Source organism: Nyctereutes procyonoides, unplaced genomic scaffold (assembly GCF_905146905.1).
Source record: "Nyctereutes procyonoides isolate TBG_1078 unplaced genomic scaffold, NYPRO_anot_genome, whole genome shotgun sequence".
Lineage (NCBI taxonomy): Eukaryota > Metazoa > Chordata > Mammalia > Carnivora > Canidae > Nyctereutes > Nyctereutes procyonoides.
This window is the reverse complement of record NW_026575126.1, coordinates 51,835,350-51,978,962: the sequence shown is the minus strand read 5'-3', so window position 1 is coordinate 51,978,962 and position 143,613 is coordinate 51,835,350. Positions and strand designations below refer to the sequence as shown.

The 143,613-nt window shown below is 44.7% G+C and overlaps 3 protein-coding genes across 9 annotated transcripts; all 3 read left to right on the top strand.

Moving 5' to 3' along the window:
* Positions 1–38,300: 38,300 nt before the first annotated feature.
* On the top strand, positions 38,301–92,870 carry TMC7 (transmembrane channel like 7). 4 transcript variants are annotated; one of them, XM_055341076.1, is made up of 16 exons: positions 38,301–38,406; positions 55,196–55,439; positions 56,296–56,444; positions 59,364–59,531; positions 61,307–61,389; positions 65,814–65,959; positions 69,582–69,729; positions 70,756–70,929; positions 73,005–73,162; positions 76,748–76,865; positions 77,167–77,264; positions 79,054–79,240; positions 82,655–82,785; positions 85,645–85,800; positions 89,624–89,702; positions 90,756–92,870. In XM_055341076.1, exons 1-16 carry the CDS (start codon positions 38,340–38,342, stop codon positions 90,834–90,836), a joined length of 2,187 nt encoding a protein of 728 aa, XP_055197051.1. In that variant the 5' UTR covers positions 38,301–38,339; the 3' UTR covers positions 90,837–92,870. The 4 variants fall into 4 exon arrangements, with proteins under 4 accessions (XP_055197051.1, XP_055197050.1, XP_055197054.1 ...); XM_055341075.1 differs by having other exon boundaries at positions 69,582–69,754; positions 70,760–70,929; XM_055341079.1 differs by lacking the exon at positions 85,645–85,800.
* A 3,451-nt stretch (positions 92,871–96,321) lies between these two features.
* On the top strand, positions 96,322–105,544 carry COQ7 (coenzyme Q7, hydroxylase). 4 transcript variants are annotated; one of them, XM_055339246.1, is made up of 6 exons: positions 96,322–96,454; positions 100,564–100,742; positions 103,014–103,128; positions 104,063–104,202; positions 104,857–104,925; positions 105,342–105,544. In XM_055339246.1, exons 1-6 carry the CDS (start codon positions 96,382–96,384, stop codon positions 105,417–105,419), a joined length of 654 nt encoding a protein of 217 aa, XP_055195221.1. In that variant the 5' UTR covers positions 96,322–96,381; the 3' UTR covers positions 105,420–105,544. The 4 variants fall into 4 exon arrangements, with proteins under 4 accessions (XP_055195221.1, XP_055195224.1, XP_055195223.1 ...); XM_055339248.1 differs by lacking the exon at positions 96,322–96,454 and adding an exon at positions 96,652–96,790; XM_055339247.1 differs by lacking the exon at positions 96,322–96,454 and adding an exon at positions 97,748–98,003.
* Positions 105,545–133,055: 27,511 nt separating this feature from the next.
* ITPRIPL2 (ITPRIP like 2) lies at positions 133,056–139,306 on the top strand. Its single transcript, XM_055341166.1, has one exon. It carries the CDS (start codon positions 133,136–133,138, stop codon positions 134,738–134,740), a length of 1,605 nt encoding a protein of 534 aa, XP_055197141.1. The 5' UTR covers positions 133,056–133,135; the 3' UTR covers positions 134,741–139,306.
* The last annotated feature ends 4,307 nt before the right edge of the window (positions 139,307–143,613 follow it).

Here is a 143,613-nt window from a genome sequence, read left to right as displayed (position 1 = left end):
TCTCAAAAAATATATGCATACACCCATTTTCATAGAAGCATTTTCACAAAAGTGAAAAGGTAGAGGCAACCTGTGCCCATCAATGGATGAAGGGATAAGCAAAATTTGATATATCCATGCATTGAAATATTATTCAGCCTTAAAAAGCAAGGAAATTCTCACACCTGCTACAACATGGGTAGATCTTGAGAACATTATGCTAAGTACAACAAGCCAGTCACAAAAAAATACAAAAAAAAAAAAAAGACAAATACATTATGACTCCAGTTGTATGAGTTATCTAAAGTAGTCAAGTTCACAGAAATAGAAATAGGCAGCAGAACAGTGGTTACTAGGGCTGGGAGGAGAAGGAAATGGGGAATTGTTTTTGGTGTTTGATGGGTATACAGTTTCAGTGTTGCAAGATGAGAAAGTTCTGGAGATGGGTTGCACAACAATGAATGTATGTAACACTACTGAATTGTATACTTAAAAATGGTTAACATGATAAATTATTATATGTATTTTATCAAAATTTAAGAAAAAGAATAGTAAAGACAAAAAAAAAAAAGGAAGCAGGAACTTTTCCAAATCATAGTCATTTCAAAGTGAAAACCCATTTTCTAAAAAAAGTTAAACACTAAAGCAGTGTCTAGGGGAAAACGAGAGAGAAAATGCTGGAATAAGCTGAATGTATGAAGGCTTTCCCCTCCCCCACCCCGTTCCCAAATAAGCTGCAGAAGCTTTAAAATAAATCAAAATTATCTATAATCAAAGCATATTGAGTTTTTGAACTGTGTCATTTACTTAAAGCCTCAAAATAAGCACAATAAAATCATCACTGAAATGTTGAGCATAGAAAAGAAGAAAAAAAAAAAAAGAAATGTTGAGCATAACATTCATCCCAGCAATAAAAGGAAATTGAAAAACCAACAGCCCTGAACACATTTTCAGTTCCATCATGGCAAAGACATTTGACAAATGGGACAACTTTCAGCCCACCTCCTCTACCAGAGTGGCAAGCAACAAAAGAGAAGCAAAATCTAGGGGTACAGATAAGAGTGAAGAGGATTCTCTTGCTTATCCAGAGGAAATCACTTCCCGAGGGCTCCAGAAAAACCAGAGTTAAAAAGCACAGAGAGAGAGAGACTCCATAACCACCCCCCCACCTCCACCCCAACCCTGCTTGATGGTTTTCCACTGAAACTAGAATAACATTTCAACTTTTTACCATGGGAATGCCTGGCTGGCTCAGTTGGAAGAACATGTGACTCCTGATCATGGGATCATGAGTTCAAGCCCCAAACTGGGGTTAGAGATTACTGAAATAAGTAAAACTTTAACAAAAAAAGTAATAATAATAATAAAGGGCACCTGGGTGGCTCAGTAGGTTGAGTGTCCAACTGTTGGTTTCAGCTCAGGTCATGATCTCTGCGTCAGCCCTCAAGTGAACTTTGCACTGGGTGTGGAACCTGCTTGAGATTCTCTCCTTTTCCCTCTCCCTCTACCTTCCCACTACTTACACTCTCTTTCTCTCTCTCTCAAATAAATATTTGTTAATGTTTAATAAATAAAAATAAATTAAAAATAAACTCCTTACTATGATGTGAAAAGTATACATGAGCTGACCCCTGTTTACTTCTGCCCTTGTTCTTCGTCCTCAAAATCAAGAGTCAACACACTTTACTGGTAAAGAACCAAATAGTAGGGTACCTGGGTGGGTCAGTGGTTGAGCATCTGCCTTTGGCTCAGGTCATGATCCTGGGTCCTGGAATCGAGTCCTACATTAGGCTCCCCAAAGGGAGCCTGCTTCTCCTTCTGCCTACATCTCTGCCTCTCTCTCTCCGTGTCTGTCATGAATAAATAAAACTTAAAAATAATTAAAAATAAAAAAATAAGTGCTGCTTTGACAGAAAGGTCTCCTTTATTCCTCCACGTGCAAATAGTTCCCCCTGAGCCTCTATCATAGCATCCCATCCTTTTGCCCATAGGACTTAATAGTTTGTAATTATATATTACTTCACATGCTTATATTGTTCAATATTTGTCCTCCACTAGACTGAATGTTCTGTGATGGCAGGAATTATACTATTTTGCTCACTCTATCCCCAGCAAGCCTAGCATGTAAGAGCACTCAATATTTGTTGAATGAATGACTGAATGTTGTCCCACAAAGTTCTCATTCATGTCATCCATCACCTAGAGTCCATCATGGTGATGACACCCTCAACCAGTGGGAGGCAAAAACAAACCTACACTGGATTAGATGGATTACTCTGGGGAAGATGGGGGGAGGACCCATATTTCTCATGCCTGCATCCATTTTTGGCACAAACATATCCCATTTATAAATTGAGAGTTTTGGATCAGTTCAGGGATTCTTGAAAGGATCGTTTCCCTTGTGGAAAATAGTAAGGAATCTCCTGGCAATCAGTCCTTCCCTCTTAATTCCCATTCAGTATTTCTAACTAACAGCTAGGTAAAGTCTCCATTGGTGCCAATTAGTCTTTAACACCTGTCCGAATTTGTCACTGTCTCTTTTTCTTTTTTAAGATTTTACTTATTTATTCATGAGAGACACACAGAGAGAGAGCCAGACACAGTCAGAGGGAAAAGCAGGCTCCATGCAGGGAGCCCGATGTGGAACTCGATCCTGGGATTCCAGGATCACTCCCTGAGCTGAAGGCAGGCACTAAACCACTGAGCCTGCCCAGGGGTCCCATCACTGTCTCTTTTTCAACAAAGATAGAACAAAGCTCCAAGCTTAGGACCCTCATGAGGCCACAATTTATCACTAGGATTTATTTTATTTTTGAAATTAGCATACAATATAATATCTTTGGTATCTATTTAGTTCTACAAGTTTGAACACATGCATAAGCACCACCACTACCAGGACACAGACCAGCTTCATCACCCAAAAATGCCCTCATGCCACCACTTCTGTGATCAACCCCTCCTACCACCCTCTGCCCACCACTGATCTATTCTCTGTCCTTCTAGCTTCACATTTTTCAAAATGTATAAATGGAATCACACAGAATGTAGCCCTTTGAGACTAACTGCTTTCATTCAGCATAATCTAGCTAGGATTTAATAACATGGTTTGGTTTTCCCTGTATGTATGTACATATATAGTCACCTATATTTATAAGCAAGTGATACAAGTTTTCCATTTACAAAAATGACATAAGTTTCCTTTTAAAATGAATCGGTTAGGTAAAAATAATAGATAAATATTAGTATGTATGGTAAGAAAAGGGGCAAAATCATGAAGGTGGAACACAAATGACTAAATTCTGGATTACAATAGACATTATACAATAATATAACTGCATCGCACCCCCTCACCCCAACACACGAACACAAAATACCAGTCTGTAATTCTAAGAACTCCAGAAAGGGAAGAAAAAAAGAATTTTACAAGAAGAATCAGTCCATTCCTAGGCATCTCATTTCAAGAAAGCTTTCATAATCGCAGTTCTGGAAGCTTCGATTCCACTTGATCTTGGAAAAACAATTCCAACACAAAGAGGGAAGGCCACCACCCATCTCTGAGCAGTTACCAGAGCAGGAAGCCATCCTACACTTGAACACACCCACATTCAGCAGAGACATAGATTTTATTTGCCATGCTCTTTGTTGCCATGTTATCTTAATAATTACTATGGCTGTCATCATCCACACCACTACAAATATATGCTTTAGGATCTTTTATCTGCAGTGCATAATGTTTAGAACGAGAAAATAAAGGCAATTTAAATAGTATCTAATAAGCATGTGAGGGCAAAACCTTCAATCACCCATTTAACAAAACCCTCCGGTTACTAAGCATTAATTTCCATGGGACATTTCAGAGACCATTTCCACCTTTGACCCAGGTGTAGTCATAGCCATACATTTGGATCCTGCAGAAAACAAGGTCTGTGTTTGCAAAAGATCAATATCAAAACTCTGAATAGGAGGGGAAAATACAAATAGAACTAAGTCAGTATATCTTCCTGTCCTTTATGTTTGCCCTTCATAAAAGAATTTAAATTTTAAGACATTTACTTGATTCCCAAAGAATGGTAATTATATTTTATGATGCAAAAAGAGGGGCACCTAGGTGGCTCAGTCTGTTAAGCATCAGAATCTTGGTTTCAGCTCAAGTCATGATCTCAGAATCATGGGATTGGCCCCCCGTGTAGGGCTCTGCAGTGGGCATGTAGTCTACTTGAGATTCTCGCTCTCCCTCTCCCTCTTCCTCTGCTCCTTCCCCCACTCTCTCGCTCTCTCTAAAATAAATATATATATATATGTTTTTATAGATTTTATTTTATTTATTCATGAGAGACACACACACACAGAGAGAGAGAGAGAGAGAGAGAGAGAGAGAGGCAGAGGCACAGGCAGAGAGAGAAGCAGGCTCCATGCAGGAAGCCCGATGTAGGACTCAATCCTGGGACTCCAGGACCACGCCCTGGGCCGAAGGCAGGCACTAAACCGCTGAGCCATCCAAGGATCCCCAAATATTTTTTAAAACAAAGAATTTAAGATTTTTAGCTTGCTTAACATGTGAGAAAGAGTCAGAGGCTGCCAAATGAAAGGGAACTTTAATCTCATGAAGATATCACCTAGACATGGCAAAAATCCACCCAGAGAATGGTCTAATGTGCTACATTTACTGTGGAGGTTGCAAATGCTTTTTATAACACCAAATTAAGATGATTCTAACACATATTTACAATAATTTGGGAAACTTGGATGATAGAGCTGACAAATGTCACCAATTAATCTTCAGAGGAAGGGTCCCTGGGTGGCTCACTGGTTGAGTTTCTGGCTTTGGCCCAGGTCATGATCCTAGGGTCCTGGCATCAAGTCTCACATCAGGCTCCCCATAGGGAGCTGCTTATGCTTCTCCCTCTGCCTATGTCTCTGCCTCTGTTTCTCTTACAAAGAAATAAAATCTTTAACAAAATCTTTAGAGGAAAATTCAAGAAAAAGCTAAGATAGGATCATTCTTTTAATTACATGGATGTTTTGAAGGCCCCCAAATTTCGTTACACTGGCTAAGACACCTCCTCATTTTATTTTTTTCAAACTACAATCCATTCTTGATGAAAAGTCTCTGGACTCCCTCAGAACTCCCCAAATTCTTTCCAGGAGTCTCACTCATTTTATAACCAGAACTCAATCCCTCTCCATGCAAATGACATTTTTTAAAAATATATTTATTTATTTAAATAATCTCTACACCCAATGTGGGGCTCAAACATCAACCCCAAGATCAAGAGTCACATTCTTTTCCAACGGAGCCAGCCAGGGGCTCCACAAATGACATTTTGTAACAAGACCATCTTGTATATAAGACCATCCTCAAAGTAGGTGAGGCCCACAGGCCTTAGATATAAAGCAGACTGATGCAAGGGAATTGCAAGATGGCATTTGCATTCAGGTGCCCATGCTCTGTTTGAAGCACAGGGTGTGTGGTTGGTTTTTCTTCTCTTAGATTATTGGTAGAAGTCATGTATCTAGGACATTGATTCTCAATCAGTACAGTTTTGCCTCCAGATAGCACATTTCACAACATCTGGAAGCTTTTCTTGTTCTCACAACTTGGGATGAGGTATATGATATTGGCAGTAGGTGGAGGCCAGGGATACTGTTAAATATCCTGTGATATACAGAATAGTCCCCCCAAAAAGAGAATTATCTGACCCAAAATGTTAATAGTGGTGAGGTTGAGAAAGCCCCTTATAGAGGAGATCATCTAGGGCAATACTGTCTAATAGAACATTCTATGATGATGAAATCATTCTGTACCATGCATCCAATACAGCAGTCCCTTAGCCACACGTCTATACTGAGTACTTTAAACGTGGCTAGTACAAGTAAGGAATGGAATTCTTAATTTTGTTTAATTAATTTTTTTTTATAGCACAATTTTTTTTAATTTTTATTTATTTATGATAGAGAGAGAGAGAGAGAGAGAGGCAGAGGGAGAAGCAGGCTCCATGCACCGGGAGCCCGACATGGGATTCGATCCTGGGTCTCCAGGATCGCGCCCTGGGCCAAAGGCAGGCGCCAAACCGCTGCGCCACCCAGGGATCCCTGTTTAATTAATTTTAATGTAAATAGCTGTAAGTGGCCATGGGGCTGTCATATTTGCAGTTCAAGTCTAGGGAAGAATAAAGCTTAAAGGAACTCCAATATATTTTTTTAAGATTTTATTTATTTGAGTACAGAGCAAGAGAGAGAACACAGTGGGTGATGGGGAGGGACAGAGGGAAAGGGAGAAGCAGACTCCCCACTGAGCTGGGATCCTGATGCAGGGCTCAATCCCAGGACCCTGAGATCATGACCTGAACCAAAGGCAAATGCTTAGCTGACTGAGCCACCCAGGTGCCCTAGGAACTCCAATATTTAAAGCTTCACTAATCAGGGGTGCCTGGGTGGCTCAGTCAATTAAGCATCAGACTCTTGATTTCAGCTCAGGTTATGATCTCTGGATGGTGAGATCAAGCCCAGCATTGGGAGATTTTCTCCCCCTCTCCCTCTCTCAAATAAATAAATCTTTAAAAATAAATAAATAAATAAATAATAAATAAATAAATAAATAAATAAATAAATAAATCAATCTTCACTGATCAGTGTACATCAAGCTGGGGAACCCAGGAGACTCACTTGGGAGCTTGCTGGAGATAGGGGCTATGGATTGTCAATGACCTACTAGTCTCAGTTTACCCAAAACTTTCTTGGTTTTAGCACTGGAAGTTCCATGTCCTAGGAACCTGTCAGTCTCAGGAAAACAACTTTAGCTCACGTCCCATTCCCACAAGTTTCCATTCACTGGGTGTGCAATGGGACCTGATAGTTTGCCTTTTTATCAGGTTTCCCAGGAAATTCTTCTGTATGCCAAGGTTTGAGAATCACTGCAGAGCAGCCAGTTAATGGAAGATGCAAGGAGCAGGTGCACAGAGGTGGGAAGGAGAAAGTAGTGAGTTGCTGACACCCAGGCAGCTTAGTGCCTTCTTGCATGGCTGCACTGCTCCAACCTGCCCCAGAAGAACAAGGACCTCTCTGGGAGAGCCAGAGACAACACAAGATTCATATAATGGCTCTTGAACCCATTGAGACCTGCTAGGAGTGGCCTTCTCTGCAACTCAAGAAAGGATCTCACTTTCTGGAAACCTAAAGGCTGTGGGAACCCCTCCTCATCCCCTTTGCCACCATCCATGTGCTCAGAATCCTGCCAGGAGCAGGGAAAATGATAAAACTTAAGGTCCCCTGTGGCTCTACTGCTTTCTCTACCACTGGGTTTCAGAAAGGCAAGAGAGGACAGTAAAGCTAGGGTGAGTTCTATCCATACCCTGTGATTTGGGGTCTGGGGCAAGCCTCTCTGAGAGGAAAAAGAACTCCCTTCTAGATCCACCTCTGGAACTAGAAGCTTAGTTCTTAATCAGACTAATTCAGATCCTCATACTAATCCATATAATGCCTATTTAAACAACCAGTATATTTTACAACCCCAGTATTGTGGTTCTAAATCTGGAGAAAGAAAAACAGAAGCAGAAACCAATGATAACAGGGCACCTGGGTGGCTCAGTGGTTGAGCATCTGCCTTTGACTCAGGTGGTGATCCTGGGGTCCTTGGGATCAAGTCCCCGCCCACCCCCACCCCACCTCCCCGGAATTGGGCTCTCTGCAGGGGGCCTGCTTCTCCCTCTGCCTCTCTCTGTGTGTCTCTCATGAATAAATAAAATCTTAATAAATAAATAAAAACCAATGATAACAAAACAACCAATATGTGTGTGCGAGGCATTGTTATAAAAACCTGATGGGTATTAACTCATTAAATCCTTACCACACACAGCCTTAGCAAATGCTGTTATTATTATTTCACTTATACTTATTTTACTGAGGCACAGAGAGGTTCAGTAACATCCGACCAGAGAACACAGCCAGCAAAGAGTGGAATACAGTATTGTAAATGCCCCTTTCTCTCAAGGAAGCAAATTTTCTTTTTCAATTCATTTGTTCAACATCCACATCTTGTACTTAAACATCTTGTTGCTCATGCTGGGTAAGCATGAGGTTAAGCTTGGGAAGTTTCTAAATTCAGTATTATTTGCAGCATGGCCAGGAGCAGAGTGAAGAAGTAAGGAGTTTGTCTGGGACACAAATTTAAGGGGGAGTATCAAAAATCCCCATAACCTAGATAAATACTATCTTATGTAATATATTTAAAAACTGGAAATAATGCAAAAAACACAGTGACTAGAATATCAACATTTTCAATAAAGAACACACTTTAAAGAACATGAAAGAACATGCTTTCATTGTAAGAACATTTCAATAAAGAACCAGGATTTTTTTTTAAGATTTCTCTTATTTGAGAATGAGAGCAAGAAAGCATGAGCAAGGGGAGGGAAAGAGAGAGAGAGAAGCCAACTCCCCATGGAGCAGGGAGCCTGACACAGGGCTCTATCCCAGGACCCCAGGATCATGACCTGAGCTGAAGGCAGCCACTTAATCCACTGAGCCACCCAGAAGCCCCAAACCAGGTTCAGGATTACTGATGTGTAGGATTGTTACAAATTGGCTCAGTTCCACAGTGACTGGCAGACAGGACTCTGCAATCCAGGCCTTTCATGAGTCCCCAGAATGACAGTTTGGTGGGAAGGGCGGTGCACAAATTAAACCATCTTCCTGGGTCTTTAATTCATTCCACCTACCTCCTCTTCTATAAGGGCTTTCCTCTGATCATACAATTTATAAGTCAAGTCTCTGAAACAGGAGAAAATTCTACCTCTCCTTTGGAGAGCCATGAAATTTCCTTTATTGGGGGTTCTAACAGATGAAAGATTGGGAACAACACCTCTGGACCTCCAGTTCTTCCTATGAATTTATAGAAATAAAACTTTCTGCTCTTCTTTTAAATGATACCCACCCTGATTTAAATGCCATAGAAAACGGAACTTGTTTGTTCTGACATTCGTTAAAATGCAGAAATCCTACCCCACTCCTTACTTCTTTTCTGTTATTTGAGGAGTGTTCTTTCTAGAAATGACCCTACTGATGATTAGCATTGCATCAACTTGGGTTTATCTCTGGGAACATTGAACCTGAGGTGGCTGAAAATAGCCTGAGCAGTAATACAATCCAGACTTCCGGCACACCATTCTGGGAACTCTTGGCAAACATAAGCCATGGTGTTATTCACCGAACTTCTAGAAAGAAGTTTATACCTTCAACCTGATCCTTCCTCCTGGGGAGAGGACCCTACCTGGCAAAACATGATTATAGACCCTACTTCTTTAACACCCATATCCACTGAGCTCTTCTTTGCCTCTCCAGGGCAGAAGGAACCTAGTCAGACAACGACAATATCAATAAGCATAAAGACAGCACTATCTATAGAGGATCTACCTGAGTGCCAGGCACCATATTATGCCCCTCCCATGCATTAGCAATTGTATCTTCCAACAACTTTATGGAGAGGTATTATTATCCTCACTTTATGATGATTACATTGAGGCCCAGAGAGGGTTAAGTAATTTCCCCCAAGGTCACACAGCTAAGTAGAGGCAAATGGCAGATGGGATTCTAACCTGTGCATCTGACTGAACTTGGATCATCATCATCATAATCAGAGGAAGAAGAGAAGGACAAAGAGGAAGATGGGAAATTAGAGATAATATTTACTGAGTGGCTTACAGTGCACCATATTTTCTTATTAACCCTTATTTCCACTGGGGAAGGTGGGAGCTCTTAGCATACTACCCATTCTACAGACTAGCACACTGAGCCCTGAAAGGTACAATAACTCACCCACAGTGGCACAGCAGGACCCAAGGAACTACAGATTTTGATTCAGGCAGACAGCTCCAGAGCTTGCTAAGCCTTGCTTCCCATTTCCCCATAGTCATTCTTCCCTGTGACAAGTATTTATTGTATATTTATTTCTGTACCTGGCATCCGGTAATAAGCAATAGAACAGCCTGTTCCTGCCTCCTCCTATGGCACGTTCCCAAGGGTTCTCTATCATTTCTGTGACCCCCACCACTTTCCAAACACCCTTTCTTGGGGCGCTTGGGTGGCTTGGTCAGGTAAGCCTCCAACTGTTGATTTTAGCTCAGGTCATGATCTCAGGGTCCTGAGTTGGCTCCAAGCTCAGCAGAGAGTTTGCTGGAATTCTCTCTTCCTCTCCCTCTGTCCCTCCCCCAACTTGTACGCATGTGTACGCTTTCTCTCTCAAATAAATAAAATCGTAAAAAAAAAAAAAATACACCACAAACAACAACCACAAAACGTCTTTCTTACCTGCCCTCCATCTGTTCTGGCATTTCCTCTCCACTCTGTGGAGACAGCGGGTCTTTTTTTTTTTTTTTTTTTTTTTTTTTTTTAACACTAACCCATAAAGCCCATCTTCTTGTGCCTGAGACAGCCCTGCTTGCTCTTACTCACCGTGCTGGGCCTGCCACTCAGCCTCCAGACAGGGGATATTTACCAGCTCCTGGCAGTTTGATACCATCCTAGGTATCCTCTCTCTCCCCTTGCTGCCAGCCAATAAATAACCAGGTCACACTCACTTAAAGTGAAGATTGGTCCTTGATCCCCAATGTCATGGTTGTGCCGTGGCCCCTGTGTACTGAATCTGCAAAGAAGCCCTGCCTAGGAGCCCAAATTGTGTATTTCTTTCTTCCTGAACCCCAGCCCTGCCCTCCAACAATGTTCTTTTGGCATCAGTACACTATAAAGAGCAAAGTCCTTTCTAGAGGTTATTTTATCTCTTAGACACCATAAGGAAGTAACTAGGCTGATTTTTTTTTAATCCCAGAGAGTGAGGTGGAGTGGAAAGAGCCTGTCTTTTCATGTATTCACCAAAGCATTCTTCTACAACATGATGCTCTGCTAGACACCCTCAAGCACTGGTCGCTTTGTTTTGCAGGTAATGCTCCTAGGGCAACATTCAGACATTACTAACTCCATAATCCTGCTGGCATGTCCCTTCCAGAGATAAAGGACAGGCAGCCTGGAACCAGCCCCACATTTCACAGCAAGCTAATTTGCATCAGACCCTGACTCTAGTGCTCTGCAACTCTACCCCTCTGAGGCTCTACAATTCTATCCTTTGGAACCTCAATTTTCCCCACCCTCCTCTGCAAAATGGGGACAATACACTCTACCTTCAGTGGGCTTATTAGCCCTCAGCACTTGCGGAACACCTGGATTGCAGAATCCTGCCTGCCAATCAGTATGAAGCTGAGCCAGATGGAAATCCAAAGTAAAAGGACAAATCAGTAAATCTCTTGTAGGGATAAGTCAGGGTTTCTCAACCTCAGCACTACTGATATTTTGGGTGAGATAGGCTTGGTCACGGGGCTGTCTTGAGTATAAGAGGATGCCTAGCAGCATCCCCAGCCTTCATCCATTAGGTGCCAGTAGGACACACCCCATTACAAACCCCACAAGCTGTGGGCAACCCAAAATATCTCCAAGAATGGACAAGTATCCTCTAGGAGGGAAAACCATCCCCAGTTAAGAACCACCTTTGTTATTGATATAATGTGCCACAAACTCTGGATAGTATCTCCTGATTCCCATTGATAAGACAAGGAAATTAGCACCTCTGCATTTTCCTCTAGGAAAATTTTTCTTCCCCTCGGTTTCCTCACTTGTAGAAACTACACCATATTTTTACATATTGCGCCCATCCTACAGATCAGGGAACTGAAGCTCAGAAAACAACTTGTCAAAGTCTCAGAGCTGGGAATTAAAGACAATATTTGAATCCAGGTCTAGCCAGAATAACTACTATGTAATTGTCCTTGCCACCTAAAATCCTCCTCCCCAAAAGCCTCATCAGCTGCTGTGGGTCATGTACTGAAGCAGATGACCTTGTGCCCTCTTTGTACAACAAAAAGCTCCCAGTAACAGCCTCCTTGTATATTAGATGGAGACTAGGATATTGAGTGACACATCTCACTCTGCACTGAGTGTAGGGGGCTTCTTAGCAATGTTCCGGATAGCAAACAGGGGTCTGGCTCTATGAACTACACACAAGGCAAGAAAGCTCCTTGGTTGGTCACCCCCTCCCCTCCCTTCCCACTTCTACTCTCCCCTCTGTCTCCTCTAAATGAACATACCTGCTGTAACATTCCCCTCTACTCTTGTAGTGGAAAGTCATAGCATTCACTGTAGCAAATGTTTATTGAGCATCTGCTAAGTGCCAGGCACTATTCTGAGTGCTTTATGTTTATTTGACCCAGAAGAAAACCATATGGGGTAGTTATCATTATTGTCCCCATTTTACAGATAAGGAAACAGACCCAGAAGAGCAATAACTTGCCACATTCACTCTACTACAAGATGACGGAATGTGAATAGAACGTCAAGGACATGAAGGCTATGATCCGTAGACCTGAGTTCAATTGTTGACTCCTCTACCAGCCACCCGTGTAACATCTGGCAAATGACCTAATCTCCCTGAACCTCAGTTTCCTCATCAGGAGTATGAGATAGCAGGGATTGTTTTTTTTTTTTTTAAGATTTTATTTATTTAATCATGAAAGACACACAGAGAGAGAGAGAGAGAAAGAGGCACAGGGAAAGGGAGAAGCAGGCTCCATGCAGGGAGCCCGTGGGACTCAATCCTCGGTCTCCAGGATCATACCCTGGGCTGAAGGCAGCGCTAAACCGCTGAGCCACCAGGGCTGCCCCAGGGATTGTTTTAAGAATAACAACTAATAAGCGCTTTTTCTCCACTCAACAAGTGTTTACTGGGCATTACCATGTGCCAAGCACTGGGGACGTATCTGCAAACAAAATAGCAAAAAGATCCTACCCTTGTGGCATGCACACACGCATAAGGATGCACTTATGTGTTAACTCTAACCCTCACAATAACCCATAGGCTATTTACTATTACAGTACTGTACCTATTTCACAGATAGGGAGAAGGGGTCTCAGAAGCAGCTTTTCCCCACCTCCCTTCAACCTTCTAGGAAATAGTGAGACCTGGATTAGACATTAATGCTCCATCTCTGGAGTTCGACTTCCTGAATTCAAATCCTGCTGTTTCCATCTGATTGCTGTGGACAAGTTACCTAACCTGTCTGAGCCCAAATATCTTCATAAGTATATTAGAACCAGGAGACCCTATCTCAGGAGGTTGTCCCAGGAGAAAAACAAACATCTAACATTTAGAAAGTGCTTTTTGGGTCCCCAGCACACACAAGGTTCACAGAAACCCAGGAGAGACATCTTATTTTGAGCCTCTTTTTACACAGGTGAGCACTAGAGCCCAGAGAGGGTAAGTAACTTGCCCAAAGGTGCAGAACCCATTAATAGTGTGATTCCAAAGCCAAGCTCTGAATCTGACCTGGCGCAGAGACAAGCTCACAGACTGGGTCCAGCATGGTTGAGTGAGTGCCAGATAATCGGGTGTGGTTATTCTTTCCCTCCTGCTGCTGCCAGGAAGGCTGCACAGGGCCTGGGGGCGGGGGGGATTGTGCATACTCTTCAGGGGCTTCCCTATTCCCTAACCGGGTCCTAATCAGGTCAGCGCCTTGCTGCCCAAAGCGGGAGCCACCACCTGGATCCTCCCATTCTGAGATTCCACCCCCGGGGTGATTCTCCTCCCATTTCTTTTTGTTTTGTTTTTTAATTTTTATAAATTTATTTTTTATTGGTGTTCAATTTGCCACCATATAGCATAACACCCAGTGCTCATCCCATCAAGTGCCCTCCTCAGTGCCCGTCACCCAGTCACCCCCACCCCCCGCCCTCCTCCCCTTCCACCACCCCTAGTTCATGTCCCAGAGTTAGGAGTCTCTCATGTTCTGTCTCCCTATCTGATATTTCCCACTCATTTTCTCTCCTTTCCCCTTTATTCCCTTTCACTATTTTTTATACTCCCCAATGGATCCTCCCATTTCTTGTACCCCATCCCCGCTCACTCCTTGCTCCCCCGCCAAAGCTGCCACCCCCTGGCCAACCCCCTACCACCTCACGTTGGGGACAGACACCTGGTTCTTTTCATCAGTCACCTCTCAGAGCCAGGGAGGAGGCTCCAGAGCTGCTGAGTCTCGGTGGATACCTGAGAAGACGGTCCCAGAGCTGGCCCCAACACCTGGCAAACCTGCCTCACCTCCGCTGGCTTTGAGTCCCCTGAGCTTGGCTCTCTGGGCTACCACGTCCGCTCACCTGCAAGGCACATGGGCAACCCAACCCTGACCTGGGCAGCGGGTAGCTGGGCTGCGGGTCCTGGTGCCACCCCCGGACTTCCTGCCTGGAGGCAAGATCGCCTTCTTGGAATCCAGCCAAGTTCCTGCAAGTGCTGGGTTAGTACACCTGTTGGCATCAGAAACCTCTAGGCACTGCATTCATTGTTTCCTTCCATCAGGCAAACGTCACTCCAAGCGCCCACCGGCTGCTGCGAGCCGGCACCCAGAGGATCCAGAGGGTGCACAGGCTAGGGTTGCGCTCTCCAAAACATTGTCCACTAGTCACATGTAGTAACGCAGCATTTGAAATTGTGGCACCAATGAACTGAGATGTTTTTAAGACATAGGATAAAAAAATAAAAAACAAAAAACACCCCCCAAAAAAACACACACATTTTTTCAAACTCCTTAAGAAGCTTTAAGTTGGGATCCCTGGGTGGCGCAGCGGTTTGGCGCCTGCCTTTGGCCCAGGGCGCGGTCCTGGAGGCCCGGGATCGAGTCCCACGTCGGGCTCCCGGTGCATGGAGCCTGCTTCTCCCTCAGCCTGTGTCTCTGCCTCTCTCTCTCTCTCACTGTGTGCCTATCATAAATAAATAAAATAAAAAAAAAAATTAAAAAAAAAAAAGAAGCTTTAAGTTGATTGCATGTTAAAATGATTAGATTTTGGATACTGATAATCATTAAATAAAATATATTGTTACAATTATTTCTAAATAATAATTTAATTTTATATAAATGTTTAATTATTTTTATATAAAAATTATTTTAAATAATAATTTAATTTTCCTTTTCTAAAATATAGCCACTAGAAACTTTAAAATTATGTGTCTCCAGGCAGCCCCGATAGCCCAGTGGTTTGGCGCTGCCTTCGGCCTGGGGTATGATCCTGGAGACCCAGGATTGAGTCCCATATAAGTCTCCCTGCATGGATCCTGCTTCTCCCTCTGCCTGTGTCTCTGCCTCTCTCTCTCTCTGTGTGTGTCTGTCATGAATAAGTAAATAAAATATTAAAAACCAAACCAAAAAAAATTTTTTTAAATAAAAAATAAAATTATGTGTCTCCTATTAAACTCTTATTGGATACTGCTGGTCTTTTAAAAATTTTTATTTTTATTTTAATTTATGATAGTCACAGAGACAGAGAGGCAGAGAGGGAGAAGCAGGCTCCATGCATCGGGAGCCCGACGTGGGATTCGATCCCGGGTCTCCAGGATCGCGTCCTGGGCCAAAGGCAGGCATCAAACCACTGCGCCACCCAGGGATCCCTGGATACTGCTGGTCTTGGGCAAGAACCCTGAAGCTCTTCCCCCAAATACCTCTCCCAGTTCTCTTCTACAATTTATTCAGCCCTTCCTTATTTCCTTCAGGAAATACTTAGGGAAGACCCGGTATGAATCAGGCATGGTGCAAGTGCTGGTTTGCAAATTCAGGAGCTTCCCAGGTATAATCTGAGATTGGCCCTGTACATAGAGGGCAAAGAAAACCCAAGAGCCAAACCACTCCAGATTGATAAGTGGCTGGTTTAATAAGCAAGGGAAACTTACATACAAGGCTTGCCTTGGGCAGTTGCAAGATAAGTAGATCCCTGTACCAGCCTTCCAGAATCTTCAATGTTTATATAGAAGCTTTAATGGGGGAGCAGCCTGGGTGGTTCAGTGGTTTACTGCCACCTTCAGCCCAGGGCCTGATCCTGGAGACCCAGAATCGAGTCCCACATCGGGCTCCCTGCATGGAGCCTGCTTCTCCCTCTGCCTGTGTCTCTGCCTCTCTCTCTCTTTCTCTCTCTCTCTCAATCTCTCTCTCTAGGTCTCTCATGAATAAATAAAATCTTAAAAAAAAAGCCTTAATGGGGTTCAGTCATGTATCAAGTCCAGATATTTTCAACAACACCTTACTCTCTCAAGTCTGCATTCTTGAAACTAGCTCCTACTGTGGGAACAGTGGGTAGAATGTACATACCAAGGCCAGGGGGAGGGAGCGGAGCCTGCAATTGCCCAGGGCAAGCTCAAGGGCCCGCTAGTGTTCATGTTCCCTCCATGACATCCTCCAAAAGCTAGACCTGGGAAAATAGCACGGTAGGCAAAACAGATACTGCCAGTGACCTTGGAGCTGACAGGTGAGAGAGGTCTATTAAATAAAATGTATAATGAACAGAAAGGCAACCTAAGGAATGGGGGGAAATATTTGCAAACTATATATCTGAAAAAGAGTTAATATCCAGAATATATAAAGAATTTCTACAACTCAACAACAACAACAAGCAAAAATAATTAGATTTTAAATTGGGCAAAGGGGGGCATGTGGGTGGCTCAGTTGGTTAAGCATCTGCCTTTGGCTCAGGTCATGACCTCAGGGTCCTGGGATGGAGTCCCACATTGGGCTCCCTGCTCAGTGGGGAGACTGCTTCTCCCTCTGCTCTTCCCCCAGCTTGTACTCTCTCTCTGTCAAATAGATGAAATCTTTAAAAATAATAATTATAATAAAAATAAAATGGGCAAAGGACTTGAACATTTCTCCAAAGAAGACATATGGATGGCCAACAAGTACATGAAAAGATGCTCATCATTAACAAGAGAAATACAAATCGAAACCACAATGAGATATTGCCTCATATTCATCAAGATTGCTACTATCAGAACAATAGAAAATAGTATTGGTGGGGATGTAGAGAAATTCAAACCCTTGTGCACTGTTGGTGGGGATGTAAATAGGTGCAGCTATCATGGAAAAAACAGTGTGGATACTCCTTAAATAATTAAATAATTAAAAACAGAACTACCATCTGATCTAACGAATCCACTTCCAAGTATATATCCAAAAAAGAACATACTCAAAGCAGGATCTCAAGGGGATATTGTACATCCATGTTCATTGCGGCATATTCACCATAACCAAAAGGGAGAAGCAACCTAAATATCCAACAGCAGATGACGGGATAAAAAAAATGCAATGTATACATACAGCGTGATTCTATGCAACCTTAAAAAATAAGGAAATTCTAACAAACACTACGACGTGTATGAACTGTGAGGACATTCTGCTAAGTGAAATCAGCAGGTCACAAAAGGGCAAATTGTGTATCATTCCACTCACCTGCAATACCTAACGTAGTCAAAAAAAAAAAAAAATACCTAACGTAGTCAAAATTCAGAAACAGAAAGTAGGAAGGGTGTGAGGAGGGAGTGAGGGAATTAGTGTTTTGTTGAGATAGAGTTTCGATTTTGCAAGATGAGGAAGTTCTAGAGATCTGTGCACAACAGTATGAATACACTTAATACTACTGAACTTAAAAATGATGGAGGGGTGCCTGGGTGGCTCAGTCAGTTAAGCATCTGCTTATGGCTCAAGTTATGATCCCAGGGTCCTCGGATCAAGCTCTGTTTCAGGCTACTTGCTCAGCAGGGAGTCTTCTTCTCCCTCTCCCTTTGCCCGTTTTTGTGCTCAAGCTCACTCTTTTGCTCTCTCTCTCTCAAATAAATAAAATCTTTTTAAAAAATGACAAAGGGGATGCCTGGCTGGCTCAGCGGTTGAGCGTCTGCCTTCAGCTTAGGTCATGATCCCCGGGTCCTGGGATTGAGTCCCATATCAGGCTCCCTACCTGGAGCCTGCTTCTCCCTCTGCTTGTGTCTCTGCCTCTCTCTCTGTGTCTCTCATGAATAAATAAATAAAATCTTTTTTAAAAAAATGACAAAGATGTTAAATTCAATGTTACATGCGTTTTGCCACAATTCAAAAAACCGTTCAGGGGAAGGGGGGCACCTGAGTGGCTCAGTGGTGAAGCGTCTGCCTTTGGCTCAGGTTGCGGTCCCAAGGTCCTGGGATCGAGTCCTGCATTGGGTTCCCCGCAGGGAGCCTGCTTCTGTCTCTTCCTCTCTCTTTGTGTCTCTCATGAATAAATTAATAAAATCTTAGAAAAACATTTAGTGATATAAATGCCATTGTGCGTATTGCAACCAAGGTGGGGTTATGACATGCTATATAAGAACTTATAACTGAGGGCAGCCCCGGTGGCGCGGCGGTTTAGCGCCGCCTGCAGCCCAGGGTGTGATTCTAGAGACCCGGAATCGAGTCCCACATCAGGCTACTTGCATGGAGCCTGCTTCTCCCTCTGCCTGTGTCTGTCTCTCTCTCTCTCTCTCTCTCTCTCTCTCTCTGTGTGTGTCTCTCATAATAAATAAATAAAATCTTAAAAAAAAAAGAAGTTATAACTGAGGGGTATACTGGATATGAGGGAAGTCTTCCATAAGGAAGTGATGCTTCAGTTAACTTCAGAGTCAAACAGGAGAGGAGTGAGGGCAGCAAGTGCAGAGGCAGCAGCCCACGCAAAGATCCCAGGGCAACAGGTCAGTCATATGATGAATCTGAATTTATTTTGCAGAGCACACTTGTCTCCAAATTGCCTGCTTCATGAATAGAATCAATGATCACGATGACAATAACAGCCAACACGCACTGAAAATTAACATAAATGTTAAGTGCAGAGATTCCGAACCAATCTACTTGGGGTTAAATTCCAGCTCTGCTGTATCCTATCTAGCTTCATAATCTCAGGCAAATTCCTGAATCTCTGTGTCTCAGTTTTCTCATCTGTAAAATGAGGACAAGAGGACCCACCTCTTGGCATGAGGTTTAACAAGCTAGCCTACACTATAAGTTATATTACATAGACAGGGCCTGCCACACAGCACGGGGCTATTAAAGTAGTTATTACATAAAACAAAATTTAGGGGCACCTGGGTGGCTCAGATGGTTAAGCATCTCCCTTTGATTCAGATCATGATCCTGGAGTCCCAGGATTGAGCCATGTGTCTGCTCCCTGCTCAGCGAGGAGTCTGCTTCCCCGTCTCCCTCTGCTCTGCTCCTCCCCCACTCATGCTCACAGGCTCTTGCTCTCTCGCTCTCTCTCATTCACTCTCTCTCCCAAATAAATAAAATCTTTTCAAAAAAATTTAATTACATATTAGCAAGTGTGCTAACCACTTTACTTGTTATGATATATTATAAATTCTTCACAAAGTCCTCCCCTCCCTGTAAGCAAGGATACCCTTTGGCAATGTGACCTGCAGAACCAGAATCCATCTTCCTATGTAAAACTACTGTGCATCCCAAACCCAACAAGGCTAAACTTGATCCCCAAGGGTCCTTCCTCTACTCTGTTTTTCCTACTGTCTCCCCTCTCAGAAAGCAACAGCTCCATTTTTCCAGATGGTTGTTCAACTCAGAAACTACAGAGAAACCATCAATGGCTTTCCTATTTTTACTCTTTGCATCTGCTCTGTCGGCAGATCCTGGGGGTCCAAGCTCTATGTCCAGAATCTGACCACTTCTCACTGTTTCCATACTGTGACCTCCCTGGTCCAGCCTATGGTCTCTTGATTACTGCACTGGCCTCTTCATGGTCTCCTGGCTTGTGTCCTTGTGCCTCCAGAGTATACTCTCAAGCTAGTAGTCCTGGAGCGATGCTGCAGAGGCACCTCGGATCCTCTGCTCAAATCTCTCTAGTGGCTCCTGCCTGACCCACAGTAAAAGCCAAAATCCCTACAGTAAGCCTTCTCTACTCTGCTCCATCACCCTGTGTTCTGACTTCATCTATCACAGATCCACACCTCGCTCACTAAGCTCCACCACTCTGGCCTTCCTAGTTCTAGAGCATTCCAGCACCATCCCCTTCCTCAGGAACACTGTAGGTGCTGTTCCCTCTGCCTATAGCAACATTCCCTCGGAAATGTAGAAAACCCACTCCTTCATCCCTTTCTTGCTGACTCCTTTAGCCATCTTCCTCAAAACTCTAGTTACATCTGTACTTTGTCCCCAGCCTGGATTCTCTCCCTACCTTTTCCTGCTTATTTTTTCCCAAAGCACTCATGCTCTGACACATTATAGGTGCATGTGTGTCTTGTCTGCTCCCTCCACTAGAATCTAGGAAGCTTTTTGAGGGCAGAGATTTGCACCCGCTCTGTGGTCTGATTATTGAATCCCTAATGCCCAGGACAGAGCATGGCACATAGGGGCACTCTATATTTGCTGAATGACTACGGCATGGAACTAAGAGTGAGAAAGGAGAAGGAAGTGGACCACCTGGTAAATTCAATGAGGACTCTGCAGTCCCTGAATGTTTGCTCACCATCAGCAGCATCTTCAACTTTGTCAGCATGCCTCTTCCATGTGTGTACCTCGCTTTACAGTTTGCAAAGCACTTTCACACCTCTGTCACATTTGATACCTACACAACCCCATGAGAGGGATATTAGTGAAGAGTCATACTCTCCCCAGACCCCACCTTTTCATGGAGAAACAGAAAAAACTGCTGAGACTTGCCCAGGGCAAACCTACTCAGCAGTGAAAGAGGTGTGATTCAACCATGACTTTTGACTCTGAGTCCAGGTGTCTTTATCCCAAGCAAAAAGGCTGCATATATAGTGGTTAGATGCGTGAGCTGTGGAGTTAGGACAAACAAGACTTTGAAACTTGCCTCTACTACTCTCTGGCTGTGTGATGTCGGAAAAGTTGCTAGCTCTCCCTGTGACTCACATTTTCTCAATGACTGAGCAGAGATAATGATAGTATCCCCTCCATAGGGTTGTTCTGAGGGTTGAAGGAGATAAGATGTAGTATGTTATGATTAGCCAGTTCTATTTTTTTAAAGATAGATAGATTTATTTATTTATTATTTATTATTTACTTATTTATTTAGAGAGAGTGTGAGTAGGAAAAGGGGCAAGGGGGAGAGAGAATTTTAAGCAGACTCTCCACTGAGCTGGAGCTCCATGCAGGCCAGGATCTCACTACTCTAGGATCATGACCTGAGGCAAAATCAAGAGTCAGATGCTAAACTGACTGAGCCACCCAGGCATCCCATGATTAGCCAGTTAAAACAAATACATTTGGGGGGTTCCTGGGGGATTCCGTTGGTTAAGCATTGGACTCTTGATTTCAGCTCACGTCATGATCTCAGAGTTGTGAGATCTAGCCCAGCATGGGCAAACTTGCTTAAGATTCTCTCTCTCTCCCCCTCTCCCTCTGCTCCCCACCTCATGCATGTGCACACACGCTCTGTGTCTAAAAAAACAATAATAATACCTTTTAAAAATATGAGCATGTTACTTTGTGTTCAAACAATTTTTTTGAGTGGCCCCCAACTCTGCCCAAATATCTCCAGCTAACATGACGAGGAGGGACCAGAGGGACCAGAAAGCATGATGCCATCTATTTTAAAGGTGGTGAAACTAAGGCTCTTGATCACAAAATGGTTTTGACTCAGTGCTTTTGGGAGGAGAACAGTTGTGAAAATTCCATAGCAACCAGACGGCAAGTTCCCCAGAGGCAGCATAGAACTGTTGCCACCCTCTGGAGCACTCATTATATTCACAACACAATTTTAGTCTGCCGTCTCCAGAGAGGATGGTGTTTACACACTGCAGGGAAGTTCGCAATGAATACAAAGGTGGCTCCTAGTGGCTACTAGCTTGCACAACCCAAGACAGCAAGGCATTCACACCTGCTCACTTGCGCCCTCTTGTGGGAAGTTCCACACTGACCGTGGCTAACCTAGAATGAGTACCTCAAGGCTAAGAACCTGCCTGGCACTTGACATCATGGATGACCTCATTTAATATCCTCGTGTGGTGGCTTTACAGATACAGAGACTGAAGAAGAGAGATTAGCACAAAGAAAAGCAAACTTGCCCAAAGTCACCCACTAGTAAGCATCAGAGCCAACATTTGAACACAGACTCGTCTTGACTCCAGAGCTCACAGACTCCCCCCAACATTGCATTACAGATTTGAAATGGAGTCAAACCTACTGACTTGTTTGGGGATTAAACTTTGTCAGGACTCCACTATTGCATGATTTCCACATGAAATCGCAATTATGAAAACATGCCCTCATGCTCTAGAAAAAAAAATCCCTCAGTGGTTAGTCCTTGGGGTGTGAGGTGGAATTGGAGACTGACATCTAAATGCATTGACAGGGGCACCTGGGTGGTTCAGTGTTTGAGCGTCTGCCTTTGGCTCAGGTCATGATCCCGGGATCCTGGAATCAAGCCCCACATCAAGCTCCCTACAGGGAGCCTGCTTCTCCCTCTGCCTATATCTCTGCCTCTCTCTCTTTCTGTCTCTCATGAATAAATAAACAATATCTTAAAATGTATATACTAAAGAGAAATATTAAAATTGTTTTAAAAAGCAATATTAAACTGAAAATCTGGGAATCCCTGGGTGGCTCAGCAGTTTGGCACCTGCCTTTAGCCCAGGGTGTGATCCTGGAGTCTCAGGATCAAGTCCCACATTGGGCTCCCTGCATGGAGCCTGCTTCTCCCTCTGCCTGTGTCTCTGCCTCTCTCTCTCTCTCTCTCTCTCTCTCTCTCTCTCTCTGTCTCTCATGAATAAATAGATAAAATCTTTTAAAAAAGAAACAAACCTGAAAATCCCACAGATGATTCAGAGGGACCTCCTGGGTTAAAGATTGAAAGATTATTGCCTTAAAAATTGTGACAGTGATATGGAGTTGAAGAAAAGGAAACTGCTATGCTGTGGACCAGTAAGACCAAAAGCTAACATTTATAAGCACTTACTGCAGGGGTGCCTGGATGGCTCAGTTGGGTAAGCATCTGCCTTCAGCTCAGGTCATGATCCTGGAGTTCAGGGATTGAGCCCCCGCACTGCATCTGGATCCCTGCTCAGCGGGGAGTCTGCTTCTCCCTCTCCCTCTGCTCCTCCCCCTGCTTGGCACTCTCTCTCAAACAAATAAAATCTTAAAAAAAAAATCAACAACAACAAAATATAAGCACTTACTGTGCATAGAGCATTGGTCTGGAATTCTTTCCATGTATTAATAATGCATTTCATTCCCACAACCACCCTGTGAGGTAGGTACTGGGGGTTGCCAGCCTGCAAGATGGCCATCAGTGATCTTCATCCCACAGTATTCACACCCCTGTATATTCTCTTCCCACACTAAATAGTACTGATTTGTGTAACCAGTAGGATATGGTGGAAATGATAGCATGTGACCTCCAAGGCTAGGTCATAAAAGATAGTGCCACTTCTGCCTTTCGTGCTCTCTCTTGACTCACCAGCTCTGGGAGAAGACAGTCCCCATGTTGTGAGGATGCTCAAGCTGCTCTGGGGAGAGGCCCATAAGGATCATGAATAGCATTTAGTTTCATGCCTCTTTATTCTTCTTTGATCTCCTTTTCATTTTAATTTGTCCCATTTTTTTAAGATATTGGTATTTTTGAGACATCTTGCCCAGTTGCCTCTCTGGAACATCCCACAGTTTGGATTTCCTCTATTCCTCTTGAATAGATCCAGTTAATAGGTGAAGCTGTGTCAGATGAGGTTTATCCAGTTGGTGTGTTGACTTGCATCTCTTCTTTAATCAAGGGCTCACAAGTTTCTCTAATGCACAGATATTGTTTGTTTCTTGCTGATGATTACAAATCACTTTGGTATTTGACTTGCTTTTTTTTTTTTTTTTTTTTTGGAAATTGCAAAGATTCGATTGGCCCAAATCTTAACCCTGAGAAAAGAAAATAATCACAAACATTAACAAAAGGAATATGGGGGTGCCTGGGTGGTTCAGTCAGTCAGTTGAGCACCTGCCTTTGGCTGGAGTCATGATCCTAGGGTCCTGGGATCTAGCCCCACATCGGGCTCCCTGCTCAGTCTGTTTCTCCCTCTCCCTCTGCCCCTGTTCATGTGTCTCTCTCTTGCTTATTCTCTCAAATAAATAAATAAAATCCTTTTTTTTAAAGTAATATAATTTACAGATAAACTATAAGAGTTAGGGGGTCCCCAGAAAAAGAAAGAGGAGACGCAGCTTCTGTGAGGTAGAAGTCATTTTAGTCTCCCACCTATTTTCTGTGATCTGTGCCTTACCAGCCCTACTTGCCCTGGCACACTTCTCCCAAAACTTCCTAGGAGGTGTTAGAACAAGAAAATGCAGAAACTCCTTACGGATTTTAAGGGAACAAAGGGAATACAAAACTTAATGGTCTCTACCAGGCCAGGACATAACCTGTGTATATCACAGTAAATCAATGGTAAAACTCCCAGGGCTGATTCCACACATTCTCCAGTTGTCTTAGCAGGATTGAAACCATGGCCCGTGGGGTTAATGAGGTTAAAACGGTCACCAGCAGGACCCCAGGGACGCTGCTTCTTGACAGAAACATTAATCTTATCTTTTAGAGGTGAGCAACAGGAAGAGCTCCCACCAGCCTAGACCAGTCTGAGCTCGACCACTGACTCACACCTGTGCAGATGGGCCATGGAGTGTCCCACAGTGACCTCTACCTTATTATAATGTTCAAATTTCCGCCCAAGGGGTGCCGTGGGGCCTTAGTTGGTTTACTGTCAGTTCAGTTCAGGATCTCAGGGTCCTGGGATCCAGCCCCAGCCAGCTCACTGCTCAGCGAGGAGTCTGCTTCTCCCTCTCCTTCTGCCCCTCTCCCCGCTTATGCTCGCATGTGCTTTCTCTCAAATAAAATAATAAAATAAAATAATCTCCAGAGAAGGAGGAATACAGGCTTTAATAGCACAACACGTGATATGTGTATAGGCATGTTTTCTAAGGACGCCTGCACAACCTTTTGCTCGCCTTTACGTGAGCTGACAAGACTCCCCTTTCTGAATATTCATCCTAACCCTAAGTAAGAGAAACCCACTCACCCCCACTTGAGGAATTATGGCTTGGCATGCTGTTATGATTTCCTCGTTGCTACAGATAAAGTTTCCTTTGAGTGACAACTCCACCTGGTGTAGTGTCTACCTATGACTCACCAGGGAGCGAAGGTGTCACCAGCTAGACCCCGCGACCTGACTCTTAAGGCCCACCTGCTCGTACTCAGTAGCCTTTTTCTTCCATTTTTCCTTAAGCTCCTCCTTCTGGCTTACCTCTTCACTCAGGCAAATGAAACCCAAAACCACCCTGGGTGAAAGCGACCGACTGCCCTGAGAAGACCTCCAGCTGGCCCGGATACCCAGGCCCTTTGAGCCAAACTGCCCACTGGCGCCTGCGCAGATGGACCCTGAAATGACCCCCCCACCCCCACCCCCGGGAGTGACCTATTACCTTTGCCTCATAATAATACTAAAATCTTCGCCCAAAGAGGACCACAAGCCTCACTTACACCACATACAAGGTGTGCACAGGCATGTTTCCTTAAGGCACATGCATGATCTTCTGCAGGCCTCTACATCCAATGACAAGGCTTCCCTAAGTACTCACTCTAAGTCTAAACCCGAGGTACCCATTCGCCCTCTCTTAGAGAGTCCCAGCTTTGGAAGTCATTCCCTGTGATCTCCTTATTTGCTGCAAATAAAGAGTTCTCTCTGTGACAACTCACCCAGTACAGTTTCTGTGACTCACCAAGGAGTGAACTCACGTTGGTCTGAGCATAGAACAGACCAGGCACTTTAGCAACTCCTAATGATCCAAATTTGGTGCTTTAAAATTCCCAAGCTCAAGGAATTAAGAAAATGAGGGGCACCTGGGTGGCTCAGTTAAGCGTCTGCCTTTGGCTCAGGTCATGATCCCAGGGTCCTGGGAACCAGCCCCACATGAGTTTCCTGCTCAGTGGGGAATCTGCTTCTCCTTCCCGCCCTGGCCCTCCCCCTGCTTGTGCTTTCTCGCTCTCTCAAATAAATAAATATTTTTTAAAAAGAGAAATTAAAAGTATTCCATTTACAACTGCATCAAAAAACAAAAATACCTAAGAACAGATTTTTTTTTTTTAAGATTTATTTATTTATTCATGAGAGACAGAGAGAGGGAGAGACACAGGCAGAGGGAGAAACAAACTCCATGCAGATGAGCCTGATGGGATCAGGCCCTGAGCCAAAGGCAAAAAATGCTCAACCGCTGAACCACCCAGGCATCCCCCTAAGAACAAACTTAACCAAGGAAGTAAAATTCCCAAACTCCCCATCTCAACCAGGCAAGCAAACTTAACATCACCAGTAGTGAGACAGTGTGACATCACGAGCCTTTTGGTTGGACTATGAAGTTTATAAAACAATAACATTTCTCCTATAAACTTTGGGAAGAAATTTTGGGTCACCATTTTTTTCCCACATGACCCATACTAAGCAAAATTCCACAAAAAGAAGAAAAATACATTGCCATTTACTAACACATTTAATAAAAAAAAAAAACTTTAGTGTATTTAGCAAACATTTATATATACCACTTACTCTGGACCAGGCACTCTTGCAAGTGCTTTATAGAAATGACCTCCCTATGTCATCCCAACATCTTTCTTTCTTTTTCTTTTTCTCTCTTTCTCTCTTTCTCTCTTTCTTTCTTTCTTTCTTTCTTTCTTTCTTTCTTTCTTTCTTTCTTTCTTTCTTTCTTTCTTTCTTTCTTTCTTTCTTTCTTTCTTCTTTCTTCTTTAGGATTTTATTTATTTATTCATGACAAAGCAAGAGAGAGGCAGAAACATAGGCAGAGGGAGAAGCAGGTTCCATGCAGGGAGCCCAATGTGGGACTCCGGGGTCATGACCTGAGCCAAAGGCAAGCGCTCAACCGCTGAGCCACCCAGGTGTCCCTCATTCCAACAGTCTTAAGAGTTTCGCTGGGGGATGGGGGTTGGGGCAAGAAGGGGAGGGTGGAGGAGTGACATAGTAACTCTCAGGTGCCAACCCTGTACGTGCAACCCTGGGTATCTCCTTAAATGTTGCCCCCAGGCCCCCTGCCTGCCTTACTCTAGTCCCAGCCCTAAATTGTCGGTAGATATTTCTATTAGAATCACTTGATAGATGAGAAAACAGGAGCAGAGAGGTTTAGCAACTTGCCTCAAATCACACAGCTACTGAGTGAAAGAGCCAGCTGTCGAATATAGGCTGTCTGACTCCACAGCTCTTAGCCAGCCACCTGTCTCTGCAAATAGGACATTTTAACATGAAAAAGGATAACACAGCAGAATAAAACGGTCCTTCCCAAGAAAGAAGGCTTTGCAACTTGATACACTCATGCACATAGATGGACCTAAGGGTTTATAATAAAAATTTAATGTAGCGATTGTCCTGTGCTCCGTGGCTTGGTGGTGTGTGTAAAACAAGCTGACAGGGCGGTTTTTTCCTCCCATGTCACTGAAGGGGCCACCATCAGCTCTAACAGCTGGTTTTTAGGCTTTGAGCAGCCCCAGGGGCAATACTCTCGGCCTTTGTTAGGATTCAGTTCCTGGCAGGAGGGGATTAAAACTGAATCATCCCAGGGTGAGGGGGGATGGTCTGTGCTTTGTGAGAAGGCAAGGGAGTGATTTAAGGCTGCTGTCCAAGTAGGAATTGGGTGGCAGGAAGGAAGTATTTTCCAGATCGGCCCTCCTCGGCCCATCTCCGAGCCCCCTGGGAGGAGACAGGCCAGTGTGGATGTGCATGGAGGCAGGACCACAAACACTGAAGTCTTTAAAATAGCAACTGAGCTCTCTCCAGCAAGGGAGGGAACCTTTGCTAACAGCCCTTAGCAAATAGCCTAGAAAACTGAAAGTGGGCTCATCCTCTCCAGATCTCAGAGGTGTTTTTTCCTTCTTCGAATTACCTTGCAATTTGCCTGAAAATTACTTTTCAAGACTTACAAACAAAGAAGTATTGTATTTACAAATCATGGAGCAATTTATCCCAGAATGTAAGAGAAACTGGCCTTCCCTCACCCTGTTATTTTTCACATTTCCAGAGAAAATTTGAACACAAGCTGACCAGAGTTTGGACCCCCCCACACACACACTTATAATCCTCAAATGAACCTCAGGAACCCAATTTATGGAAGCCGCTGGAGTCACTGAGTTCCAGACAATCTAGACATGGGGAATCCATCAGTGACCACAGGCACACCAGGATCCTTGCCCACGTGGGACTTTCCTTTCAGTGAGGGAGACACACAATAAACGGAAAACAGTCAGCTGTATATTTTGTTAGAGGTAGTGACTGCCATGAAAAAGGAAGTCATACAGAGCATGGATAGATTGTTGTAAGCCAACCTGTGGAATGACTGTAGGGGGCAAGGGAAAGGGATGAAAGGAAAAAGCAGTGGGAGGCACAGGGAGGCCTGTTTGTACCTGGACAACAACTTACACAAAAACATGTGGTTGATGAGGCCAAGAACTTACTCTTAGAGAGAGAGAGAAAGCCAGGTGTGCAGTGTGGGCAGAGGGGGAGGGGCAGAGGAAGAGGGAGAGGAAAACCTTAAGCAGGCTCCAAGTTCAGCAATGAGCCCAACTTGGAGCTCAACCTCATGACTCTGAGATCATGACCTGAGCCGAAGTCAAGAGTCAAATGCTTAACTGACTGAGCCACCCAGGGACCCCCAAGAATTTACTCTTGATTTAAGCCAAGGGTCAGAGGGTTGCTGGGGGTTGAGGGAAAAGGGGAGCAGAGGCGGGCAATGTTAAACAGGTGGCCTGGAAGAATGCCACTGAACAAGAGACGTGAGAGTCTTACATGAAGGAGAAGCAAGGGAGTGAGCCACATGGCTCTCTACAGGCAGAGTGTTCCTTGCACATGGTGTAAACCTACCTGTACAACTAATGCAGAAAACCAAACAGTATCCTGACCCAAGTCTAAGAGGAAAGAAGGATGGGATCCCTGGGTGGCGCAGCGGTTTGGCGCCTGCCTTTGGCCCAGGGCGCGATCCTGGAGACCCGGGATCGAATCCCACACCGGGCTCCCGGTGCATGGAGCCTGCTTCTCCCTCTGCCTGTGTCTCTGCCTCTCTCTCTCTCTCTGTGACTATCATAAGTAAATAAAAATAAATAAATAAGAGGAAAGAAGGATAAAACACAAGTATTTATAAGAAAATAATGGTCAAAAAAAAAAGAAAATAATGGTCATAAAAAATAAATAAAAATTTAAAAAATAATAACGGTCTTGAAATAATGCATGTCTACCAGAAAAGATATCTCAAAGGCTTCAAAAAAAAAAAAAAAAAAAAAGCAGAGCGATGCAGAGGGGTAGTTATGATTGATGTCAATTTTTTTTTTTTAAATATGGATGGGGTCCGGAGCAGACAGCCATGAAAGAAGTCTTGAGATGTCTTTGGTGCAAAAAAAGGTGTTTTATTAAAGCATGGGGAAGAGATGGTGGGCAGAAAGAGCTAGTGCCCCGGGATTGTGAGGAGCAGCTGAGTATAGGCTTTAGGGGTGGGAGAAGTAAAGTTAAAGGAGGTTTCAAAAGAATTTTCATACGCTAAAGAAGACCCAGGATACTGGAGGCCTTGCAACTGTCAGGCTAAGGTTGATTTTCCCTCTAACAAGGCATTAACATTAAGAGAGCTGGGAGCTTGGGGCATTTGGCTGGCTCCATCCATTAAGCAGGGCCTTCAGCACAGGTCAAGATCCCAGAGTCCTGGGATGGAACCCCCATCAGGCTTCCTGCTCAGCAGAGATTCTACTTATCTCTCTCTCTCCCTCTGCCCCTCCCCACCACTCCTGTTTTCTCTCTCTCAAATAAATAAACAAAATCTTAAAAGAGAGAGAGAGAGAGAAAGAGAGAGACAGTTGGGAGTTTCCAAAGGAACTGACTGCCTCAAGTATTTGTCAATGGGCTGCAGGTTATAGGACATTTAATTTTATCTACATTTCCTTCTGCCTGTGTTCCCCACATCCGTGATGACCCAAGTACCCTGAGTAGCTTCGATTTTCTGAAATAGTGAGTAACTCTTGACAGAATTAGAGGCTAGATGATGTATACTCTCCTCAATGTACATGGTAGCTGTGTTCCTGGAAAATTCAATACAGGTTCAGAGCATGCAAAAATACTGGGTGTTCGTCAGACGGAGTCTGGTTCTTGGCTTAGATCATTAGAACGGGTTGTAACCTGCCTGCATGTCTGCTTGGATCGTGAGTGGTTTGTGTTCCAGGAAACAGGATGTTTATTGCATGGGATGGGACCCATCAGCTCATTGTTAGGGAGCAGCCTGGCTTTCACCTTTGAATTAAGTCAGTAGCATTCCCTGTCCATGGTAATTACTAAACTGCCTGCCCACATTTCCAAAGTGCCCCCTGGGTGGGGGGGTGGCGGGGGGGGGGGGGAGCGTATCACCCCAGCTTAAAAACCACTGCTGTAAACCATTTATTTTGCAAATGCGAAATCTGTGGACTCCATGGGTGAAACGGTTTGTCTGCAACCACACAGTCAAGCTGAACTACATTATTACTACTAGCTGTAATAATGATAACAATTTTATGTCCCGTATCTTTGTGTCTTTCTAATAAGAGTCTGACCCAAAAGAAAGCATAGGGATAAAGAACAGGTGTCCTATATAATTTAAAAATAATAACTTTCATGTCTCAATTATGAGTGCAGTTTTGTAGACATGCTGGCAAATAGAGAAAAGCAATAAGAAAAAAAAAAAAAAAACGACTGGGATGCTGGGTGGCTCAATTGGTTGAGTGTCTGCCTTTGGCTCAAGTCATGATCTCAGGGTCCTGGGATCAAGTCCTAAATTGGGCTCCCTGCTCAGCTGGGGAGTCTGCTTCTCCCTCTCTCCGCTCTTGCTCTCTCTTTCTAAAATAAATAAAAATCTTACAAAGAAAAGAAAAAGACTTCTATAGTCACCACCTAGAAATAACTACTTGGTGTGACTGTTTCCATCTCCTTCTGAGGCCCAGCTGCATCTTGCCCTACTACCATCCAGTAAATTCCTGTTATCCTCAAAGAGAATTAGACTGATTATCACTGCTGCCAAATAAAAGCAAATCAGCCTATGCAAAATTAAAAGTGAGTTAAAAACCAACCAAATGAGTAAAAAGGCAAACCAAAAGTAATCTCAAATTGTCCATGAAAATTCAAAGTAGCGAAGACATTGGCTAGTTCTTTTTCCATACATGAACTAAAACAATATGCTTTATTTGCATGCATCTATTGGTATGTAAAATTCTCTTTTTGTCTCATTTTGTGACCCCATAGTTATAAGTCTTACACGGCCTAGCTTCTATATAAACATTTATTTAGAGATTTACAGTTTACAAAACATTTCTGTTCCAGGCAACTTGTGAAATGACAACTGGTGGAGGCAGGAGGATGAGTTCCCAAGGTCACAGTGATGGGGAAGCAGAAGGCAAGCTGAAGACAAAGCACAAGCTGATACTCCACAACCCTCCCCTCCCTCCTCCGCTCCCCTGCCGAGAGTGTGTGTGGCATTCCTAAAGCACTCCTGGCTGACCTAAAGCTAAGGGAAGGGAAAACAAATGGTGAACTGATAAAGATCACAATCCTGCAGGACGTGTCTCCATCAGTTTACCAATATCTTAGTGATTTACAAGGAAAAAGCATTCCTATCAACAGCCTAACTTCCAGAGACCCATAACTCAATTTCCTGGAGAAAGAACGTCCCCTTCGCTTTTATGAGTGTGGGAAGTAGCAGCAGGAGGGAAAGCAAAATTAAATTTTTAAGAAAGATTTTATTTAATTGGGATGCCTGTGTGGCTCAGCGGTTGAGCATCTGTGTTTGGCTCAGAGTGTGATCCTGGATTCCCGGTGAGTCCCACATCAGGCTCCCTGCATGAAGCCTGCTCTCCTCCCTCTGCCTGTGTCTCTGCCTCTCTTTCTATGTCTCTCATGAATAAATAAATGACATCTTTAAATAAAATATTTTATTTAATTGACAGAGAGCAAGAGAACACAAGCAGGAGGAGTAGCAGAGGGAGAAGGAGAAGCAGGTCCCCTGCCGAGCAGGAAGCCCAATGTGGGGCTTGATCCCATAATCCTGGGATCATGACCTGAGCTACTCAGCCATCCCAAACATTAAATTTCTTTATGACCTGCTGCCCATTGATAAGGACCTGGGATAGGAAACTCCCAAATGTCTTACTGTTAGTGTCTTACAGGAATGAAAAGCAACCTTAACCCAGCAAAGGCCAAGCCATCAGTATCCTGTAAGTCTTCTTCAACATATCAAAGTACTTTTGAAAACCTCCTTTAAAAAAAAAAAAGAAAAGAAAGAAAAGAAAAGAAAAGAAAAAAAGAAAAAAGAAAATCTCCCCTTTGGGGACGCCTGGGTAGCTCAGTGATTGAGCATCTGTCTTTGGCTAAGGTCCTGAACCTGGAGTCCCAGAGTCCCATATGAGGCTCCCTGCATGGAGCCTGCTTCTCCCTCTGCCTTTGTCTGCCTCTCGGTGTGTGTCTCTCATAATAAATAAGTAAAATCTTAAAAAAAAAAAAAAAAGAAAGAAAGAAAGAAAGAAAGAAAAAGAAAACCTCCTTTTCTCCTTTTCTCTGTCCCTCCCCCAACTCCCAAGTATATAATTAGCCATTCCTCACAACCCCAGGGCAATAGCACTTTCTGCCCAAGGGGTCCTATCCCAGTGTTTTAATAAAACTACCTGTTTTGCACCAAAGAGTGTTGGACCCTGGCTCACGGGTGCCAACGTGGCCCGGTGGACGCCCCAGAGACTCAGACCCCAGACGGGCAGATGCAATTAGCAAGAGGGTTTATTGAACGTTTGCGCAAACGGGCTCTCCGCCTCCGAGGAGGAAAAGAGCCCCGATTAGCAATTACAGGGATCTTTTAAAAGGCAAAAGAAAAGAAACTGCCTAAAGACAAAAGAACCGCGGGAGTCGCGTAGCATCCAGGTTGATTTTGGGGAGGGTCAACATGAACCTATTCAGGGACATTCCAATCAGGGTGTGTGTGTGGGGGGAAATGGTTTTCTTATTGTAAACAGAATGCTTTTAGTTGCTAAAATTTCAGGAAGACGCCTGGATGGGCTGCCTCTGGATTAGGGCCGGCCCTACTTACAAGGGGGGAGGTTTCTTCAAGAGGTCTCAAGAATTCTTCCTTGGCTGTCGGCTCCATACCTCACCAATGTTCCAAAACTCCATCGTAGGATGCACAAGGTGTTCCAGGATTTCTCTGCCTTGAGTGCTCACGGCTCTTGGTCATGCCACTTCGGAGAATGAAGAGGGCGACCAGATGAAGAGTAGTGCCCAGCAAAGCAAGGTTTGTTGAGTAATACTATAAAGCACCCAGAGAGGGAGGGGGGCCCGAGACGGTTGCCACCAGAGTTTCTAAGTTTAGGGGTTTTTATGAGTTCTTTTGCGGAACTGTCTTAAGCGATCAGGGTATGCTGAGCCGCGCCAACCTGGGCTCTGGTCAGATTTCTGTCTACCTATTAGGTTAATGTCAATGTGCTGGTGATCTTTTTTTGCTGACATCTGGAGGCTTATGTCTTAACTGCCCCTTGCCTGTGATATTGACAAGTGCTTTGTGGCTAATTGGCTTATTTTAGGACATTTTGCAGAAGTCATTTCTGCAAAGGCTACAAAGCAGGATGTTAGTGAGGTCCCGTCTAAGCTGTAAAGCAGGATGTTAGTGCTGTTTTTATTTAGCTGTCCTGATTCCATATTTTCTTTTTGGGCACCCTGGCTCTGGCCACTTAACTATCCAACTAACTCCTAATACAGGGAACCCTGTTTGTATCAGGACAGCCTACATGAAGTACACAGTTGATATGGACAGGAATTTATTACTCTTTTAAAAAAATTTATTTATTTACTTATTTAAGAGACAGCACAAGAGCACGAGTTCAGGGGAGGAACAGAGGGAAAAGGAGAAGTAGACTCCCCACTGAGCAGGGAGCCCAATGCAGGGCTCTATCCCAGGACTCTGGGATCATGACCTGAGCTGATGGTAGACACCCAACCAACTGAGCCACCCAGGTGTCTCTGGAATTTACTCTTAAGTTTATCAGTTTCTGTTTAAGTATATAACTTTACCTACCCTCCCTCTAGGATTTGGGAATTATGACTCACAGACCTCTCTACTCAATCCTTGCAGAGTTTATGAAAACTTGGAGCTGCGATGTGACCATCTTTTGCCATGGGAAGGGAGAAGCAGACAAAATCAGGGGCAAGTGTGAGATGCAGGTTCCAAGAATAAAGAAACAGCAAACAGAAAGCCTACAGGCAAGAATGTGCTAGGTGTGTTCAAGGGGCAGAAAGGAGGCCAGCCACACCGGTGATGGTAGGAGATGGGGTTGGGGGGATCCTGGGCCATAAGGAGAATGAGTGTGTATTCTAAACCGTAAGAGGAGACCATTGGAGGAGGGGGGTGTTTAAGCAGGAAAATCACAAGATCAACTTAGTTTTTGGGAAAATGTTTGGACAGGGCAGGGATATAGTCAGGAAACAGTCCTTGCCTTAGGGGGAGGCAGTGGTGCTTGGGGTAGGTGATCTCTGGGGGATGCTGGGAAGGAGAAAACAGGAGTGATTCCACTCTGCCTGTCTCTTAGGGAAAAGCATGGCTCTTTTCTCCATAAAATAGAGTTTAGAAGCTCCCATTGTCTTCCTGGGAATGATGGTTAAGAGTGGTAAAGCAGGATAAAGGTTGGCGCAAAGTAATTTTTCAATAAGCAGTAGTAATTATTATTATTATTCCCCTATTAATAAAAGAGAGCCCTCACCGAGCCTCCATACTACATTCTAGTATGGAAAATAGACAAGTTGTAAAAATAAGGTGCTGAAATTGAGAAAGGAGATGGGGGCGCTGTGGCAAGACATGTGCCTTCCTTTGAAATAAAAGCAATAAATCAAGGATTTCACCAACCTTCTGTCTGAATTTGTTTGTCCGGCTGACAGTTTTCTTCTTCTACTTCTTTCCAACAGGAGATCTTTGTGATCTTTTCCTGAAGAGCTATCTTATTTCTATTCCTGTAAAATTTGTCCTCTCCTGGGAGGAAGAAGTCTCCTTCAGGAGTTTGGGTTCATTCCCTTGCATGGAGAGAAACTAAGGCCCCCCACCTAGCCCCGGATGCAGACCCAAGCCAGGGCCAGGTGCCAGGTGAGACCAGCAGGATGGAGATTCACACCTGGAGTTCTGAGCCTCTTCTTTAAGAACACCCCACCCCCTAAAGGCCATTGGGTTCTGGCCATCCCCTTCTGGATTTGTAGGCTGGGACTGGGGACTAGTAGGTGGCCTCTGATGAGGAATGGGATGAGGGAGTGAGGGAGGCACTACTTCATCATAGAAATAGCCATCATTAGTCAACACTCCACAGACTTTTCTTTTTAAAGATTTATTTATTCATGAGAGACACACACAGACAGAAGCAGAGACAGGCAGGGTGAGAAGCAGGCTCCCCACAAGGAGTCTGATGTGGGACTCGATCCGGGACCCCATCACACCCTGAGCCTAAGGCAGGTACTCAACTGCTGAGCCACTCAGGCATCCCAACACTGCACAAACTTTAAAGGCAATTCTTAAAAATACAAACATCTGCATATAGGTAACACATCTATGCAGTACAAAAAAAGGATACTCATTAAATACTTCCACTCTTTTTTTTTTTTTTTTTTAAGATTTTTTCTGACAGAAAGAGAGAGCCAGAGAGAACACAAAGGGAGCAGCAGAAGGAAAGGGAGAAGCAGGCTCCCAGCCAAGCAGGGAGCCTGATGTGGGGCTCAATCCCAGGACCCTGGAATTAGGATTTGAGCCAAAGGCAGCTGCTTTAACCAACTGACCCCGGCACCCCCCTCTTTTTCTAAAGATTTTATTTATTTGAGAGATAGAGAGCCAGAGAGAGATCCCCCACTCTTGTTTAGAGATATTCTATGCATTTACATATACTTTTTTTAACCCAAATGGTAACTTACCTAATATACTTCTGCATCTTGCTTTTTTACTTATACGCTTTTCTATGCAGAATTTCCCGTATGTCTATGTATAGAACTATAGAATAGCTGCATGGTATGTGTCAAAAGTTATTTAACCAGCCTCCTACATACAGAGATTTAGGCTGCTTCCAGTCTTCTACTGTTATAAAACAACATCGCAAAAAATATCCTTATACAAATGTCATCGCTTGTGGTGCAGAATTTTAAATTTTTGTGTAGTTGGATTTATCATGCTTCTTCGGCTTCTGGGTTTGGGTCAAACTCAGAAAGATCTTCCCCTCAGTGATACTTTTTAAAAAGATTTTATTTATTTATTCATGAGAGACAGAGACACAGGCATAGGGAGAAGCAGGCTTCATGCAGGGAGCCCAACGTGGGACTCGATCCCAGGTCTCCAGGATCACGCCCTGGGTTGAAGGCAGGCGCTAAACCGCTGAGCCACCCGGGCTGCCCTCGGTGATACTTTAAAAAAAAAAAAACAAAAAAACCTTTTTCTTTTTTTTTAGTACTTCTATAGTCTTACCTTTTCATTTCCATCTTTGTTTGGATTTTCTTTTGTGTAGGTGTGATATTGGCATCCGGATTAGGATCCACCCACCCCAGCCTCACCCCACTCAAAGCTCTGCCCAGCACTTCAGATGAGTATTCTCACTATAGCCCAGGATCTAGTAATATATTCTCATCTTACAGGTGAAAAAACAGAGGCTCAGAGAGGTGGAGGCATGTGGCCCAGCTGACTTAGGGAATAATTGGAAACTAGGCTGCAAAGAGTAACCCAGGGACCCCACCCTTAACAATAAAAATAGCCTTTATTTTGAGCCAAGCAATTACTGTAAAAATAAATAAATTTTCTATTTTGGAACAGTTTTAAAGTTACAGAAAATAGCCCAAGGAGTACGGAGAGTTTCCATACAGAGACTAGTACAGAGAGAATAGTACACAGAGTTTCTGTACACCCCCGACTCAGTTTCTCTGTTTCCTACTATCTTAAACCACTGATATATTTTTAACAATAGATAAACCAATACTGACACATTATTATTATCTAAAGCACATATTTTATTCAAATGTGCATAGATGCTACTTTTCCTGGTTTCACGTCCCTACTCTTCCCCAGCCCAGCTACACTTAACAAGGGTCATGCCTTCTTAGGTTCCTCTTAGCTGCTCAGTTTCTCAGACTCTCCCTGTTTTTGGCAAACTTGACAATTTAAGGGGGTAATACCCAGGTATTCTGTAGAAGGTGTCACCTGTAATTTGTCTGATGGTTTCTCGTGATTGGACTAGGGTTACAGGTTTTGGAGAGAGAGAAACCCCACCGGTGGTGTCATTCTCATCACATCATACCAAGAGTGCATACCGTCAACATGACATCACTGTTGGGTGTGGACCTTGAATGTCTGAGAGTTTGCCAAGTATTATCCGGATAAAGTTACTTGCCCTCCCACCCATACTGCCCTCTTTGGAAGGAAATCACAGGCTCCACCCCTTTTAAATATCTATATAAATGATCTGAAATGCCACAGGAGATTTATCTACGCTTCATTTTTTTTAATTTAAAAAATTAAAAAACATTTTTATTGTAGTTCAATTTGCCAACATATAGCATAACACCCAGTGCTCATCCCTCCAAGTGCCCCCCTCAGTGTCCATCACCCAGTCACCCTAACACCCCCCCCCACCTCCCCTTCCACTACCCCTAGTTCATTTCCCAGAGTTAGGAGTCTCTCGTGTTCTGTCACCCTCTCTGATATTTCCCACTCATTTTCTCTCCTTTCCCCTTTATCCCCTTTCACTAATTTTTATATTCCCCAAATGAACGAGCCCATATAATGTTTGTCCTTCTCTGCTTGCCTTCCTTCACTCAGCAGAACACCCTCCAGGCCCCTCCACGTCGCCCTTCTCATTTATAAATACAAGTCAGCAATTCCTTAAACACACGTGCACACCGAGCTACCTTTACGTAATTATTTTTGCTTTTCACTTCTACTCGGCAATGAACTTTCGTGGCCTCAAACTGGACGTGGATGCACGTGAGGAGCGAGGGAACGTGGATACGGAGTGGAATCACAGGCGAGGTCCCCCCCCCCTTGCACCTGCACCTCCCGGCTCCCCGAGCGCATTCACAAACCGGTACAGATACTCGTTGATCCCCCCCGCCCGCCCCCCCAACCCCTTTTGTACCCAAATGGTAACTCCCCAGATACACTTGTTCAGAGTCTCAGTTACTTGTACTAATAACCGTCGTGACCTTTGAGGAAGCCCCCGGGGCTGCGTCGCCCCGCGTCTCGGCCGCGCGGGGGAGCCTCTCAGCGCGCCCCGGGGCCCCCGCAGCCCCGCCCCGCAGCCCCCGCAGCCCCCGCTCCTGCGCCCCCGGGGGCGCCCCGGGCTGAGAGCCGCCTCGGCGCCGCGCCCCGCCCCGGGCTCTGTGACGTCCGCGCCGGAACCTGGAATTTCGGCTCCGGGAGCTGGCGGCGGCGGCGGCGGCGGCGGCGGCGGGAGCGGGGTCCGGGTCCTGGCGGCCGGGGCGCGGCGCGGCCATGAGCGAGGCCGGTGCCCGCGCGCTCCCGCCGGCCCGGCGCAGCGGGCAGCCCTTCGCGCACCCAGGTAGGGCGGCGGGAGCGAGGCCGGCGCGCGGGCCCAGCCGCTCGCCACCTGCCCGCTCCGGGCGGAAAGCGGGCCCCTCCTACCCCCCTCCACCCCACCCGGGGCTCCCCATCCTCGCCCCCCCCGGGGGGAGCCCCGGGGTGGGAGCCCCGGCGGCCCGCTCCTGCTCTGGGCACCCCTTCCCTGTTAACAGCACCCAGGACCGGGGGAGAGCCCCGCAGCCCCACTCCCTGGCTCCAGGCGCCCGCCTCCCAAGTCCTTGAGGCTTTGCTGTTACAAACCAGCTCTGCCTTGGCCGCCTGTTGCTGTGTGGTCTTGGGAAAGCGGCTTGCCTTCTCTGAGCCTCAGGGTCTGCGGCGGTAACATGGGGCGAGGATGTCGGGGGCATCAGTTGCGAGGAAAGTAACGTGAAGGGCCTACCTAGCCCAGTGCTCGGCACATGGGCACAATGAATGGTGGCCAGCCAAGCGTTACAGTCTTCTTTCGTTCTTTCTTTCTTTCTTTCTTTCTTTCTTTCTTTCTTTCTCTTTCTTTCTTCCTTCCTTCCTTCCTTCCTTCCTTCCTTCCTTCCTTCCTTTCATTCATTCTTTTTTTTTTTTTAAGATTTTATTTATTTATTCATGAGAGACATAGAGAGAGGCAGAGACACAGGCAGAGGGAAAAGCAGGCTCCATGCAGGGAGCCTGACGCGGGACTCGATCCGGGACTCCAAGATCACACCCTGGGCTGCAGGCAGGTACTAAACCGCAGAGCCAGCCAGGGATCCCCATCTTTGTCCTTTCTTACTGAGTAAAACTTACAGTATCCTGTAAACACTGATTTTTTTTTGTTGTTGTTGTTTTTTTTTTTTTTTTTTTTTTTTTAAATTTTTATTTATTTATGATAGTCACACACAGAGATAGAGAGAGGCAAGGCAGAGACACAGGCAGAGGGAGAAGCAGGCTCCATGCACCGGGAGCCCGACGTGGGATTCGATTCCGGGTCTCCAGGATCGCGCCCTGGGCCAAAGGCAGGCGCTAAACCGCTGTGCCACCCAGGGTTCCCTGTTGTTGTTGTTTTTTACAGAAGCATGTACAACTGCCACCTAGTTGGCAGCACCTAGGCGGGCTTCCTTAAAGCATTCCCATCTTATATTTGTCCCTAACAAAACACAGGACCCTGCTGTGAGTTTTATAAGCAGCGTTTCCTTTATTTCAGTTTGAGGATAGAAGTTTTGTTGCAAGGATTTACAGTAAACCATGAGTGGAGATTTGGGCATCAGGACTCTCTCTGATTGGGGTGTTCTCCATGTCTAGAAGAAAAAGAAAGATATCTAGAGAGATCCAAACCCCAGGAACTTGCTCAGGAGTCAGGAAACAGCAGTCAATTCCGATCGATGCTTATTATTTTCTAGGTCATTATTAAGTGCTGACACCACCTCCACTTCAGCCTTTCATTTTTTTTTCTTTAAGATTTTATTTATCTATACACGAGAGACACACAGAGAGAGGCAGAGACACAGGCAGAGGGAGAAGCAGGCATCATACAGAGAGCCTGAAGTGGGACTCGATCCAGGGTCTCCAGGATCATGCCCTGGGCTGCAGGCAGCGCTAAATCACTGCACCACCAGGGCTGCCCCACTTCAGCCTTTCAATGATAGCCATTCAAGTATTTTTCTAGCTGGTTTCCATTTATCTTCCTCTTGTTTGAGCACAATCCATCACATTTAAGTTGCTGACCGTGGTTTCCCATAATAGAGGGCATGGGATTCATGTATCTTGGATTTTTGCTGGGTGTTAAAGGGGACTCTTTAACATCTTTTTAGGAGTGTCTTAACTGACCCCTCTGACTAAAAGATCTTCCCTGTCCTTCGGACAAATGATGCTTTATGACCTTGTATCCACCAGAACGTCTCGGGAGGCTCAGAAGGGACCACGTTTGTGACTTTATTGTACTTTGTAAATGGTGGCCCGCTCTATGGGCATCACAGGAGGACGGTTGCTGGAGGAAAGTTGGAGCAGGGCTGGAAACAAAGGGCGTCTGGTTTACAGATTGGGAAATATACGTCCTTGTAAATGATAAAACAGACCACATCATTCTCCTCCTAAATTAAAACTTTCCGGGGATCCCTGGGTGGCTCAGCGGTTTAGCGCCTGCCTTCTGCCCAGGGCATGATCCTGGAGTCCCGGGATCGAGGTCCGCATCAGGGCCTGCTTCTCCCTCTGCCTGTGTCTCTGCCTCTCTCTCTCTCTCTCTCTCTCTCTCTCTCTCTCTCTCTCTCTCTCATGAACAAATAAATAAAATTTAAAAAAGAAAAAAAAAACTTTCCAGTGGTTTCCCATTGCAATAAGACTAAGACCAAACTTTTCTGTGGTGGCTGGTAAGGCCTGGTGATTCTATCCCAGCCCACCTTTCTAGACCTTCATCACCTATGACCCTCCCTTAATCTGTTCAGCTCCAGCTATCCTCACTACCTTTCCATTCCTCCAACATATAGTTACTGCCTCAGGGCCTTTGCACCAGCTGTTTACTTTGCCCGGGCTATATTCCTCTTTGATCTTCCTATGGAAGCTTCTTCCCCCTCCTTTCAGATCTCTGCTCAAATGTCCTCTCAGAGAGGCAGACCTCTGGAACCACCCTGTCTGAAGAAGTGCCCCCATCTCTCTCTCTTCTCCTGATTCCCTTGGTTATTTCTTCAGAGCACTTACCACCATCTGAAGTCACCTGGTTTGATTGTTTTCTTGTCTATTAGCTGTCTCTCCTTGTAGAATGTGGATGCCATGAAAAGCAGGGACTTTGTCTTCTTCTCCTTGGACCTAGAAAAGTGTCTGGCACTTAGTAGATGCTAAATATGTGTTGAATGAATAAATGAATGAATGGGTGAATGAAACGTACCAAAAGCCACACTGGCAGCTATGGCGTAGAGGTTGAGAATCTGGACTGTGGATTCCTAGATGCAAATCCTCATTTTCCGTGTACTGCTCTTATCTTTAGGCAAGACACTTAAGTGCTTCATGCCTCGGTTTCCTTATGTATTAAATGGAAGTAATGATAGTATCTACTTCAAGGGGTCAGTATAAGGATTAAGAGAGTTAATTATATAAAAAGCTTGGTAAGTACTTATATTAGTTATCTGTGCCATGTAACAAATTATCCCCAAACTTACAGGCTTAGAACAGTGATAATCACTTCTTATCTCACAGTTTCTGCAAGTCAGGAATTTGGGGCTGACATATCTGGTTCTGGCTCAGAGTCTCCTGCGAGGTTGAGTTCATGGTGTGGGCCAGAGATGCAGTCCTCTGAAAGCTTGCCTGGGGCCAGAAGATCCCTTTCAAAGATGGCTTGCTCATACTGATGGCAAATTGACACTGGGTTTTGGCAGGAAGCCTCTCTATGTGGACTTCCCCGAAGCTGCTTAAGTGCCCCGTGGACATGGCTTTCTCTGGAGCCTCTGATCCAGGAAAGAGCAAAGAAGAAGCCATTAAGGTCTTTTATCATCTGCTCTTGGAGATCACACCCTGTTATTTCTGCAATATCTTTTTGGTCATGTGGGCCAGCCCTGTTCAGTGTAGAAAGGACCCATGGAAGGGTGTGAATGTCAGGGTATTTTAGGGGGAGAGGATCACCGGGAGCCACCCTGGAGACTGGTTGCCACAGGACCATCAAAGTGTTAACTGTTATTATTAATGCTTCTGTTCCCTACTAGATGATAAGCCTACTAGGAGGACAAGAGCTGGCCTGTTTGGCTCACCATCATGTCCCCAGTGCTAGGTGCATAGTAGGCCTTCAGTAAATATTAGTTGAGTGGATGCCTTTCATGATTTGGTCTTATGATGCTTCTAGAGCCTGTGAAGCCCCTTCTGTTCCCTCTGCCATGGGTGCCATTCATTACCTTATTCTATTATAAGGCATATTCCTTCTTTCAATCTGGTGTCCCTTCCTCCTGGAAGCCTTCCCTGACTGCTTCTCCTCTCACAGACTGGACTCTGTGTCCCTGCTCTGTATCCACATGGCCCACTGGCCAGTGTAGTCCATTGAGCTGTATTCTTGCTTCTCTTGAGATGTATTATCTTTAAGAGCAGGGATTTTGGAATGGAACAGACCCAAGTTCAGACCATGACTTGTCTCAGTTTCCACCACTCTAAGGGAAGGTTCTGATAGAAGTAAAATCTGGAAGACCACATTCTCCCAGGGCCTCTAGAAAGGATTGCCCCTGTGAGCCAGCCCATGGCTACCTCTCCTGATCCCTGTTGCTTTCCCTTCCTCCCCGCCTGGCTCCAGCCACCCACTGGTCTCTTCCAGGGTTATTCTTCTCAGGTCCTGCAGTCACTATTCCTCTGCCTGATTGCAGCTTGAATGTCACCTCCCGGAAGAGCCAAAGACCCTGCCCTATCTCAAGTACCCACAGGAGGCATTTGCTCATCCCCCAGGCCCCTCAGCCCCATGGTTCCTGGCATGTTCCATGTTTACGAATGGAATGACTCTTGGTGACTTTTCCCAACCAAACGTTTACCATATTCCATCTGGTAAGTACTTCATACTAGATCATCTAGCACGCATTCAATGACTTTTAAATTGAGGTATGATTCACATAACAAAGCCAACCATTTGGAAAGTATACAATTCAGTGGCATTTAGGACATTCACAGTGTTGTGCAACCACTATCTCTATCTAGCTCCCAGACATTTTCATCCCCCCAGAGGAAACCCTGTGCCCAATAAGCTATCACTCCCAGATTCCCCCTCCACCCAGCCCCTGGGTACCCCTAATCTGCATTCTGTATGTGAATTTACCCGTCCTGGACATTGCACAGAAATGGGCTCATACCATAGTGTGACCTTTTGTGACTGCTTCACTTAGCATAAGTAGTATATTCGAGGTTCATCCATGTGGTAGCACATATTAGGACTTCATTCCTTTTTACGGCTAGATAATATTCCTTTGCCTGCAGTTTTTTTATCCATCATCTGTTGATGGACATTTGGATTATTTCCATCTTTTGACTATTAGGAAAAATGCTGCTGTGAGCACTTGTGTACAAGTGTTTGATTGGACATCTGTTTTCAGGTCTCTTGGGTATAAATTTCGGAGTGGAATCACTCGATCATATGGTCATTCTCTGCTTAACTCTTTGAAGATTGGCCAAACTCCAGGACTCTTAACCCTCATGTGGGGGTTTGCTGTGACTATTACCCCATTGTTCATTGGGGAAACCCAAGTGACTCAACCAAGATGACCTGATTGTCAATATGCTGTGACTACATGGGATTGCAACTTCTAGGATGGTTTCAGAGCCACTCACCTCTCCTCTCTCCACCTCAAAGGGCACCACTCTGGGTGGTGGGTGACTTATTTGAATTGACCCCATATTCCACAAGGTGGGACTTGGTCTGGGCCTTTGGAGCAGGAACACTTGGAAGGGTAAAGGGATAAAAACTAAACAGCCTCTTTAGACTCCTTCTGTGAGGGGCACTAGGACTTGGTTTGTTTTTTGTTTTGTCTTTAAGATAAATAAAACATTTGGAAGTAGTTTTTATGAAGCCTGCCTGGCCCAGGTACAAATCCCAATGCGTCTATTTATCAGGTGGGTAACCTTGAGCAAGTCCTGTTACCTCTGTGACCTTCAGTTTTCTTTCCTGTGCAATGGGGATAATCATACTCCCTATCTGCTAGGGTTGCTGAGAAAGTTTTTTTTTTTTTTAAGGTTTATTAATTTATTTTAGAGAGAGAGAGAGAGAATGTGCAGGTGGGGGAGCAGCGAAGGGAGGGGCAGAGGGAGAGGGTCTCATGCAGACTCCTCACTGAGCTCAGAGCCTGAGGATGAGGCTGGGGTTTGACATCACAACCCTGAGATCATGACCTGAGCCAAAAATCTAGAGTCGGACACTTCACTGACTGAGCTACTCAGGTGCCCTGGTTGAGGACTTAGCACCACACCCAGCAGGCACTGAGCACTCAAATGGTAGCTGTTGCTATTATTATATTATTATGTTATTATTACTTAGGCCTTCTCTAGCCTTAATATTATAAGACTTGATGATTTCATGTGCTGCATACCAGCACTTTCTGGAGTTACACTATTAGTTCTATGTTAAGTAACTATTTGCGTTGTTGTAGTCTGACACATTGTCTTAAACTGGAAGACAAGTTATCGTTCATCCTGCAGGGTTTATTTTGTTGTCCTTATCTGCTAAGGCCATACATCAGGGTTACTTGTCATCCTGAAAGGTTTCCTGGGAGGGAGGGATCTTCTGCAGGTCTCGAGGCAGCCGGAGACTGTACAGGCCACCAAAGGCCACAATGGTTCTCTGGCGAGCCAGCCATCTGACTTGAGTTGTTTTTTCCCCTCTGTCTGAAGAGGCCAAGTGAGCTCTGCCCAGCAACTCAGGCCAGATTAGGTCCAAAGGCCCTCGGTGACTTTTTTTGTTGTGTGTGTGTGTGTGTGTGTGTGTGTGTGTGTGTGTGTTTCCAGGAAGTGAAGAATTTAGAGGGATAAAAGGGGGAAATGACTTTTCAGTGTTGTAAGCTTTGTTGCAATCTGGTTGCTTTTTAAAGGAGCTTTGTTGGTAGTGTGGGACCACCCAGACCTTCAGTGGGGCTCCCCCCTCCCCAACACCAGCAGGACGGGGAGAAGGGAACTGAGCCTGCCTGAACCAAGACCCAGTACCCGGGAGAGGAACCTAGTGGTGAAAGAGGCAGGCGAGAGACATGCTTTTAGGAAGCATCTAGTCCAGTGGGGGAGACACTCGCTGAACAGGTAAAGAGGGATATAGGGTAGTTATAGCCAGCCATAACTGCCGAGAAGGAAATAAACAGGTGAGGAGCTAGAGAGGGAGAGGGCTGACTTAGCTGAGATGGTCAGAGAGGTCTCTGTGAGGAATGGACTTTGGGGCCAAGGCTGAAGGGTGTAAAGGCACCAGTCATATGAAATGCATCCAGTAGAAGGAGCATCCAGGGGGGCGTCCAGCAAGAGCACAGGGTGGAGGTGGGAATGACGTTGGTGTATTTGGGGAGGGTGCAGGCTGCAGTCTTGATGTGGACTAGTGGGGATGAGGTCAGGCAAGCAGAAGCCAGTTCCTGAGGACCTGGTTGGCCCCAGTCAGCAGTTTGACTTTGGACTCAAATGGATAAGTTTCTTGAATTACTCACAGCAACTCACCAAGTATTATTTGCCCATTTTACCCCCCCTAGAAACTGAGGCTCTGAGAAGTTACAAGCTACTGAAACAGAAGGGCATTAATGCCGTGACTCTAGAACCCGCGTGTCTGTGTGTTCATTAGACAGATGTTTATTTGATTTAAGATGTGCCAGGCACCGTGCTAATTGCCAGGGTGTCCGAGTGAAAAAGAAACTCCGAGGTCTTTGCCCTCGGGGTTCAGAACTTGGCTTAACCTTGGCCAGAATTCCTCTCTGAACTTTCTTTATTGCAAAATGAAGGTAACACATAAGAAGGACCCATGTGGTAAAGTAATAGGATCACAGATGAAAAGTATAGAAAGGGTTTGGTATAATAATCATGGTGCATGGCGAATGCTCCGTCAAGTCTCGCTGTTTTTGTCGTCACTTCCAGAAATGTTAGAAATCTTTTTTGTAGAAGTCTTGGCCAAGGGAGATAAACACTCCACATAAGAAGTAGCTTGGTCTGTAGTAAGGTTCCTCACAGCAAATATAAAATCTTTCTGTACATTGGATTCATCAACAAATAACCAGATGTGTAGCACAATGTGCCAGGCACTAAGCCTAGTGTCCAAGGGTCTCTAAGCCAAGGGTCTGCCAAACTACAACTCATGGGCCAAATCCAGCCTGCCGCCTATTTTTATAAATAAAATTTTATTTTATTTTTTTATTTTTTTTTTTTAATTTACGATAGTCATACAGAGAGAGAGAGAGAGAGGCAGAGACACAGGCAGAGTGAGAAGCAGGCTCCATGCACCGGGAGCCCGACGTGGGATTCGATCCCGGGTCTCCAGGATCGCGCCCTGGGTCAAAGGCAGGCGCCAAACCGCTGCGCCACCCAGGGATCCCTATAAATAAAATTTTATTAGAACACAGTCATGCCCGTTCATTTATGGATTATGGCTGCTTCCCGTAATCATGGCATAGATGAATAGCTGTGATAGAGACTCAGGTGATAACAGTAAGGAAATAGTAACGTTCTCTGACCTCTTTTGTTTTTTCTTTTTTAATCTTTTTTTTTTTCAAGATTTATGTATTTATTCCTGAGAGGCACACAGAGAGAGAGGCAGAGACATAGACAGAGAGAGAAGCAGGCTCCATGCAGGAAGGCTGATGTGGGGACTCAATCCCAGGACCCCGGGATCATGACCTGAGCCAAAGGCAGACATTCAACCACTGAGCCACCCAGGTGTCCCTGTTTTTTTCTTTTTTTTAAAAGATTTTATTTTTTTATTCAAGAGAGACACAGCGACATAAGCAGAGGGAGAAGTGCGGGGAGCCTGATGCGGGACTCCATCCCAGGGCCCTGAGATCATGCTCTGAGCCAAAGGCAGATGCTCAACCACAGAGCCATTCAGGTGCCCCTTGCTGACCTGTTTTCCAAGCATATAATAGCCATCTAATCCTCAAGATGGTCACGTCAGGAACTACTATCACCATTTTACAGATGGGAGAACTGAGGCGGAATGGTCAACAAGGTAACAGGTGGACCTGGGATTCGAATCCAAGGAGTGGGCCTTGGAGGCTGTGCTTTTAACCACTATATCTGTCACCTCCTCAGACAGATACTTATTCTCACTGAGAATCACAGTGATTGCTCCCCAGAGAGGCCACCGGATGCTCCACTCGCTTGAAAACCAGGAGACTCCGGTTCAGGGCCCAGCGTCACTCTGATTACCTTGTTAGTCACTCCTCTGGAGACTGTTTACTCATCTGGTCATAAAGCCTTGGACCCGGCTAGTCCGTAGGCCCCACCCAGGTGCCCGGTGGTATGACTCACACAGGTCCTCCCAGCCTGGCAGTTCTGAAGTCTGGCAGATAGAGGAGGCTCCCAAGGCCCTTGGGTCCTCCCCTCTCAGAAAAACGCACAGTAGCTACTGGCAACACGGGGCTATGCAAATAGACATTGAATAAAGTCTGATAAAATTAAAAATTCATTTCCTTAGTCTCACCAGTCACATTTCAATTGCTTAGGAGCCACACATGGCTAGTAGTCACCGTACTGGGCAGTGCAGATATAGAACATTTTTATCATTGCCAAAGGACAGTGCAGCCTGACATTTGATGGCCTGGCATGGGAAATAGCCATGCCAACCTGTGCAGCTCAAGGACAGAAATAGCCACAGGGCCACCCAGAGAGCTCTTGCTAAATCTGAGTCAGATTATGTCATTCTACTGCTCAAAACCCTTCATAGCTCCCCTCCTCTCTTGACTAAAAGCCAAAGTCCTCACCATGGCCCACAGACCCTGTGTGGTCTGGCTTGTTTCTCCCCAGAACTCTTACCCTGCCACTCATCACTCTCCTTAGTCATACTGGCCTCCCTCCTGTTCCTTGAACTGACTGGGCACAGTCCTGCCTCAGGCCCTTTGCACTTACTCTTCTCTCTCCCTTGGATGCTCTTCTCCCAGATAGCCATGTGGCTCTTTCCTTCCCTTCCTATAGGCTTTGCCCAAACCCATCCATGCCTTATTTTCCTCCACATGCTCTCAATATCTGCAATATATTGTTCTTGGTTTGTTTAATATTGGTCTCTTCTGGCTAGAATATAAGTTCCATAAAGACAAGGGAATTTGTGTGTCATATTGAAGGCTGTCACCTAGCAGTTGCTCAGTAAATGTTTTTAAGTGAGCAACTGAATGAATGGATGGATGGGCAGATGTGTCGCCTTTCCAGGAAGAGGGCAGTCATAGGACTGTGGCCATGGACCACTTGGTGGAGATGTCCTAGCAGCTTCAACTAGATGCCCTGGACCCTGGGCCCTTGGGTTAGGGTTAGAGTTAGCTGTGAGCACAGATTACTTGGGGTACCCCACTCCTAGTTAGCCTCCAAAATAAAAGCAATGTTAAAGAATATGAGTGGAAAGAAGCCCAAAAAGTTCTGAAATCAGTGTATACATTGCTTTATTGGTAATCTCAAATGGGATGTGCACAAGCCATTTGATCATTTCTTGAGACATAACAGCAAAGCACACATCTAATAGGGCTTCTAATTGGGATGTTGACCATATATTATATTCTGTACCTTAAATAGGAAGAATGGGATGTTGACCGTATATTATATTCTTCCTCTATAAGGTACAGAATATAATATACGGTCAACATCCCAATCATTATTTTTTGCCAGCTTATTTTTTCTCCTTTAGAATTTTTTTTTAAGATTTTATTTATTTATTCATGGGGGAGAGAGAGAGAGAGAGAGAGAGGCAGAGACACAGGCAGAGGGAGAAGCAGGCTCCATGCAGGGAACCTGACGTGGGACTGGATCCCGGGTCTCCAGGATCACGCCCTGGGCTGAAGGAGGCACTAAACAGCTGAGCCATCCAGGCTGCCCTAATTTTTTTTTTCAATTGTGAAAAAAAAATATATCATCCATATAAAAAAGAATGGTATTCAGTACTTACATTCCTTAAATCTTTTTCTCACTTTTTAAAAAAGAGAGACAGAGAGAGAGGCAGAGACATAGGCGGAGGGAGAAGCTCCCTGTAAGGAGCCTGATGTGGGACTCCATCCCCAAAATCCGGGATCACACCCTGAGCCAAAGGCAGATGCTCAACCGATGAGCCACCCAGGTGTCCCTTTTTCTCACTCTTTGATGCCCCTGCTTTGCTGGTGTGCTAAACACATGCTTTGGTCTGCCTGGTAGATGAGCCAACATTGCCTGTACCCTACACACCTGATTCATTCATTCATTCATTCATTCATTCGTTTAGCAGGTGTTTATTGAACATCCATCATGTGTCTGGTTCTGTGCTAGAATCTGGGAACTCAGCAGTGCAAGAGAGGTGGGGTCCCTGCTCTCCTGGGGGCTGCAGTCCTACTGGGGAAGGGAGAGGATTGGAGATAAGGTGCAAGAGTTAGGGAGGAGGATAGAATTAGGGATGAGTGCAGTGGGGTGGGCTCTCAGGAGATAAGGCTGAAGGAGTGAGTGAAAGCTCACTGAGGCAGGAAGTAAATCTGCAAACCTTCCTCCTCTCCAGAGTCTCCTGCAGAGAGGGGTTCCATACAATTTGTCAAACCGAACTCAATTTCCCCAGCGGCTGGCGAGAGGCCTGGACCAGATGACCCAGAAGGTCCCTTCTTGTCGGGAGTTTCCAGGATTCTGTGAGTGGGAAGAAAAACCCTGAAGTGAACCCAGCACCAAATACGGTTGGGTTAGGTTCTTGGCAGGCACACGAAGGAAGTTGGTGGTAGTTTTAGTCCCATTTGGATCATGGTTGGCTTGTGCCCACATCCTGGGAATGTAGAGGATCTCACGGCCTGTGAAAAAAACTGTCAAGGTAGTTGGGACCTAAGGATGCTGTCCAGGTATACCTGCCTCTGCCCCTCCTTCAAATGGAGGGCTCTCCATGAGCAAGATGCTGCTCTAAGTCTCAGAGAGACTACCTTTGTCCTTAACCCAGAAGAATACTAGATGTCAGAAAAAGTACTTAAGGGACGCCTGGGTGGCTCAGCGGTTGAGCACCGCCTTTGGCCCAAGGCATGACCCTGGAGTCCCAGGATTCATTCCCACATCAGGCTCCCTGCATGGAGCCTGCTTCTCCCTCTGCCTGGGTCTCTGCCTCTCTCTCTGTGTCTCTCATGAATAAATAAATAAAATCTTAAAAAAAAAAAGTACTTAATTCCCGCCCCTGCCCCCACATCTCCTGTAATTACCCATTCATCTTCCCACCTAAATAATCCTCTCCCAATTGCTACCAGATTCTAGACATTCCTAGATGGAGGCATATCCCAGTGTCGCATATATGCTCCTGCCTCCCACGCAGACAGCCCACAGGCAGCCCACACACGGACCATAGCACTCCAAGGCCATACTGGGATGACACTCCAGCTGGGCCACCTCAGGATAACCTCTGACAGGAACTATAATGAGACATTCTTATTCTCTAAGGATGAGAAAAGCAAGGCTCTGAGAGATATGAAACCTGTCTAGGAAGCCAAAACCAGGAGTTTGTCTTGATGGCAACGCCTTGGGTGAGCCACCATTTCTCTGGGTCCTGTTTTCCCCGTTGAAAAGCCAGGGCAGTGAAGCCTTCTCTGTTTACTGCTGCACGTTGGCGTGAGAAATCAGGTGATGTCATGCTTTGACCAATGTCTGGTCCTGTATGAAAACAAGCGGAGGTGGATCCTAGTGATAAAAATAATGAGGCCTGCGTTCAAAGGTATGATTGGAATTTTTTTTTCTTCTATTTGAAGATGAAGCGCTTCCCAAGAACATCTGAAGAGGAATAATCCTTCCTTCCTCTGCGATGATGGCCATTTTGAAAATAGGGTGTTCTACCAGGGACTGTTGTGAAATATGAATATGAGTGTATGAAGGAAAAATTAAATAATTTCTCTTAGTGTTCACAAAGCACTTTCAAATCCATGGCCCGCTGAATCATTTTATGGTGAGGACTATAGCTTTGGTATTTGGCAGGCCTGTGAGAGACTCCTAATTCCAGCACTTACTAGCTATGTGAGTGGGCACTTCACTTCTCCAGACCTCAGTTTCTTCATTCGTAAAATGGGGTGATCCTATTTAAAGAGTAGTTCAGAGTTGTAAGTGTGGTGACACATACCTCCCATAGCCTGGCACAAGGTTAGTGCTCGGTAAACCCTACATAATGTTATTTGGGTCGTTTGTAATGCCACCCCCATGATCGCGCCAATGACGTCTGTGGTATTATATACCCTATTCCTGAGAAGAAAAACATGTGACCCAGAGATGGTCATTGTGGCCTAGCTCGTGGGTGACAAGCCAACCCAGGCTCCAGCCCCAACCCTTGGTCCCTCACCCTACAGTTGCTGAAGATTCAGTTGGTTGGTGCTGTTCCATTTCAAAGACCTTTGTTTGTGGTTCATAAGAGCTCTTTGTTGCTGTCCAGAAGGAGTGGCCTCCAGCCAGGGCTTGGACCCTTTAGCCTCCAGGCCCCCGCCTGCCCCCCCTCCTTTGCACTAGGGAGCCACTGTTACTAAAGGAAGTGTAGCATATCCTCAGGGTGTTCGTGAGCAGGGAAATGGAAGGTTGAGTGAGATTCACAGTCTTGGGCTTGGCAACTGGCAGGGCTCCAGGCACGTGGCTGTGTGTCATCTGCAGTGGGACAGCTGTTCCGTTGTGTCTGAGTATGCTCATCAGAGAGGCAAACGTTACAAATCTGCACTGTCAGACTCCCATCCAGAGAGCAAGGCCTTGGCTGGCTCCCCCTGCCCAGTGCTGGCCCCTGTGGTAGGGCCCATCCTTAGCCCGGCAGCCTCCAGAGCGATCCTTTAAAATGTGGTCAGATCTCAGCATGCACTCAGAGCCCTCAGCGGCTTCCAGTTGGCCTCATCCAAGTGTCATGCCCAGCCCACAGAGTCTGACTCAATCTGGCCCCAGCCATCTCTCTAGAACCCCTGCTTTTCCATGCTCCCTAGTCTAGTTACCTATTGTTGTCAACAAACTAAACGTGATGGCTTCTGCGTTTTATTGTTTCTGCTGATTCTGTGCATCAGGAAATCAGCAGGGCATGGAAGAGATGGTTTGCTCTGCTGTGTGTCATGTCTGTTGGGTCTGGAGCTTCCATATAGGCCTCTTCATGCCCATGGCAGTGCTCACTGAGGATGACGCAAGGGCCGGGGACTGGCTGCAACAGCTCGCTGGGGTCAGAGCCAGAGACTTTGGTTCTCCCTGGCCAGAATTGGTTCTCATCCTTGGACACTTGGGGCCTCTTCCTCTCGCAGCAGCATTGCCAGACATCTTAGACGACGGCCTGAGGGTCCCAGCAGCACAAAAGTGGGAACTTCCAGGCCCTTTTAAGGCTTGGGGCTGGAATTGGCTGAGCAACATTTCTTTTGCAACCTCTGGCTAAAGCAAGTCACAGATCCAGCCTAGACTCAAGGGAAGGGGATTGCAGAGAGGCTGGTGTGGCTTATCAGGGGTCAGGAACAACAGAGCCTAAGAGGCTGCTGTTCATTCACTCTTCTCTAGCCACGTAGGCCTCCATGCTGTTACTAAAGCATGTTGTACACACACCCACCTCAGGGCCTTTGCACTTGCTGTTTCCTTTTCCTGGGATGCCCTTCCCCAAATATCCGCAGGGCTCATGTCCTCTATTCAGCCCCAGCTTAAATGCTACTTTAGTACAGAGACCATACCTGACCCACCTATCAGAACCTAGATGGAGGCATCCCAACGTTGCATATATGTTCCTGCCTCCCTTGCAAACGGGAGAGACCCTACTCTGTTTTTGTTTTTGCACTTACCACCTCCTGGCATAATATTCATCACCTATTTACTGTCTAATCTTCCCCTGCCCCCACGTCTAAATATAAGTGCTGTGTGAAAAGGGCATTTGCTTTGTTTGAGGCAGTATCTCTAGCTCCAGATCTGACACATGATGAATACATTTATTGAATGAATATTGGAGAGGAAGAAACAAGTTCAGAGGTTAAGTAACTTTCCCAAAGACACACAACACTAATAACAACAGAGTCAGGATTCCAACCAAGCATCTAATATTAAGTCTTAGAAGTTTTATTGCCTATGGGGGGTAACTGCTTAGATAATTATGGCTACTTTCTACTTCCTCTCTCTCTGTCCTATCTCCATTCAAGGTAGTCTTTCCACAACAAAAACTGAATCAGGCATAAAACCCATCTTGAAGGTAGCATCCCTCAACTTCAGTGGAAGGCCCTCCCTTCTTAGACCCCTGCATAAGACACAGCAAAACTTGGCCTCCAGCAGTGGCCTGATGTAGTAAATACAGATTTTTTTTTTAAAGATTTTATTTATTTATTCATGAGAGACACAGAGGCAGAGACACAGGCAGAGGAAGAAGCAGGCTCCATGCAAGGAGCCTGATGTGGGACTGGATCCTGCGACTCTGGGATCACACCCTGAGCCAAAGGCAGACGCTCAACTGCTGAGCCAAATACAGGTGTCCCGCAAATACAGATTTTTGAGTCAGGAAGACCTGGTTCTGTTTTCAGCGCCCCCACTCACAGGTTAAGCATTGACAAAATAGTAATGTCATCCATCCATCCATCCATCCATCCATCCATCCATCCATCCCATCCATCTTCCTGTCCATCCATCCATCCATCCATCCATCCATCTAATGAGTATTTATTGAATTCCTCTCTGAATCAAGAATGGTGCTAGGTCCTGGGGTGCAGTGGTGAAGACATCATCACAGTTCTTGCCCTCTGAGAATTTCCAGTCTCCTGGAGGAGACAGATGTACTCACACAGTCACACAAATGAACTTATTTACAAATATTATGTATTTATTTACAAATTGTGATGTGCTGTAAAGAACTTAGTGTGTATGTGGGGGAATGTGTGACAAGGCACGTATAATAGTGCAGTGGGGGGGATCCCTGGGTGGCGCAGCGGTTTGGCGCCTGCCTTTGGCCCAGGGCGCGATCCTGGAGACCCGGGATCGAATCCCACATCGGGCTCCCAGTGCATGGAGCCTGCTTCTCCCTCTGCCTGTGTCTCTGACTCTCTCTCTCTCTCTCTCTCTCTCTCTCTCTCTCTCTGTGACTATCATAAATAAATAAATTAAAAAAAATAGTGCAGTGGGGCAGGAGCAGTTTCCCTGAGGAAGTGACATTTGAGTAGGAGCTAATAGGATAAATAGGTGTGGCAAGTTCATTCCAGGCAGAGGAAACAGCATTTGCAAAGGCTCTGAGGAGGAAGGAACAAGGCTCATCTTAGTATCTGAAAGATCTTAAAAAAATGTGTGATTAGAGGGCAGAGAGCTTGAGGAACTGGAGACAAGACAGGAATCCGACCATACATGGCTTTGAGGACCTGGGCATGGGGTTGGAGAAACCCAACTTTATTTTCTCATCTGTAAAATGGTACTGATAGTAGTACCTACCTCAGTATGTGTGGGCATCTGTGGTCAGCTGGCTGACAGCGGACTGTAGGTTGTCTGGGATAGTCTCAGCTGGGGTGATCATCCCTGTTCCAGTGGTCATATCCTTCAGCAGGTTAGCTTGGGCTTGTTCATGTGACAGTAACTGGGATCCAGGGAGCAATAGAAGCTGGCAAGGCCCAGAACTGGACAACATCGCTTCTACTGCATTCTGTTGGTCCGAGCAGATCACAAGGCCAGCCCAGATCCATGATTCTGTGTGAAACTCTTAACACAGTGCCTGGTGCACAGGAAATGCTCTGTCAATGCTATTATTGTTGTTGTCATTGGTGTTGATGTTATCACTATGCATTTGCATAGTGCTTAGTGCTTTTCAGAGTTTTATCCCATACATCATTATAGCCTACACTGTGTGAAGATAGTTGGGGCAAATTGTACTAGCCCTATCTGACAAATGTAGAAGAGTTTAGATAATTGCCTGAGGTCACACATTTGGTAGTGACTGCAGCCAAACTGGAACTCAGTTATCATGTAACCTAAAGCATATTTGTACATGCATCTGCTGAAAGTGAACCCATTTACAGCTGATGTCATTGTTCTGAGCACCAACCTGGTAAATAGGATAATGAAGGTACAAATGCCTTTGTCAGTGATGCAGGCTAGTGACCATCTGCAAGATTTAGGTATAGTCTCTGAGACACAAGTCTCAATGCAAAAAAAAAATTTTTTTTTTTTTTGGCTCTTAAGTTCACTGGAGTCAATGATGGATCTTTCTCTCTTTTTTTCTTGCCCAGAGAGTCTCTCTTTGGACTCCAGTTTCTTTTCTTCTCCACCTGTGAATTTCCTTCAAGAATTGCCAAGCTATCGGTCCATTGCACGTAGGAGGACAACCATTCCTTCTCGAGACAAGCAAAGTGGTACTTTGCTGAAGCCGACAGACTCTTACAGTTCCCAGCTGGAAGGAAGAATCACTGAAAACCTCAACAGCCAATCGATTCGGAAGTATGCACTGAACATCTCTGAGAAGCGGAGGCTAAGGTTTGTTTGGTGGGCCATCTAGAAGGCATCTGATGTCTGTTTTGGGCAGAGGTGTGTTTTATGCATGGAATGCATTTCCTAAAGAGTTTACATAATTAGAATGTATTACTTAGGGTCAACCAAGCTGTGGTAACAAAGTTACCCAAACAGGTAATAGCTCAGTTTATTTCTTCTTCACCTAAGAGTCCTAGGTTCAGATCAAGGGGAATCTTTGTAGTCATTCAGGGACCCAGGCTCTGTCCATCTTGTGGCTCTGCAATCCCCCAAAACCTCACTGTTGTCTACAGTTACTCCCTGTTTCCCCTTCCCTCAGGCCCTGCCAGCTACTACTCTACTCTTTTCTCTAGATTTGCCATTCTGGACATTTCAGATAAGTGGAATCATACAATATGTGACCTTTTGTACCAGGATTCCTTCACTTAGCATAATGTTTTCAAGCTTCTTCAACCAAGTTGTGACATGTATCAGTATGTTGTTCCTTTTTATGGTAATGATATTTCATCATAGGGATGAATATGCCTCATTTTGTCCATTCATTGGTTGGTGAACATTTGGGTTCTACCGTTTGGCTATTGCGAATAGTGCTGCTATGAACATTTATGTGCAAATTTTTGTTTGAGACCCTGTTTTCAGTTCTTTGGGGGTATCTACCTAGGAGTGGAATCTCTGGGTCATATGGTATTTTTATGTTTAACTTTGTGAGGAATATCAAGACTGTTTTCCCTAGTGGCCAACCCCATTTTACATTTCCACCAGCAGTATATGAGGGCTTCACATCCTCTTGGCTGAGGTTTTATTTGATGCCAAGGCTTGATGACACTTTCATTATCATTGTCATGATTGTTTATTAATGCAGGAACATTCAGGAGACCCAGATGAAGTATTTATCTGAGTGGGACCAGTGGAAACGGTATAGCAGCAAGTCCTGGAAGAGGTTCATAGGGAAGGCTCGTGAGATGACCACCCACCTCGAGTTGTGGCGGGAGGATATTCGCAGCATAGAAGGTACCACGCCCCCCCACTCTGCACGTGCTCCTCTGCAGAAGACTACTGGGCTGGGGGGAAAGTATAGCTTCCTTTTCTCTAACTCCTAGATGAAATTTAGCACTTCCTTCCATGATGAATGGGAACAACTGCACCAGTTAGGATTAGCAGAACCTGTATCTTTGTCACATATTTTCCTGTCCCTTCCAGTTATCTTGGAATATCATTTATGCTTATCATATTTTGAAATTGCAGCAGTAAATCTGTAAGATCTGCCACTAGGTCTTGTTATTTAATGTGCCAGTGAAGATGCTTATGTATTATTCCAGCACAAATTTGGTTTTTAATATTATAACCATATGTCCATTTTTATTTGGTGCATTTACTATTTTTTTAAGATATTAATTTTTTAAAGTAATCTCTACACCCAACATGGGGTTCAAATTTACAACCCTGAGATCAAGGGTCACATGCTCTACCAACTAAGCTAGCCTGGTGCACCGTATTTGGTGCATTTATTTTTATTTTATTTTATTTTTTGCATATATGATTCCATTTTACCCCCCAATATTTTAGTTTAAATTCTTGTTAGTTAACATATAGTCTAATCTTTGGTGCATTTAAGATGTTATTCTTTTTTAAAAATTTTATTTATTTATTCATGAGAGACACAGAGAGAGAGAGAGAGAGGCAGAGACACAGGCAGAGGAAGAAGCAGGCTCTATGCAGGAAGCCCGATGTGGGATTTGATCCTGGGACTCCAGGATCACACCCTGAGCCAAAGGCAGACACTTAATCTCTGAGCCACCCAGGTGTCCCTAAGATGTTATTCTGAGATGGGATTCATTAGGCTTCAGCAGACTGCCAAAGGTGCCCATGGCCCTGAAAATACTGAAGATCCCTACTTTTCCATATTTTTTTTAAGGATTTCTAAAATCTACTCATCACACACACACACACACAGAGGCAGAGACATAGGCAGAGGGAGAGGCAGGATCCATGCAGGGAGCCTGATGTGGGCCTCAATCCTGGGACTCTGGGATCAGGGACTGAGCCAAAGGAAAGCGCTCAACCATTGAGGCACCCAGGTGTCCCCCTACTTTTCTATATTGGTGAGAATAGGGTTATAGTACGGTCGATCAGCTCTGGCTGCTGTAACAAAATACCTTAGTCAGGGTGGCCTCAACAACAGAAGTTATTTTCTTACAGTCTGGAGACTGAAAGTTCAAGACCAGGCTGCCTTCTCACTGTGTCTTTGCATGACCTTGTCTTTGTGTGCTCTTGGGGAAAGAGAAGGAGAGAGAGAGAGAGAGAGAAGGAGCTCTGACACCTCTTCTTGTCAAAGGACACTATCCCGTCATGGGGACCTACTCTTATGACCTCATCTAAACCTAATCACCCCCCAAAAGCCCCACCTCGAAATACTGTCATATTAGGGCTTAGGGCTTCAGCATATGAATTTGGGCCAGATAGGGGGAATAAAATTCAGTCCATAGCAAGTATACAAAAACTGGAAATTGTGCCAAAATATAAAATTAGGAAAAAACATTTAAATCTTGAGTGACATAGAGCCAGGAGGAAAATACCTATTAGGATGACATAGTTTCTTTTTTTTTTTTTTTAAAGATTTTATTTATTTATTCATAAGAGACACAAGCAGAGGGAGAAGCCCCTGCATGGAGCCTGACGTGGGACTTGATCCCTGGTCTCCAGGATCACACCCTGGGTGGAAGGCAGGCGCTAAACTGCTGAGCCACCAGGGCTGCCCCCATAGTTTCTACTATAAAGCAAAAACGATTTATAGACAACTCCTCAAATCTGCTCAAATGGGAATTTTGTCAAGTTTGTAGGGAATGTGGCAGGATGAATGGAAGAAATGCTGTCACTGTTAATATTTTAAGACCTTTAAAATACTCTTCAGGGGTGTCTGGGTGGCTTAAGCATCTGCCTTTGGCTCAGGTCATGATCCCTGAGTCTTGGGATCGAACTCCATGTCAGGATCCCTGCTCAGCGGAGAGTCTGCTTCTCCCTCTCTCTCTGCCCCTCCCACCACCCTTGTGTTCTCTCTCTCTGTCTCTCTCAAATAAATAAATAAAATAAAATCTTTAAACTACTCTTGGTAACTTACTCAGTGAAGCACCTATTTAAATTGTTTTATTGGGAGACTGTAAATGAAATGACAAGGGGCTTCATAAAATATAAATATTTTATATATAAAATATAACCATCTAGATGTACTTTTTTGAGATCTAAGTACATCATGATGTTTGATGTGATAAAATAAGAACTAACACTGATTGAGCCTTTACTATGAATGGACCATTGTGTTAAACATTTTACTCATATTGGCTTAGTTAATCCTCATCAAAACATTTCTCATAGTTATTTATCATTTGCATGGCTCAGAGAGTAGGCGGAGGTGGATCCAGGAAATAAAGGATTTGATCCAGGCCGAAAAGCTTCTGAGCCCAGGAGTTTAGCCACCATGCCCAGCTTCCTTTCTTGTTTAGTGATGACCTTTCTGGAGGTTTTCATTCAGAAAGTGACTTGTGAGAATTCAGAAACATATTCATACATTTGTGGTCAGTTACAAAAGCACTACTGCAGTTCACTGGGGAAAGGCGAGCTTCTTCACTAAACAGTGCTGAGTCAACTAGATACTCCTATAAGAAACCATAGATATTGAGTCCTGTCTTGCACCATTGTCAGATAGTTAATTCAAGAGGGAGTGAGGGGAAAAAAAAAAAAAAGATGGAGTGTAGATTTAGAAAAAAGGAGAAAAGAAACCTTAAAGCCAACAGTAGAAGAACAAAATATTTCTTCCTCCCTCCCCCACCTAGAGTACTCCAACTTCAGCTTTCTGGCTGATTGGATCTGCGGTGGGGGGTGCATGTGGGTCAATACTCCTGATCAGTGATGTCTGGATTTCTTTTTTTCCAGGAAAATTTGGCACTGGGATTCAGTCCTATTTCTCATTCTTGCGGTTTCTGGTGTTGCTGAATTTGGTGATATTTCTGATCATCTTTATGCTGGTTTTGCTCCCAGTCTTGCTCACCAAATACAACATCACCAACAGCACCTTTGTGCTCATTCCATCCAAAGACACGGGTGAGTCTAAGACCTGGTTTGCTGTGAAAATGTTCTTGTCACTGTGTACCTAATCTGCAATGCTTCTTTCCTCGGGAATCTTTATATTCTAAGTTGTGGGTACTTGTATTAGAATGGGCTCAGTTTGCTGCCCAAGCAAATGACCCCATAACTCTCAGCACCTATTAACCACAAAAAGTTCTTTCTCACTCATGGTATGTGTCCATCACTGTTTGGTGGTAGCTTTGTTCCATGTTGTCCTCACTCTGGAGCCCAAGCTGATGGAGCAGCCTCTCCCTGGACTATTGACAGTCACTATGTCCAAAGGAAAAAGAGCCATGGCAAGCATGCTAGCTTCTAAAGCTCCTGTCTGGAGATGGCACCTGTCATTTCTGTCACACCTCAATACTCCAAGCAAGTCACCTTGGCCACTCTTGATTTCACCAACACATTTGTGGGGAGCCCTGTGGGCTAGGAAAGTGGAATATATAGCAAACATGATATAACCTACTCTAGTAACTTTACTTTGAGACTTTTATTTCTGATAATGGTGACATTTATCTTCCACCAGTCATGTGCCAGACATTATGGCAAGTGCTGCACCTGTGTTTTCTTACTGAGTTCTCAAGATAGATCACAACTTTTGGTCATCCTATGTATTCAAATAGGGAACGTTTTTGTTATTCTACAAACATTTATTGAATCCCCTCTAGGTATCAAGCTCTATGCTAAGGGTCAGAAGTAAGTGAGCTGAATCAGAGCCTGATTTATGTTAGAATTATAAAATGGCAGAACTGGAATTGCCTTTGGAGGAACTGGCTCAACTTTTTTTAACAAAGGGGAGGCTAAGGCCTACAGGAGAAGTGGTATATTGAGTTAATTTCCTCAGTGTATCCCTCTCCTGTAATTGTGACCTTATAGGGCCTCCCACTGTAAGCAGAGAATACTTTCTGCCTCATTGGTATTGCACTTGGCCATGTGGCTTGTTTTGTCCAGTGGAGTATTTGCTTGAAATGACTTGTGTGGTTGGCCTGCCTATGAGAAGAGCATCACCCAGATAACCATTGCCTCAACCTGGGCCCCAGAATAAAGTCATATGGTGCAGACCTGAGCCCAATTGGAAGCCTGGAGTCCATCCTAGCTCAGCCTAAATCAGCTCAATGAACTGAAACACAGCTCCATGAATGAGAAAATAAATGTTTGGTATGTTCAGTTACTGAGACTTTGCAGTTATTTGTTACACAGCAATAGCTCACTGATACAGAAAAAGTGAATTAGCTGTTTAAGGATACAATAGTGTCACTAAAATTGGTATGCAAATAATTTATTGGTTATTTATGCATGTATAAATATATAGGCTGTTTTAATGAACCTGTATGTTTATTTACCCACATGTAGAGATCTTTTAAAATTGGATGTGCTTACAGTGGAATCACAGTTTTATCAATCACATATTCCAAAGCATGTGCAAACATGAACCTGAAACCACAACATACCAATACAAACAGAAAACACATGCTATTAAGTTGACCCACATACAGAATGAATAGAAAAAGACATATATCCATAGATGTGTAGGGAAGATAGTGAGAGGAGAAAATCCTGCCTTACTTGGTGGATTGTGGTTTGCATGACAAATAGAAAACCACAAATTCACAAACACATCCATACATAATTTGATGTGACATCTCTTAATGTATATGCATGTGCATGCATATTTACACAAACTTTGATAGACAAGTTACAGAAACTGTACAACTGTTTTCTACTGATGTTCTTCTTTTTGTTTTTTACAGATGTTCAATGCACAGTATATCCAATAAGTAGCTCTGGACTCATTTACTTTTATAGTTATGTCATAGACTTGCTCTCTGGCACTGTAAGTATTTAATTCTGTATTTGTACCCTTAATAGACTGAACATGGGGTAATTTAAAGGTCAGATTCCTGAATGTCTGCATTTAGAGCCAGACACAAGAGTTGACCCAAGTACTAACTAGAAAAAGAAACAAGCTTTGCAGTGACTTCAACAGCAAGGATAATGTTCACCCACTTTCTGCTAAAATATGCAGGAACTAGATTTTATTGCTTTCAGCCACTGGCCTTTTCTTAGTGCTGCCACCTTCATATTGACTTGCCTCAAATACTGAGTTTTCCCAAAGAAAGAAGTTTCAGTGAAAATAAACCCAGATAGAATTATTTAATTTCTCAAACATTATAAAACATTACATTTTGGGGTCCCAGACCACCTGGATGAAAGCCATGACTCTTCCTCCCAGAAATCACACACAAAGATATGAGTCATGCATACATGTGCCCGTGTGTGTGTGTGTGCACACACCACATTTATACATGTTCTTATACATTACTTGAAATTCAAAGTCTGTTTATCTCTAGGTTTTGAGCCCTTGCTCCAAATTGGAACTAAGCTTATCCTTCCTACAGTAATTCCAAAGGTTTTTTATCTTCTTTCTTCTAAAAATTAATTTTGGGTGTGTGCTTCCATTTGCTTATCCCACGTTTTTTCAGGAAATAAGATGTAGCTATGAAAAGTGGCCATCTCTGCCTCCTAGACCAGGATTTCTCAACCTCAGCATTATTGATGTTTGGGATCCAATACTTCTTCATTGTGGGGACTGTCCTGTACACTGGAGGAAGTTTAGCAGCCCCCCTGGCCTCTAGATGCCAGTAGCAGCCATAGTTGTGACAATCAAAAATGTCTCCAGACATTGCAGATATTTCCTGGGGAACAGAATTGCCTCTGGTTAGGAACCACTCCTTTAGGGGCACCTGGGTAGCTCAGTGGTTGAGCATCTGCCTTTGGCTCCAGTTGTGATCCCAGGGTCCTGGGATCGAATCCTGCTTTGGGCTTCCCACAGGAAGCCTGCTTCTCCCTCTACCTATGGGGGTTAGCCTTTCTCTCTGTGTCTCTCACGAATAAATAAAATCTTTAAAAATAAATAAATAAGTAAATAAAATAAAATAAAATTCCCACTATGCAAAAGAAGAAATGGAAGCTATATAGAACATGTGAGGAGGAAAGAAATTCAGTGACTAACCCAAGGTCATTAGTGAAAGCAAAGGGGGATCAGATTCCCAGAACTGCTGTTAGCCTCATTTCTGTAGATGATATCCCACAAAAAAAGTTTTTCTTTGTGGCTCTCCACACACCATAACCTCCTTCCTTAGAGGAAAAATTGTAGAACACTTAGATGCATTTGGTCATAAATGGTCCCTAAATTATATGTTTTGAGAGAAGACTTGGCCAGAGAGATTAAACAGTGGCTTGCTGGGGCACCTGGGTGGCTCAGTCAGTAAGCATCTGTCTTTGGCTCAGGTCATGATCCTGGGGCCCTGGGATCAAGCCCCACATCAGGCTCCCTGATCAGTGGGGAGTATACTACTCTCTCTGCCTCTGCCCTCCCCCTGCTTGTGCTCTCTCTCATGTACTCTCTGTCTTTGTCATTAATTAATTAATTAATATCTTTAGACACTAGCTTGTCTTTGCTGAAAAGAGTTGAGCTCATGATCAAATCAGAAGGATTATTTTCTAGGCCCACTGGATCTTTGCCCTATAATCTTAGCCTATAATGTTACATTACTTTGAGGTTGATATTGATGACAGCCCTAATACCAACCTGGGGCAATTTAAAACAGGTTTCACATAGTTGGGCAAGTTTTTATAGCCTGTGTGTCCAGCTTTTTTTTTTTTTTTTGTGTCCAGCTTTCAGAAGCATTAAAGGTGGAGTCTACTGTTTCTACATTTTGTTCTAATAAAATATTTGCTTAAATACTCAATATAAGAATACATGGTTATCATAAAAAATACAGAATTTGTAGAGTGAAAAATGGAAGTAACTCCAATCTTAGAATAATTTCATCACCTCAAAAAGAAATATTCTACCCTTTAGGTATCCCCTGCCAATCCTCCTAACCTGCCCTGAGCAACCATGATCTATATACGTGGTCTGGTACATGGTCTTTTGTCTCTGTCTTCTTTCACTTAGTGAGTTTTTAAAGGTTCATCCATATTGTAACAGTCTTTCATTCCCTGTCCCCGCCAAATAAGATTCCATTGTGCAGATATACTGCATTTTGTTTATCCATTCACGATAGACATTTGGGTTGTTTACACCTGTTCTTTTTTAAGATTTAATTTTTAAAAATTTATTTATGAGAGAGGCAGAGACATAGGCAGAGGGAGAAGCAGGCTCCCTGTGGAGAGCCTGATGGGGGCCTGGATTCCAGGACCCCAGGATCATGACCTGAGCCAAAAGCAGAGTCAACCACTGAGCACCCTCCCCCACCCCAGCATCTCTGTTTACACCTTTTTAGGTATTATGAATAATATTGCCCTGAACATTCATGTGTGAGTTTTTGTTGGGGGCATATCCTTTTAATTCTTTGGGGGCATACATCTAGGAGTGGAATCACTAGGTCAAATGGTAACCCTGTATGTAACATTTTAAGGAACTGCCAGACTTTTCCAAAGTGGCTGCACCATTTTATATTCTCATCTGCAGTGTATGAGGATTATGGCATCTCCACATTCTTACCAACACTTGGTATTCACCTGACTTTTTGATGATAGCCACCTAGTTTGTGAAGTAGAATCTCTTTGTGGGTTTTTGTTGTTGTTTGTTTGTTTGTTTGTTTTTAATTCATGAGAGACACAGAGAGAGGCAGATACACAGGCAGAGGGAGAAGCAGGCTCCCTACAGGGAACCTGACGTGGGACTCGATCCCGGCACCCCAGGATCATGCCCCGTGCTGAAGGCAGACATCCAACTGCTGAGCCACCCAGGCGTCCCTCTTTTCACTTCTTTTTAAAGATTTTATTTATTATTTACTTATTTATTGCCTGAGCGGGGGCAGGGAGGAGTGGAGGAGTTGAAGGAGAGGGAATGAATCCCAAGCCAGCTCTACACTTAGCACAGAGCCTGATGCAGGGCTCAATCCCTTACCCTGAGATCATGACCTGATTCAAACTCAAGAGTTGGGTGCTTAACCAGCTGAGCCACCCAGGCGCCTTATCTTTTCACTTTCTTGATAGTGTCCTTTGAAGCACAGAAGTTTTTAATTTTGTTGAAGCTGTATTTATTTTTTCTTTCATTGCTTGGGCTTTTGGTGTCATATCTAAAAATTCATTGACAGATTCAAGGTCACAAAGACTTTAGACCTCTGTTTTCTCTGTTAGTCCTCTTTTCTAGTTTTAGCTCTTGTACTTAAGTCTTTAATCCAAAAGTTGATTTTTATATATGGGATAAAGTAGGGGTTCAACTTCTTTTTCTTCCTTTTTCTCTTTCTCTTTCCTTCTCTCTCTCTCTCTCTCTCTCTTTTTTTGTGTGCACAATCCAGTTGTCTCAGCACCATTTCTTGAAAAAACTATTCTTTCCTTTATCAAAAATCATTGACCATAGATGTATAGTTTCATTTTTTGCCTCAATTCTATTCCATTGATCTACGTGTCTATTCTTCTTCTTCTTTTTTTTTTTAAGATTTATTTATCTGAGAGAGAGAAAGAGCATGAGTGGGAGGGGCAGAAGGAGAGAGAATCTCAAATAGACTCTGCACTGAGCTGGATGTGGGGGCTCAGTCTCAGGACCATAAGATCATGACCTGAACCAAAATCTAGAGTTGGGTGCTTAACTGACTGTGGCACCTTGACAACCTTTTACGTGTCTGTACTTATGTTAATACCACAGACTCCTGACTACTGTTATTTTATAGTAAGTTTTGAAATTGAGATGTGTGAGTCTCCCAACTTTATTATTCTTTTTCAAGATTGTCCAGACTATTCTAGGTCCCTCACAATTCAATGTTAATTTTAGGATTAGCTGGTAAAGTACTACAAAGAAGCCACTGGAGATTCTGATAGGGATGTGTTGAATCTGTAGATCAATTTGGAGATTGCCATGGATCTCCTGATCCATGAACAGAGAATGTTTTCCATTTATTTAGATCTTCAAGCTTTTAGACAATATTTTATAGTCTTAAGAATATAAGATTTACACTTCATTTGTTAAATCCATTCCTAAGTATGTTACCCTTTCTGCTGTTTTGCATATGGAGTTGTTTTCTTAATTTCATTTTCAGATCATACAACTCTGTATTTTTAATGCTCAGGTTTTATAGATGCTTTGTTCCCCAAGCACTAACTGAGCACTCCTTGTGACCCTGAGATTGTTTTGGTATCTAGAAATTCAGGGATGAACTGGCATGTGAGTTCCTCGAGGCAGAGACTGATCTGGTTCCCCGCAGTGAACTCACCAGTCTGACCTCATTGCCCTTGGCTTTGTTTCAGGGTTTCTTGGAGGAGACCTGCCTCTTTTATGGACATTATACCATTGATGGGGTGAAATTTCAGAACTTCACATATGATCTGCCCCTGGCTTATTTGTTAAGCACAATTGCCTACTTGGCCCTGAGCCTTCTTTGGATAGTGAAAAGGTAAAATTTATCAGGTCATTGTATTCTTTTTGAATTACCCTTGATGGCTGGGGGTTGGAGGTCCATGGACCTTGGGAGCCATTGCCCAAAAGGTAAGCAGAGTCCAAGAGTGGGCTATAGTAAGAAAGGTATGTGAATATGTTGTGGGCTGAGGAGACCTGGAGGAAACAGAGGCAAGATTTGGGAGCTGAAGCAGTACCTCGGGGTTCTTCAGTCAATCATTATTGCATGTATTTGCCAGTGCTGTATTAACCTTATCTTTGATCTGATGTGGATACTAATCAGGTCTCTACTGGGTTATAAGTGGCAGAAACCCAACTGTGACTAACTGGGGTAAAGGGGATTTGAGAGAACCAAGGAAGGGAGGACACTCCAAATTACAGGAAGATTAAGGATATAGGTATACATTTTCCAAACAGTCAAAAGCAAGGGCTCCTTCATCTCTGATTCTCCTGATGGCAGCTTCCAAGGTCACAGGTTCAGAAATCCTTTTGAAGAGACTTGTTGGCTCTGCATCTTCCAGGTACCCAACCCTAACCCTTCAACTAAAGCCAGTAAGTCATCATATGAAAACTTTGTATTTCCATGGTAGGCAAGTGGTTTAGTGGGAGATGCCAATTCCCAAGAAAGGAATAGTGAGGAATATGAAAATTGCATTTTTAAAATTTTTATTCAAATTTTAGTCAGTTAATATATGGTACAATATTGGTTTCAGGAGTAGAATTCAGTGATTCATCACTTTTTAAAAAATATTTTTTTTTTTATTTATTTTTTTTTTTATTTATTTATGATAGTCACAGAGAGAGAAAGACAGAGAGGCAGAGACATAGGCAGATGGAGAAGCAGGCTCCATGCACCGGGAGCCCGACGTGGGATTCGATCCCGGGTCTCCAGGATCGCGCCCTGGGCCAAAGGCAGGCGCCAAACCGCTGCGCCACCCAGGGATCCCCTTAAAAAATATTTTATTTATTTATTCATGAGAGACACAGAGAGAGGGGCAGAGACATAGGCAGAGGGAGAAGCACGCTCCTTGTGGGGACCCCAGGCATCCCTGATTCATCACTTTTAATTAATTAACTATTATCAATTAATTAAACAAACAACTATTCTAAAAAGATGACAGCACAAACACAATAGAAGATGTGTATCTTTCTTGTATGAAGTTCTGAATAGGGACACGGGTTAGGGGGGTAGACTCCTCAGTCATTCTGGATCTCAGGTTTACAAAGTTCAACCATCTTCAGCATGTAGTTGGAAGGGCTGGAAGGGGAAACAACCACAGAGGAGTATCACATGGAAGGTCTCTATGGGCTAGGCGTGGAAGTGATGCACCTCACTCACATTCCATTGGCTACAGCTTATTCACAGAACATGGCTAACTGCAAAGGAAGCTGGGAAGTATTCCTGGCTAGCAATTACTTCCTAGCACTAACATTATACTACAGAAGGAGAACCACAGGTTTTTAATGGACAGCTTGCTATCTCTACCCCAACCATGTTGCCTGGCGGGCAGGGTCATGGTTGGGCACCTCTCTTACTTCACCATCTATTTGAGAGTATAGGTGTTATAAGCCACGAGGCTGCGAAGCTCCTTATCACAGGCATAGAAGGGACCAGGATTTTAAGGATTGAGTTTGCCCTCCATGGAGGCTAGAGTTTCACCTTAGAGAAAGCTCCAGAGCCCAGCTGGGCATTCGTACCCTGAGTTGGTATCTGTGAGATGAAAATTAAGTGATGTGTGTCTATCACCTGGTGAAATGGGCAGCACATTGATGCAAACAAGCAGTGGCTCATTTTGGGAGCAGAGAGATGCTTGGTAAAGAAATGTCAGTTGATTGGGGTCTGGCTTTGCCACTCTATGATTATGACAGGGACAGACCCAGTGTCTGCTTGTGGTTTAGACAATTTGGAGGGGCCTTCTTTAAGATGAAGATTACAAAAATATCTTGTATAAATTCTGAAAAAATAAAATAGAGTACCAAATGAACACATTGATGGAGGCTCTCACAGGGCCTTGGAAGGTGCCCTGCAGAAGTAATCAGCTTTATTAGTCAAATAGTGAGTCCACCTCTAGACCTTGCTCAGGCTCCTCACTTCAGGGCTGTAATTGCTTCCTGGGGAAGATTGGAGGGAGGCCTGGATATAATGTAATGGGGAAAGGCCTATCCCTCGATGAGGAAGTGCTGTAAGTGGCAAAGAATATGGACTTTGGAGTCCAGAGACCATGCATGGTTCTCACACCACTTTTCCTCTGTGAGCCTTATTTTCTTCACCTGTGAAACGTGCACAATGGAAGGGTTACTAGGAGGGTTAAGTGAAGCAAGGTAGGTAAAGAATTCGGTACTGGGCTGGCACCCTCCAGACATTTATTGAATTAAAATTATCATCATTATCATCATCAAATGAGCCCTGCTTCTGCCAATAACTCTGGATCTGGGGAAATAATTTTTCCCTTCTCTGTATCTCTAAACTTCTTATCTGTAAACTACAGTTTTGGTGTAAATCAGAGGTTATCAACTGGGATAGGACCTCAGAATCACCATGGAGCTTTATAAAATAATGTATTTCTGGGCCCCATGTAAGACCTACCGAATTAAGAATCTCAGAGTCTGAAACCATCTGGGAGTCTGCATTTTGGAAGAGCATTCCAGGTGGTTCTAATATAAATTTTTTTGCTGTGACCTTTTGGCAGAATGATCATTGTAATTCCTTACACTTCTGTGGTCTTCACAATGTACTAGCAAATCCTAAAAAATACCATTTCATTTCCACAGTGTGTGACGTATGATGTTTTCATATCATCAAATGCTAGGGTGTATTTTTTCCGGGAAAGCGTTTGAATAAATTAAAATTACAAAGTGTGAAACAGAGTGGAATCTGACCTGAACATGTGCTCACTAAATATTTGGATATTTTACTATTTAAGTCATTCATTCATTTATCCCTAGGTTGGATGGTGGTCATATTACAGTCCAGGCACTCCAGATATAAAAGTGGCAACACATCCAGTGTACCTGCCCTCAAGGAATTTAAAATTAAGTCAGGTTAAGGGGCTACAAGCAGTAAACACGTAATGATTATAGATTAGGTGCATTGCTGTGAAGAAAATAGACTAACCTGCAGTGGGGTCACACCTTTAGAGAGGGTGATGAGGTGTTTTTGGAAGGGATATTTAAGTCGAAACCTGAATGATAGGAAAGAAGCAGCCATGGGAGGATGCAGGGGAAGAAGTGTCCCAGGAGTGGGTGGAGGGTCCTATAAGTGCAAAGGTCCTGGGGCCAGAGAAGTTTGTGCATATAAGAAAGGAAGAAAAGCCATGGTAGTTACAGCAGAATGGCCACATGGGAGGAAAGATGGCATAGTACAGGATCTCTAGGCTGTGTTAAAGAGTTTGGATTTTATTCCAGCTGTGAGAGAAGCCCTCAAATAGATGAAAGGAAATGATCTTCAACAATGAGCTACCTGGTGAGCTGCCACGCATGTATAGCATGGTCCAAAACTTGTCCCTGTCAAAATGAGTGGAAAAGACAGCCAGGCTTAACTTTTTTATTGTAAACAAAGCCAATGGCCTGTATTTCCATTGTTGTTCTTATAAGAAGGGTAATGGTGTTTTGGGGTTCAGGTCAGTGGAAGGGTTCAAAATCAACCTGATCCGGAGTGAGGAACACTTCCAGAGTTACTGCAACAAGATCTTTGCCGGCTGGGACTTCTGCATCACCAACCGCAGCATGGCAGATCTGAAGCACAGCAGCCTGCGGTATGAGCTCCGAGTGAGTGCTCCTGGGCTTTCTCTTGGTGGGTTCCTTGCCAGCAAAGTTGTGCCTTGGAAAGCAGGAGGAGGGGGGTGGATTGCAGCTTGCAGAGGAGCTAGGGGGTCAGGGGCAGGCGGTCACCAGTGCTTAGCAAGTTTCCCGTGTCATTTTCAAGAACTTTCCATGCAGAACAGCTCCCCAGAGCTGGTGGACTGGGGTTGGAGGGGAGGTGGATTGGGGATTGGAAGGGACAAGAGCGGGTGGGAGGAGATGATGTCTTCCCTCCTTCCCCCACCACCTTATCCTGTTAGTTTTCCACTTGATGAGAATCTGTCATGCATCACTTACACCAGGAGAAACAGAACTAAGGTGGAGTGGAGAGAATGGGAAAAAAGTGCAAGAGAATTTCCAGAGTCGTAAGGGGAGAAAGAGGAAGAAGTAGGATCTTGACCAAACCCACCAAGAAAAGGAGGGGACAGTCATAACAAAAGCGTAATAAAGTGAGATGGAAGGTATCAAACCCAATGTATTATTTGTTTAAAAGGAATGAGACACATACTACCTATAAGTAATGCCATGAATAGGTTATGCTTCTTTTTTCACATTTATTGCAAAGTCTAACTGCAGCCTTTTTTTTTTTTTTTTTTAAGATTTTGTTTATTTGAGAGAGAGAGAGCATGCAGAGCACGAGTTCTGGGAGGGGCAAAGAGAGAGGGAGAAGTAGACTCCCGGCTGAGCAGGGAGCCTGACTGAGGGCCCTAGCCCAGGACCCTGAGATCATGACCTGACCAAAGGAAGACCTTAATAGACCGAGCCACAGGTGCCCCTACCTGTGGTCTTAGATAGGAGGCCCTACCTTGACGTAGACCCCTAGTAGACGTGAAAGCTAGTTGGGCTTGGTCTGGGGAGATGCCTGGGCAGAGGTATCTTCTCTTAACAGGAAGGTGTTAGAGATGGATGGATGGGGTATGACAAAGATCACAGATTCCACCCCTGAATATCCCTTCATCCCGTGCTCACGGATGAGTTTTCTTTGGCCCTCAGGCAGACCTGGAGGAAGAAAGAATACGGCAAAAGATAGCAGAAAGGACATCAGAAGAGACGATACGGATTTACTCTTTGAGGCTGTTTTTGAACTGTATCGTTCTGGCTGTTTTGGCGGCATGCTTTTATGCAATCTATAGAGCAACAATATTCTCACAAGAGCACATGAAAAAAGTGAGTCCTCTGTGAAAGTAGTTTAACTTTTACTCTGGTTGGACATTAGGTTTGCCAAGTGTATTACAAGCCTCTGAGGTAGAGACCATCATCATTTCTGTTTTATACACAAGGATTTCTGGTTGCTGTGACAGAGAACTGAAAATCAGAGGTGACCAATTTCTACTTGTTTATTTTTTAAAGATTTTGTTTATTTATTTGAGAGAGAGAGTGAGAGAGCATGAGCAACAGAGAGAGGGAGAAGCAGACTCCCCATGGAGCAGGGATCCCAACACAGGGCTCGATCCCAGGACCTTGAGATCATGATTTGAGCCTAAGGCAGATGCTTAACCAACTGAGCCACCCAAGCACCTCCAGTTTCTACTTTTAATAAAAATACAACAGCATCCAAAAAGGGTGTTTGGAATTTCTCTTGGAATCCACAATATTCAAATTCAGATTTGCCTGCTTAGATTTAATCCCCAATTCCACTACTTACTAGTTAGGGCCTCAGTTTACCTAAAATAGCAGTGGTTTTAAAAATCCATATTGGTCTGGTGGCTCTGCTTCATGAAATCAATCATTGGGGAACCCAGGTTCTTTCCATCTTGTGTCTCTGACATCCTTAGGCTACACCCTCTTTTGTATGGTACAAGATGGTTCAACACCTCCACATTCTAGCCAATGGGAAGTAGGTGAGTGGGATGGGAAGGCACACCATTTCCTTCAAGGGCAGGACCTGATGCTTGCACTTGCAATGTCTGCTCATGTCCCTTTGACCAGAATTTTTTTTTTTAAGATTTTATTTATTTATTCATGAGAGACACACAGAGAAAGATGCAGAGACATAGGCAGAGAGAGAAGCAGGCACCATGCAGGGAGCCATATATATATATATATAGTTATATATATATATTTATATATATATAAACTATATATATTTTATATATAAACTTTATATATTTTATATATAAAACCATACATGGTTTTATATATGACCATATATATGGCCAAACAATCCATTACCCTGAAAGAAATAGAGAATGGCTAGTCCAAATCAATGACTACTATGGCCTTGAAAATACTTTAAATTGCCCATTGATACAGACTACGTGGATTTTTTTTTTTAATACTTGACCTTAATTAATCCAATAGAGCTAGTTTTTCTTCCTGTGGTACTGAGTATGGTTCCTCTATTTGAATACCCAAGAAAGGAAATGGCTTATGTTATATTTATTTTATTTAATGTTATGTTTATTTTATTAAAAATTTTTTTTCAGTATTTTATTTATTTATTTATTCATGAGAGAGAGAGAGAGAGAGAGAGAGAGAGAGGGCAGAGACACAGGCAGAGGGAGAAGCAGGCTCCATGTAGGGAGCCCGATGTGGGACTCGATCCCAGGACTCCAGGATCACGCCCTGGGCTGAAGGCAGGCGCTAAACTGCTGGGCCACCCAGGGATCCCCTAAAAAAAATTTTTTTTTTAACAAGTGGGAAAAATTAGAGAGGGTGACAAAACATAAGAGACTCCTAATTCTGGGAAATGAACAAAGGGTAGTGGAAGGGAAGGCAGGCAGGGGGATGGGTAATGGGCACTGAGAAGGGCACTTGATGGGATGAGCACTGGTGTTATACTATATGTTGGCAAATCGAACTTCAATTTAAAAAAATGGAAAAGAAAAAAAAACAAAAATAAAAATAATTTTTTTTTTTTGAGAGACAGAGTGTCAGGGACAGAGGGAGAGGGAGAGAGAGAATCCCAAGCAGACTCCATGCTCAGCATGTAGTCCAACATGGAGCTCCATCTCACGATCCTGAGATCATGACCTGAGCCAAAATCAAAAGTCTGACACTTAACCGACTGAGCCACCCAGGCTTCCCGGAAATGGCTTATGTTTAAGGGCCATGTTGAATGACATATGGGTTTCGTTTTGTTTGTTATCTAAATATGTATAGGTGAGTTCTTTTTTTTTCTTCCAGTTTTATTGAGATAAAATTGACATATATAAGGTGTACAACATGACTTGAGTACATATAGTTAAGTTCTTCCAAGATCAATTCTATTGTGATGCAACTTCCCTTTGTTATCTTTATAGGAAATTGACAAGATGGTTTTTGGAGAGAACCTCTTGATATTGTACCTGCCTTCTATTGTGATCACGCTGGCCAATTTTATCACACCAATGATCTTTGCCAAGATCATCCACTATGAGGATTATTCCCCAGGCTTTGAGATCCGGCTGACAATTCTTAGGTAATGCCTAGACATGCCAAGCAGGTCACCACTTGCCCACTTTCTTGCCCATGGCAGACATTGCTAATCCACTGTGGCACCTTTTCCTGCTGAGCCAAGAATCCTCTACAACCTTTAGGCAGCCCATGAATGAATCAGAGTTTGCCCATGCAATGAAATTTCTTTGACTTAAGCATGTACTCAGTGGTATTATATTTTTGGTTCATGTATTAGTGCATCAGCAGCTGAGGGCATAGGTTGGGGCCCTGGGAGGTGGTATTGCTCAGAAGATATTAGAAATGACAAGTGTCTACCAGCAGGGGAATGAAGAAATGAGAGGGGGAAGGGAAGGCAGTTGATTAAGGGTGTCTTATTGGGGCTATTGGCAGTGGGGGCTCAGTCCCATCGGGCAACTGGGAGTTTAGGTGGGAAATATCTTAGTGGGTTCCCACTCACCAAAGTGTTTATCCTGTACTCCGTAAGGGTGGCTGGCTCCCAGAGGCATCAACTCTCCCATGCTCCTACCTCACTACCCCCCAAATATGGGCCTTGGGAAGAGAGGGGTGCTTGCATTAGGAAGCTATGGCATCTGCTGGGATAGCGAGTGCCGAGAATGTGTGGCCAGGTCAAGACTATGTTTGCTACAGTGGGCTTCTTATAATTTGTGATAATATCTCTTCTCATTCTAGATAAATACTCAGTTTCTTAGGAAGAAAGGAGGGGAGAGAGGAAGGAAGGAAAGAATGAAAGAAAGAAGGAAAACAAAAGAAAGAAAAGGAAGGGAGGAAGAAAAGGAAAGGAAAGAAAAGAAAAAAGAAAGAACAGCTGTAAAGGAGGGTCTTATCTAACACAAATAAGTTGAAGAAGACTGGGAGGGGATTGTGTGAAATAGAGTGTTTCATGCCTCAAATGGCATTTGCATTTTTAAAAACTTTTTAATATGGAAAACTTTAAACACAACAAAAGGTATTATAAACTTACATGTGCCCATCACTCAGGGTTTTTTGTTTCTTTGTTGTTGTTGTTGTTGTTTTAAGATTTTATTTATTTATTTGAGAGAGTTGGGAGAGCACAAGCATTGGAGAGGGTGAAGCAGATTGCCCATCCAGCAGGGAGCCTGATGCAGGGCTCGATCCCAGGACCTTAGGATCATGACCTGAGCCAAGGGCAGCCACTTAACTGACTGAGCCACCCAGTCTCCCCCATCACTTAGTTTTGGTCATTACCAACAATTTACTTATCTCATCTGTCCCCTCCACTCACACACACACACTTTTGCTGGATTATTTTAAGCAAATCTTATTTCACCTTTCCCCCCGTTAACCGATTATCAGAAACCTAATAAAATTAAATCAGTTTCCTGCTAAAGTTGCAAATGACTTTCTAGGATTGGTTGGTTCAAACGAGGATCCAAACAAAGATCGCATGCTATGTTTGGTCATTATGTCTCTTAAGCCCCCTTTTTCTTTTCAGAATTCCCCTCCCCTTTCATTAAGCCATTGATTTGTGGGAGAAGCTGGGCATTTGTCCTGTAGAATGTCCCCTAGTGTGAATGTAGTTCATTGTTTCTTCACGTTGTGTCGTTCTGTAGCCTACAGTTGATACAAACTGCTGTGTAGATTCTGACTTTTTATTGGATTCCATTTTTATTATTTTTTAAAGATTTTATTTATTTATTTGACAGAGAGAGAGAGCACAAGTCAGGGGAGCAGCAGAGGGAGAGGAAGAGGGAGAAGCAGGTTCCTCACTGAGCAGGGAGCCTGATGCAGAGCTGGATTCCAAGACCCCAGATCATGACCTGAGCCAAAGGCAGATGCTTAACTGACTGAGCCACCCAGGCACCCCTAGATTCCATTTTTAGTTATAGGCCCCTCCTCAGTGGTGTTGGGTACTCGCATTCCACCAGGAAGGATGCAATGTCAGGTGGCATGCTGCATAATGAGAAGAGTGAGCAGATGTGTGACTTTGCTTTTTCTTTTTAATCTTTATTTTTTTCTTTTTAAAGATTTTATTTACTTATTCATGAGAGATACACAGAGAGAGGCAGAGACATAGGCAGAGGGAGAACCAGGGTCCTCGAGGGGATCCCAATGTGGGACTCAATCCCAGGACTCCGAGACTACGACCTGAGCTGAAGGCAGATGCTTGACCACTGAGCCACCCAGGCATCCCTCATCTTTCTATCTTTCTTTTATTTTTTACAATCAAGCAATAGAAAAGCATCTTTAAAAAATGGTTAGCCCACTCTGCCCTTCTGTCTTGAATCCCGCTTCCCCAGGCAGCCCTCATCTGCAGAGTTCCTGTTCATTCGCACATTTTGTATTCTTTTAGAAATAGGATCATATGTAAGTGACACTCTGTAACATGCTTTTCCCATTCTCAGTATATCAGACATCACTCAAACCTCTTACTTAGAAGATTCAATTAGTTCCCTTCAGGAATGCATAATGTTCTACAGTGTGGCTCTATCATCGTGGATTCAGAAATTGCCAGCTTTCTGGTGCCTTTTTTCCCTTGCCATTTAAAATAATTGTAGCAAAAAATATACATCACATAAAATTTACCATTTTAAGTGTTTTTGTTTTTTTTATCATTTTTTAAAGATTTTATTTATTTTTTGACACAGAGAACACAAGTCGGGGAGCAAGAGAGGGAGAAGCAGGCTCCCTACTAGGCAGGGGGGGTACTCAATCCCAGGACCCTGGGATCATGACCTGAGCTGAAAGCAGGTGCTTAACTGAGCCACCCAGGTGCCCCTTAGATATTTTTAAGAAGATTTTATTTTTAAGTAATCTTTATACCCAATGTGGGACTAGAACTTACAACCTCGGGCAGCTCGGGTGACTCAGCAGTTTAGCGCCACCTTCAGCCCAGGGCGTGATCCTGGAGTCTCAGGATCGAGTCCCAGGTTGGGGTCCCTACAGGGAGCCTGCTTCTCCCTCTGCCTGTGTCTCTGCCTCTCTCTCTCTCTCTCTCTGTATCTCATGAATAAATAAATTAAATCTTAAAAAAAAAAAAAACTTACAACCTCAAGATCAAGAGTTGCATGCTTCCCTGACTGTGCCATCCAGGTGCTCCCATTTTAGAGATTTTTTATTTTTTATTTATTTTTCTTTTTTTTTAAATTTTTATTTATTTATGATAGAGAGAGAGAGAGAGAGGCAGAGACATAGGCAGAGGGAGAAGCAGGCTCCATGCACCGGGAGCCCGATGTGGGATTCGATCCCGGGTCTCCAGGATCGCGCCCTGGGCCAAAGGCAGGCGCTAAACCGCTGCGCCACCCAGGGATCCCTAGAGATTTTTTAAAAATGATTTTATTTATTGTTTGATTTATTTATTTAGAGTGCACACAAGTAGGGGGGAGAGGCAGAGGGAGAGGAAGAGAGAGAGAATCTCAAGCAGATTCCATGCTGAGTGTGGAGCCCAGTATGGGGCTTGATCTCAGGACCCTGAGATCATGACCTGAGTCGAAATCAATAGACCCACAATGCTAATTACTTGTGGGTTTGCTTTGAAGCTTTTCTGCCCTCTAGCCTCAGTTCCAAGGAGCCAGCCTGCCCTGAGGCTGCTTCTTCCCATCCTCTCTCCTCCCTCTTTTCCCTGCAGGTGTGTCTTTATGCGGCTGGCTACCATCTGTGTGCTGGTGTTCACCCTGGGCTCCAAGATTACATCCTGTGATAACTACTCCTGTGAGCTCTGTGGCTACAACCAGAAACTCTACCCGGTAAGCCTGCAGGGGTGGAAGCGTCCTGTGGGGGGTGGCCATTGTGGGGCGACAGGCTCAACGTCAAGAGAACAGCCCTCAAACTATGGGTTTGAATCCCAGTTGATCCACTTTCTTACTGTGTAGCAGAGTTGACACTGGAGGTATGTCTATAGGCTTGAAAACCAGAGTCTCTGCTGGAGCTCAGATCCTCCAGAGGCCACAGGATCTGAGGGTGGACAGGGCATTGGAAGGAGTGTGAGAACCTGGCTTTCTCTGCCCCAGTTGGGCCTCATTTTCTTTTGATCTTTTTTGGTTTCAGTGTTGGGAGACCCAGGTTGGGCAGGAAATGTACAAGCTGATGATCTTTGACCTCATCATCATCTTGGCTGTGACACTTTTTGTGGATTTTCCTAGAAAGTAAGTGTGAGGGATACCCCCTCTTCTTTCCACCTACCCCTCCTGTACCTCCCACATCCCCAGTGGGGGCTCCCATCACAGCTGCTCTTCACAGAGTGCTGACAGGAATCACTGACGACCATCCACTGACTTACAACCAGCTCTAGGACATCAACCCCCTAGTCCATTAGGTGCCCCCTTGAAAGGTAGGATGAACAGAAATGGTTCCCTGAGGCTTCCATGGAGATGGCTTCCAGCCATCAGCACAGCTCCTCTCCGGGGAGACCTTCCAGGTTCACACCCCAGCACTGCCACTTGCTGGTCATGTAACCTCGAGCAAGGTATTTAGCTCTGTGCCTGTTTTTCTGCCTGTGAAATGGGGATAGTATAGTAGCCAGAGCCACTTCACAGCACAGTTGTGAGGATTACATGAGAAAATGCAGATAAAAGTACTGTGCACTCAAAAAAATATTAACTATCACCATCATGATTATGATGTCATTGCATTATTATTATTGGCATCTCTGAGCCTTAGGTGAAACTCTGCACTTAACCACTTTTTTACCCAGATGTACAAATTATCCAGGCATGTCGAGTAGTCCAGTAAGCCCTTAAAAATAAACTTTAAAAAAATAAACTTTCCATTTATTTATTTATATATTTATTTACTTATATCTATTTATTTTAGAGCGAGAGAATGAGAGAGCGGGGGAGGGGAGGGGCAGAGGGAGAGAGAGGATCTTAAGCAGGCTCCTCGCTCAGTGCTGAGCCTGACACGGGGCTCAGTCTCACAACCCTGAGATCATGGTCTGAGCCAAAATCATGAGTCAGACACTTAACTGACTGAGCCAGTTAGGTGCCTCAAAACACTCCTTTTAAAAACCTACACAAATATGACAGGAATGTGTGCTTATTAAAAAAAGATGTTAAATATTTAGAATTTAAATAAATACAGAACTTTATAGAATAGCTCCCCAGCCTCACCTCATTTCTCAGAGGTGGCTATTGTTAACACTTTGGGGTAGATCTAGCAGTCCTTAAAAATAAAAACACATTTACATAACTATATATGTAGGTAAACACACAGTCTTGCGAGAAGTGTTCTTTTTCCCCGTATAAATGGGATCACAATCCATCCACACTGGTGTGCAGCTTGCCCTTTTTTTCCGCCTTGTACACACAGAATATCATGAACAACTTTGTGTCAAGACACATAGATTTTCTTCATTTATTTTAAAGAATGTGTAGTATAAGTCCATGCCTTATAATTTGTCATCATGGCCCCTACTGGTCGGCATTTAGATTGTTTCCGGTATTTTTGCTAATATGTGGCAATCTATAGTGAACCACTATGTGTGTTAATCTTGGGCCCTGAGTCCTAGGGTTTCTGTAAGAAACTTGTAGTAGGATTCCAGGAAGTGGTGTGCTGGGTGCTAGGGTTCTCATAAGACATTTTCTATGTGAATGTGCATTACTCTTTGGGCTGAGTGGCAAGCAAGAGCCCAGAGACTGCTCATGTCATTAATTGTCACCACAACCTGGTGAAGTAGGTGGTGTTATAATTCTCCTCCCTTCCAGATGAGGAATACTGAGCCTCGTCTAACCTTATTTGGCCGGAAGCTGTGGATCTGAGATTCAGCCTCTGGTCTTAAGGATTCCAGAGTTCACTGTATTCGGCAACTTCTAGGCATGTGACTCATCAGTTTCCACAAGAAATGTGTGTGGAAACAGCCCTGATTTAGTGGACCTGGTTCTGTGGCCTTGGCAGGCGCTGGCCATCCTGGTGAGAAATTGTCCTGTTTGTTTCCAGGCTCCTGGTGACCTACTGTTCCTCTTGGAAGCTGATTCAGTGCTGGGGACAGCAGGAATTTGCCATTCCTGATAATGTTCTGGGGATCGTCTATGGGCAAACCATTTGCTGGATTGGAGCCTTTTTCTCACCTCTTCTTCCTGCAATTGCAACCTTGAAATTCATTATCATCTTTTATGTGAAAGAGGTAAGGAGAGAGCAGGGGTGGGGAGCTGATATTCTGGACCATTCTTGATTTAGCAAGGCAGGTCCTGTATTTGCAGCCCATGCACACCCCATCAAACTATCAAAATTACATCCCTTATTTGATAGATATTTTTATTCTGGAAAAAAGACTTTGAATGGATTTCCACATCTTTATAATTTCCAGAGTTTTGTTTAAGGGTTTCTTTTTCTGCTTCTGTGATTTAAATGTTTTTGTAAGAAACCATCTAAGAGCTGAGCCACAATTGATTCATGAGATGACAGTGGCACATTTTAGTGATCACAAAACGTTTAGTTTCACAAAATGTTTAAGTTTTTGTTTTTGTTTTAAGATTTTATTTATTTATTCATGAGAGACACAGAGAAAGAGAGAGGCAGAGACATAGGCAGAGGGAGAAACAGGCTCCAAGCAGGAAGCCCGATGCAGGACTTGATCCCGGGATCACTCCCTGAGCTGAAGACAGATGCTCAACTACTGAGCCACCCATGTGTCCCTATTAATTTAAGTTTTGTGATTTTCCATCTGGATGTTGGAGCCAGTGTATTTATTTTCAGGTCTCATTTATTTGTGTAGCTCCTCAAATGGCTCGCAGATCTCCAAGCATTGTGCCTGAGATACGTGCTTATTGGGTAGAGTCGCCCTGAGGAGGACTAACTGATCTGGGCTTATTAACTGAGCTTCTTCTTCTTTTTTTTTTTTTATTAGAGAGGCAATTTATGCTCACTATTAAACTATATACAAGGGCGCCTGGGTGGTGCAGTCGGTTGAGTGTCCTACTCGGTTTCAGCTCAGGTCATGATCTCAGGATCATGAGATTGAGCTCCGCTTCTGGCTCTGCACTCAGTGCAGAATCTACTTGAGATTCTTCTTGCTTCTCCCTCTGCCCCTGCCTCCCCACCACCCACTCTCTCTCTCTCTCTCAAAGTAAATAAATCTTAAAAAAAAAAAAAAAAAAAAAAAAAAACTTGGGCAGTCAGGGTGGTTCAGCGGTTTAGCGCCACCTTCATCCCAGGGCATGATCCTGGAGACCCAGGATCGAGTTCTGCATCGGCTCCCTGCATGGAGCCTGCTTCTCCCTCTGCCTGTGTCTCTGCCTCTCTCTCTCTCTCTCTCTCTCTCTCTCTGTCACTCATGAATAAATAAATAAAATCTTAAAAAAAAACTTTATAAACTATATTCAGATATGTATATGGTAACTTCGATCCCTTCTTCCGGAGATTCCCTCTGTTAACAGGCTCCATGCTCACTAATTACCTATTATGCCAAGCCCTAAGGATTCAGAAATGGAAATAATAATAATAATAGTAGTATTAATAATAATGACAGCAATCATGGTTGTTAGAATACCATGTGGCCCCCACTCTGCTGAATACTTTACACAGGTTATCATGTAATGCTTACACACATCTTTTGAAGTAGGTACTAATACTAGCCATATTTTATAAATCAGGAAGCTGAAGTTCAGAGAGGTTAAGTAACTGGCCCAAGGTCACATAGCTTATGAGTGACTCCAGATGTACTTCACTCTAGAACCTAAGGTATTTATTTATTATTATTTATTTTTAATATGAGAGAGAGAGAGCACCAGTGGTGGGGAGGGGCAGAGGGAGAGAGAGAAGCAGACTACCCGCTGAGCAGGGAGCCTGATGCAGGACTCGATCCCAGGACCCTGAGACCACGACCCAAGCTGAAGGTAGATGCTCAACCAACTTAGCAACCCAGGCACTGTGAACTTAAGGTATTGAATACTTAAGTAAGCAGAGCCTTGAATTGGGCCATACTTCCTACCCAGATGTTTTGGCTTTTGAAGAACGTTCTGGTGCTTTCATGTGGAAACTTCCATTGGTCAAAGGCACCAAAGGAAAGAAGGGTATGAGAAAACTTAGAAGAACTTTTTCCTTTTCCAGAAAATATTAGTCACCCAGTGCTTTCCTTGTGTTTGGCCAAATAAAGACGTGTGGGGGTAACAGAATAGGTCATGGGCACTGGGCTGAATTCTGACACTACAGGCCTGACCAGCCAGCCACCCCCAAAGAGGACATCAGGGGTCCTTGGTACTCATTACCATCCAGCTCATGAGATTTTCTGGACTGCTAACGTCAGAACAGCTTGGGTCCCCCTCCCCATAAAGTAGTTTTTAAAAATATTAAGGAGAGGGGCACCTGGGTGGCTCAGTGGTTGAGCATCTGCCTTCAGCTCAGGGAGCGATCCCGGAGTCCTGGGATCGAGTCCTCCATTGGGCTCCTGCGTGGACCCTGCTTCTCCCTCTGCCTATGTCTCTGCCTCTCTTTTTCTCTGTGTCTCTCATGAATAAATAAATAAAATTGTTTTTAAAAATCTTTTAAATATTAAGGAGAAATTTTATGCCTGTTACTATCCCCTCGCCCCTTTCCACTTGGTATTTCTACAAGTCTTTTTTTGCCTCGATACAAATATTTGTTTTTATTTTAATTTTCTTAAAAGATTTTATTTATCTGAGATAGAGAAAGCGTGAGAGAGTGAGTGAGAGAGCAGAGGGAGAGGCAGAGGGAGAAGCAGACTCCCTGCAGAGCAGGGAGCCTGACATGGGACTCAATCCCAGGACCCTGAAATCATGACCTGAGCTGAAGGTAGATACTTAACCAACTGAGCCACCCAGGCACCCCAGAAATATTTCCTTTTAATATGGAGGAAAAATAAATATGCTTTTTTAAAAATTGAAACAAAATCTCCCTTAACTTGTTATAGGTTATTGTAAATCCATTTAATACATATTTAAACACCTATAAGGAATACTTTTTTTTTTTAAGATTTATTTATTTATTCATTCAGATAGAGCAAGAGAGAGGCAGAGACACAGGCAGAAGGAGAAGCAGGCTCCATGCAGGGAGCCCGACATGGGACTCGATCCTGGGTCTCCAGGATCACTCCCTGGGCTAAAGGCAGCACCAAACTGCTGAGCCACCAGAGCTGCCCAAATACTACTTTTTTAAAAACTTAACAAGGGAGCTTGTGTGTCTCATGAATAAATAAATTCTTAAAAAAAAAAAAAAACGTAAACATCATATAGCACATTTCACAGTGCTGTGCAGGATGTAGAGCTCTCTCACCCTAAGGGTTACACGGTTTCCCACTGTCCAGATGCGCTTCAACCTTCAAGTGGCCCCTGTTGATTGCTACTTAGGTTGCTTCCAGTTATTCCCAGATATCAACAACTGTAGCAGTAAACATCCATTCATATGTATTTTGGCTCCTTTATTCTGTTTTCTCATCGGGATGAATTTCCCCAGGATTAGGGCCTGGGTTAAACATGTTTCATTTTGACTACCCTCTGGAAAAGTCATACCAGTTTACATTCCCACTGGAACACATGAATGTGCTCATTTATCATACTTTTTTCTCTTTCTCTCCCTTTAGATGAGTCTTCTTTATACCTGCAGACCCTCCCCAAGGCAGTTCAGAGCATCCAATTCTAATTTCTTCTTCCTGTTGGTGCTGTTGATCGGACTGTGTTTGGCAATAATACCTCTGACAATCAGCATGGCACGGTAAATATGACTTTGTTTTCTAGAACATTTGCTTGCTTCTTGACATGTCTCTCCTTTTTTAAAAAGTTTAGTTATTTATTCATGAGAGACACATAGAGAGAGGCAGAGACACAGGCAGAGGGAGGAGCAGGCTCCCTGCAGGAGCCTGATGTGGGACTCGATCCCAGGATTCCAGGATCATGACCTGAGCTAAAGGCAGACACTCAACAGCTGAGCCACCCAGGCATCCTGACATGTCCCTCTTTTATAGTAAACGGTCCCTTGCATTCTTTATTAGCTCTCCTCATGGTACTTCGCCTACAGAAGTCAGTAAGTGAGTTTTGGTAGCCAGGCCCACCTTTATTTTGAAATCTCACTTGGGACACTGGAATGTCTTGGCCCACTTCCAGAATTTGGGCTTGCAGTGTTGCCATTGTTTTAGAGAGTGTCCTACCCTACTCCCTTATCCTTGTGCCTTTCTTCTAGTCTCCTTTTGGATTATTTCTTTTTTTTTTTTTTTTTAATTTTATTTATTTATGATAGGCACACAGTGAGAGAGAGAGAGAGAGAGAGAGAGGCAGAGACATAGGCAGAGGGAGAAGCACGCTCCATGCACCGGGAGCCCGACGTGGGATTTGATCTCGGGTCTCCAGGATCACGCCCTGGGCCAAAGGCAGGCGCTAAACCACTGCGCCACCCAGGGATCCCTTGGATTATTTCTTTGTTTTTGATTATAAAAATAATACATGCTCCCTGTAGAAGACTTGGAGTGTCTTCAGTGTGACAAGCACTGCGCTAGGGGTATAGAGATGATTCAAACATGGCACAAGGAAGTAGAGTCTAGTGTAGAATTTGGTAAGAGCAGACATGCTTAAGACTAAGAATCAGAAGTTGAGGGTTCAAACCCCAGTGGCCCTACTTCCTAGGAATATAACTATTTATACCAAAGGCCGGCAAACATTTCCTGTAAAGGGCAAGCTTACCTAATATTTAGTCTTTGTGGGCTATATGATGTCGATAGCAACTGTTCAACTCTTTTGTGGCATCATGAAAGCAACATAGACAAGATATAAACTAATGGGCATGAGACTGGGCTCCATTAAAACTTTATTTATCAAAAAACAGATGGTGGGCCAGATTTGGCCCATAGGCTATAGTTTACCAATCTGTCTGACTTATAGTCTTATGGAATTCCATTTCTTCATCTTTAAATTAAAATTCTTGAACTTTGAATCTGTCTCTCAGATTTTATTTTTTAACCAATTTGAGTGTATATATTTTTATTGTTTTTTGTTATAGTTATAGATGTTATGTAAAAAGTCAAACAGTACAAAAGGGTGTAAATTAAAAAGGAAAATTTTCTCCATATCCTCCCTTCTTGGTTCCATTCTACCAAGGTAACCACCATTAATATCTTATGAATACTTCCAGAAATTCATACAAACAATGTATTTATTCTTAAAAAACACATACGGAGGGGCAGCCTGGGTGGCTCAGCGGTTTAGCGCCGCCTTCAGCCCAGGGCCTGATCCTGGAGACCTGGGATCGAGTCCCATATCGGGCTCCCTACATGGAGCTTGCTTCTCCCTCTGCCTGTGTCTCTGCCTCTCTCTCTGTGTGTCTCATGAATGAATAAATAAAATCTTAAAAAATATATATATATATGGAATAATGCTGTAATCATGTTTGGTTGGTTTTTTTTTCATGTAATTTTATATTGTGCCCTTTTTTATGCCAGCACATATAGAACTCTTATTGTTTTAAAATGTTTTTTTAGCTTTGATTTTATATATAATAAATACATTCACATGGCACAAAATTTTTTTAAAAAAAGCATAAGAGTATATATGATGGAAATTCATTTTCCAGTCCTTTTTCCCAACTACTTAGTTTCTGTTTGGGAACCAGTCATTTCACATCTCTGTGTCTCTTTCAGTGGTTTTTTAGTATTCTGTTTTGTGAATGGATCATAAATTGCTCATCCATTTTCTTAAGCAATAGTTAGGTTGCTTCCAAGAATGTTTTTTTAATCTATAAAGAGAGAGGGGCAGTGGAAAACCTTATACACCGAACTTTGTGATGTGAATGTAGGCAGTTCTTTTAGGCCTTAATTACAAAATTTTTCCATTGTAATTTTATTTAAATTTTCCCCACTTTTTATTTTGAATAATTTTAAATCTGTAGAAAAGTTAGAAAAATAGCAATAGTGAACACTCCTCTACCTTTCATTGGATGTCGCAGTTGTTAACATTTTGCTACATTTGTTTTCTCTCTCTCTGCATACATTTTTTTGTGTGTGCTGACCTATTTGAAATTGGTATAGGCATCATGACATACCTAAGTAATAGCTTCAGCCACCCCCTTTTGAGATCTGGGGGTGCACAGAAGATTGGAGCTCAATACTTGAGTGTGCAGCTCCTAAAAATAAGAGCATCCTCCTTCCCATGCATGCATCACATTATTATATCTAATTAATATTAATGTCATATTTCTACTTTTTCAAATATCTCCAGTTGTCCCGAAATAGTCTTTTATAGGCTAATTTTTAAAAGGAGGCTCTTTTGAGTTGTTTTTTTTTTAAGATTTTATTTATTTATTCATGAGAGACACAGAGAGGCAGAGGGAGAAGCAGCCCCATGCAGGGGCCCCAAAGTGAGATTCAATCCCAGGACTCCAGGATCATGCCCTGAGCCAAAGGCAGATGCTCAACCACTGAGCCACCCAGGTGCCCCAACATTTTTGACCTGAATGTACTAAAAGGCCCTTATGAACAGGCAGTTCCTCACAGGTCATGATAATAAGCATATGGGCGTGCAGAGGAGAGAGGCTCAGCCTGGGCTGCATGCATCACCCTGAGCCCCATGGTCTGTATCCCAGCAGCATCCCTTCCTCGAAAGCCTGTGGGCCATTCACCAACTTCAACACCACCTGGGAGGTGGTTCCCAAGACGGTGAGCACCTTTCCCAGCTCACTGCAGTCCCTGGTCTATGGCATCACATCGGAAGCCTTCGCAGTGCCTTTCTTCATGATCATCTGGTAAGAACTGCCTAGACCCTTGCAGATATTCTCCATTGCGGTACAGGAACCCATCTCTACTGGGAAGTGAGAGCTCATTTGCTACATGTGATAAGTTGCCAAACCTCTGTGAGCCTCAGTTACCATCTTTAAAATGGGCATCATAATAGTGAGTTCTTTTTTTTTTTAAGATTTTATGTAGTTATTTATTTAGAGAGAAAGTATGCATGCGTGAATGGGGGAGAAGTAAGAGGAGGGGAGAGAATCCCAAGCAAACTCCATGATGAGTGGGGAGCTGGCCATAGGACTCAATCTCACAACCTTGAAATCGTGACCTGAGCTAAAACCAAGAGTGGGAAGCCACCCAGAGGCTCCATAATAGTGATTCTTTTTTTTTTTTTAAGATTTTATTTATTTACTCATGAGAGACACAGAGAGAGAGAGGCAGAGACACAGGCAGAGGGAGAAGCTGGCTCCCTGCAGGGAGCCCAACATGGGACTCGATCCCAGGTCTCCAGGATCATGCCCTGGGCCAAAGGTGGCACTAGACCGCTGAGCCACCCAGGCTGCCCAATAGTGATTCTTTAAGAAGGTCACTGAGTGAGTTCAGTAAGATCCTACAGCTAAAGCACTTAGCCCAATGCCCGACATAAAAACTCAATAAACATTGCTAAATAATATTCCTGATTATTTATAAGATCACTTGCTCTTTGATAAAGGAAGTGATTACTGGGCAGAGAGAAGAGCACCAGATTAGAAATATGCACTTGAATCCTGGCAATACTACTTGTACATAGTATGAGTCCTCTCTGTGCCTCAGTTTCCTCACTTGGAAAATGAGAGTAAGAATAGCATAGGTTGTGAGAAGAAGGAAGTATGGTTAACAAAGTGAAATGCATTAGCAGAGGACCTGGCCCTTGGTAAAAAGGCTCAGTAAATGATAGGTATTGTATGTCAGGGTGACTAGTCTTTTCTGCAAGTGAATCATTTTCAGTGTTAAAGTAATTATTGGGCCAGCTGGATGGCTCATTTGGTTAAATGTCTGACTCTTGATCTCAGCTCAGGTCTCAATCTCAGGATTGTGGGTTCAAGCCCCACACTGGGCTCCACCCTGGGTATAGAGTCTACATTTAAAAAAAAAAAAAAGAGTAAAAAAAAAAAAGTAGTTCTAGTCACAGGTGTGCATTGAAATCTTAGTGTGTGCTGGGTGTTGTTCTAATTACAGTCTATCCTCATTATTCATGGATTCCATTTTTGTTTGTGTATTGTAAATATGCCTACTTGCTAAACTGCCCAAATCAGTACTCAAGGCAGTTTCATGGTCATTTGTGGACTCAGAGTAGCAAAAACTTTGAATCACCCAAAAAGCACTGTCTTAGTCTGTTTGGGTTGCTGTAACAAAATATCATAGGTGAGGTGGCTTATAAACAACAGGAATTTATTTCTTACAATTCTGGAGGCTGCAAGTCCAAGATCAGGGTGTGAGTGAGCATGGTTAGGTGAGATCCCCGTTCAGGCTTGCAGACTTCTCTTTTCCTCACATAGCAGAAGAGATGACTAGCTCTTTGGGGTCCCTTTATCAGGGCGCTGATCCCACTTGTGAGGGCTCTGTCCTCATGTCTTAATCACCTCCTAAAGGCCCCTGCTTTCTAGTATCATCACTTCGGGATTAGGATTTCAACATATGTTCTCGGGGAGGGGGGTTGGGCCCAGAGATTCACACCATAGCATGCATGTTACCAGCTGGAGTCAGCGCAATAGGCTGCCTTCTTGCTTCACCTCTCGTACTATACTTAAGTGTCCTTTTGTGATCTAGGTGGGACCTAAGTTTCTTGGATTTTGTGCTTTGGGTGGGTCATTTCACGGTTGAAAATGGCCATGAGCATAGTGCTGAAGTGCTTCAAGTCATTCCTAAGTCCAAGAGGGCTGTGATGTGCCTTACAAAGAAAATAGGTATGTTAGATAAGCTTCTTTGAGATGTGTTATAGTTCTGGTGACAGAGTTCAATGTTAAGGAATCAACAATAGTATTTAAATAAGGTTTTTTTTCTTTTTAATTATTTATTCATGAGAGACACAGAGAGAGGCAGAGACACAGGCAGAGGGAGAAGCAGGCTCCTGGTGGAGAGCCCGATGTGGGACTCAGTCCCAGGACCCTAGGATCATGACCTGAGCTGAAGGCAGATGCTCAACCACTGAGCCACCCAGCTGCCCCTAGATAAGGTGTCCTTAAACAGAAACTAGGTTATTATTGATAACTTTCTTTCTCAATAAATATGAAACCTAAAACAAGGTATTGATCAGTTGACAAAAATGTTCTGACAGATGACTCCAGGAACCTACCCCCTCCTTGTGTTTCCCCCTACATTCGTTCAGAATTCATTAATTCAGTGTTCCTGGAGACTTTATAGAATATAACTACCACACATAACTGGAATTGACTGTAGCTGGCATGTATTAACTGTAATGACATCATTGCAGTTATGATACAGATATTCTTACAGTAAAACCCTACCACCATGCAAGAAGTGAACCCCCAAAATTTATTTATTAAAAGCAGGGTACTGGGATGGCTGGGTGGCTCAGTGGTTGAGCATCAATAATAAACAGAAAAATTAAAAAAATCTTAAAAAAATAAATAAAAGCAGGATACTTCTTTAAGATTTTATTTATTTATTCATAAGAGACACAAAAAGAGGCAGGGACATAGGCAGAGGGAGAAGCAGGCTCCCTGCAGGGATCCTGATGTGGGACTCAATCCTAGGACTCCAGGGTCACAACCTAAGCCAAAGGCAGATGCTCAACCTCTGAGCCACCCAGGTACCCCAAAGGCAGGATATCTTTGATGGAGATTAATAAAATGACTTTGGGAAGCTGTGCAGTCAGGCTGGAATTCTGAGTATCTCAGGTCAGCTACTCCATTCTAGTGGGTTCGCTTGGCTAGTACCATCTGGTGGTGGCTACTTGATCTGGCCATACTTGTCCTGTGGCCATGGTGTCTTCCAGAAGATTATCATTGATATCAGTGATTCCAGTGGTCCTTATTTCCTTAGCCCTCTACAGGGAGATTGGACAGGAATCCATCTGCCCTTCATGGAAAGTAATGAAGTTGCCTTCTGTTTTCTTGGGGGGGGGGGTCATTCCACTGCCCCTCTCCCCCAAAGATAATAACTTCAACCACCCCCATTTTGAGATTTGGGACCTCGCAGAAGATAGGAACCAGTTGCCAATTGCTTTTATCCAAGGATGTATTATCCTAGGCTTGTTGTCCCTGGTCTTACTATATTATTCCCATTATACAGATGAGAAAACTAAGGTCAGAGAGGTCTCAACAGTGATCATCCACAGCCAGTTCATTCCCCACTGAGCTGTCTAGACCATTTCCTTCTCTCTCCCTGTCATATCGTGTGTGACAGGAGAACACCAACAGTCTTTAATATTAAGACGCAAGGCATGAATCAGTCTCTGCTACACTGCCAGCTACAAACCCCTCTGGGGCTGTTTTTGATGCCCTCTGCTTGGGAGAGTTTTCTTTCTTTCTTTCCTTCTTTCTTTTTAAAAGATTTTTTAAAAGTAATCTCTACACCCAATCCAAGGCTCATACCCACAACCCCAGATTTCTCCTTCCTTCATTCTCCCTCCCCCCACTTCCTTTCTTCTTTCCCCTCCATCCATCCATCCGTCCCTTCCTCCCTCCCTCTCCCTTCTCTCTCTCTCTCTCTCACTCACACACACACACACACACACACACAAATAAACCTGTTCTGAGAAAAGTGGATCCAGCTGTTTTTCCAGTGCCTGTCAAATTGCACAAACTCCCTAGTGACCTCTCCCTTGTGTTGCAGCCTCATCATGTTTTACTTCATCGCCCTGGCCGGAGCACACAAGCGAGTGGTGGTCCAGCTTCGAGAGCAGCTGTCCCTGGTAAGGAAGAACAGGTGCAGAGGGTCATGGCTGAGGACATCTACCCAGGACACCTAAAGGAAAGTGGTGCTTTCCCTAGAGAGAGGGAGGAATGCTGGGGCCCTGCTCACCCCTACTTCCCTGAACTGTGTTCAGGCCAGGCCTTCCCCAGCTTCATCCAGTCACAGGCTCATTCATGCCTTCAACATGTACATTGACCACTACCTGTTCCTCATACTGTGCTGGGATACTGTGGTGACAAAGGATGACGAGACTGCTCAATAGTTAAAAACCATGAATTCCAGTAGCAGTAGCTGCCATGAAGGTAATACGGACGAGGTAGTTAGATGATGAGCCGCCCTCTGCTGCTGTAGATGGTGGCCTCGGAGGGCCTCTTTGAGGAGGTGACATTGGAGCCGAAGCTTGAATGATGAGCCAATTGTGGGAGGTCTCAGGGATGAGAGTAAGAGGCAGAGGGGACAGCGAGAGCACTCCTGGGAGCTGAAGGACAGGTGGCCTGGCTGGAGAGACAAGATGGTGCTGGATTATCAGCTGGGGTCACAGCATAGCCTGAGGGCTCTGCTAACAAGTTTGGGTTTAATTCTGAGTGTGATGGGAAACCAATGAAGTGTGTTAGGTAGCAGCCTAATGTACATTTTTTAAAGATTATTATTTATTTAGCATGTGTGTGCATTTGCGTGTGTGCGAGCCAGTGGGGGTGAGGAGGGAGGCAGAGAGAGAGAGAATGTCAAGCAGACTCCACCCATGCGGGGCTCAGTCTCAGGACCCCAAGATCACGACCCCAGTGGAAACCAAGAGTCAGATAGTCAACCAGCTGTGCCACCCAGGCGCCCCATCAGTCTGATGTGCATTTTTAAAAGATTGTTGGCCACGTTGTGAACAAGGCACTGTGGAGGGGCACAAGTGCTAGAGGCAGACCAGTTTGGAGGCCATTACAACTGTCCATGGTTAGGATCCTTAACCCCGAGTCTGACAGGTAATTGATTAGGTTGCAATGATGATACTTGTTTTCAAATATATTGAACGTGCTCTTGCACTGATTTCTATCTTTAGGAAAGTCGTGACAAGCGTTACCTGATCCAGAAACTCACAGAAGCCCAGAGGGATATGAAGAACCGACTGGATTATCAATGAGGATCCCGCCACGTGTGGCTCATGAGCTGACCTAGTGACCTGCCAAGACTACAGGTCTGGGTTCGGAGCAGAAGTTTTAAAATATATTTTTCTGGAGTTGATGTTTTCTGAAGGTGACTCCATATGTGCAGCTGCGGTGGTGGTATTTTTGGCACCCGGGCCCTATGTAGGGCTTCAGTGACTTAGAAAAAGCAGGTTCTAACCAAGTGTTTGCATATAGACCAGGAGCTTAGTGACTCTCCCTCAAAACTTATTAAGCTGTTTAAGCCTTTAGAACAAAGACTGAGGAAAGAGAGCCCTTTTATATTTCTAAAAGCTTATTTATGTTGTCTTTACAGTTAACTGTAGGGGTCACCCGTTCATGAGGCTGGTTTCTTTGGAACCAGGTTCTGGGGGTTTAGGAGAGAAGTATTCCTTAAGAGGTAGTTACCTCTTTGAATGATTCTGTAGATTTAAAAGGAGACCAGATTTTTCCTTTTTTTCATAAAGAGAAATCCTTGAATTGGGATGTTTGGAACAGATGGTGGAAACATGGGAGAGGATGGTTGTGTAATCCTAGCTACCTGGTTGTAATATGAGAGAGAAAAGGCATTCCTGCGGTGTGAATAAGCAGGAATACCTGGATTAAGCTTTAGGAGGAGGGGAAAAGCCGCAGATTGAGGGCCTTGACGTCTTAGCTTCCTGGGCATTTTGCTGCAGCCTTCTTACTCAGGGGAAGCTGCCTCTATGGTGCTGAGTCCCTTCTGGGCCTAAGTTCCAAAGACTTAGTAGAGGGCTCTGGGTCATCAAAATTAAGAGGCAAAATTTCAAGTCTTCCAAATGCCATTTCCCTTGCTGCCCTGAGGTCTCCATTTCTGACAGACACTTCACATTTTGGAGGCTGACATAGAAGGGCAGTTCAGTATATCCAGGGAGCACAGAGCTCCACAGTTTATGTGCATGATGCGTGTTGGAAGAGGTGGGTTGCAGCATCAGACCAACCTGAGTGTCCTAGAACATACAATGCCAGTGTATTCCAGGCACATATGCATATATATAGGGCTATTGTTTTCTTGTGCCTAAAGTTTTTAGTTTTATTTTACAAAGTATGCAGAGTATTGCTTAAGGTTTCCGTTATAGTAAGAAAAAAGAAAAAAAAAAAAAACATGTGCAATAAATACCTCAGCATAAACTTACCTGAAATTGATAGCTCTGAACCTTTTAATAGAAGTCTAAATTATTTCACATCATCAGTTCTCATCCTAATATCTTCAGAATCTTTTCCAAAGTACTTAGTTTTAGAACGGACTGTTTGAGCCTTTCTTCTGTTGTTTTCCTTACTTTCACTGGCTCGAAACCTTTTCCTAGGGAGGATCCTGGAGTTTAAAGCTGGGTACATGTTCTAGAAAGTTGCTGCTATGAGTATTTCCCACCCGCACCCCTGCCCTCCATTACTCAAAAATGATTGCCTCCTTGCTCTGAGGAGCAGAGCAAGCTTGCTATAGCTTCACATTTCTGTATATTTGCCCCTTTGCCATCTCATTTTCTTGGTCTTCCCCCAACATTAGCATTAACATGGGATTATTTATGTACCTGTGAAACTGATGAGTTTTTCAAGCTAATAATAACTAGTATCATGGAATTTTGAGTAACCAAAAGTTCACTCTATCCTCACTTGAAAAAAATTCTTATTGTTGGCATTTTTGCCTAGCACACTTATGTTTTTGCCTTCACCATGCTTCTGAGGACAAATTGTGTTGTGTGTGCGTGTGTGTGTGTGTATGTATGTAAGTGTGTGAGATGGAAACTGTTTTCTTTCCCTATTATAAAGTTGATACTGGTATATGTTAATATGTTCATTTGGTTAATGAATTTGGTTAATGTATGCTAATATAGTCATTTTGGTTACATGCTGCTGATTTACATACCTTTTACTTGAATGTTTTTATATATTTTGATAACTTTAATAACTTCAAGTGATGTCTATAATTGCTGAAGCGCAGATCTCTAACAAATGTGCCTTAAAACTACTGATTAAACAGTATCTTGAAGGTTTAAAAACGTGTTTGTGTATATTTGAATTCATGTAGGTGTCTTGTCATCGCAATCAAGCGATCATGGAAAACTGTATCAGTTTGTAAAGTTGCTCTTTGCCTCTTCCTAGAATCACAGAACTATTTAATGCAATCACCAGATGAGTGCTTTTAAGACTCCTTGATTCCAAGGAGGAGTCTATGTGTGTTTTATACTAAAAAGACATAAGTTGGGGCGCCTGGGTGGCTCAGTGGTTGAACATCTGCCTTTGGCTCCTGTCATGATCCTGGGGTCCTGGGATCAAATCCCTCATCGGGCTCCCTGCAGGGAGCCTGCTTCTCCTTCTGCCTATGTCTCTGCCTCTCTGTCTCGCATGAATAAATAAATAAAATCTTTAAAAAAAAAGAGAAAAGATATAAATTATTTCAAGCACTCCCCTTCCCACCCCCCCTCTCCTTAGAGGGAGCCACTGCTAATGTTTATTCTCCCAGAAAATTATAATACATATTCAAGTAGATCCATGTATGTGGTTGAATGTATGAAGTATATATTTTTGAGCTTCTCTTTTTTTTCTTATAGCATCTTAAAGATCTTTCCATATAAATAGTCACTTCATTCTTTTTAATAGCTACACAGCATTCCACCGTATCAGTGTATACTTCCATAAGGGTTAGCTCCTTTTTTTAAAAAAAAAGATTTTATTTATTCATGAGAGAGACAACGAGAGGCAGAGACACAGGCAGAGGGAGAATCAGGCTCCATGCAGGGAGCCCAATGCAGGACTCGATCCCAGGGCCCCAGGATCATGACCTGAGCTGAAGGGAGATGCTCAACCACTGAGCCACCCAGGTGCCCCAAGGGTTAGCTCCTTGCTAGGCTAGATACTTGGTTCAGCTCACCAACACTGCTCCCCATCCATCATCCTGTTACAAACTCGAGGAGCTGGAATCTTAAAAGTCCCTGCAAGCATGTCTCTATTTCTCTGTTCTGCCTTTTTCTCCTAAAGAACAGGTTCTTGTTCTCTATCAAAGCAGGATTCCATATTCTTGAAATCACAAAATATTCTCATCCCAGTGAAGAGCAGAAGTCAATTAGGCAAGTTTTTAGTTTGCATTAACTCTTAAGTGGCAATATCTGATTGCAGCTACTCATGAGTAAATAATGATGGAAAAAGGTATGGGTTTTGCCAGAGTGGAGCTGCAAGGTCTAATCCCTGGGGAGATAGGACTTCTGAATGTGTCTTCTTTACATACGGTATGACTTTATTAGTAAATTCCATCTGGTGTATTTTCTCTCCAATGCATAGGGTGCTTGGGACCTGGCATGGCTTTGCTACTTAATTGTATAATTTTGTACAGGTGTCTTCACCTTTCTCAGATAAAATTTCCTTATCTTTAAATGGAAAATAAAACATATATTTACTTTTATTTTTGAGAATGGAGTTAGGGACTAATATACTTTTTCTTTTTGAAATTTTGTTTTCTCATTATAAAAATACTTGTTGGTTTTGTTTTTTTTTTATTAGAGAGATACAGAGAGCACATGAATGGTGGGGGTGGGGGGAGAAGCAGACTACCCACTGAAGGGAGTTAGACTGGGGCTCAATCCCAGGACCCTGAGATCATGACCTGAGCCGAAGGCAGATGCTTAACTGACTGAGCCACCCAGGCACCCTATTGCCAAATTCTTTTTAAGATATCACAGAGGGAGGGAGGATGGGATGAAAAGAAAGAAAAAAAATGTTGGTATTCTCATTTCTTTTTCACTTACTGTGTTTTTCAAAAGTTCTTTTTTTTTTTTTTTTTTTTTTTTTTTTTAATTTTTATTTATTTATGATAGTCACAGAGAGAGAGAGGCAGAGACACAGGCAGAGGGAGAAGCAGGCTCCATGCACCGGGAGCCCGACGCGGGACTCGATCCCGGGTCTCCAGGATCGCGCCCTGGGCCAAAGGCAGGCGCCAAACCGCTGCGCCACCCAGGGATCCCTCAAAAGTTCTTTATAAGCATTTCAATTGGCTACATAATATAATATCCAGATGGGTCATAATTTTTAACATTCCTTTGTTGCTTAATATTTTGTTTTCAAATTTTCCTGACCAAAAAAAAATTTTCCTGACAATAACTGGGACTTCTATAAATTTTTATTAACTTTTTTTTCTTCTTAGGAGCAGAGACCTAGAAGTGAGATTACAACAAAGGTTTAGAAAGAACATTTGAAAAAAAAAAAAAAAAAGAACATTTGAAGGCCTTTGAGAGGTTTATACTCTCAGTATAAAGTGAGAATGTTATATCATCCTCACTTTCACTAAGAATTTAGGTTTAAGAAACTATAATTCACCATAATTTAAAATTATTGTAGTTTGTTAAAATAAATAAATAAATAAAATTATTGTAGTTTGTTAGAATAGTTTGAAAGCAACTAGCACCTCAATTATTTTATAGTGTATATTAAATATTTTATAGTCAATTGGAAAAAATATATAATCCAAGGGTGTAAAGCAGGAAGTGAAAGCCCCCTTCTCACAATCCCAACCTTCTAAAGTTACCAACATTAAATGCTTTGTTATATATCCTCCCAGGAATGCATCTTTGATTTTTTTCCCTTCTCATATATCCTACATTTGAAAAATTATTCCTATTAGATAGATCCCTTAAAGTAAGTAGGGCTGTTGTATCAGGGGATTTGTGTTATTTTTTAAATATCCAATAAAAATATTTTCATAGGACTTTTTCGTTAGTTTTAGAATCACAGCAAAATTGAGAGGAAGGTAGAGATGCCGGTACGCTCTTGGCCCCCACACATGCATGGCCACCCCCAATCTCCATATCCTCCACCAGAATGGCACATGTGGTAGAGGTGATGAGCCTACACGCACGCACTGGGTATTCACGTTAGGATCCGCGTCGCTGGATCTCCTCTCCATTACCCTGCATACCGCCCCAAACCATCTGCACCAATACGGATGCATACCAAGAATAAAGTGAAAATCAATGTTCTCTGTACGAATCCTAAAACTAGAGAAAACGACAAAATTTAAATCGGCTGTTAAGCCCCACCACGGACACTACTGACCATGTGGTGAATTTAATTTCATTCCGCAATTTCTACTTTTTAAAATTTCTGCTATTTTAAAGTCGATGTAGGATACATAGAGGAAACTCTCCTTCCATGTTAGTAATGCAAAAAAATACAGTGGCTGCGCCAATAAAGAATCCCTTCGTGATGATCCTTTTCCCCCAGAATTTACACCGGGGCAGGATCTTGGGAAGAGCAATGAAGCATCCTCATCTCCCTAGCAACCCAAGTCTCTTACACAAACGTCGGGGTCCTGAGTGATTGATGGTGATCGCATCCAATACCGTCTTCTCACTTGCCCTTTCCAACCAATCAAATGGAAGCAGCGGCCTAGGGGGCGTTCCCACCGGTGCAACGGGGGGCAGTGTCGCTCTGACGCCTGCTGTGCGTCATCAGTCTGCGCTCAACACACGTTTCGCCCGCTCCGCGCCGGGGAGCGGTTACCTTGTCGCAACAATGAGCTGCGCCGCGTGGGCGGCGGTCCGCTCCCTGTGGCGGCTGCGCGCGGGCACCCTGCGGCCTCTCACAGGTAAAAGAGGAGCGCGGACGCGGATGCGCGGGAAATCGGCGGGCGAGGGAATTCGTCGGTGTCCTAGGCCGAAGAGGTCACGGGGGCCTACGTTCGTCGACGTCATCCGGCTGCGACGGAGGCCTGAACCTGGGGGCGCTGATAGGCGGGGCGGGAGAGGCGTGGTGTTCCGCCGGGACGCTCGGGCGGCGCGTTGGGCGATGACGTCATTGTGCACCTGTGCCGGGCGGTCCCTGCGGTAGCGGTCGGCGTTCCGGGCCGAGGACAGGTGGCGACCTGGAAAGTGCAGAGTCCGCGTTGCGGTCGTGCGGCCGGCGGCGTGGGCTTGGTAGAAGCGTAGGTTCAAAGGTCGCACCCCTGACCTACCGGGTCGCCTTGTCTGCATTTTAACGAGACCCTCGAATGACTTGCATGCACTCTAAAGCTAGAGAAGCACCAGGGGGGTGGAGGAAGCTTAGAATTCGGATTAGGGAGATGGGTTAGGATCTCCGGTCCTTCTCCAACCTTTTTTTTTTTTTTTTTTTTTCCCATTAGAGCTGCCCCAGAAAATTGTTGTGAGGTCTTTTTCTCAAATTTAAATCATTTGTGTACCACCTAAAGGTTTTTTTAAAATATTTTACTTATTTATTTTTTTGTAAATTTATTTTTTATTGGTGTTCAATTTGCCAACATATAGAATAACACCCAGTGCTCATCCCATCAAGTGTCCCCCTCAGTGCCCGTCACCCAGTCACTCCCACCCCCCGAAGATTTTTTTTCTTTTTTTGCCTTTTAGCAATACCATTTGTACTTTTGATTACTAGATGTGCTTTTTCTACGACCGTGTTCCGTTTTCAAATTCAGTAATTTCATGGAAACGGAATCCTTATGGTAAAGACGGAAAACCAGTATTGCCTGCCCCTAACAGAGTAATCAAAAAAATAAATGCGCTGGAAACAAAAACAAAAAGCAAATTGTATCAGGTACTGTTGTCTACCAAGGCCTGAACCTTATGGGTTTAAAAAAAAAAAAGGGAGGGGTAGGAGATTGGCAAATATTAAGAAGGTATTTGTAAACTGAGACATTCTGTTTGATGAAATCAAAAAGATTGCAAAGGAATTTAGAAGAAAGTAACTCTTACTACATGGGTGTATTTAATGCATGTTCGTAAATCACTTAATATCTTCCGATATACCGCTCAAAATCTAGGTACCATCATTGTTAGGTGTTTCACCCTTTGGGAAGGCACTAACATGATATAATGCATTTGAGAGCTTTTAGCACTGAGCCTCAACTTTATTTTTACTCAATTTTAAGATGTATGACAATGCAGGCAAAACTCAGAGGATTGTTAAACGTGACTTTCAACGTTCTATTGTTGAGCCATTGAGCGTAACAGAATAAGAGTCCTTGTTTTTCATTTATAAAGTTACTTTGCTTCCTGTATCTCATTTTATCGTTATAATTCAGTAAGAAAGGTGTTACTATTGTATGTCTCCTTAGGAAGGAAATAACCTGATGATTATTGCCAATTTTATATATAAGAAATGGTGATTCTGATTTGTCCAAGGTTAGTGTTAAAGACAGAAAACATCTTTTCTTTTCTTTCTTTCCTTCCTACCCCTCTCTCCCTCTGTTCCTTCCCTTCTCCCTTCCTTTTAGGTAATCTCTACCCCCAACATAGGGTTTGAACCAACAACCCTGAGATCAAGAGTCACATGCTCTACCAACTGAACCAGCCAGGTGCACCAACCATCCCATAATTTTTAAAGATACCTTGTAGAGATTGTGAAAAGGTAGAAATGGCAAATATTTCAATACCCAGTCTTCCACACACCCCACAAAACATCATCTATTAGGTGCCTGAATCTGGGAAAGTGGTGCAGTGCTAGGGAACTGTTTAGTATGTTTTTTTTGAAGATTTTATTTATTTATGATAGACATAGAAAGAGAGAGAGGTAGAGACACAGGCAGAGGGAGAGGCAGGCTCCACGCCGGGAGCCCGAAGTGGGACTCGATCCCGGGACTCCAGGATCGCGCCCTGTGCCAAAGGCAGGCGCTAAACCACTGAGCCACCCAGGGATCCCCGTTTAGTATGTTTTTAACAGAAATATAGTGCTGCCCATCAGAAGTCAGCTGTGTGTTTGAACTCATTCTGTGTACTCAGTCCCTTGCTATTTCTCATTAAATGTGTTTTTGTTTTGTTTTGTTTTGTTTTTTAATGAGTATTGGCTTGTCTTAAAGTTCCTTCCCATTAATATGTTTTTAGATAGGCGTAACAAATGAAAGAAAAGGCGAACAAGATTATCTTGAGGAATAGGGCCAGCTTATCATTTTCAGTTTTAATTCCTAGCAGTCATGTTTCTGCAAGGAGGTCAAATTAATGGGAGCACCAGTTCTTGGACTTAGAGGCAACAACTTGGGACAGGCTACCTTGATTTCGTCAAATGTGTCAAATTGTTCTCCATATAAAACATGGGCATTAACCACAGTGACCTGCTGTCTGATGGCATAGATCTGAGTGGTGCATTATACCTAGCAGCATTTGGACTCCATCCAGTTGTTGATGTCTACTTCCCAGGTTCCATCCAGTTTCGTGAGTCTGATGTGCTCAGTGAGATGAAGCAGATTATATGGAAGAGTGGATCAAAGCTGGGTCACCATGCTTCAGACCCTCATGTCATACTCCTTTGTTTAGTGATGCATTTAAAACCCCACCTGGTCAAAAAGTTCAAATGAAGAATCACCCCAAATTTTATCTGGCCTACCCCATCACTTTTTGTCCAAAGTACTCAAGCCTTTTAATGAAAACCCTACAGATGTACTCAAAGTGAGGTTTTCTGCACATTTTCAGGGTGTTGATGTTAGCCTAAATGAAAAGAAGTATGTATTAACGATATGGTAGGCATACATAAGAGCCTTGGAACACATCTCAAGATGATACCAACACACATCACAGTTCACATTACAAACTAACTGGCCTCCCTGGGTCTCCACTTTCATAACTGCAAAATGAGCTGATAACACGTTATATACCTAAACTTGTAAAACTCTAGGGGAAAAAATTTGGGGGGTACCTTAATGTAAGGCTCAGAGAACACATTGAGGGTGTCACTACTAGGAGATTTCTTTTTAAAAGACTAAATTTAATCTGTCCTGAATAATTTACATTTCAAAGACAAGAATTTCATTGAACTGATAGTATACCATAACAAGATCAATCCTAAGCCCCAGAGCACATTTTCCAAATCCCATGCCCATGGGTGTTTTGAGAGGACTTAAATCTGTGGTTCTCAACCTTGACTGCAGAAAAGATTTGTCCAGAGCTTTTATAAAAATCCACCCTGAGATTAACTGGGGAGCAACATCCATGGTTTTGAAAGCTCCTCAGGAGGTTTTGTGCAGCCAGGGTCAGGAACAAAGTAGGCCGGGTGGGGAGGTGAATTGTTCATCTAGAGGCCACGTGCCTTGCCGCCACGTTAGCTGCCTGGTGAAAAGACAGGTTCAGTATTTCCAGATCTTTCTGTGATTAATGTGAAGCCAGAAATCCAGATCTTTAGGTAAAATCTATGCTTTAAGTGTTGGTAACTAATTCATTAAAAAAAAAAAAAGATAAGGATCCCTGGGTGGCGCAGCGGTTTAGCGCCTGCCTTTGGCCCAGGGCGCGATCCTGGAGACCCGGGATTGAATCCCACGTCGGGCTCCCGGTGCATGGAGCCTGCTTCTCCCTCTGCCTGTGTCTCTGCCTCTCTCTCTCTCTCTCTCTCTCTCTCTCTCTCTGTGTGTGTGTGTGTGTGTGTGACTATCATAAATAAATAAAAATTAAAAAAAAAAAAAGATGGGCGGGGGCGTGCCTGGCTAGCTCAGTCATTAGAGCATGGGACTCTTGATCTTACGGTTGCGAATTCAAGCCCCGCATTGGGCTTGGAGCCTACTTAAAAAAAAAAAAAAAAAAAAAAGCAAAAAAGCAAAAGAGCACTGCAGATTAAACAGAATACATTTATGAGCATACCCTACCCACGGGGAACTCATCTGTGACCTTTGTTCTAAGGCGCCTCTTTCTTCTGCCTATAAAAGGAAACATCTGTTTTACTCAGGAGTAATAAAGAATAAAAACATTTGTGTTGCAGCGTATGGAAGAAGAATTGGTGTCAGGTTTTACAGTTCAGGAATGACCTTAGACAATGTCAATCGGGCAGTTGTGGATCGAATAATCCGGGTGGATCATGCAGGTGAATATGGAGCAAACCGAATCTATGCAGGACAGATGGCTGTCCTGGGTCGGACAAGTGTCGGGCCAGTCATTCAGGTGGGTACTTCATTATCTCCACCCACCCACCCACTGGCCTAGTCTTACTGAACAGCAGGGGGGTCCAGAAGCCTTCAAACCATGAATCACATGAGGTCATACATTTGCAAGGGAGAGCAAAAATTGGACATTTTAGGGTGGGCAGTGGAGCCAGTGAAAAATATATTATTCTTTTTATGTGTATGGCACCTGGGTGGCTCAGATTGTGATCCCGGGATCCTGGGATCCAGTCCCACATCAGGCTCCCCATAGGGAGCCTGTGTCCCTCTGCCTATGTCTCTGCCTCTCTCTGTGTGTCTCTTGTGAATAAATGGATAAATAAAATATTTTTTAAAAAAGTATCCTTTTTATGTGTAAAGCACAGACATACAGTACACAAACATATATAGTACACCTGAAGTATTAAAATTACATCATGGAATGGGCAGTAAAAAAGGGTTGAGAATAATTACATTGGTGAAAGCACCAGTTGCTGAGAGGTGGTGATCCTGTCCCCAGTGGGGATATTTTATATATATATTTAAAGATTTTTAAAATTTATTTATTCATGAGAGACACAGGCAGAGGGAGAAGCAGGCTCCTTGCAGGGAGCCTGATACAGGACTTGATCCCGGGTCTCCAGGATCACACCCTGGGCTGAAGGCGGGCAATCCCCAATATTTTATATTTTATAATGAGAGGCAGAGAGAGGGGCCTGGGCTTTGTTGTCACAAAGACCCGGGTTCACGTTCCAGCTTTCTTCCACCTACCTGTGTGACCTTGAGGAGGTTCCATGACCTCTCTGGGTCTCCATTTCCGTATCTGTGAAATGAGCTGATAACACCTACCTCATTGGGTTTGGGTGAGGAATAAATGAGGTGGCAGGCATAGGGCAACTAACACCATGTCTGGCATGTAATAGCACGAGTCAAATTGCCTGCTCTGAGTTCTTGGGCAAGTTGCCTAACCTCTCTGTGCCTCACTTTATCTGTATAATGGGGATAATAATAATAGTTTGTGCAGTTTAAGTGAATTGCCTTCGTAAAGCTATTTGATAGTGAGTGCCTGGCACTTAAGAAGTGCTGTAATTTGGGGGATCACTGGGTGGCTCAGAGGTTTAACACCTGCCTTCAGCCCAGGGCATGATCCTGGAGTCCCGGGATCGAGTCCCATGTCGGGCTCCCTGCATGGAGCCTGCTTCTCCCTCTGCGTGTGTCTCTGCCTCTCTCTCTCTCATGAGTAAATAAATAAAATCTTAAAAAAAAAAGTTCCATACGTTAACTCTTTTATCATTCTCCCTTTTTCCTTTGTTTTTTTTAATAATAAATTTATTTTTTATTAGCGTTCAATTTACCAACATACAGAATAACACCCAGTGCTCATCCCGTCAAGTGCCCCTCTCAGTGCCCGTCACCCATTCACCCCCACCCCCCGCCCTCCTCCCCTTCCATCACCCCTAGTTTGTTTCCCAGAGTTAGGAGTCTTTATGTTCTGTCTCTCTTTCTGATATTTCCTACCCATTTCTTCTCCCTTCCCCTCTGTTCCCTTTCACTATTATCTATATTCCCCAAATGAATGAGAACATGCAATGTTTGTCCTTCTCCGATTGACTTACTTCACTCAGCATAATACCTTCCAGTTCCATCCACGTTGAAGCAAATGGTGGGTATTTGTCATTTCTAATGGCTGAGGAATATTCCATTGTATACATAAACCACATCTTCTTTATCCATTCATCTTTCGATGGGCACCGAGGCTCCTTCCACAGTTTGGCTATTGTGGACATTGCTGCTATAAACATCGGGGTGCAGGTGTCCTGGCGTTTCATTGCATCTGAATCTTTGGGGTAAATTCCCTTTTTCCTTTGATAAAAATGATACTTCTATTCTAGCAGTCTAGAGGGAAATGACACAATAGGTGATATGCTGCCCTTCTGATTTTGGAATGGGCTGAACACCTCATTTCTCATTAATTGTGGACTTTGTCCTTGAATAGGCTATGCGGGTCCAAGAACTGCTGGAGCCGTGGTTCATGGCCCACTTATCTGGAGTTGAGGGAACAGGCTCTTCTCTTGGTTTGTTGGCACCCTCTGTATCCACGATGCTTTTCAGTTGATGTTTTGCTTTTTTCCTCCAATAATTCAAGGAGAGAGGGGGAAATAGCAGTTCTCATTTTTCATTCCATTTCCACATTGCTTCCTTTTCCCGACTTAGGGCATGTAGCTTCTCCTTGGTATGTAGCCGGTGACCTCTATGTGATGCTTGCATGTCCTTATTGTTATGTTTCTTACAGAAAATGTGGGATCAAGAAAAGGACCACTTGAAAAAGTTCAACGAGTTGATGGTTGCATTCAGGGTGCGGCCGACGATTCTGATGCCCTTTTGGAACGTGGTAGGGTTTGCACTGGGTATGTGTCTGTCCAAAAGAGCTTACATGAGCTTAGGGATCTGGCAATGATTAAATCGTTAAAGTACCGATTTCATAATTCTTTATGTGTCCTCTTAACCGCCTTTTTATTTCCTTAACATTTTTAAAAGTCAAATGGACTTTTTGGGGGGACTTAAATTTACTTAATTATACTTACTTTACTTTTTTTTATTTTACTTAAATTTACTTAAATATTTATGTATTTGAATCAGTTTATAAATAGAAGGTGCGATAAAAGCAAATACAACAGAGAAGGAAAAAAAATAGAGCAATTCAGGTGTATCCAGGTGATGTTCTCTGACAAAGGTTCTAAGCTTGGGATCAGCTCACTCTTAAAAAGGGAGAAGACTGGGGATCCTTGGGTGGTTCAGTGGTTTTGGACGAGGGCGTGATCCTGGAGTCCCGGGATCAAGTTCCTCATCGGGCTCCCTGCTCTCTCTCTCTCTCATGAATAGATAAATAAAATCTAAAAAAAAAAAAAAAAGCGAGAAGACTAAATGTTAGAAAAGAATCAAAGACATACCCCAAATGAAGACTTTCTTCTTGCTATATTGAGAGGGTTCAGAAGAGCCTTGAAAAGAGAATAGCATTCTTACTATGTGATTCGGGATTTAACAGTGTGACCTAGTACCACCTAAAACCGGTTTTCACTGGGCAGGTTGCTCCTAAGCATAGATGGCAGTGTCTAGAGACATTTTTGGCTGTCACAATCAGGGCTGCTACTGGCATCCAGTGGGTAGAGGCCAGGGGTGCTGCTAATGTCCTCCAATGCCCAGGACAGCCCTAACAACAGGGAATTACCCAGCCCCAGAGCCCGGAGTACTGAGCTCGACGAACTCTGACCTGACATGATCTCTCCTCAGTCAGTGTGGTCTCAGTCCCATCCCTTTCTGCTCTGGATTTGACAATTCCAGGTGCAGGAACTGCCCTGCTTGGGAAAGAGGGAGCAATGGCCTGCACTGTGGCTGTGGAAGAGTCCATAGCACATCACTATAACAACCAGATCAGGACGCTGATGGAGAAGGATCCTGAAAAATACGAGGAGCTTCTTCAGGTATTTGAATATACTCTGGAAAGGGGCTGCCAAGGGAGAAAAGGGCAACTTGGTAAGGAGGAAAAAAAATAGAAAAGTAGGGAATGACAGGCCTTAGAAACCTAGGAGAGCACCTCATTCTAAAGGTAGGAAGCACAGAAAGCCAAAGCCGTGGGCCCTGGTCACATGCTCAGGGAGAGCTGGGACCAGAAGCTATGTCTCCGGAGCCCACATCTATATTCTCCACTTCTGGATCACTGAAAGATTCTGAACAAATGTGAGCACAAAACCCTCAATAAATAAATGAAATAATAGGTATCTTCAGATGATGTTCTATAGCAAATAAGGGAACTGTTTAATTTTTTTTTTAAGTCTAAATTAGGGATTGGTAAATCCTGGCCTGGGGCAGACCACCTATTTCTGTAAATTGTTTTATTGGAACATAGCCACACCTGCCCGTTTAGATGTTTGTGGCTGCTGTCCCTGGCAGAGTTAAGTAGGTGTCAAGGGGACCATACTGCCTGTGGAGCTTGAAGTGTTGATCTCCGGCCCTTCATAGCGAGAGGTTGCCTACCCCTGTCTTAGATGGTAGTATGAGGATTTAACCTCCAGGAGGAGATAGGACAGCAGGAGAGTTGGATCCTGACTTGCTTTGATTTCTTTGTATTTAACCAGGTGATAAGGAAATTTCGGGATGAAGAGCTAGAGCACCATGACATAGGCCTTGAACATGACGCACAACTGGTAGGAGACCTCCCTTTACTGTTTGCTTGTGGGACTCTGGGCACCTTATTTGGCAGATTAAGGGGTGAGAGGTTTTTGTGTCTTGAGAAGTAGATTTCATTGTAACCACCAAAGAAAGCAAACCAAAACAGTGCTTTGACAAAAAAGCAGGCCAATGCGTTGCTCCCAGCTGGGATCTTGTTTCTTGCTTCTTCCTTCATCATTTCCACTAGCAGCTTCCTTCCCCTTCCTGACCAGAAACCAAATGATTCAAATGCTCTGACAGTCATGAAACCACCCCAACCTGATGAATTAAAAGACATTGTTAGATCTTAAGTCTTATCCAGAGAGTTCCAGCCTTGCCATACCAGGCCATGTCTTCCTGCTACAAGTGAACATAGAACATGTTTCTTTTGTTTGCTTATTATCATTTTTAGGCTCCAGGATACACCATTTTGAAGAACCTTATCCAGGCCGGATGCAGCATGGCGATATATTTATCAGAAAGATTTTAAAGTATGTCCATTTTTCCCTGTCTACAAAAGATGACAGTGATTTAACAAGTGGCACTGGCAGAAAAGGAAATGTGCAATTATTGTTATATGAAACTTGTTAATAAACTGCAGGAGCTTTTTTTTTTCATTAATAAAACTCTCTAGTGTTTTTTTTTCCCCCCCTGTACTGCCTTCTCCTAGAAGGCTGACCGCTCACCGGGTTTGTTCCAGTTAAAACAAATGAAGCTCTTCCTTGTTTGTTCTATAGTCCATTATTTTGTAAAACATTAAGAATGAATCATTAAGAAAATAATGGGATTTTTTTTTTAGATTTATTTATTTATTTTGGAGGGGATGGGAATGCACGCGCATGAGTGCAGGAGAGAATCTCAAAGCAGACTCCCTGCTGAACACAGAGCGTGGCGAGGGGCTTGATATCACGACCCTAAGATCATAACCTGAGCCAAAAGCAAGAGTTGGATGCTCAACTGACTGAGCCACCCAGGTGTCCCAGAAATAAGAGAAATCTTTAAGAAAGAAAATTTGATTTCACTCCTAACCAAAGGTAACTTCAAACATGAGGGTGTTGAAGATCAACAAAGCAAGACTGTCAAATCCATTAGTTAAATAGAAGACTGCCATTATTTCCAGCGGCCTCCTTAGCTGCTCTTCCTCTCTTCTAGATTTCTCCTTATCAGAGGGTGCCAGGGTGTCTTGCATGGCGCAGTTTTGTCTGTCCTCTTTGTCTTGGTATCCCATCCTGCCTTGTGGCTCATTCCCTACCATTCCCTTTTCAGCCCAGCTTTCTCATTTCCAAATATCCAACTGTCTACCCAGCTCTTCCACTTGGAAGTCAGAGAGACCCTCAAGCTCCATGTGCCCCATCTGAACTCCTCCCCCACCTCCATCCTGATGCCCCAGCGGCGTTCCTTATCACAGTTAATAGCAGCTCCATCCTTCTGGTCCTCAGGCTAAAATCTCTAGACTCACCTTTGACACCTACCTAATCTCTAGACTCACCTACCTACCTCTAGACTCACACCTCCATCCAGTCTGCCCGGACATCCTACAGGCTCTGCCAAAGCCTTTTCACTGCCTCACGAGCTGCCACCTTCATCTTACCTGGATTATTTTAGAAGCCTCCTTACTATTCTTCCTGCCTTACCCTGTCCTCCCACAATCCATTCTCCACCCACAGTCATAGTGATCCTTTGAACTGTATGCCAGGCCATGTTCCTGCTCAGCTCGGAAACCCCTAATGGCTTTTCCCAGTTCCCTCAGCATCAGAGTCAAAGTCCCTAAAATGGTTTCTAAGAACCTGCGTGATTTGGCCCTCTGACCCCTTCCCCTTTTCCTCAATGTGCTCCAGCCATGCTGGCCTCCTTGCCATTTCTCAAAACACCAAGCAAGCTCCTGTCTCAAGGCATTTGCAATGGCTGTTCCCTCTGCCTGCAGATAGCCACATGGATAAATCCCTCACCAACTCTCAAACTTTTGTCTCATGTCACCTCTTAAAGGAGGCCTACCCTGACCACCTCTTTCAAAATTGCAAACCCTATCCCACTGCATGCTTCATCCCACTTGTTCAACTCTTCCATTTTTTTTTTCTCACCATAATGCTCATCAACTTCTGGCATATTATATACTGTACTTACTTGGTTTTTGTTTGTTTCTCCCTGCAAGACTGTAAGCTGTATAGGTCAGGAATCATTTTAATCACTGGCACATAAAGAGTCATCAGTGGGATTGGATGAAGAAATAGCTCTCCCTTGTTAGAAGTCATTTTCACATAACTAGTAATTCAAGACTACTCCATGGGCTTCTCCACAAAATTCAGTAGAGATTTATTTATTGAAAAGATGCTACCAAGTCAGGCTGGGCCCCTGGGTTCTAGATCTATAGAGTATGGTTTGCTATAAAACTCAAAATGTAAAAAAAAAAAAAAAAAAAAAAAAAACAAAAAAAACTCAAAATGTTCCAGCCAAGAAGAAAACACACACACACACACACACACACACACACAAAAAAAAAAAAAAAAAAAGCAAAACATGCTACCAAGAAACCAAAGAAAGGCCATTCTCTGTGCTTCTTGCTGATTTAAAAAGAAAGCAACAAAAACCAGGCTGGGTAACCACATGCAAAAGAATGAGTTTGGACCCTTATTTCATAGCTTATACAAAAATTAACTCAAACGGATTAAAAGTACAAATGGTAATGCTAAAACTCTAAAACTCTTAGAAGACATAAGGGTAAGTCTGTGTGACCTTGGATTAGACCAGTTTCCTAGATTTGACACCAAACGTACAAGTAACAAAAGAAAAAAGCTTAGATAGATAGGACTTAATCAGAATAGGAACTTTTGTGCTCTTCAAGAAGGTGAAACATAGCCCACAGAATGGGAGAGAATGTTTGCAAATCATAGATCTGATAAGGGATTTGTACTTAGAGTATATAAAGAACTCTTACAACTCAACATAAGACAACTAGCCCCATTAAAAATAGTCAAAGATGTGAAAAAAAGATGTACACATGGCCAATAAGCATTTGAAAAGATGCCCCAAATCATTAGTCCTTAGGGAAAACCACAGTGAGCTAACAACCCACAATTACTACTCAAAACGTAGAAAATGACCTATTGGCAAGGGTATAGAGGAACTGGATCCTCATACACTGCTAGTGCCAATGTAAAAATGGTGCAGCCCCTTTGGGAAAAAAAAAGTGTAACAGTTCCTCAGTCAATTAAATACAGTTACCATATGATACAGTAACTCTAGGTATAAATCCTGAAGAAATGAATACCTGAGTTCAAACAAATACATATACATGAATGCTCACAGCAATGTTATTCCTAATAGCCGAAAGGTGGAAACAATCAAAATGTCTATCACCTGATTTGTAGATAAGCAAAATGTAGCATATCTATACCTTGGAATAGTATTTGGTTGTAAAAAAGGAATGAAGTATACAAAAAAAAAGGAATGAAGTACTACTGAACGTGCTATAATATTGATAAACCTTAAAAACATGATATTCAGGCACAAAGTTGCAGAATGCAAAAATGAAAATGCTGGAGAAAGATGGTGATGCTTACCCAACGATGTGAATGTATTTAGGCCACTGACCTCTACACATAAAAATGGTCACATGATAAATGTTATGTATAGTTTACTACAATTAAAAAGAAAAGCTAATGGGGATCCCTGGGTGGCGCAGCGGTTTAGCGCCTGCCTTTGGCCCAGGGCGCGATCCTGGAGACCCGGGATCGAATCCCACGTCAGGCTCTCGGTACATGGAGCCTGCTTCTCCCTCTGCCTATGTCTCTGCCTCTCTCTCTCTCTCTCTCTCACTGTGTGCCTATCATAAATAAATTAAATTAAAAAAAAAAAAGAAAAGCTAAGTGAAGGAAGCCAGACAAAAGGCCACATGTTGTATGATTCCATGTATATGAAACATCCAGGAAAGGCAAATCCATAGAGATAGACTAGTGGGTGCCTAGGTTGTAAGGAATGGGGGGCAATGGGGAGTAGCTGCTAATAGATAGTTTCTAGAATTTGGGGTGATGAATGTTCTAGAATTAGCTGGTGGTGATGGTTACAGAACCTTGTGACAATAGTGAAAAAAAAATAAAACCATTGAATCAAACACTTGAAAATGGCGAATTTTATGGTATGTGAAGCAATGCAATAAAAAATACAGGATTTATAGTTTTTTGCTGTAAATGAGAGCAAATTTCAATCCCCTCTATTGAGTGGGGAAATGATTTCTTTTAACATGCCACCCTTCAAGTCAGCAAAGCATGCAGAAGCCTTGATCTTCTGAGATGCTGATGCTGCATCTTGGCCTCCCATGTCAAAGCTAATTTTTAAGTATTGCAGTCAGGAATCTTAGTCATATAAAGATATTTTGTACAATACTTATTAAAAGCCCAGATTTGTTGCTGTTTGTTTAGCACCCCCTTCAGAATTGATGGCTGATGTTTTGTGCTTCTGAGAGCTTCCAGAACAAGACCAGAGAGATCTTCCAAATCCCCCTGTGGTTGTTTTTAATTCTATTACAGCTTGTCCTCGAGTATTAACAAGGTAATCTTGTCTTTCCCTTACTTTACTGCTCTGACCTTTCAGGGAAAATGTGATTTTAAAATTGGACACCATCCAAAGATGATGCCAGGAGGACAAAGGATGTTATTCTGGCAAGCAGCATAGTTCCAAAGAGACAACCTGAGATATGATTCCCTTGCTACTCAAAGTGTGGTCCATAGACCAACAGCAGTGGTATCTCCCGGCAGCATGTTAGAAATGCAGAATTTGGAGCTCCTCCCCAGACCTTCTGAATCAGAATCTGCATTTCAACAAGATGTGGTGGTTTTAGACTATGTCCACAAATTCCTGGATACTCTTCTGTTCAGTGGAGCCTAATGGCCCTTGCCTCGAGTGTAGGCTGTGCTTAGTGACTTGTTTCTCACAAATGGTGGAAACGATGGAGTGTGACTGCCAAGGCTGCCTGGTCATAAAAGAGGTTGCAGCTTTTACCTTTCTCTCCAAGATCACTCAGTCTAGGAAAAGCCAGCTGCCATGTGGTGAGAACACTCAAGCAGTTAATCTGTGGAGAGGGTCACAGGGCCAAGAGCTGAGGCTGCCTGCCAGTAGCAATGATGTGCACCATCGTGGAAGTGAATCTTTCAGCCCCAGTCCTGCCTTCAGATGATGTAGTCCCAGGCGACATCCTGCCTGCAACCTCATGAGACACCCAGAGCCAGGATCACCCAGCTGTCCACTCCTAGGTTCCTGACTCTCAGCAACTACTTTCGATGATAAATGTTTGCTGTTTTCAGCTGCTGAGTTTTGGGGTGATTTGTTATGTGGCAATAATTAACCAATACCCAACACCTCCAGGTGATTTGGAAGCACATTAGTGCAAGAAGCTGAACTGGACCATGAACTTTTGGACGGCAGAGACCGTCTTGGTCATTTCCATACCTTCAGAGCTTAGCACAGTGTCTGACACTCCGTAAATTTTTGTTGGAACAAAATACAAAGTTAAATTGCCCTGTTTTTAAGAAGTGAAAACTTTTTTTTTGGTAAAAAAATAATGCACATTCCCATGGCGAACTAGTGCTAAAGCATATTTAGAGTGACAAGTAGATCTCTGTAGACTGCTGTTGCTTATCAGGAAACTGTGACCAGCAGCTGCCTTACTTTGTGATCAGCTATTAGCAATCTGTCACATAAGACAGTACAGGGATTTCTTTCTTTTCCCCCCTTCACTTCCCAAAGAAATAGTTGCCCCGAGATGAAACACTATAAAAATGACATATAGGTTAAAAAAAAAAAAAAAAAAGCACAGGGGCTCCTGGGTGGCTCTCAGTCAGTTAAGCATCTGCCTTTGGGCTTGGGTCAGGATCCCAGGATCCTGGGATCGAGCCCCACATCGGGCTCCCTGCTCACTGTCAAGTCTGCTTCTCCCTCTCCCTTTGTGGTCTCCCACTCTCTCAAATAAATAAAATCTCCAAAAGAAAAGAAAGCGAAACCCAAAAACCAAAACACAAGGCACTGCTTCCAAACGTATCCCTAAAAGTAACCACTGTTAATAATTCATTTTGTACCTCTCCAGACACTCGAATCTTTTATCCATACATGGACACTTTTGGGTTCGGATCGCTCCTCACTTGGAATAATACTGTGCATCTTTGATCTGCAATCTGTGTTTTTCTTTGGTGCCTTATTGGCCATCGTTCCAGGACAACATGGGTAGATGCACGGCGTGTCCCTGGTTGGCGGCAACACTCTTCCATTTCACAGCTGACCCACCGCCACCACCTGGACGCTGCCTGGCTCCCACCCAGCAGTACTGCTCTGCCTCACCCACTCCATTCCCCCACCACTCCCCACCCCTGGGGGCACCAGCTCCCCTCGCCCCCTTCAGGGAGGAAGGAGGTAGAAACCGAGTCTGCAGGAACCAGATGCCCTTGAACTTTACCACCAGGCCACTTGGCCTCTGATGTCCTCTCTTCCTTTATCAGTGGACAATTCGGTCATTAGTAACACAAAATTTGGGGACATCTAATGCTTCCAGGGACCACATTTGAATACAGATTCTGGAATTTCAGGAGAGACCTCTCGGCCTTCTCCTTCTTACCCCTTTCGGAGGGGTTCAATACTCTTTCGAGAACATGATATAAACTGGATCCTCACTCCAGGGCCGCCTTAAAAAGGAGGCCTCCTTCTTGATCTGATGATCTGAGCAGAAGAAAACATGACCTTTCCCCACCGAGGGAACAAAAGAAACCTTTCCTCAAAACTGGTCTTTTCTGGCTCTTGCCAGAGCACAAAAAGGCCTTTCCGACCGAACACGTTTGCAAAGGTTGAAAAGGCGCCTCTGGCCTTCGGGGACGTGCTTCCTCCCACTCGGTCTCCCGGGATGTCAGCCGTGCGGGGCGGTGACAGGCGGCAGCTCTGACCCGGAGCGCGTCGGCAGCCCGGCCGCGGGCGCGCCAAGGGCAAAGGAAGGTCGCAGACTCGGCGGCGCCCGCCTTCCGCCACCAGGGGGCGCCCGCGCCCCGAGGTCCGAGTCCGGCCCGCAGAGCTGGCTGCTAAGTCACGTCCAGAGGGTCCCAGGGACAGCGCCTGGGGAGCAAGGCGAGGCCTCTGCTACGCGTTTTGACGATCCCCAATAATCCCCCCTCCCCATCCCCGCTCCCAGAGCGGAATGGATTGGCACGTTGGCGCCATTCAAGAGGCGGAGGGCTGAGCACATACATGTGCCAGTGCGTGCGGGCCCAGGGACCTGAGAGCATCCTTCTCAGGAAGGATGCATTTTCCTTCTTAGGAAAGGGAGACAGGAAAACACAGAGGAGGGAGATCAACCCCTGCCGAGGGGTACCACACGGAGAAACCAGCCCCAAGCATCCCGCAGTACCCAGGGGCCTGCACTGAGTATTGATTCATTATTTCACCCTGCTCCCTGGACACAACTTGCTCGCACCCACCTTCTTCTGGCTCACATGATGGGCCCTTTTTCTGATGAAGGCCATTTACCCTCCTAAGCCATTTATCTCATAAGTGATGTCATCCCACACACTCACTTATCTTATCTCTCTTGGATTCTATCATTGAAGGTCGTTCCCTGCTTTCCTACCATCTCTCCATCGTGGCGTGATGCTGTGTAAGGCAAGGCCTGTCCCCACACCTCACTGGCCCCGAGTCAATGTTTGATAAACTAATTTTAGCAAAAATAAAAAATAAAAAAAAAAAGCAAAACACATATGAACTCATAAAATGAAACCAAATGAATTGACGCCAGTAATCACAAGTAATGACAAACAATCCTCCTGCTGTCAATGTGAATAGACTTAGAAACTGTAAGGGGAACCGTGTTGAGTGGAAGATGGAAGAGCAGGAGGGGAGAGATGGCACCTGAGGCAGAACACAGGAGACAGAGGTTCACTGTAAGGGAGCAGTGGCCGGACAGCAGAGGAGAGGCTGTCTGCAAGGAGGGGGGCCCGGGGGGCTGTAGTTAGCAGGGGTGGGGGGACGTGAGAAGGGATGGAGACACACTGAGTTCTTCTTTGGTACTTGTACCTGGTCCTAAGTGGCCCATTGGTCAGGTGGGGCCTATAGGTATTTGGAGGTGGGTCACCTGCTGAGCCTGTTTGCTTCAGCCCAGTGATCACTGTGGGTCCTTTTACCTTACACAGGTTTCCATTGCTCAAGCCTCTTGCCTAAAAGCAGCCTCTACAGAAACTTCTGGATGAAAGTATGACGTTGGGAAGGAGGGACCTTCAACCCTCTCATCCATCTGCTTCCTTAACCCCGCGTGAGCCTGGCAAACATGTAACCTGCAGCTGTGCCTCAACTCTTCTTCCTCAAAACGCTTTTCCTTTATTGCCACTGTGTTTGGTTTTTTGAGAATTTCCCTTTATGATACTCTCTTCCTTTTTTAAAATGTCAATTATGTTTCTAGGGTTATGCAGAATTTTCTAATTCTTATTCCTGGAATGCTTACCTGGGCATGTGCATCAGAATCAACTCCTGAGATTAAAAAAAGAAAAAAAAATCTGCTCCTACTGAACGAGAAGCTACATGGCTGGCTTGAGGGATGAATATATTTTAAAAATATATTCATTATATTTTGCACATGGGGCTCTGATGTGCAGGCCTGGTTAAGAATCAGTGGTTTCATGCCATAAGGGCTTCATTTTAAAATCTGTTCCCAAATAGATGCTTTCCCCCTGCTTTATATTTTATTTGGGGGGGGGGGGCTGATTCAGGATTTCCATTCTGTTCCACTCCCTTCCTGCACTGTTTTCTCCTAAAATGTGACTTGTTCCAGTTTTCTCCAGTCCATTCAGTACCATGACAGCTAGAAACATGTTCCAGACCAAGTTGTCTTCATGGGTTGGAAACAATGGGGAAGAGCAGTGCTCTCAGTTTGGCTGGGGGATGGGGAGGGATGGGGGTGTGTGTGTGGAGAGCAGTCTTTGTGTAGTATTTTCCATGCTTAGCTTCCAACTGGCTTTATTGAATCTATAAAAGAATTGTGAGGAGATGCCACCTGTTGCACTTGCTTCCTGATGCTCTGTGTATGTATTTATGTTTAAGTAAGACAAGGTCACTAAAAGAATAATTATCTCAATTTTTTTGGTTTTAAGGGAGTATATTATCCTAGGTGCTGCAGAATAAAACAATTTTAATTTTTTAAAAAGATTTTATTAATTTATTCATGAGAGACACACAGAGAGAGGCAGAGACACAGGCAGAGGGAGGTGCAGGCTCCCTGCAGGGATCCCAATGCAAGACTCAATCCTAGGACCCCAGGATCATGACCTGAGCCAAAGGCATATAGTCAACCACTGAGCCACCCAGCCATCCCTCACAATCCTTTTTTATAGCATTTAGAAGAGACATAAAACATCTCTACTTTGCTATGATAGAAAATATTAGTTCTGCTAAATGAAAAACCAGATGTTTTCTTCAGGTATGGTTTGATCCAGGAGCTCAAACCAAATACAGGTTCCTCCCCCCTCAGTCTTTCTGCTTTCCACAGTGTCGATATTAGGCTCACAATGACACCCCCCTCCCCACGTGGCTCTCCTCCTGTGTGGCAGCAGAATTAGGGTAGCACTTCCATGCATCACCTCCTAACACTCCTCCACCTACAAGAAAGATAAGGATCTCTTCCTCTAGCTTCTGCAGAAGAGAGAAAACTTTGCTTTCCCAGAATCCACAGCCCATGCATCCCGACCCCCCATCTCTAGACTCATTTTTCTCCATTCAGGCCACATTTCTCCTTGTCAGCCACTCACCGTGGTCTCCAGGGGATGTCCTTACCTTTCTCCACCTGTGAAATGATTGCCCCTGGTTGTCAGGGATGAACCTGAAAAACATGTGCTAAGTGGAAGAAGCCAATCACAAAGGACCACAAATTATCATTCCATTTACAGGAAATGTCCAGAATAGGCAAATTTCTAGAGACAGAAATTGGATTAGTGATTATTGCCTAGGGTTGGGAAGCAGGTCTTGGGGAAGAAGGTGACAGCTAAGGGGTTCAGGGTTCTTTTGGGGATAATTAAAATGTTCTAAAACTGTGAGGATGATCGCACAACTGTGTGAACAGAATAGAAGCCATTGAATTGTCACCTTCGATCGGTGAATTGTGTGATATGTGAGTTATATCAATAAAACTGTTGGGGTTTTTTTAGAGGTCATACGTGTCAAGTGCTTTTTACAGTACCTGGCACATCTTATCTGCCTGTTTCACTAGACCCAGAGGTCACAGTGGCTTCCCACTGTAGCAGACCCTGGGGGGTTCATCAGACCTCAAGTTTAAGTTTCTTTCTTTTCTTTTTTTTTTTAAGATTTTTTAAAAATTATTTATTCATGAGAGACACAGAGAGAGAAGTAGAGACACAGGCAGAGAGAGAAGCAGGCTCCACGCAGGGAGTCCAACGTGGGACTCGATCCTGGAACTCCAGGATCAGGCCCTGGGCTGAAGATGGCTCTAAACCGCTGAGCCACCCCCCTTTAAGTTTCTTTCATCCTGACCTTGTCTTTCCAAATAACCCCATCATAAAACCCCTTTATTGTCTTTATTATCTCCTTTTGAGTGTGCCCCCCTTTCCTGCTAGGACTCTGACTGCATTGAGACCACGTCTCCAGAAGAAGAGCAGGACTTACTGGCTACTTAGAAAGGAATTTTGTGTGTTCAGTTGACTGGGCCACAGGGTGCTCAGGCATTTGGCCAGATGCTGGGTGTCTCTGTGAGGGTGTTTTTGGTTGAGGTTAACATCTGAATCGGTAGACTGAGTAGAGCAGATTGCTCTTCTAATTGGGGAGGGCGGGTGGTGGGGAGTGGACCTCCTCTAATCAGTTGAAGGCCTGGATAGAACATAAAGTGTGATTTTCTGGAAAGTAGGAGGCAATTCCTTCTGCCAGACTGCTGGACTGGCACCCTGGTCCTTTCCTGACTCAGTACTTCAGCTGAAACATCAGCTCTTTGGTCTTTTGCAGACTGGAGCTATTACCATTGGCTCTCCTGCACCTCCAGCCTGCTGACTCTATAGATCTTGGGACTCTAACAGCCTCCCCACTCACGTGAGTCTCTTTTTCTATAAATGTAGATTGTCTTGATTCTGTTTCTCTGGAGAGTCTCGACAAGGACAGGACCCAAAGGAAAGATGAGTCAGTGGTGAGTCTCTGGCTGAATGACTAGGAAAACTATCAAAATATAGGACAGAAGTAAGGAAATCAAATCAAGGCAAGTGGTTGGTGTGGGGACGAGAGGGTTTTCTTTTTCATTTACAAACACTTATTTAACATCTGCCCTGTACCAGATAGAGTGCCAGCCCCTGGGGATTGAAAGATCCACGCCGTTGACTCCACTAGAGGCCAAATCCATCCTCGACTCTATCTTTAGCCTCACTCTCAGCATTGAATTAATCTTAAGATCTGTCGTTTTAACCTTCCTGGATTGCTTTCAAATCTGTCTCTTTGGCAGATAGAGATGGCTTCCATCACAATCACCATTCCTGCCCCCCCCCCCCATTCCTTTAAGACTCACAACATTTTGAAATGATTTCATTCTGAGTTCAGGAGGACTGTGGTCATATGTGAGGTAGATGAAGAACTTTTATATGTGGATTCGGAAAACAAAGTCACTGGTATTGATCAAAGTGCATGGACACAAAGTATATTTTGTAATTCCATATTACGTCAGGTGGCAGGACGGAGGTTGCTACCAATGTTTAGGTTTTTTTTTTTTAAGATTATTTATTTATTCACGAGAGATACAGAGAGAGAGGCAGACACAGGCAGAGAGAGAAGCAGGCTCCATGCAGGGAGCCTGATGTGGGACTCGATCCTGTGACTCCAGGATCACGTCCTGAGCCAAAGCCAGATGCTCAACCATTGAGCCACCCAGGCATCCCAATGTTTAGTGTTTGTAGGAGGGTGAGATAGTACCGAAGAAAAATTATTTGCAGTTATTCCATAAAATCCCATTAGTCAAAACAGGGCCCAGAGTAGAAGAAAGATGGGTGGGGGGCAGAAGACAGCTCCAGAAAGAGGGAAAAAAATCCCCATCCTGAGCATCCCTCCTCTTGAGAGTCCCTTTATACTTTATCCCCCTCTGATGGAGGGAAACCTGACAGCCATGGCAAGGAGGGACAGTTTGGACCGGTCACCCCTGGCTCCTTGGAGGTCTGTGGGGCATCGTGTTTGTCTACCCATTTCTGTGGGAACCCAGGGGAGACACTCAGACTGTTAAATCATCTTGGGTGAGGTGGGGCGGGGAGTTGTCCGTTCTCCAAGGTGAGAACCCAAGAGCAGGAAACCTTTTCTCCCCCTTCTCCCTTTCCTTCTTTTTGTTCTAGATGAGCAGAGATGAGAGAAGGAGTAAATCACTTTACCACGGACTCTACTTTTGGTATTGATTTCTTTTTTTTTTAATGTTCCTTATCACTACTCTTTTTCTTTCTTTTTAAAAAGGTTTTATTTATTCATTCATGAGAGACACAGAGAGAGAGAGAGGGAAAGAGAGAGGCAGAAACACAAGCAGAAGAAGAAGCAGGCTCCATGCAGGGAGCTCGACACGGGACTCAATCCTGGGACTCCAGGATCACGCCCTGGGCTGAAGACGGCGCCAAACCACTGAGCCACCCGGGCTGCCCTGGTATTGAATTCTAAGCAGCCATGAACAAAGATGGAGAGATTTGGGAGTTGTATTCAGGTTTTAAAAAATTCAAACCCGTGTCATTTTACCCGCACCCATCACCTCTTCACAAGTATTGGCCACCGTCGTCTCTTACCTGATGCCACAGTCTCCACCTTGGGCTCTATGCAGCCAGCATTGTCTCCCTCCACACGGCAATGGGATGTGCCCATGGCTACATTTAGGCCAGTAAAATATGAGAAGTTCTTAGGTGGGACTCCTAAGAAAGCGTCCTAGAAATTGGGGGAGACAGGGTCGCCGGAGTGACTCAGTAGTTGAGCCTCTGCCTTTGGCTCAGGTTGTGATCCCGGGGTCCTGGGATCAAGTCCCACATTGGGCTTCCCACAGGGAGCCTGCTTCTCCCTCTGCCTGTGTCTCTGCCTCTCTGTGTGTGTGTCGATCATGAGCAAACAAATAAAATCTAAAATAAAACAAAAACAGCTAGATTTAGCTCCCTGGCCATAATTCCCTGGCCCACCACCTCATCAGGCTAGTGAAGTGGTTTAGCTGAGATTTGAGCTATTCTTATATACTCTGTTCTGCATCTTAGTTTACTCCCATTATAGTAAGTCTTGGAGACCACTGAGCCACCCACGAGCCCCCAAATCTAGCTGTTATGGTAAATCAGTTTTTACTGAAAAACAGTCCTGTCCTTCATTTACATGTCTCTGGCTGATTTCCACTGAGAAAGACGACTTTAATACCTACAACAGAATCTGTATGGCCTATCAAACCTAAATTATTTACCTATTGGCCCTTTGCAAAAAACATTCGTAACCCCTGATCTAGGCCTTGCTCTTATTATCTCTAAAATGGGTTGATGGAAACATGCCTGGGTTCTCTGGGATTGTAAGGATTATGAAACACAACGCACATAAAAATGATGTAGCCTTTACAATAAATCCTCAATAAACAAAGGTAATTATTATGACTTTCTCACTGATCTCATTCTCTTTTCATCCAGTAGAAACTTCCCTGTAACTATTTGATGAATATTTATTTTTTTGGAGATCCAAGCAAATTGCTTTAGATATTAAAGAACAGTTAACAAATCTAGTAAACGTGTGTGTGTGTGTGTGTGTGTGTGTGTGTGTGGGAGGAGTTGGCACTGAGTTGAGGATAGGAAACCAATATGTGTTAAGCCCTTACTATGTGCCAGGTGTGGGATAGATGCTTTCTGTGTGTTATTTCACTGAAGTGTTATCATCCAGGAGAGGGAAGCTGGAACTCAGAAGGAAAAGATGTAGAGTCAGTGACACAGTTAAGTCCCTGAGCTGGGACTCCAGTCCATTGCTACTTCCCTCCAAAGCTCATGCTCTTTCCATTAGAGAAGCACCTAACAGTTGAGCTGTGTCCTTTGCCAGGCAAGGCCTTAGAGCCCCGTACGCCTCACCTGTGGTTTGCCCGGGACAGTCCTGGTCCATGCCTATCATACAACTCACTTAATCCATGGCACCTGTTTTCCCTCTCAAGCATGAGTTTGGACAATAAAGTCTATGGTCTGGACCATAATGTAGGAGGCTTCAAATATCAGCTCATTGAGGGCTGAGCCCTTTGTTTTGTTTACTGAGTGTTCTAAGCACCTAGAACAGAATATGAAACATAGTAGGTGGTCAGTAAGTGTGTGTTGAATCAGTGGATGCTTGAGTCAATTGTCAGTGATCCACACAGGTAGCTGCCAAGTGAACAAGAGCCACACAGCGGGAAGAGGACTGTTCTGTTAAAATAACTCTGAACACATCTGGATACCTGGCTCTTGGTCCCTCTATGTGGTTACAGCAAACTGTGCCTAGTTGGGGGTTTGGGTTTTTAGTGATACAAAATGAACATTCACTTCATACCAGATGTGGTCCAGGTTGGGCATCCCAGATGAACAAGGTAAGTATTGTTTAAGGCTGCCTAAAGAACTGGGGCCCCTGGGGTTCGGGGCCCCTCATGCAGGGTCAGAAATTAAACACATGAAATTGAGCCCCAGGTGGCTTTGCCAAAGAAAAGGGAGGTAAATTAAGTGCTCAGCACAGCCCTGACATGAAGGCAGGGCTGATAATCCATCGCTTTTATTCACACAGTATGTCATGGGCCACTTCCAGCTGCAGAAGAAAGCCTGACCTTTGGAGAGGGGCTATAAAAAGACAGCCAAATTCGCTCCTTCTTTCCCCACAATGCACTTTTCACAAAGGAACAGAAGCAAAGGATCTCTGTGTTCAGGTGAAAGGTACACAAAGGCATCTTGGCATTTTTTCAAGCTAATGGCCAGAGCACAGGGCAGCAAACAGGATGCTGCTGAGGCTGGGACAGCCTGGTGTGGCCATTGGAGAGCTGGACAGGGCGGCTGCTGGCACAGAGGGGCATCCTTGCCCACCAGCCCTCCAGCACCTGGGGTCGGGGATGATTTACGAAGCTGCTCCAGAGCTCCAGGGCCAGGAGGCAGAGATCACTGACAAAGCTAACTCTCAAGGACTTAGAAATCACATCTACGGAGCTCCTGCGTGGCTCAGTCGGTGAAGCCTCTGCCTTTGACTCAGTTCATGATCTCAGGGTCCTGGGATCGAGCCCAGTATCAGGCTTCTGCTCAACAGGGAGTCTGCTTCTCCCTCTCCCTCTGCCGCTCCCTCTGCTCCTTGTCTCTCTCCCTATCTCTCTCTCTGTCAGATATATAAATAAAATCTTAAAAAAAAAATGACATCTACATTTGTGATGGCTCAAACCGGTGAGAGTATTCCAAACTCAATTGATGAAAACATCCCAAAATATGACATTGTCAAAGGTCTCGGAGAAAGTGAGCGGCCTGTTCATTCTCTCCATCCCTTGCAGCCTGGGGATGGGATGGGGAGGTTCCAGAGGCAGCGGGGATGGTGAAAAGGGACATATTATCAAAGATACCCTTGAAATAATTTCTTAAATTCCTGGTATATACAACATTGTACTATCTCTGTATACCTCGTTTGTTTTTCTTTTTCCAGGGCTGGAACAGATCCCTGCATTTCTCCAGATGAGCTCAGTGAGTTGTTTCTTGGGACCATAATGAAGGGAAATAGCAATCTTACTTTAAAAAAAAAAGATTTAATTTATTTATTTGAGAGAGAGAGAACAGGAGTAGGGGGGAGAGACAAGCAGAATTCCCAAGGAGCAGGGAGCCTGATGCAGGGGTCAATCCCAGGACCCTGAGATCATGACCTGAACTGAAGGCAGACACTCAAATGACTGAGCCACCCAGGCACCCCGGGAAATAGCAATCTTTGAATATTAGTCACACCCAGGAGGTGTGAACTGAACAGAGTGAGGTGACCAGCAGATTGTCAGCTTCCATCTTGTGCTTAACCAAGAGCCATGTGCCCCAGAGAGCCAGCAGTAGATGGGTGGTTTTCCTGCAATCAGTGTTTATATTGTGACTCTCATTCCCCCCCACTTTATTCCCCGCTCCCCATCTTTCTGCCATGCCATAGCACAGGCACATCTGTCTAGCATTCATGGGTCCAGAGAAGTTCTCACATCTTAATGCAGGCTTTTTTTCTCCCTAACTCTTTAGATTTCACAGGCCAGTAAAATAAATTCAACAAATATTTATTTCTTGAGTGATTCTTGTGCCAGGCACTGAGAAGATAATGGGACGCCTGCCCACATCCCAGTGGCAGAGGTAAGTGAGTTGAGACTCTGACCTAGGATCGCTCACTGATAATTTTGCTCAGTTAGGACTTTAGGAGAGAAACAAGCCTCCCTTGATCATCATTGCTATCAATTTCTCCTTAGAAATTGAAAATGATTATTTAAACATCCAACAGGGGCACCTGAGTGGCTCAGTGGTTGAGCATTTACCTTCGGTTTAGGGCATGTTCCCAGGGTCCTGGGATTGAGACCCACTTCAGGCTCCCCAAAGGAGCCTGCTTCTCCCTCTACCTGTGTCTCTGCCTCTCTCTCTCTCTCATGAATAAATAAATAAAATCTTTTTTAAAAATCCAACAGAGCAAAAGGGCATGTTCTTATTATTTTTTCAAAAAGATTTTATGTATTTATTTGAGAAAGAGAGAGAGATTGTAGGTACACGTGCACACAAGTTGAGGGGAGATGCAGAGGGAGAGGAAGAGAGACAAGCAGACTTCTTGTGGAGCCCGACACAGGGCTTGATCTCACAAATCTTGAGATCATGACCTGAGCTGAAATGAAGAGTCAGACGCTCAACCCACTGAACCACCCAGGTGACCCTCTTTTTGTTTTTGTTTTTGTTTTTTAAGCTTAAATTTTTTAAGTGATCTCTACACCCAACATGGGGCTTGAACTTACAACTCCGGAGACGCATGTTCCACTGACTGAGCCAACCAGGCACCCAGGGCATACACTTTAAAGGACAGATTTTTTTCAATGATTATATTAGAATCTTATCGTATGCAAATTAAATTGTTGGGATTTAGCTACATAAATAAAACTGCTTTGAGTGTAGGAGAGAAATCAAAAGACTTGTGCAGAGGACGCCCATCTACCCACCACTTAGATTTTACCTTGAATGTTTAACTTGACTTGCTTTCTCATGTCTGCCCATTTATCTGCCCATCATTCCAGCTCACTTTTTTATACGTTTCAAACACAATAGCTGAGGCCAGTACACATCACCCCAAAACACTTCAGCATGCACATCACTCACTAGAATCCAATTTGCATTTATGATTTTTTGAGGTAAAGCTGAGATACTGTGAAAGCCATAAGCCTGAAGTGGACTGACTATTCAATGAGTTTTGACAAATGTGTAATCCAAATCCCTCTGCTGATTTATCAAGGGTAATTTGAACTAAATACAATTTTCTGTTGCTGTGTGCTGACTGAAATGTCCCTACCCTGCAAGAAGACTCCACTGTAAAATTGAGCTGTATGACAAATTCTCTTCATATCCCTTCTTTTGCTCTTTTGCCCCAGACCCTGGAAAACATTCATCAGAGGTTCATTCTGGGAACAGTTGACTCAGGGCAGTTTGTGGGGTGGTTCAAGTAATCAGCATAAGAAGGGTGGGTTCGAATCCCAGCCCTGCCAGTTTCTGGCTCTATGAACTAGGGCCAAGTATGTACCCTGCCTGTATGCCTCAGTTTCCCCATCTACTAAATAAGGATAGAACCTGCCTCATCAGGTTGTTCTGTGTGGGGAGGGCTTAATTAGTTAAATTACCTAATTAGATCTTAATTAGAATATTGCCTGCCAAGTAGCAAACATTCAGGACGTGCTGACCCTTATCACCACATTTGTAGCAGGAGACAGGGAAGAGGAGGTCTCATATCTGACTCATTAACCTGGTAGACAGTGGCTTTCTTTTTTCTTTTTCTTTTCTTTTTTTTTTTTTTTTTTTTTTTGGTATATTTGGGTTTAAAACATTATTTTATTTTATTAATTTTTAATTTATTTTTTAATTTTTTAAGATTTATTTATTTATTCATGAGAGACACACAGAGAGGCAGAGACATAAGCAGAGGGAGAAGCAGGGATCCCCCCAGGGTGCCCAATGTGGGACTCGATCCCAGATCCCAGGATCACACCCTGAGCCAAAGGCAGATGCTCAATTGCTAAGCCACCCAGGCGTCCCTTAATTTTTTAATTTAAATTCAACTTGCCAGTATACGGTGTAACACCCAGTGCTCATCCCATCAAGTGCCCTCCTTAGTGCCCATCACTCAATCATCCTATTCCCCCTATCCACCTCCCCTTCTGCAACCCTTTTTGTTTCCCAGAGTTAGGAGTCTCTCATGGTTTGTCTTCCTCTCTAATTTTTCCCCACTCAGTTTCCCTCCTTTAGACAGTGGCTTTCTGAACTCAGTGATTTTATGTTCCTCTCCGTTCTGAGTCTCTCTGGCCGCATTGGCCTTCCAGCCAGAAATTTAATGACTGTCAAAATTCTCACCATGACATCACCAGACAATGTCAGTGGGAAGTCTGTGTCCATAAAATGACTCAAACTAAAATTGGAGCAGGTGGGGGATTGGGTTCTTACTCTCTAATTGTGTTGGGTTTTAGTGTAAATCTCATGGCCTTGAATTTAATATTGCACCATTTTATTGGCACCAAATTGCATTACAGACTCATTAGCTCTCTCTTGGCCCTTCATCTCTGCCAGACCAAAGCTTGCCTTTGACTGATGTTGGTTTCATTATTCAGGACTCTTAAATAAACAGTATCTTTGAAAATGGAGATCAGAGAAGGACATTTTCTAGTGGAAAGCTCTTTATCAATACAGGGATACTTTGCGGGATTTCTGAAATAAGATTCATTCTTTCATCCAGTCAGCCATTCAACAATTAGCAATTGAGTCTGTACAAGGCAATTATGTTCCCAGTTCGCAAGAACTCTTACAATATATTTAGAAATACAAACATTTATTTAGTAATCATACAAATAATGAATTACAATTAGGATAGAACTGATCCAACAGCAGCCCTTGGAGCAGATACTTACTGTTGGTCGCTTGCTCCGGCAAAGACTGATAATTGTCCCCTAAATTTACTTCCTCTCTTTTCCATAAAAATAAAACACATTTTTCCCCAAGATTTTATTTATTTATTCATGAGAGACAGAGAGAGGCAGAGCAAGACATAGGCAGAGTGGGGAGCCTGACGCGGGACTCAAATCAGGATACGACCTGAGCCAAAGGCAGACCCTCAACCACTGAGCCACCCAGGTGCTCCTAAAAAACTTATTTTTAGCAAGATATGTGCTATCTAGGATAATGACTACATTTCCCAGCCTCCTTTCCTGTCCTATATGGCCACGTATGATTCTGGTACAAATTCCAGTGTGTAGAAGTGGGTTTTCCCACACCACCAAGCAATTCCCCAACACCAGCTGGGTATCCCCCAATTCAACTCAATTCTGACACTACATATCAGGAAACAGACTCAGATTCCACAGGTTAGGGGCTTAGTCCCACAAGACGCCCCCTCACCACCTCACTTTAGGTGCCATTCACAAGGCTAGGTTGTCACCTAGCTTCTGACCAACTGGAGCTTCTATAGGTCAGAGGTTCCAACCCCCCCAACCCTCCTGGCTTTGGGTTTGATTCATTTGCTAGGGTGGCTCACAGAACTGAGAGAAACATTTTGCTTAGTAGTTTACAGGTTTACTACAAAAGGATATAACTTCTGGGACCCCTGAGTGGCTCAGTGGTTGAGCATCTGGTTCAGCTCAGGGTGTGATCCCTGGGTCCTAGGATTGGGTCCTAGGATCAAGTCCCGCATCAGGCTCCCTCGGGGAGTCTGTTTCTCCCTCTATGTCTCTGCCCTTCTCTCTGTTTGTCTCATCAATAAATAAATAAATAAAAAGAAATAAAATCTTAAAAAAAAAAAAAAAAAGGATATAACTTCTGGAACAGCCAGATGGAAGGTATAGGGCAAGACACTGGGAAAGGGCATTGTGTGTGTGTGTGGGGGGGGGGGTCCAGGCACCGCTCTTCCCCATCAGCCCGTGTTCATCAACTGGAAGCTCTCCAAACCCCAAGCTTTTGGATTTTTATAGAAATCTCAGTACATAAGCATGATTGATTAACTCATTGGCCATTGCTGATTGATTCAACCCCAGCCTCCCTCCGACCCCTGGAGGTCAGGGGATGGGACTGAACATTTCTAACCTCCTAATCACGGGGTTGGTTCTCCCAGCAATCACTCCCCATCCTTAGGTGATGGTAAAAGCCACCTCGTTAACATAACAAAGGACACCTTGATTGCTTTCATCACTTCGAAATTCCAAATTCCTGCTCTGTGCCAGGAGGAGGGGTGAAGACCATATAAATAGTTCTTATTCTAAAATCACAAAATCCCATCAGGTGACTAAGTTATGGCCAGTATACTGTTGCAATTCCCTGTCCTGCCCTTCCTTTGTCTTTCTACTTCCAGCTCATTTTGCATCCCCAGGATCACATTCATGTGCAAGTCAAACTACATTCTGTTTTCTAGGAAATGGAGCTAAAATGCTTTTCACTTCTTGCCACCTCCACCACCCACTGCATCAGAGTTACCAGGAAGAGGCACACTTACATGATCTCAGACCCCAGTGGGGATTATTAGAAGGATTTTAGAAAAAAAAGGTCACGGCTGTTCACTCAAACACAAATGAGGTCTGGAATGTCATCGAGGCACATGGCAGCTTTAGCACCCGGACAGTGACTCAGATACCCAGTGACTTGGACACTTGAGTCAGCTGCTTGTTCCTACCCTCCCCTGACCTGCCATGGTATCAATTTCCTCGAGGTCTTGGCATATTCTGTGGCTTCTGCTTAATTCTGAATCCCACTTCTCTGTCCCATTCAGAATCCCCAAGGGGATAGGTTTGAGCCATTTGGTCACCATCTATTATTGGGTGGCTCTGTTGGCAAAGCTGTGTGGCAGCCCCCTGTGTTGCTGGCTGCCCTGGTGAAGTGACTTGAGAGCAAATATTTATAAATATGCATATACATCAATTTGACATTGTTGTGACATCCATAAAAGTATAACTGATGGGCTTGTCTCTGAATAGAGGATGGACCAGCATGGGTGTTCTGAATTGCATGTGATATCAGCTGTGTAATAGTCATGCATAGGAGAACCAACAGGAAATTTTTATTTTTATTTTTTTAAAGATTTTATTTTTTATTTATTGAGAGAGAGAGAGAGAGAGAGAGGCAGAGTCACAGGCAGAGGAAGAAGCAGGCTCCATGCAGGGAGCCTTATGTGGGACTCGATCCCGGGTCTCCAGGATCACACCCCAGGCTGCAGGTGGTGCTAAACTGTTGTGCCACCAGGGCTGCCCCCAACAGGAAGTTTTTAAAGGAATAGTAATAACTCATCTATTGTATACAGTTTAGAAAGGCACCGAGAAAGCTGCAGGAAAGACTCTGAACCCAACTTCCAGAAAAGATTCCTAAGCCACACAGCAGAACTTAGCCATCATGGGAGCTGCTGCCTCTGCCCCCACCAGACAGCTGCCTATGGAATCAAGTCCCAGTCATGGGTAGCAGAACCACCCCACCCTTGCCACCAGCTGTACTAGCAAAGTGGGTGTCTTGCCAGGGAATCCAGGACTGTGTTCCATTTTCCAGCTCCCGATGCAGAAGAAGGCTTGCTGGAGAAGGCTGGAGTGCATGGCCAGTGAAGGCCACAGTGCCTGTTCACACACTCCAGACTCTCACAACAACAGGATTGACATCCTGCACCCCACGACTGTCATGCTCCTGGACCTCCGTGCATTGCATCATCTGTTGCCATTGCCCTAAATGGCCTCCCTGCGTTTCTGTTGCTCAAAATCGTATTCATTCATTCAACAAACCTCTGAAGTTCCAGGCATGGCATTGGGTGCTGGGGATACCAAGTGGAATATGGCAAAGTCCTTGCTTCCAAGAACCTCATCATCTGGTTAGGGGCATAGAAATATAAATAAGGGACACCTGGGTGGCTCAGTGGTTGAGCATCTGCCTGTGGCTCGGGTCATGATCCCGTGGTCCTGGGATCAAGTCCCACGTTGGGCTCCCTACATGGAGCCTGCTTCTCCCTCTGCCTCTGCCTCTGTCTCTGCCTCTCTGTGTGTCTCTCATGAATAAGTAAATAAAATCTTTAAAATATATATATATATATATATATATATATATATATATATAAATTGACCTGCTCCCCAGAGTCCCCCTTTCTGTGCTGTAAAACCCTTTACAATGTGAAAGGGAGGAAACTGCCAGGTTTGGGCTCTCAGCTCTGGGGTCGGATTTGCCAGCTGTGTAACTTGGAATAAGTTACTTACCTTCCCTTAGCCTCACTTTTCCCATATGCAAGAGGGCATTAATAACAGCACCTGCCTCACTGGGCTTGTTCTGAGTATTTCAGGAGACGCTGCTCAGGAAGGGCTGTGTCTGGGAGGCACATGATATTTATTAAACATCATGTCCTTTCCCATCCTTCAAAGCCTGATCATATGTCTCGTCACCATCCCCGGGGGCCTTCCCCAAACCTCCCCGTGAGAAATGAGTCACCTCCGCCTTCTCTTTTCCTCTCATCAGTGTTGGCATTCTTCCTCCACGGAACACACCCCTGGCATATCAGAAATGTTGGAAGGACTTTGGTATATATTTGCTGATCTATTAATAAAAAACAGGAGTGGCCTTTGTCAGCTAGTAAACATTAAAGGTTTTTTTTAAGGAAATAATTATCGAAAGCCACTGAAAGGGTGGCAGTTTTCAGAATCCACCCACACTGTGTGAATGGAGCATCTTGATTGTTTTCCTTTGCATTCCTGCCTGCTACAAGGTGAGAACCCACAGAGGTGTGCAATAAATTAATAATAAGTGATTTTGTGTCTGTCCTGACACATACAGTAGATTTTCCAAGGGCAAGGTTCTGAGGCTTACTTGTACCTTGAACTCTTTGGAGGAAATGAGCTATGGAAACCGATTATAGGCAGGAAAAAAGGTAACAGTGATACATCATTTATGCAGTGTAGTGGGGTGAATCGTGGCCCACTGTGAAATAACAGAAAATATATGTATTAGTCTCTGCTCCTGGTTCCTGGCACAGAGCTCTTAAAACCCTTGCAATTTCCTAGGTGATAACAGCACAGAGAACATCTTTTGTTCCAACGAGGTGACTCTGGGTGGGCTCCTGAATGGTTCCAGGATGGGGTCTGGTCACCAGGAAGACCAAGCATGATTAGCAGCTTGTTATTTTCAGCAACCCCACCGCTTCTCCAGGGATGGTAAAGGGGCTAAAATTGAGTTAATAATTGATCATGCCCATGTGAGAAAGCCTCCATAAAATCTCAATAATACACAGTGTGGGGAGCTTCCAGGTTGGTGAACACATCCATGCACGGGGAGGGTGACATGGCACCCTTTAAAGAGTGACACCCCCACCTCACAGGGACAGAAAAATCTTTATCCTATCCTTTAATAAATAGGTAAACATGCTTCCCTGAGTTCTGAGCTCTGCTAGCAAATTAATCAAACCTAAGGAGGGGGTTATTGGAGGGGGGAGCCTCCAATTTGTAGCCAAGTGGGACAGAAGTAGTGGGTCAGCTGGGGACCTACTATTTATGACTGGCATCTGAAGTGTGGGGACAGGCTCAGGGGAATGAGCTCTTAACCTGTGGGATCTGATACCATCTCCAGGTAGAGAGTGTCAGAATGGGTTAGGTTGTAGGACACCCAGCTGGCGTGGCAAAGAATTGCTTGTCGTGCAGGAAAACCTGGGCCTGGTTTGATGGACTGAAGTGTCAGAAGTAGGGTCTGCGGTGTGAGTAGTAAAGGAGATACCCAAGAAAGAAAACCGAAGTTCTTCCAATACACCAGCCCCCCCAAAGATATGTCTATATCCTAACCCTTGAAACCTGTGATTGTGACCTTCTTTGGGAAGAGAATCTTTGCAGGTGTAATAAGTTAAAGATCTCCGGATGAGATCACTAGGCTTACATCCAGTGACAAGCGTCCTTACAAGAGATGGAAAAAGAAAAGATACAGATGCAGAGGAGAAGCCTATAGGAAGAGAGAGGCAGGGATTAGAGCAGAGTGATGGGGCTACAAACCAAGGGAGGCCTGGGGCCACCAGCAACAGGACGAGTCCTCCCCTAAAGCTTTCAGAGGGAGCACCAGCCAGTTTTGCCTTTGAGAACTGTGAGAGATTAAATTTATGTTATTTCAAGACCTCCCCCTCCCCTGTGACAGAGAATCACAAACTGATTCTCTGTCATAGCAGCCCTGGGACATGAATCCAGTTGCTTTTGGCCTATCACAGCAGACCCAAGTAGTCGGAGCAGAGATTGTAGGACCTAAAATAATTATTCTCTGGTCTTTTACAACAACAAAAAATGTTGGCTGAGAGTTGCCCTTTTTTGTTGTTGATGTTTTCTGTATAGATTGTATTTATTTATTCAGGAGAAACATAGAGAGAGGGACACCTGGGTGGCTCAGCAGTTGAGTGTCTGCCTTTGGCCCAGGGTGTCCATGTGTCTTTCATGAATAGATAAATAAAATCTCCAAAAGAAAAAAAAGAGAGAGAGAGAGAGAGAGAGAGAAACAGGCAGAGACATAGGCAGAGAGAGTGGCAGGCTCCCTGCGGGGAGCCTGATGTGGGACTCGATCCCAGGACCCTGGGATCATGATTGGAACTGAAGGCAGATGCCCAGCCGCTGAGCTACCCAGGTGCCCCGAGAGTTGCCCTTTCTTGTATGGCTGAAGACACATGCCACCATTTCCGATTGGGAGAACATAGTACTCTGTTAATATTGCCCCCATTCCATAGATTAGAGGGGATATTGAAGCAAAGTGAGATTAAGAGATGTATCCAAAATTGGTGGCCACCTGTTGTTTTTGCATGCCAGAGCATCTCCCTTCTTCCAGCACTGGCGCTGCGGCTTTTCTTGGGGGGATACCCCTCCCACAGTCCTCAGGGGCAGGACAGGGCTCACCCCACCCCCAACTGTGTTGTTCAGCTGGGGCTCCATATACCATAGACTGGATGACTAAACCAACAGAAATTTACTTTCCCCACAATTGAGGAGGCTGGAGAGTCCAAGGTACAGAGGGTCTGGTTTCTGGTGCAAGTTCTCCTCCTGGCCCACAGATGGTCACCTTCTTGCTGTGTCCTCACAAGGTTCTTCCTTAGTGTGTGTGTATGTATGGAAAGAGACCTCTAGATTTTCCTCTTCTTTTTTTTTTTTTTTTTAAGATTTATTTGAGAGAGAGAGTGAGAGAGTGCGCATGTGTACGAATGCAGCTTGCGGGGGAAGGGACAGAGGGAGAGAATCTCTGAGCAGACTCTTCACTGAGCTCAGAGCCCCACTTCGGTTGCAATCCCAGGACCCATGACAACATGAGCTGAGCCGAAACCAGAAGTCAGGCTCTGTCCACTGAGCCACCCACGTGCCCCTTCCTCTTCTTATAATGACACCAGTCCTGTTGCAATAGGACCCATCCTTATAACCTTAGTTAACCTTAATGGCCACCGAAAAGCTGTTTCCAAATACAGTCACAGCAGGGGTTAGGGTTTCTTTTTCTTTTTTTTAAGATTTTATTTCTTTATTCATGAGAGACACAGAGAGAGAAGCAAAGACACAGGCAGAGGGAGAAGCAGGCTCCATTCAAGGAGCCCGATGGGGGACTCAATCTGGGACTCCGGGATCACGCCCTGGGCTGAAGGCAGATGCTTAACTGCTCAGCTGCTCAGGCATCCCTAGGGTTTCAATATATGAATTTTGAGGGGACACAACAGTCCATTGCACCAGCCCAGGTTTATCAGTGCATTGTCTAACTTGGCCACTTTCATGTATTTATTTAAAAAAAAATTTTTTTAAAGTAAATTCTATCCCCAGCATGGGGCTCAAACTCTCGATTCCAAGATCAAGAATCACTTGCTCTACCAACCAAGCCAGCCAGGTGCCTCTAACTTGGTCACTTTTAGGATACGTCTCAAGCCTATCTCTAGGTGTGGCATTTGCTACAATTTTCAGGCAAGCACAGCTCTCTCTTTTCCTCCTGCACTGAGGTTAATGTGAGGATAACGTGAGGCTAGAGCAGCCAGGGGCATGCGGAGAAAGCCTAGTGCCCCCATCTCAGAAAAAGGCAGAGCTCAGAAGGGGATGGAGAGTACCTGGATCCAACTGTACCAGGATTCCCTGGACATCTCACTTAACACTGACACAGTAAATTATTTTTTTTTAGCTGTATTCCTTTCTCTCGCAAGCCAAAGAACCCAGACAAGTAGGCAATGGGCCCATGGCTAATAGTAGTAGAGATGGGATCTGAAAGCAGGTCTCCTTAGCTCCAAGAAGCTCAACCCAGGATTTCCTGGGATTCATCCCAATGCTTAACTCAGGAGCCATCCCCTGTGTCCTGAGTCTCAGACGGCAGCTGAGTTCTGACATTTTTAATGCCTTTCACCTTTGCTCTCATTAAATGGTGTTGGGAGGGGGGAAGGTGCAATGAACATAAATAAATAAAGGTGATTATTTAAGTAAATCCAGTTTAATTAAACAACTCCAGATTATTTCAGGGCGTACTCCTGTTATGAAACAAAACAAAGCTTCCAGAGGCCTGGATGAATTCCCAGCAGTTGAGGAGAGGACCCCGTGGTCCTGCCGCCTGGCTTCCCTGCAGCTAGAAGCCTCTATTCAAGGCCCAACTCTGCCAAAGCTGTGTGACCCTGGGCAAGCGGCCCAAGCCAGCTCTGCCTGGGTTTCCTTATCTGAAAAATGGGGAAGATGATAGTGTACATGAGGAGGGGCAGCCCGGGTGGCTCAGCGGTTTAGTGCCACCTTTGGTCTAGGGTGTGATCCTGGAGACTCGGGGTCGAGTCCCACGTCCGGCTCCCTACATGGAGCCTGCTTCTCCCTCGCCTGTGTCTCTGCCTCTCTCTCTCTCTCTGTCTCTCATGAATAAATAAATAAAATCTTAAAAAAAAAAAAAAAGATTAACAAGAGGAGTGAGCGTGTGTAACGTGATTAGCCCAGTGCCTGCACACAGCAAGTCCTCCGGAAGAAGACTTGTTATTTAGGACAATAAATTGTTATTCCCAAGGCCGGCTTCCCCCGCATTCAGACCTCAGGCCACACGTCAGCCCTCAGGGAGCCTCGGGCTTCCAGGGGGGCAGCCCCCACTTCTCAGCCTTCTCGCCGCCCAGCACAGCATCCTTTCTTGCGGAGCATTGGATCCTTTCTCTTTTGGTTTCCTTTTTCAGAAAGGCTGGAGGCTCTCCCAAGGCAGAGACCTCGGCTGACCCCGTGGGCTGCAGCGCCCCCAGCTCCCAGCCTGGCACGTAGTAGGTGCTTAGGCAATCCGGGGCGTGGACGAGGGCCCGGCGCCGCGCCTGCCACGCCACCAACGCCACGACCCGCTGGGCGGGGGCGGGGGCGGGGAGGGACGCCCTGGGGCGAGCTCCTCTCCTCTTCCTTTTCAACTTTCCAGCGTAACTTTCTGCGAGCAGGACTCCCCGGGCGCGGCCACCGCCCCGGAATCGGGGCCTTCCGAGGCCTGCCCTCGGGGAGGAGGGGAGAGGGGCGGCCCGCGAGGAGCCAGTTCCGAGCGCGCCCTGAAGTCCCTCCCGCCGCCCCGCGTCGCTGTAAGGCGGAGGCCGGGGAGGGGGCCCCGCCGCCCGGCGGCTCGGCGCGCGCCGCCAGACTCCGGCATTTCCTCCCCGCTCGCTGGCGCGGCCTCGCCTCCCCTCGGAAGAGGGGGCTCCGGCGGCCGAGCAGCGGGGAGAGCGCGCCGGGGAGCCCCGGAGCGCCGGCCGGGGTAGGAGGCGGGCCGGGCCGGGCGGGGCGGGGGGCCGGGCGCCGAGGGCCGCCGCGCGGGACGGAGCGCGCCGCCGGCGCAGGGCGCGGCCCGGGGCCCGGGAGCGCAGGGCGGGCCGCGGCTGCAGGGGACGCCTGAGCTGGGAGAGGAGGCCGCGCTGGAGGGCGCCTTCCCCCGGCCGTGCGAGGGGGCGGCCGCCGCGGAGGCGACGGAGACCCGGGCCGCGGGGCCGCCGGGGCGCTGCCCGCATGCTGGGCCGGGGGCGCCGCCGGGGCTCGCGGCCCGGGCCGCACGGACGCCGCTGCCCCGCGCGCCCGCGATGTCGGTGCACTACACCCTCAACCTGCGCGTCTTCTGGCCCCTGGTGACCGGCCTCTGCACGGCCCTGGTGTGCCTGTACCATGTCCTCCGGGGAAGCGGGGGCGCCCGCGCGCAGCCCCCCGACGGCGCGGACGGCGGCTTCCCGCTGCTCAAGGTGGCCGTGCTGCTCCTCCTCGGCTACGTCCTCCTGCGCTGTCGCCACGCCGTCCGGCAGCGCTTCCTGCCGGGCGCTCCTCGCCTGGGGAGCCACTCCACCTTCTCGCCGAGGCACTTCCGAGAGCCGAGCCTGGGCATCTTGCTGGAGAGCTACTACGAGCACGAGGTGCGCCTGTCCCCGCACGTGCTGGGCCACAGCAAGGCGCACGTGAGCCGGATCGTGGGCGAGCTGGTGCGCGCTGGCCGCGCCCGGGGGTCCCCGGGCCCCATCCCCGGCGGGGCGCTGGCGCTGGCCTTCCGCGGAGACTTCATCCAGGTGGGCAGCGCCTACGAGCAGCATAAAATCCGGCGGCCCGACGGTTTCGACGTGCTGGTGCCGCTGCGTCTGCCGCCGCCGGTGGCGCTGGAGCCGCGGAGCCTGGGCGCGGAGGCGGCGCTCGCCCCGGCCTTTCTCGGCTGCTTCGTGTGCGCGCTCAAGGCGCCGCCGGGGGCCCCCGCGAGCCGGTGGCTCCGGGACTGCAGGCCCTTCGCCGACGGCTTCTGCGTGGACGTGCTCGGGCGGCGGCACCTCTCCGCCTCGCTGGTGCTGCGCTGGTTCCAGGCGCACCTGCAGCGCTCCCTGGCCACCGTGCGCTACAGCCTGGAGGGGCGTTGTCGGGTCAGCCTGACCCCCGGCGGCCTGGAGCAGCCTCCCACCCTGCACATCCTGCCTTGCCGCACCGACTACGGCTGCTGCCGCCTCTCCATGGCAGTGCGTCTCATCCCCGCTGTGCACGTGGGCGATGGCGTTTTCCTGGTGGCGCCACCACCGTCACCGTCCCCCTCGCTCGTCGGGCCCCTGCCGGAGCTCCCGGGAGGCCTGCGCACGGACGCGCTGTGGGGCGTGAACACCGCTCGCCAGGAGCAGAAGCTGCTGAGCTGGCTGCAGGAACGGGCCCCTCCAGGTGCCTGCTACCTCAAGTGCCTGCAGCTGCTTAAAGCCCTGCGAGATCTGGGCGCCCGCGGGCTGGACCCGACGGCCGCCACCCAGTGGGGACGCATCCTGTCCTCGTATGTGCTCAAGACGGCGCTGCTGGCGGTGCTGCTGCGTGAGGGGGCTCCGGGTCAAGGCTGGGACGAGGCACACCTGTGCGAGCGGTTGGGCGAATTAGTACAGTTCCTCCGGGACTGCCTGCTGCGGCGCCACACGCTCTTCCACTGCGTCCTGGGCCCTGGAGGGGCAGCTGCCGAGGTCGGCCCGCTGCCCAAGGTGCTGCGGGAAGCTGCCCCCGTCGACCTCCTGGCGGCGTTCGACAGGCACGCCCGGGAACTTGCGGCGGCGCGATTGCTGTCCACATGGCGAAGGCTGCCCCAGCTTCTCCGGGTCTACGGGGGTCCTCGCTACCTGGACATGTGCCCTCAACCCGGGAGTCAGCGCACGCAAGGGTTCCCTGAAGATCAGCCCTAAATCTGGACAGTGCGCCGCCAGGCCTAATGCTCCTATAGCCTCTCCCACCCCGTAGGGTGGGGAGGGCGATGAAGCCAGTTTAATGCAAGGAAATGAGGTGCCAAGGGTGTTGGAAAATTCGGAGGGTGACATTTGGGGGCTTAAATGTCACCCCGGGCTCTGCAATCCAGTCTAGTTATGGCGTCTTCTTCACACCCACCAGCGTGTCCTGAGCAAGCTACAGAAAGACCTCAAACACCAGCAGGGAAGAGTTGGTTCAAAATGTTGGTTTGTGTGGAATGATTCCGTAGAAGGATCCAGCTTCTAGGGAAGCCCAATAAAGGAAGCAAGAACTAGCTACAGAGAAAGTTCCTTTGTCAGGTTTCGAGACCCAGATCTCTGCCCCCACCCCCCAAAGAAGCTAATGGGTTTTTTTGTTGTTGTTGTTCTAACTGCCTGCTATATTTTGGGTTCCTGATTGTCTTTTAAAAAATCTGAATCTTTGTCTACAACTGGAATTTAAGTTCTATTCTAGGGGCTCATATTGTGAGGAACAGTTTCCACTATTCACATTGATATTAATGTGTTTCTTAAACGGTGCAATCAGGGCTGCTTGACAGGATTGCAAAGAATTAAGTCACAGGTGTTGAGAGGCAGTGAAGAGTTGGTTAGAGAAACTTCCAGAGCAGATAGCACTTTATTTTGATCAGTCCTTTCATTTTGTGGTAATTGCCAGGGCCAAGTGTTGCATCCCAAAGGGAGACCAGTTACGTTTGTTATTAAGAAATGTGCAGTCTTAAAAAGCAGGCTTGCTTAACCTGCCTGCAGGCACACACTGGGATATGTACCAGTCAACACCCATTCGTAGCAGAAGAGCTCACGGGGAGCCAGGTGGGGTGCAAAGTAGCAAAAGAGAACATGTTTAGGACAACACTGGCCAGGACTCAAAACATGGTGGGTTTTGAGAAAGATGCATATCAGTGTTTGCCTATCAAGGTGACTCATCAGAGCCTGCTGCTGGCTGGAGACAGATACGGTGTTGTTTGAAGCCTTTTGAACAAACTCTTCTGCATGGAAATTTCTTTCTGCGCTTCATGAGATAATGAGGAAATGCCTGCTGTAGTGCCTGGCATGGAGTTAGCTCTCTCGGCCACTGCTCAGTGATGGTGAGTGGTTACCACATTTCTCTCCCATTGCCCTCGGCAGCCTGTGAGCGATCCTAAGGCCAGCTCGGAGGAGCGACTGATTCAGCCCAGGTCTTGTAAGGCATTTCCCATAGAACTCAGGATCTTGGGCTCCATGCTCTCTGACCATCCGGTCAGCAGTCAGTCAAGGAGAGCGAGTGAGGGGGAGGAGGGGAGCGGTGACAGCTCTTGCCAGCAGTGTGCTGGTTTTTTTCTCTTTGGACATACATATCCCCAACTCAGCTTAGGTTTAGGTTCAGAGTAGTCCATCATCTGCTTGCCTAATAGAAAATGCAACCACTCCCACCCAGTGTTAGACTTTGAGACTTTAAAAAAATCTTTTTTGGCAAAGACATGTATTTCCTTAGACTCTTAAAGGTAAAACTTGGAAGACAGAAGTAGCCACCTGGATAGGGCCATGGTTTAACTTCTGAGTTATTTTGAGGGAATTCTTTAAACTTTCTTTCGGGGATCTACCTGGCCACTGCAGGAAACCATTGGGAATAAATGATTTGCAGGGAATCCTTACGAGGGCTGCAGAGACTTCTTACATCCTTTGCAACCTTGGACTGTAAAAGAAACCGTTGCAAATGTCATGCCTTCTCTTTGAGGTTGTTCTGAGGACAGTTCCTCTTGATATCCTAAAGGTCATTCCCAGCTTTTAAGGTCAGCGGTAGGTCATAAGGTACAGAGTTCAAGCAAAGGGATCGGTCTACCAGCTTCTGCAAAGATATAAACTGCATGGTGTTTCTTAAAATTACTTTTTAAAACATGAGAAGAGTAAGTAGATCTTTATATACATATATATAAATATATATTTATAATGTTTTCATATCAGCCACAGTTCCCCATGTAGTCATTAAGTCTACTGAAGTGGGAGCAGCAAGGCTATTGGAGGAATTATAAAGCTTTAAAAGCTGAACTTTCCAAATGTCTCCAGCTCAGCTGATAGGTTCCTTTTTTTTTTTTTTTTTTTTAAATCTTACTCATCTTTTGAAGTTTAAATCTGGTAACATTCTGTTCTTGTAGTGGTTTTGTTATGTTTTTTCAGGTTAATTACCCAAAGCCTCATCCATCCTCAAGAATTTAAAATTTTATTATTATGTTTTAATTAGTGGGGCATTGTGTTTGTGAATTTTTAAAATATTAATGTCTTATTTAAGGGCCATGCTGAGCGATTGTTCTCTGTACATGGCAACCAAAACTCAGAGATTTCGATCAATTTTGATCAATGTTTAGCGATCCCAAACATGTACTGTGTACAAATGAAATAATAAGGCGTATTAGCCAGGTGTGATGGCTGCCCCGAGGCACTTAAACTAAGCTAAATTCTGTATTTTATCAGGGCTCCATCACATCCTTGATCTGAAATGTACACATTTTTGGTGTATACTTGGTACTAGGAGATTCATGTATGCAAATATTCTTATTCAAGAAACTGCAAAATTGCTCATGTTAAAAAAAAAAAAAAGATTAATTGCCCAGCCAGTGCCCGAAGAAAAGTTTTGGGGAGGACGACTCAGCCCTTTTGCCCCAAGACACCCTTCCATTATTCCCACTGACCAACCAGTCTTGGGAGTCATCTTGGAAGGCTCGTGGGCTGAGAAAAGATGTTTTTTTGCAACAGGAGATGGAAGAAGCTATAAGAAGGGAGATTAGGAACAAGCGAACCAAAAGAAATCTGAAGAATTCAGGAGGGAGGCCTTCAGAGGGAAGCGAGGGAAGAGATAAAGGAAAGGAGAGCCCAGGAGTGGAAATCACATGTGGGTGCAAGAGGTTTGGGTAGGAAAGGCATCTTTAGGTATGTGCTATTTCAAAGCAGGGGTCGCAAACTCAGCAGCCTGCAGAAGCAAGGCAGGGAGATCCTTATGGGAAGGGGTGGGTGGGTGGTGGGGACTGTGCCCATTCTTAAGTGGGGCAGCCATTCAGTGTTCAGCTCTGTGCTGGGAAAAGGGGAGGGAGAGAGGGACCAGAAATCAGGATTTCTTTCTTTCTTTTTTTTTTTTTAATGAAACTTACTCATTTTTAAACAAACTAATGTTAAATTGTCCCAAACGCCACATGGGCCAAATAGAACAGTTACTTGAGCCTGGCGCCACCAGTTTGCGACCCCTGCCATATACAGTTGACCCTCCAAGTATGTCTAAAGTTATATTTATTGTTATGGTGATGTTGTTATACATAGTTGGGGGTGTGATATTTCAAGTCCTTATTGCTCAGAGCTAAGCTTTATTGTAGAAACAAACCAAAAAAAAAAAAAAATTAACAAGGCCACAGATAACACTTAACTCACAATTCCCAGAAGGACCCTCGATTCTGGAGCTGTTCTTGTCCAGCCACATCCTCCAAGCAAACCACTGGGGGCTGATTCTTGGCATTTCCTTCCTGATGAGTTGAGGCTCAACTCCTCTGGCTCTGTCCGAGTTCACAGATGAGTAATCAGGAAGGATTGCAGAATAACTTATTTCTTTTTTATTTGTATTATTTGTTCTTATTTTTAAATTATTATTATTTTTTTTAGTAGTATCCCAAGCTGTGGCTTAGCGGTGATAGTTGGTGGCCGTGGACCCCAGGAAACCAGTGCTGGGTCTTCAGGCCAACCTTCTTGGGCTTGCTACCATTCCCACTGCCAAGAACACTGTTTTGATCAGATGTTTCCACCCCTTTCTGGGATGGCTCCCACCAAAACTGACATCCTAGCGTTCCAAAGGAATTAACCTAACCTGCTTCCATAGCATTTCTTTTACCCCCATTAACATTTCCAGTGAGCCTTGAGAGGGAAGGAAGTTCAGTGTTATCATCTTGGTGTTTGTTAATTTTTTTTTTTTAAATCTCATGTCTATTACTTAGACACTACTGTTTATTTTCTTTTATACCTACATAGCACATGATTTGATGGGAATTTAGCAAGTATAAGGTGGGAGAGGGCGAAGATAATATGCAATCATCTATACAGTGTTAATAGACTAAAAAACTTATGTGTAATCTGGTTTTTAAAGTGTCAGATATTCAGGAATATTTTTAGCACCTTTTGCTTTAAAAAAAAATGTGCCTTGACTCAGTGACTTGACTTTAAAACATTCCTCTTATTTTATTGTTATTTTAAATGTGTACTCTGACCCCCAGCTGTGTATTATGAAGCAGTCTGTCGGCTGCAGTCATAGTATATGGTTTGTTCCAATAACAGAGACCAAAGGGTTAATCAGATATGATCCCGCTGCTACAGTCGTGTGATTACAACGAGTTTTAGATCACACCAAATTTCCATGGCCCGCACAGTTGAGGCCAGACATTTGTTTTCTATTTCAGGTTGGAGTAAATTTGCACTTTTAATCTTTTGGGTCTTTGGAGGGGCCTTGTTCTTTGATACTTTGCTTTGTTAATAAAGGAACTTGTAGAAATCTCTGGACTGAATGTCAGATTTGGGGAGGGTCCCCTCTTCTTGAAGGGCACCTGTGGATGCACTGGCTTATGATTCCTGACACAAGCTTACCAGCTTCCAGCATCTGGGTGTATGAGTCTTTTCTTGCTCAGCGACACTGGAATGATTGCAGAGTTGGCACGGTACACAGGGGGCAGGAATGTTAGTTCCTAGCTCTGTAGGTTTGCAGCCTGGGGGTCCGGCCTTCAAGTCTTTTTCTTTGCCTAGAACCTTCTGCCTGGCTCCCCCCCACACACACACACACCTCATAATACAATTCAAGTCGTGGCCTGTGGCTAATTTATTGCTCAAGAATTTTGCTGCGAAATCTCTTAGGCCCTTGGGCCCTCTCCAAATGGTAAACATTTGCTAATTGTGAAAAACCACTGGGCTTAGTGAAAGATGGAATCTTGGAGATGCTAAGACTCCTCAAAGTCTTGGAGCCAGGTGAACGTTTCGAGAACCTGCAGCCACAGGCTGATTAAACAGTATTTGTGGGGGATACTTGCCCAGGGGAGATGCAGTAGGTGTGTTTGGTACAGTTTCCAACTGTAGTTGTTGAGTGGTTCCTGTCCCCAGTATTAGGATGCATATAGAAGTGACCCCAGGCGGGTGGGGTCTCTTTCCCAGGAGCTCGCAAACCACTAGTGAGAGGTCGGCAGTTCCGTTGTTTCCATGCAGTGTGGTGGGTGGTGGTGAGGAAGGGCTGTGGAAACACAGAAGAGGGGTACCTCGTGCATTTCAGGGGTTTCATGGAGGGATGCTTGGAAGAAGGGACATCGAAGCTGAGATCTAGAGGTAGGGAGGAATTTGCTCAGTGAAGGGAGGTGGGCAGGAGACCAAGGTATCAAGGACAGAGAGGAGCAGAGCATTTCAGTTTGGCTGGAAGGTGGTTGGGGGGCAGGAGCGGGGAGGCTCCAGTGGCAAAAGGTAAGTGGGAGGGGGAGGAAGGCGCCAGGATACAGGGGTCTTGAAGCCAGAGCTTCTCACACTGGAGTGTACAAATCACGGGGGAGTCTGGCTGGAGTGCAAATTCTAATTCAGCAGGTCTGAGCTGGGACCTGAGATCCTGCTCTCCTAAGGAGCCCCCAGGTGATGGTGACGCCACTGGCCCTGGGGCCACACTTTGATCACAGGCTCGTACACCACGATAAAGGCTTGGACGATCCCGGAGATACTGGTGAGCTGCTTTCGGCAAGGAATGGCAGGGTCACGTTTCGGCATTTCAGTTTGGCTCACTCTGGCTTCGCGGTGGAGAAGGGATTAAAGGGGGGGGGCAATTTAGTTATTTTTTATAAATAAAATTTTACAGCCATGCCCCTTCGTTTAAATACGATCCCTGGCTGAAGTCAACCTACGCTGGCAGAGCTGAATAATTGCAACACGATCCTGAAAATATTTACTCTCTGGTTCTTTACAGAAAAAAATTGGTTGGAAGTAATCAGACTAGGACATCTCCAGATGAAGTAATCAGACTGGGATGTCTTCAGATGTCGCAGCAATCCAGGCCTGGGCAGGGGGCCTGAGGTGGGGACAGAAACAAGTGGCCCGAAAGACACAATAGTGTCCTGGCTAGGGCCGGGGCTTTTGACACCAAGAGATTTGTCTTCAAGTCCTGGGTCCTGCATTCCTCATCTGTGTGTCTCTCTACAAATTACCTGATCCTCTTGGAACCTTGATTCCCTCATCTATAAAATGGGATTAATAGTAGAAACTCCCTCAAAGGAGTGAGTGAGGATTTAGTGAGATTGTGTTTAACGTTTTTAACCACTGGAAATGGGCAGTCAGTAGAGACATAATTATTGGGGTTTTTTTTTTTTTGAGACATAATTATTGGAATAGAAGTTTGATTTAGTCTGCTTCTCTAAACTCTTCCCTCTGTTCCTTTTGCTGCTCATTCTCTCTCCACTGGAGGGGGTGTTTCCCTTTTATCCACTCAACCATCTCTCCAGCTCCTCCAGTTTTGTTCATCTCTTTTCTTGATGTCCACGGCGATCCACTCAATGAAAAGCTCCCACTCTGGGAACTCTGGTGGTCTGGTTACAAAAACCGTCCCCCGTCTTCCTTCTCTTCCCATACCAATGCCTTTGCAGTCTCTCCCATCAAGAAGGGGAGCCTTTTTCACTCACCCGTGAAACTGAAATGACTGTGACTTTTCTCTAGTCAATAGCATGTGGCGGAAGGGATGTGCTGGTTGCTGGCCTGGTCTGCCTCTGATTGTTCTCTTGCAGGCCTGCTGCCACTGTGGGAATAACTAGCCTGCTGGAGGATGCAAGCTCATGGGATCCAATCAGGCCTGTCACCCAATCTCATCACCAGCCACCTGTGGGACACACTCATGAAGCCATCCCAGAATGACCTGACAACAAACTGAAACCCTTGAACAAATCCAGCCAAGACCAGTCACACTTGGCCCAGGTTAGGAGAAGGACTCAGCTGGCCTGTAGCCTCCAAGAAATAATAGACATTGTTTTAAGCCACTGAGTTAGTCGTGGCTCAGTGATATCTTACTGGTTTGGAGGCTTAAAAACAATTAGGCATATGAGGGTGGCCACTGACATCCATACAGGCTGCCCTTGACTTCTATACATTTGACTTTCAAATGCCCAGACTTTGATATAAGTACTTGACTGACACCCCAAACCACTTGGCCCCAGGAATCCGGATTTCCCTCGTGAGCTGACGCAGTGGGGGGCTGGCTCACCACTCAGTGGTTCAGTTGGGCTGGTGTCACCATCTTTGTGCCATGTGTTGACACAGTTGTTAAACTATGTTCCTGCACTTGCCCTTCTCTTGTAAAAATAAACAGAGGCTGGGAAAACGAGAGTGCTGATTCAGGTGATAAAATGCCACAGGTCTCTAAGGTAATCCAACGGAGACGTGGATTCCATGTGCCTAGAGTGGCCGAGCTTCAGCTGCGATCACATGTCAGCTGCTGTTGAACTGCTGGGTGGTGCGTTCAATTGTTAAGGAAAAGAACAACAGTGATGAAGGGCGTATAGGAAACGGTATCTGTTAGGAATACATTTGGTGCCAACTTACAGAAACCTAACCTGTAGTGACTTAAGCAAATAAGAGTTTGGGATGTCTGGGTGGCTCAGTGGTTGAGCATGTGCCTTTGGCTCAGGGCATGATCTCCGGGCTCTGGGATCGAGTCCCACATTAGGCTCCCTGTAGGGAGCCTGCTTCTCCCTCTGCCTGTGTCTCTGCCTCTCTCTGTGTGTCTCTCATGAATAAATAAATAAAATCTTACAAGAAAACCCCAAATAAATAGGGGCTTACTTTGCCGCATCAGCCAGAGCCAAGAGGTGGGCAGCCAGCAGTTCAGGGGTGAATTAGGGAATAGCAGAAGATGGTGTCAAAGAAGTAATTAGGGAATATATAATTTCATAATCCTATGATTTATACTTGCCTAAATCCTTGCATAATAAATGCTCAGTAAATGTTAGAACTGAAGTCCCAGCTCCACCATTCAGTGGTTGTAATCTTTTGGGGCAAGTCAGTTTTCTGGACATTAATTTCCTCATTTGCCAAATAGGGGTGGGGTGGGTAATCCTGTCCTTTATAAGCTTGTTGGGAGCATCAAAGGGTAATGTGTGTGAAATTGAGAAATGCTACCCAAATTTTAGCGGTTGTCCCCGAAGTGGTGCTCCATCATCTTTGGAACAGTAGGAAAGTGAATCCATTTTTCTTTCCTTTTTTTTGAAAGATTTTATTTATTTGTCTATTTGAGGTGTGGGGGGAGTGGCGGGGGGAGGGAAAGAAACAAGCAGACTCCGAATGGAGCCCCACATGGGACTCGATCCCACGATCCTGAGATCAGGACCCAAGCTGAAACCAAGAGTCAAGCACTCAACCCATAACGCCACCCAAGGTGAATCCGTTTCTTAAGGAGGGGTCACCCTCGGGCACTCTGCCCAGCACCTCCCCACCACCAAGCTTTCTGTCCTTCAGGTCTGTGAGTGAGCAGCAGTTGTGAATATTTGTTCCCAAGAGAGGGGACATCTAGAGAGAGGATCCACCATCCCCCATATCTCTTTCTTCCAAATTATATCATTTTCTTATAAGCTTTCTCTTTATTTCATTTCTCAAATGAAATTTCATTTCCGTTGCTTGGGTCCTGGGTGGAAAGTTTAAGCTCGTGGTTCTCATCCTGGCTCTAAAACAATCCATGAGGGGCTTTGTAAAATTATCCACACACGGCGGGGCACCTGGGTGGCTCAGTTGGTTAGGTGTCTGACTCTTGATTTTGGCTCAGGTCATGATCTCAGGGTCCTGAGATCAAGCCC

Bases quoted from the DNA above. Each gene is read 5' to 3' on its own strand.
- TMC7 (XM_055341075.1), top strand. From the start codon at position 38,340: ATGAGCGAGGCCGGTGCCCGCGCGCTCCCGCCGGCCCGGCGCAGCGGG. The intron at 59,532-61,306 runs GTGAGTCTAAGA...TGTTTTTTACAG, and splicing joins CATTCCATCCAAAGACACGG to ATGTTCAATGCACAGTATAT. The intron at 76,866-77,166 runs GTAAGCCTGCAG...TTTTGGTTTCAG, and splicing joins ACAACCAGAAACTCTACCCG to TGTTGGGAGACCCAGGTTGG.
- COQ7 (XM_055339246.1), top strand. From the start codon at position 96,382: ATGAGCTGCGCCGCGTGGGCGGCGGTCCGCTCCCTGTGGCGGCTGCGC. The intron at 96,455-100,563 runs GTAAAAGAGGAG...TTTGTGTTGCAG, and splicing joins CACCCTGCGGCCTCTCACAG to CGTATGGAAGAAGAATTGGT. The intron at 104,203-104,856 runs GTATTTGAATAT...GTATTTAACCAG, and splicing joins AATACGAGGAGCTTCTTCAG to GTGATAAGGAAATTTCGGGA.
- ITPRIPL2 (XM_055341166.1), top strand. From the start codon at position 133,136: ATGTCGGTGCACTACACCCTCAACCTGCGCGTCTTCTGGCCCCTGGTG.